At 35.2% G+C, this 112487-nt stretch overlaps 11 protein-coding genes across 24 annotated transcripts; 7 read left to right on the top strand and 4 right to left on the bottom strand.

The window, feature by feature from the left end:
* The first annotated feature begins 16030 nt into the window (after positions 1-16030).
* On the top strand, positions 16031-29461 carry LOC105208286 (multiple coagulation factor deficiency protein 2 homolog). 3 transcript variants are annotated; one of them, XM_026134684.2, is made up of 5 exons: positions 16031-16085; positions 28121-28283; positions 28773-28859; positions 28933-29051; positions 29164-29461. In XM_026134684.2, exons 1-5 carry the CDS (start codon positions 16046-16048, stop codon positions 29295-29297), a joined length of 543 nt encoding a protein of 180 aa, XP_025990469.2. In that variant the 5' UTR covers positions 16031-16045; the 3' UTR covers positions 29298-29461. The 3 variants fall into 3 exon arrangements, with proteins under 3 accessions (XP_025990469.2, XP_011176404.2, XP_011176405.2); XM_011178102.3 differs by lacking the exon at positions 16031-16085 and adding an exon at positions 25310-25504; XM_011178103.3 differs by lacking the exon at positions 16031-16085 and adding an exon at positions 25324-25510.
* Positions 29462-29740: 279 nt separating this feature from the next.
* LOC105197100 (ribosomal oxygenase 1) lies at positions 29741-33351 on the bottom strand. 2 transcript variants are annotated; one of them, XM_026134671.2, is made up of 7 exons: positions 32899-33351; positions 32227-32388; positions 31780-32137; positions 31423-31700; positions 30430-31156; positions 30156-30342; positions 29741-30070 (listed from the first exon to the last, which is right to left on the bottom strand). In XM_026134671.2, the coding sequence occupies exons 2-7, from the start codon at positions 32381-32383 to the stop codon at positions 30008-30010; spliced, it is 1770 nt and encodes a 589-aa protein (XP_025990456.1). In that variant the 5' UTR covers positions 32384-32388; positions 32899-33351; the 3' UTR covers positions 29741-30007. The 2 variants fall into 2 exon arrangements, with proteins under 2 accessions (XP_025990456.1, XP_025990454.1); XM_026134669.2 differs by having other exon boundaries at positions 32227-32396; positions 32899-33348.
* Positions 33352-33856: 505 nt separating this feature from the next.
* Positions 33857-70675, bottom strand: LOC105208282 (protein argonaute-2). Of its 8 annotated transcripts, XM_026134674.2 has the most exons (16): positions 70531-70675; positions 64255-64597; positions 62768-63135; positions 62363-62675; positions 59732-59848; positions 51818-51958; positions 51453-51733; positions 51073-51379; positions 49591-49813; positions 49366-49513; positions 48772-49035; positions 47229-47547; positions 46746-47097; positions 46053-46386; positions 45775-45974; positions 45571-45679 (listed from the first exon to the last, which is right to left on the bottom strand). In XM_026134674.2, exons 4-16 carry the CDS (start codon positions 62460-62462, stop codon positions 45571-45573), a joined length of 2895 nt encoding a protein of 964 aa, XP_025990459.1. In that variant the 5' UTR covers positions 62463-62675; positions 62768-63135; positions 64255-64597; positions 70531-70675. The 8 variants fall into 8 exon arrangements, with proteins under 8 accessions (XP_025990461.1, XP_025990459.1, XP_039309482.1 ...); XM_026134676.2 differs by having other exon boundaries at positions 33857-45679; positions 62363-63135; XM_039453548.1 differs by lacking the exon at positions 70531-70675 and adding an exon at positions 70032-70338 and having other exon boundaries at positions 62363-63135.
* On the top strand, positions 56570-61602 carry LOC105208283 (39S ribosomal protein L53, mitochondrial). Its single transcript, XM_011178097.3, has 3 exons — positions 56570-56820; positions 60104-60216; positions 60609-61602. The coding sequence occupies exons 1-3, from the start codon at positions 56675-56677 to the stop codon at positions 60815-60817; spliced, it is 468 nt and encodes a 155-aa protein (XP_011176399.1). The 5' UTR covers positions 56570-56674; the 3' UTR covers positions 60818-61602.
* LOC113003772 lies at positions 61072-61611 on the top strand. The gene has a single exon (XM_026134680.2). The coding sequence runs from the start codon at positions 61156-61158 to the stop codon at positions 61375-61377; it is 222 nt and encodes a 73-aa protein (XP_025990465.2). The 5' UTR covers positions 61072-61155; the 3' UTR covers positions 61378-61611.
* A 1553-nt stretch (positions 70676-72228) lies between the features above and the next one.
* Positions 72229-77897, bottom strand: LOC105207420 (proteasomal ubiquitin receptor ADRM1-B). Of its 2 annotated transcripts, none has more exons than XM_026134636.2 (5): positions 77552-77897; positions 76569-76685; positions 75668-76004; positions 75466-75611; positions 72229-72973 (listed from the first exon to the last, which is right to left on the bottom strand). In XM_026134636.2, the coding sequence occupies exons 1-5, from the start codon at positions 77876-77878 to the stop codon at positions 72578-72580; spliced, it is 1323 nt and encodes a 440-aa protein (XP_025990421.1). In that variant the 5' UTR covers positions 77879-77897; the 3' UTR covers positions 72229-72577. The 2 variants fall into 2 exon arrangements, with proteins under 2 accessions (XP_025990421.1, XP_025990422.1); XM_026134637.2 differs by having other exon boundaries at positions 72229-72805; positions 77552-77896.
* A 2233-nt stretch (positions 77898-80130) lies between these two features.
* On the top strand, positions 80131-81897 carry LOC105208281. The gene is made up of 4 exons (XM_026134638.2): positions 80131-80271; positions 80587-80733; positions 80805-81254; positions 81399-81897. The coding sequence occupies exons 2-4, from the start codon at positions 80614-80616 to the stop codon at positions 81423-81425; spliced, it is 597 nt and encodes a 198-aa protein (XP_025990423.1). The 5' UTR covers positions 80131-80271; positions 80587-80613; the 3' UTR covers positions 81426-81897.
* A 322-nt stretch (positions 81898-82219) lies between these two features.
* Positions 82220-84638, top strand: LOC105208279 (cell growth-regulating nucleolar protein). Its single transcript, XM_011178092.3, has 3 exons — positions 82220-82504; positions 83020-83393; positions 84044-84638. The coding sequence occupies exons 1-3, from the start codon at positions 82380-82382 to the stop codon at positions 84568-84570; spliced, it is 1026 nt and encodes a 341-aa protein (XP_011176394.1). The 5' UTR covers positions 82220-82379; the 3' UTR covers positions 84571-84638.
* Positions 84639-84892: 254 nt separating this feature from the next.
* LOC105208278 (putative inositol monophosphatase 3) lies at positions 84893-88120 on the bottom strand. 3 transcript variants are annotated; one of them, XM_039453561.1, is made up of 7 exons: positions 87868-88120; positions 87139-87453; positions 86706-86954; positions 85930-86090; positions 85731-85848; positions 85392-85491; positions 84893-85280 (listed from the first exon to the last, which is right to left on the bottom strand). In XM_039453561.1, exons 2-7 carry the CDS (start codon positions 87350-87352, stop codon positions 85121-85123), a joined length of 1002 nt encoding a protein of 333 aa, XP_039309495.1. In that variant the 5' UTR covers positions 87353-87453; positions 87868-88120; the 3' UTR covers positions 84893-85120. The 3 variants fall into 3 exon arrangements, with proteins under 3 accessions (XP_039309495.1, XP_039309496.1, XP_039309494.1); XM_039453562.1 differs by having other exon boundaries at positions 87947-88120; XM_039453560.1 differs by having other exon boundaries at positions 87852-88119.
* Positions 88121-91659: 3539 nt separating this feature from the next.
* LOC120358616 lies at positions 91660-92313 on the top strand. Its single transcript, XM_039453267.1, has one exon. It carries the CDS (start codon positions 91660-91662, stop codon positions 92311-92313), a length of 654 nt encoding a protein of 217 aa, XP_039309201.1.
* Positions 92314-94018: 1705 nt separating this feature from the next.
* Positions 94019-95175, top strand: LOC120358687. The gene has a single exon (XM_039453723.1). It carries the CDS (start codon positions 94146-94148, stop codon positions 95100-95102), a length of 957 nt encoding a protein of 318 aa, XP_039309657.1. The 5' UTR covers positions 94019-94145; the 3' UTR covers positions 95103-95175.
* The last annotated feature ends 17312 nt before the right edge of the window (positions 95176-112487 follow it).

The raw sequence follows: 112487 nt of genomic DNA, 5'->3' as shown, positions 1-112487 counted from the left end.
CAGTTATCCCGGTGACTCCGCGCGGGGGTGAGTGAGCAGAGTACGCGTACGAGGGGGTTGCCTGCCTGCCAGCCTGCCTGCCAGCCTGCCTGCCTGCCTGCCTGCCTCTCGGTGCCGTCGTCGTCGCTCCGTGGTAGGGGTTTGTTGCTCGTAACCGGTCTCCACTACCCGCGCACCACCCGGCCCCCGATCTCTGCCCCCGCACCGCACCGCACCGCGCCGCCGCCGCCGTCGTCACCACCGCCGCCACCCCCGATGAAGCGAGGGTGCGAGGGTGGCTGGCGGAAGCGTTGGATTGGCCCGATGGAGGGTACGTCGCCCGGGCGACGGCCAATCGCGGGGTCGTCGGGATGCCCGCGGCGACCCCACCGCCGCCGCCAACATGGCGCGCGTACCAATAAAAATTCCTCCAGAAAATAGCCTGCGAGCGATTTTCTTTCCGGGGCTACCAGCGTGTAGCGCTTTTCCGACCACGCACACGCTTCATCCCAGTCACCAATACGCGCGCTGGGAGGGATATAGCGTAGAGGATCCCGCTTGCTATCCCCTGTTCTCGTCATCATCGTCGTCGTCGTCCTTCCCACCCTTTCCATCCGTCTCTCTCATCCCATCTCCACCTTTGCCGCTTTCTCTCTTTCGCCTCTCTCTCCTCTCTCCTTCTATCGAACGCTCTTCCACTTCTTCCCCCCCCCCTCTCTCTCTCTCTGCCTTTTTCTCTTGTCACAGCGCCCCTTTTCCTCCGCGAGAGAGAGAGAGAGAGCGCGCGCGCGCGTGCACGTTGCTCTCGTCTTCGTTTTTATTATCTCGCGGCAGATAGCTTTTTTAATTCTTCCCCCCCCCCTTTTTCGGGGATTTGATTGTAATGTACACCCACGCCTGTGACCCACCTGCGTGCCGCACGTATATAGCTGCGCCGCGCGCGGAGCGGAGCGGAGCGGTGGTGGCGCATCGTTTGCGCCGTGAGATGCATTCAGCTCGGCGCTAAATGTCTTTGTGTATCTCGCGCCCGGCTTTTTCGGAGGATTTGTAATTTGGAGACTCGGGCTCCGCTCTCTATCTTCCGACCCTTTCACACCGCCGCACGTTTCGTCTCTCTTTTCTATTTTTTTTCTTTTCTTTTTTTTCGCGTCGGGCCGCGGTAGATTGCGTTTCTTGATTTCCTCCCTTTTTCGAGACTTCGTCGACTTCGCCCGAGCTTGCGTAGTTTTGGCAGTTTTGGCTTTGTAAACCCCTGCAGAGAATCGCTAACTCCATTTTTTAAATCCTTCTGAATTCTATCGATAACCAATTTTTATTTATTGAGACAGAAACGGTTGCTCGTCACTCCTGCGTGTATCTCTGAGCGCTACAGACTCGCGATAAAGCAGCTTTACACTTTTAAGTTACTGAAACACTGAAAATTTTATATAAATGATATCTCTTACGTCTGTTTCCACCAGTGTAGATTAATTTTGATCTTGGCTTAACTTACTTCTTTTCTATTTCTAATTTTTAGATCTAGAAAAGGATAAACAGATCTAGAAAGGGATAAATTAAACCGAGATCAATATTAATCTACATGCGAGAATTATGGACGTTGATCTATAAAACTTTTACGGGACACCGAGGCAATCGATACAGTCTCGTTTCTCCACATCTCACAAGTCCAAAGTTGAATTTAATTACACCACACTTTCTAGATTAGTAGGAAACTAGCTGTTAATAAAAGAATAAAATCCATAAAACTCTTAGGTGCACCAATTATGCTGAGCAGCATGGATCATCTATTCTGCTTGCGCGTTCTCCACGTTCCTGTTCCGGCGTCCCTTCGCGATTTGCATCGTCATAGCTGTCGGCATTTCCATTTTCATTTCTGGCTTTCTTTGCTACCTTTACTTTGTCTCACGGTGGATATCATTTTTAAGTCCTCCGTCGTCTCTCGCGCATCGCCTTTGTGCGTTTCTGCTTTCCTCCACTCTCGTCTGTTTTACTTTTTATTTTTTTCCCTCTCTTTCTTTCTTTTTTTTCCTCTCTTTGCATCCTTCTTTCTCTCTTCTCTTGCCCGTCTTTGCGACGCGCATTTTCTTCTCTTGCGAGCGCGGTGGAATATGCGCGCTCGCGTCAAACACGGAGCCTTCGTTTCCTTGCTCTTCGATTTTCCGCGAGTCCTTCGTCCTTGCGACCTCCTCGAGGCGCGTCCCCCGGCGCGACGGGACGGGGCCAAGGGAGGACGTGAGGATTTCCTCGACCGCGCCGAGGGAGATCGATGAGCTCCGCATCGCGAGATCGAACGGAGAGCGCGGTGCGAAAAGGGAGCACGACGAAGAAATGTAAAGTTTCGAGAGCTCATTCGGAGCGTCGGCGTCTCAGAAGTTGCGCGGCGCGCTTTCAAAGGCCCGGCTGCCGTTTTCATTGAACTGGCAAAAGTCAATTTGCTGGCTTCCAGGAAACTGGGCCACCGACATTGCGCGGCTTGGTCAAAACAAGATAAACAACCACTCCACGATTTGGAAAAAAAAACACATTGAAAAAAGAACGATCCGAACCAAAATCCTCTACAAAATCTTCATCTAACAGAGAGAGTGACGTTTAAAAGCGTCTTAAACATTATTTTACTGATATATTTAATTATGATAAAGCGATTAGATATAACAGTTACGAGGGGAAAAAATATATTTTGAATATTTTTTTCTATAGACCTTTTCTATTAAAATCTAAACTTATCGAGAGATATCAGTTTTAATATTTACTTGGAAACAACAGCACAATCCGTCTTTTCCCTCTCTATCTAACTTATTTAAAGCGTATATTCTAAGAGTTTTACATTGTAAATGTATAATAAATATAATAAAAAAAACGTAATTTTAAACGATTACATTTTAACGGTACGGCTGTAAGGTGAAAAACGAAGTTGTATATCTTGGCGCTTTCTGTTCTACTTTTTTGTTTACATTTACATAAATGATTTTCACGATTACATAAATCCAACAATCTAAATATTTTTTCCAACTAATGATATATTTGGGTTCGTAGGCGCTTTTATTAAAAATATTCAACGAAAACGCGACGGAAACATGCGGCGCGGCGCCAGAAAAATCGTCGCGTGCGGATCAAAGCTGGTAAATTTTCGACGTGTGGATCCAAGGGTAGTTGGGCAAGGGGGTACCATATCGGCAGGGCGTGGTCGAAATCTGTCACACTAGCCGCGAATAAACTACCCCGTAAGGAAGGATATCAAACTTCAGAATGAAATATAGGGAACATTTTTTCCCCCCTGATAACTCTGACAGCAATTCTCGATCGTTTCCAGCAACGTTTGTCAATAGTTTGTCAAGTTTCCTGGTGTATTTTCTGGATCAAGTCTAGCTCGACATTCTCGAATTCCGAAAAGAAAGGAAGAAATTTATCGAATGTAAGAAACAAGAACGGATGATTGCATGAGGAAATTATTTTTTATAATAAAATTTGGGTGATATTATCATTTATCATGAAAACATAAATGACATTAAAAAATTATTTCATTTCCTCTTTTCGGTGAAAAATACCTAATTAGCTACCAACACCAAAAACTGCCATTGATGTAATCTTATTGCATAATTTGCAAATTTTTTACGCTCTCTTTTCAGTTTGACGAATTACATTAATTCTTAATAATTCAATAGCTCTAAATAATACATTATACTGAAAATCTCACATTTGCGTTTCATGATTTATATTATAATGGAATGAAATGTAGTAAAAAATTTGCAAGTGTTTATTCCGAAATATTGAAATGTAACGTGTTTTATGTTTATTCACAGTTATACTCCGGTTTCTAATCGTATCTTTCACACACAATTTTTTCACGCAACACTTATATTCTTATTATCGTTTACATAATGTCATTACACCAATTTGCCTAACTCCGAGCATTAAATGAAAATTAAAATGTCAGATATGAAGTGGCGCATATTTTCTCCGGTTCGCGACTTATCGCACACGCGCCGCTAAAAATGTAACATATGCAAAAAATGTTGCAAATTTATTATAATGAATTTTACATTCGTCACGCTTCTATATATTATTACATTTTGTATCTGTGATTACAGTTTTCCATGAGCCGATAATACATAATATTTTTCTGCAAATATACGAAATATATATATATATATATATATATATATATATATATATATATATATATATATATATATAGATATATAAAGACATATATGTATCATATATGTGCATGACAGTTTTATGTATATTTTACATATCTATAATCTTTTATGATCGTATCTTTATGATATATGTGTTAAAAGAAAAAAATATCTTACAAAAAAAATTTTACTTAACACTAAAAATTATTTATTTTTTGAGTCTTAATAACTTATTTATTTTCAGTCAAGTTAAAAATTTCTTAATTGAAATATTTAAGTAAATAAAGTAAATAATTTCTTATCAAGTAATTTTTTCTCGCAGTTCTTGAAAATATTTACTGTTAACTATTTTTATGATTGAGATAATTAGATTTTTTAATATAAGAAAACAATTATAATATTATTAGTTTATTTGTAAAATCATTATTTAAATGTAAAAAATGTAAAAATACAAAATTATATATTCATAATATATTTTAAGGAAATGCATTTTTTTCATTTAGAAAAATTTTTTTTTAGTGTATATATACACATGTGTGCCATTTGACATTAGTGGGCGGTTTTCTCATATGGGCAAAGAGCACGATTAACACTAATGTCCAATTTCAAACAGCGATCAACAAGATTTTCATTAAGAATGACTTCATCAAATATAAATAAGGCGTCTGAGCTCTCTCTCTCTCTCTCTCTCTCTTTGTATTATTTTTTCAATATGCATTTTTATCATCATTCTTTACTGCTGCGCAGTTAATTGTGCGAACAGAACTTTCGACAGCCAGAAGATTGCACCGAAATGAATAAAAATAAAATATTCTGGTTGTCATGAAGGAAGTAGAACATTTGTGATGAGTAATATCGATAATATGCTTTCATAATAAAAAGTTTAATGCATACCCTATTTTCTTTTATATTATATGCATGAAAACGTAAATCCTAAATTTTTAAATAAGTTTTCCCAATGTTTATTCTTAGAAATTCAAATTTGTTATTTTCCTGCCTCTAATTCTTCTTTCTTTTCCTTTTAAGTGAATTACGTACGTCGGCCTGAGTTGCGCGACTTAAAAATTTATTAATAAACTGTGCTCGCATCTGTAGCCAGCGTCCTTCATTTTTAATTCTACTTGCAAGTCATCGGGCCGCCGCCAACTACCCTTACAAAGTATGGCATGCATATGGTCCGTGCGACGAGAGGCTGGCGCTCCATAAAATCTAATCTCGATCATCTACCCTTTGCGAATTAGATCGATCAGACGGCGGTCGTATACAAACAGTGGTTTGACATTACATAGAAATCCACGTGGAATTCGTAGCCGGCGCTGGTGCGACCATTCGCGTGCAACGAGATGTACGCCTGCATTATGAAGGGATGAAATTATCGAGTATTTTACCTTCGCCTATCTTTCCCTGCTCTCATGTCACATACGTCAAATAATCGTTACGTTGCATTACAATATATGTTTCAAACGTGGTCATTCTTATCATATATTATATCAATTCCTTATTTATTTATTTATTTATTTAAAAGGTTAAAAGATTTTCTCCTACAAAGATATAAAAATTTAAGTCGTACTATAATTAAACAATTACTTGCTATTAAATATTGTAAAAAATTTAATATGCGATTTGAAACAAAATTTTTATTTGACTTTAATATATTTTTTCAAAAATTTTTATTAAAACTTTTTAAAATCAATGCGTGTTAAAAACTTGATACATGAGAAAAGAAACAGTATTCAGACTTTTGTAAAAGAAAATTCTATTTAAATTTATCGATATTTTTCTAAAAATTGATAAAAATGTTAAAAAACTTTATATAAAATCTTAATATTACAAAAAACTATGTTATTCTATTACATTTTTGTTAGAAATCTTTCATGACATCTCCAATAAAAGGATTGTAAATTAAAATCGAGTATTGTTGAATTTTTTTATTAGCTTCTAGAACATAGATCCTTTTAACATTTATTTACATATTATTAAAAAAAAAGAATATTTTGTACAAATGCAAGAGAAAAATAAAAAATTATTTTTATAAGAAATAAAATAATTACAAGCAATGTAATTAAAAATGTTTTTAAGATAAAACGTACATTTTTTTTCACAGTTTATATTCGCGTATTTATTGTAATTTGCCAATGTGCAAGGACATATTGCAAGCATCGTGTGACAAACAAAAGAGAGCACCAATAAACACACAGTAGAGGAAGCGAACCGCGAGTCATGGGAACGGGCGGGACGAGGCCATTAAAGCGAATTATTACGCCAACAATGATAGAAACCTCAAAGGGGCCTGGTCCAGTCTTGAATTGGCCCGTTTTGCCCGAGTTTTAAGCGCTGTCGAGAAAATTACGGCCTTCGAAAGTGTCGACACGCGCCGTGGGCGTTCTGTTTTGGAGAAATTGAAAGAGGCGGAATTGCCAAGCTACCGGCGCGAAACTTTCCCCTTTGTACGACGCCCGACAAAGGCCGCGAATTTCGGCGTTGGCGTTGCACACTTCGCCCGGATCAGCGCCGTCGCCATCGTCCTGCGAAATCGCGCGGAAGAGTATTATAAGACACTTCGCTGGAGCCGCTCGGTGCTTCATGTCGGACGATTGCGGAAAAATCCGCGCAAAGTGCCGAAATTGAAACGATCCTCGCCTCAAGAAGATCTCCATCGCGCATAAAGGACGTGGGCGTGTTTTGGGTTACGCAGCCTAGTAATTGGCCTATTCAGATCGAGTGCAATATTTTGACGTGGTTTCGCCGGTGACACGTGCGGCCGACAAATTGGCAAGCACGTGTCGGTCGACTTGCTGCGTAAGGGAGACTTTTGTCCGATTTAAACGTTACCCCGTCTGTCGCGTGTAAGCGTAGGTACGATCGATTGATCGTCGGTGTCCGTTTTATTTTATTTTTTTTTTATTTTTTTTTTATTTTTTTGAGGTGCCTGATTTCGCTTAATCGCTTTAGAAGCGCCTCTTTACCGCGCTTCACAGCCAGCAAAGTTTAATAATACTTGCGTAACGTTCTCAGAAAATGTCAAATTATGCGCAGAGTGCTGTCAGATATCCTTTCAGTTATAAGTCTTATGATTAATTGGAAATCAGTATTTTTACTACCCTGAAAGAAGATATTAAATTTTAATAATATTTAAATATTTGTTTACGGTACATAAATATTTACACAATAAGTAAAAATGATAGTTAAATTAAATTAGTGGTTCTTCGACTAAATAAATATCCATTTACATTTAGTAAATATTTTATTGCAACTATACAAGCAAATACTTATTACAATTTAGTAATTTTTTCTTTCAGTGTGAGTAAAAAGTTATCAAAAAACGTGATTCGTCGCAAGATTTTAATTCTCAGCATTAAATGTCCCGACAATGAAATCTCGCCCCTTGCATTAACTTCTGCCAAGATAAAATTAACCGGAGAGCCATTTTCCGGAAACTGGCAACCGAGGAAATAAGTGTATTCCAGATACATTTCCTATACACGCACAAATCCTGCTTGCCCAGGAATAATTCAACATCTGTATCGGGCGACATCTCATTAATGCGAATTTAATCGATCTTCATTATTATTGATTTCAAGCGGTCCCGTTCCCATGTCGTTTGTAAGGAACGACAAGGGGACCGGATTCCACGCCGGAGCTTTCCATCATCAAGCACTCCGTCTAGGATGTAGAATCAGTCGAGAGAGCATAGGGCCCGCGATGATGCGGCAAAGGGAATAAACGATGTCAAGAAATATCGGCAAAAATTACGACGCTTAAAAACAGCAAAAGAGAAAGAGAGAGAAAGAAAGATCTTCTTTCTCGGCTGCTTTGTGTTCCTCGTCCGAGAGGTGATCAAGGGACCGACCTCCTATTCGATCTCTCGATCCTCGATGTGTACCTTCGACCTACCTGCTGCCCTCCTCCGAACGTTCGCGCGTCCATTCCTCTCTCATAGTTTTCGTGCCCTCCTTCTTACTAGCTCTTCTGTTCTTTCTCATCCTCCTTCTCTCTTTATCTATCTATATACATGTATCCCTCTCTCTCTCTCTATCTATCCCGCACATACATACAAGCACAGACATACACATTATTTCTCTCCCTCTCCATCGGCGTCTTCTTCTTTTTTCCTCCCTCGCGTGTTTTGCCAAGAGCCCTCACGGGCGGAAGCGTCACGTACTGCTCTGAAACAAAAACGTAGCGACGTCAAATGCGATTACGAGAGCTGCGAGAGCAGCTCCAGAACGCGGATGCTGCGCTAGGTTAGGTGGAGAACGGCGGTGAAGGTGGGCGAGGGCGTGAGGGACGAAACGGGGCGAGGAGGTGGCGAGGGGAAGAGACGAGGCCGACGAGGCGAGGGGGATGTTCGTGCCGGGAGAGGACGACATCGGGGGAGGAGGGAGACGAGACGACGAGGGGGTGTCGCGGGCGGGTGAGCGAGAGGGTGAGCGAGGGGAAAGGGGGCGCGGACGCTTATCAGGGGGATGGAGAATTGTCGGCGGGGAAGGGGGTTGGGCGAGAGAGCCGGGGTTGGGCGAGATTCTGCGAGGGCTCAGAGCGATGGCTCGGGCGAAACGTGCACGTGCACATGTATACGTGTACGCGTGTGTACACGCACACAAAGGTACGTACGCGCGTGCACGCGCGTACGTATCAGCGGCCGCCTGTGGGCCGGCGATGGTCGCGCGTATGCGCGCGTATATACGTGCGTGCGAGAAAGTTTAGCGCGCGCGTCCGGATGCGTGCGCGCTCGCGCGCCGTGCACGCGCGCGAAAAATCGATCCTCGCCGTTCGACGCGTGCAAATCGTGGACACCAGGCTACGAACCGGTAACTCCGGAGGTCCGTGCACCAGTTAATTACTATTATCGCGAATTTCGCTGGAGTATTATAGTTAAGCAATTTCCCCCCTCCTCTCCATTTCTTCTCTTTTTTTTCCACCCCCCGTGACGTCCCTTTTGCCGCGTTACTGGAAAATACGTTGATTAATTGAGCGCCTTTTATTAACCGTTAATACGTTTGCTAATCCGCTCTCTACCGATTTCTGTCGGGACGTACGGCCGTCGGGAATAACGCCGAAAAGATACAATGGCAATATTTTTCAACCCCCATTTTCTGTATATTATAACATAATAATTATTGTTATATATTAGCGTATCTATCATTATACCATACAATATCCCACAAAGCACACTTTATCCAAAGGACATCCAAAGGACGTTCTTAGGACGAACGGACGTTCTTGGAACGTCTCGATAATATCTTTAGAACATCTGTAGGATATTATTTTTATAAATTGTTTACATAGCAGCAATTGCATTGAACACTGAATAAGGTCTTTCAAACTTGTTTCAAATTAATATATTTATTACTATCTATAACATTTTCACATTAAAAAAAAGTTAATATTAATAAAAAAATTAATCTCTCTAGAATTGTTTCATGTGTCATTAGAATAGATTGGGCGGACGCGGCATGCAAGATCGATCGATTTACTTACTAAATACGAAACTCGCGTAAACGCTTTAACGTGTCGCGTTTGCGCTTGTATCTCTTTTACGTCGTATCGCGATTAACGGCAACGTCGACGACGGTGCCGGTTCTCTGAAACATTTTAATTCGATGACGTCCTCGTACGTTTCTTTCAATGCGGCGGGACAATGAGAAAAACGCGATTTCTCCATTCACGAAGGTGGAGGCGGAGTAACTTATTTTTCGGGATGACACCCGTTAGAATTAACGTTTCAACGTTACGGCGACTGGGGCTGACGATGGTCGCCAAGCCTCCATTAAAAAGTTGTTAAACGCAGCCTGACGGCGCCCCGCGGCAAATTGGAACCCCATCATAAGTCTTCCTTGTATATAATGTACATGGCTGTTAGAGTAAGCTATCTACAAGATAGTGAGATCGAAGTAATTAAGTATTCGACGGGGATATTTTGATCAGGCTGAGCAGACCGGCCGATAGACGTGTGTGCGTGAGAGAAAATGAGAATTCCTCCCTCTCAGGTGGGGAAAAATATGTTAAAACAGCATCGTTTAATGAAAATTCATAACGCTTAATCGGCGTCGTATCGATATTCCCGACGGGGTTTTGATTTTTATCTTACGTGCAAAAACGAGTGATGCACAAACGCGAATTTTTTATAAAATTCTTACATGCAAACTCAAATACATCTTAATATTTTTCGAATTATGTAACTTTAAGATTATTATTAGAAGAAAACTAATTATAATTTTATAATCAAGATAGATAATTGATTCATGTCCTACATATGAATTACTTATACTTTTTATTTAATACAGGATTCTGTAACTGGTGGTACAATCGCGAAAGGGATGATTCTACATGAAAAGGAATAAGTCGAAAATAGATAATGAAATTTTTTTGTATCCATCATTTTTTAGATAATTGAATATCAAAATTAACATATTTTGGCATAAAATATAAAATATCTTGTAAACTATTCATTATTTGTGATTACTGTACCTTAATACTTTTATCCGCTTAATAATGAGATGAATTGACGTAAAAAAACACATAAATTTTTTTAAAAAGTATATAATGATATATCGTATAATTTTTTAAGCAGCTATGTATTTTCATTGTACCAATTGATTCATCTCATTATTCCGTTCATAAAAGTACTAAGATACAGTTATTAAAAAATGAATAATAAACGAATATACATTGACATGTGAAAACACAATTAAATTAAAGAGTCTTAATAATTAAAGCTAGATTTTGATATTTTTTAAATGATTTTATATAAATTTTCAAGTTCTCCAAATTGTGCCGATCGCCGATAAATTTTTCAGTCTTGAAACACCAAATTGACGAAACTAGTACTATTACAATATTAAATCGAGAATCAATTTTAATAATGATGCTAACAAACCTCTAATAAAATTGGCAATGATGTTAATAAGAAACTCCCTTCTCTCTTAAAATGGATAGTTTACGAGTTACAATATATTTCATGTCAATTTTCAAACTCGATTATCTTGAAAATAAAATGTACACAAAAATTTATTCTTCTTTATTTTTCTTGTAGAAGCATCTTCTCCCGATCGTATTACCAGTTATAAAATATCCTTTATAAAGATTGTAACTATATATAATGTTAAATGCCGTTATATATATATATATATATATATATATATATATAAACTCAAAGTTATATAATTGAAATTAGAACAATAAAAAATGCGGAATAAATAATAATTTAAATATATATAAATATAAAGATATAAAGAAAAAAAAACAATATAAAAACAGTATAAAAATATTTCAATTAATATCTATCAATTCTTTGATCAATCAATTCGGATTTCTATTTTTAATATTTTATCAAGCTGTAATATCGTAATTTGCGCATAATGTACACTTTTTAAAGAAATTAATATTGCATATTTTTTAAATATTATTTACTTATACATGTATCCCTTTACTTACAATAGAGTTACGTTCCGAGGCTTCTGTAAAGCGAATAGTATTTTTTTGCATTTATGAAAATAAAACATTTGTGCAAAAAATTATTTTATTATTAAAAATAATTATAGGTCTCTATTCAGAAAATGAGAAAATATATATATATATATAATTTTTAATTTAATAGATATAGAGCATTTAAAAAAAAACTAATAATAAGATGCAAACAACCCTCAAATGAATGTCAATTTTTACATTTGGTGATTAACGTCGCTTATTATTTTATTCGTAAAAACAATAACAAAAGCATCCGTGTCGCGAGATACCGTGTCACGAAGACCCAATAAATTTGTTTGACATTTTCCGTTCATTCCTCGCTCCGTGCTACTTCTTTTCCAGGAGAGGAAAAGCTCTTGAACAAGTTCAACGTTTTCTACGTAACGCTGACTGGAAACTCTTGGCCAGGCCAACGGAGAGGTTCAAAATAAGAGAAAAGCACCGCGTAAAAAGCATCGAAGTGGTACGGCGCCCGGTGAGGGAGAGGATGGTTTAAAAGTACATGGGATGGAAAAGGTGTGTAAAGGACGTATAGGTAATACTGTAAAATGTAAAGCTGTGCACGCGCACCAAAATCTATTTCTCGCCTAATGGAAAAGTCACTTATTATAGCAAATAATGTACGTAAATTTTACTGGTATTTTTCGAATAATTGTCGTCAGATTTTACATAGCGAAGTACATAAAATTAAGTAGTGAAATGCTTAGGAGACAAAAAATATGCGATGCTCTTTGTACACTGCAATGCACTCTCGTGCGATTAGCGTTCGCATCTTCAATTTCTTCGAAAATCACTCTAACGTACGTCTCGTGCTACAATCCTAATTGACATTTAACCTTCTTAAACTCTTTTTCGGGATGTTATTCATGAAAACTTGGATTGCGGACAAGTACAAGGAGTAGAATTTATATATTATATATTACATTTATAAGATATCTCTCTACTTACGGTTTACGAATTTTCGGATTTACGATCAGCATGGTGTTGACTGAAAATTAATCAGTAGATTATAACGAAGATGTTGAAGCAGTGATGTAGATTAAATATTGATTTTATAATACAGCATACAATATTATATCCAGAATATATTTTTTAGAAAAAAATAGTATTATTTTTTAATCTTAACTTGTTGAAGCTATATTAATTTTGTAATAGTAAATATTATATTAAGAATTATAATCTTTAAAAAAAAATTTATTTTCTCATTTTCTGAATAGAGATCTGTAATCATTTAATAATAAAATAATGTTTTGCACAAATGTTTTATTTACATAAATGCAAAAAAATACTATTCGCTTTACAGAAGCCTCGGAACGTAACTCTATTGTAAGTAAAGGGATACATGTATAAGTAAATAATATTTGAAAAATATGCAATATGAATTTCTTTAAAAAGTGTACGTTATGCGCAAATTACGATATTACAGCTTGATAAAATATTAAAAGTAGAAATCCGAATTGATTGATCAAAGACTTGATAGATATTAATTGCAATATTTTTATACTGTTTCTATATTGTTTTTTTTTCTCTATATCTTTATATTTATATATATTTAAATTATTATTTATTCCGCATTTTTTATTGTTCTAATTTCACTTATATAGCTTTGATTTTTTTTTCTTTTTTTTCCTTTTATATACAGACAGAATAGAAATATAAAAACCATATAAAAAAATTACATCGCTTAATAAAACAATGAAAAATTAAAAAAAAAATTGTAAAAGAACCATATTCATGACCGAAAAAAATTCGTGATTTTTTTAAACCACCATTTTTCTTTATTGGTTACAAAACCGAAACCGTAACCGTGAAATATTCTTTCGACCTGGATCCCTGATTAAAAGTACGCAAAATATGTCAATATCTACTTAGCTTATAAATCTCATCTAAATTTAATGTAAACTTAGGCTTCAGAAAAATATTATTTTTAAATTTTTGCTTATATATTGATATAATCGATTTGATTTTCGCGGAATCGTCCACAAACTGAACGATTCGAGTAAAATATCATTACGCGCTTCTTTTAATAGATCATTTACCCTACTCGATCACCACGATGCTCGCGGGAAAGGCGGACATATCCATCCCTCGTTATCGGCGCGCAATAACGCCGGATATACCCGCCTCTTCCGCTATCGTGAAAAGGAGGCGCATAATGATACTTCTATCGTCCATCGAGGCTAACCGTCGTCGATGATCGTGCTTAAGGCGGTCACTCCTCGAGAACAGCGAGTCACGTACGTACGTCGCACGCACACGGAGGAGTCATCGTCGCTCGCGGAGAAGGAAGAAGGGTCTGAAAACCGCGACAAGTCGAAAAACCGCCGTGCGGCATTTCCAATTCTTTTTACCCCCGGGGTGAGCCCTGTACACGCGTCGACGTGGTGCCCGCGCCGGGTCAGCTTTCAGGCTCTTAACGCGGTTAAGAAAATATTTTTAAAATAATTTTGCACTTAGGTCCCCCCTGTCGCCGCCACCGCCGCCGCCGTTGAACCGGACAGAGACGACACACGCGTAACGTGCTGCGAGAAAGAATGGGAAAGAGAGAACGGGTGAAAGAGTGCACGAGGAGCGCTTTACAGCTTTACCCCATTCCCGCGTGTCTCGCCCCCTTACGTGTGTTTAACGGAAAAAAGGAACGGAGGGAGAGAGACAGAGAGGGAGAGAGAGAGAGAAAGAGAGCGAGTGCGGGATGTAACGATATTTCTATCATTTAGCGCGTCGTGAATAATCCGGATGGAATTATGCGGACCGTCACGTAGATTAACGCGAATGTTTGCAACCGATTGCGACACGTACAGCTAGGTGTGTTGTTTAATTAGCCGCGAGTGTAGTTGAACCCGTGGACCGGATTGATCGCGCGAAAGTAACGAGCGAAGTGATTAATATGTAACGCAGCTCGAAATAATCAGATCTTTTTGGACGATCCCGCGGGGGATCGAGCCAAATATCAACGACTGAAAAAGTTGAAGCAACACGCTTCGATGTAAATTGAGTTTAGATAACGACAGATTCCGTAAGACAAGAAAATATTTAAGGAAAATTGATATTGAATCTTAAAGTAGGAATTGATGTTAAACGAAATTCAATAAAATAAAGGGTTCAATTATTCTGACAGTGTTTCAAATATTGGAAATCTGATCTTGAACGCTTTTCGTAATTAGAAGATTAAAGTTTTATAAAATATTTATTAAAATTTCAATAAGTACATCTAAAAAGAAAGAACAACTTTGCTGAAATACAGATCTGAAAATAATTACGAGTACGTTGAACAATTTAAAAAATTAAATTGGATTAACTTGGTTGTTAGAATGTCAAAACTGTTTGCAGCAATCATGGGCGTTATATATAGTTATTTTGATTATCCAACATAAAATTATTTTCTAATCTGTATCCAGCTAAATTTTTAGACGCAAGTAGAATTGTCCTTTTCATGTAGACATTTTAAGAATTTTCAAATAAATTTAAGTACACACAATTATGTAATTTACATATTCTAAAAAGCATTTACGATTGAATTTTTAATATTTGAGACTCTACCAATAATTTACCTCTCTACCAATGAACATTTAATTTCCTAATAAACATAATTTCTATTTAATCTAATCTTTTATTTTCTCTTTGCCTTTTTCTTACTTAAGAATGTTTTGGCTATGCAATACGAGCTAAAAGTTATCGAAATTTAAAAACTGAAGGTTTCTCTGGGTTTATTTATTTTTATTTATAATTAACAAAAAAAATTTGGTCATAAATGCTCAAATTTTGACCCTAAAACTAGCTGCAAGTAAGAAAACTTGAAAATGAAAAATTTGATTTATAATGAAAATTACTATGTTCTGCTGGATTTCTAAATAAATAATTTTTAAACGAGTAAGTGGATCTAAATAAATTTTTGCACAAATATTTATTAGAGTTTTATTAGTATATGTAAAAATTTAATTGGTAATGCTACTGCCATAAAATTTGCAAATAAGTGTATACTGTAAAACGCGATTTTACATAAGAATCAAGAGTAAATAAAAAATTAAATAACTTCTAAATTAATAAGTGAATTGTATTCAAATTTTACACAGATACTCAAACGTAATACTAAAATACCATACTCTATGAAATTTTTATATTTTTGGTAATGTTTTGAGACATTACCCATACATCCTTAAAAACTTCTACTGAATTCTTTGCAACTTGTGTCTTGTTTCTTCACAATTCGCTTTTATTCTGTTATTATCTTTTATTTTTTTTTTTTATTTTTTTTCTCATCTTTTCTCTCCCTAGTTTCTCCTTCCGATCGAGCGCGACTCGCGCACGGTTGATCGAGCTAACGAAGGCGGCGCAGCAAGAATTGGGAAGGAAACCTTCGCCCTTTTTTCGTCCGATGCACAATTCCGGGCGGAAGAGAGAGAGGCAAAGAAGAGCGGAGAGCGCGAAAATCGCGGAGCACGAAAATCGGGGAGGAAATGCGGAAAATCGCCTTGGTCGTCTGCAATCACGCTGTCGGTGAGAGAAATTGCCGTGGACTATAAGGGAACGCTCTTTTCCTCTCTCTTCCTCTCTCTCTCTCTCTCTCTCTCTCTCTCTCTCTCTTTCTCTCTCTCACGTTCTCTGTTTTCCTCGACGTCGAGATAATCGCAAAAAGCGTATGAAGATAAATCGCGCGATGCATCTCATCGCTTGCTTTTCTTCGTGCGAGTTCTCTCTGAAAATATTTTTATCTTCCTCGAGAGCCACATAAATATACAATGCGATCAAGCATTATTATTATTATTATTATTATTATTATTATTATTATTATTATTATTATGGATTTCTTATTGATAAGTCATCATCTGCTGCACTGATAATGAGTTTGATCCATTATCGATACTCGATGATACAACGACAGAACGCATTAACGAGCCTAATTAACGTTCTGAGGACACAATTTGCGCGAACCCTCGATTCTGAAGCGAAGTTACAAACGTGCGTCGCGATCCTCGTCAGAATACGAGACTGTGTTGCACATCGGCAAATGACAAACGTTGATCGTGGAAACGCGGGCGGGACCGCGCGCTTATGAACTCTCGTCGCTCTGATTCGTTACGCTTTACAAATTTACTTATGCCCAATTTCTTTATAACTTTATTCATAAGATCCCTCCCAGAGAATATGGTAATATCTATTAAAATTCTCTAGTATATTTGTGCCCAAAGTTAGCAGAAGACCAGCTATCCGTTAATAAATACGTAACCAAAAGTTTCAGTGGAGTAAACGAATTTTTAGTTAATTGGCGAATATCTTTATCTAGAAAATAGCTATCGGGGGGGGGGGTGTGAAGAAATCACCATTCTAGAAATAAGTACACGGTTTTGCCAAAGTGTCTAAGAACTTAACTTGATGCAGAAATCAACTTTGTTACAGCCATCAGAATAATTATGTAGAACAGTTTATCGTTAAATTCATAGTGTCAAATTCTACCCAATTTATTTTTAACCATTCTTATAAGTCGTTGTTGCTCCTACTTAATATGCCATCAATTGAAACTAAAACAATAAAGTTAAATAAGTTAACTGTAAAATTGTTAAATTTGACTCTAATTTGTTATTTACTAGGTGCATGCGTTAATATACACTGCTTACTTTGAAATTAAGCACGTTAATCACAGAAAGGGTTGATTAGATAAGGTTGTTCGTTTCATTACATATTATTTGTTAAAATAATAAACTTCGACGCACACAGAAGTCGAAAATAAGAAAATTTTAATAGCTCAAGGAATTTGTTTAAATTTGACTTGATAAATTTAACAGTTTTAAATTGATTGCTAAAATGTGAAAAACCTTTCGCAGCTTCGCTCATCGCGCTTGAGCGACCTACATGATTATTTCGATAGTCCACCAAAATTATTTTCAAATCTGAATCCAGGTAAATTTTTAAATACTTCAGCAAAAAAACCGTCCTTTTTGTGCAGATGAGAGAATTCGTCCATGCAGACGCCGCGAACGGGTAAAAGTCCCGTTACTCTTTTCCAATTCAATTCAAATTGTTAATCGCAAAGCAACGTGGGAGAGCTCAGCTCGACGGCAAAGTCGAGCTCTAATACTGAAAATATCGCGCGCATCAGAACGTCATGCGGAAAATGCGCGCAAGTCGTTAATCGCCGTGCCGATGTGCACGCGGCCTTACGCGGGCATGCGAGATCGAGCGGAATGGGGCAATGGCGCGTGAAAAGCTCCAGATAACACAGTGATATTTCGAGCGGCATATCGGCAAAGCTCAAAGAGTTAATCGTATGTCCGCGAGGCAGAGGACAGAACGGGGGAGGAAAAAAAAAAGAGCGCCGCGAGCCGGCCGCGCGTGTATTTTCGATAATTATTCGACAGTCGATTTGCGTGCGGATGGACTGCGCATTGCGGGGGGTGGAGGGAGGGAGGGGGGGGACGAACCGGGGAGGTTGAACGAGAGCGGATGAGAGCGGACGAGAGCGGGCGAGAGCGGGTTGCCGGGGGATCGTGAGAGGAGGCGAGGGGAGGGAAGGGCGAGGGGGGTAGACGCGATTGTGGGGTCGCGGGGGTGGTTTCCGAGAGTCGCGTTCAACCATCCGGAAGCTATGAATATATTATTTGACGGGCAGTTTCGGTAGACTCCGATCGGATGGAGCATCGATCATGGCTGGCGCATCCCTTTGGGCCATTTTCATGCGTCAGAATGCGACACGCCTGTGATCGAGCGATTGCCGCGAAAATAAAAAAGGGGTGGACGGGGGCGGGAGGGTGGGAGGGAGGGAGAGGGGAAAAAAGAGGGACGCGCATTGCGAGAGCGCACGCAAACAACGCGCGCGCGTTCGCTATAACCGGCGCGATATTTTTCTCGGGCGAGCGAAAAGATCGTCGAACGGGTTAAAAACAAATTAGATGTCGTGCGACGACGGCCCGATTCCCGTTCCTTCGGGAGGTAAGACAGTCAACAGGTAAGCGGAGCACACGAAGCACGCAAATGCACATCCGCGAAGACCGATACTCGAAGATAATTGAGGAGCAATTGTCGTTTTCGTACACTTTCACTGGGGAGAAAATTACTTGATATTCGTGATTATAATTGAATTTTGAAATAATTGTAGATAGAGGCTAAATTTTTATAATTATCACTGCTATAACATTAACAGTAATACAATGTGTTACGCTGACAAAAATATAGTGCAATTGCCACACTAGAAAAAAATGTTTTGTTGTAATAACGATAATTTGGTCAAAATATATCGAACAAAACTAATATAAACGAATATTTAGTTAGTATAAACAAATATGTTTTAATTACATGCATTTCATAGAAGCGACCAAATTTTTTGTTGCTTCTAAAACAAAATATTTGATCGTAATTAAAAAAATGCCTCGACTAAACAGCCTCTGCTGAAGCCACTACATTTATTTTCTAAACGTATAATTCAATCCTTAAAGCTCAATCATGGAGGATTCCGTATCCGACTGATTTCTATTCATAGAATTTCTTTAAATTTTAAAGATAATTATAAAGTGCGCTGTTTTTTTATTTTTTTTTTTAGAAGTATGATTTTTTGAAAAGAAGTATGAAGTAGAACATTTATTTTACACTAAGAACAATAGTTGTTAACTTGACTAAATTTTTCAACTCGATTAAATATTTTCAATTCAACTATTTATGTATTTGACTTGAATACAATACTTGAACTTTAGTTTAATCATCTATATATTTAATTATATATATACATAATTAACTTAAATATGTAAATACTTGAATTGAAGAAATTCAATCAAGTTGAAAAATTTAGTCAAATTAACAACTTTTTTTCTCAGTGTAGATTTTCTAAGTCGTTTTAATTTGGAGAAATGAAGAAGTGGTTCATTTCGACATCAATAATTGGATCAATAAGATACTCTTTTCCGCGGTGTACGTAAAGGTTGAATATAATTGGCACTGAAAATGAAAATAAATTATAGTCATTAGGTGCCATTTGTATTTAAAATTATAATTGGCAATTATTTTTTCAGTGTAACACATATTATTATTACTAATGTTATAGCAATAATAATTACAAAAATGCGGCTTCTAATTATAATTACTTTAACATTTAACATTACAATCACAAATAACAAAACTTTTCTCTCAGTATTCCTTTTACTTTAGCTTTTGTATTCCTATCACGGCTAATTAATCAATTGTGAGTCAACTTTACAGACCTCTCTTGATGATTCGGTGATAGATTAACGTTTCATGAGTCGCACAATTTAATGTTTATCGAACAATCTAAACTCATAAACAATTCGCTGATCAAATGAACGTCGTATCGTGCCGCTCGTAATTACTAGAAGAAGGCAACTTACATCTCTTCTAATTGAATAGTTGGAAACTACAGTTGTTAGCCAAACTTAAACAACCTCGACCAATGGATTTTCGCGAAGACAGATTGCCACTCGGAGAAAGGATGAAGATAATAAGTAGTTAAAATTATACAACGGAATATCTCCGTTCGGCGGAATGTTCTGCTTTCCGCCGTGCGTTTCTGCAGTGCGCTAGAGCTCGCATTTAAACACCACGAAATATAAATAACATTCCTGCTTCGTAAGTGGCGTACGAATCCCTGAAATGATCTTTAATCATCACTCGGATCGTACGCAGAGAAACAAAATTTGTTGACAAACTAAAATAGTTAGTCCGATACGTGCAACTAACTATTGAGTTGATTTAATTATATCTTGGTAAAAAAAAATTTGAATGGTTGACACGAATAAACTATATCTTTTTTTGTGCAACTAAATAAGTGTTGAATCAACCCAACGTTTAGTTGATCGTATCGAACTAAATATTTTAGTTTTTTTAACAAATTTTTTTTCCTCAGTGTAGGCTTTTGCAAATCAATTTGTGTCAAATAAACACAATCGCTAAATACATATCCAATTTGCGAAAATAATTTTACATCCAATTTAACAATTTTCATCCGAAAAGTATCCGGGAGTGCCGCGAAGATTATCAGGGAAATTATCATACCATTTCCCGATGATATTACATCTATTATTACAAATAATAACGCAGTAATAGAGGCTTTGCGTAGGAATCAATTTCCACGCGACCGCGAGGAGAGGGGCAAATTTATTTATTTGAAGTCACTTCAGCACGCAAAATTTTATTAACTTGCTCCAACATTCCGGGAATCGCGCGATTGAAAAGCATCCGTGGGCGGTAAGCTGTTCATGAAGGAATCGCGGTGGGTGGTCCTTTCTTCGCAGTAATCGAGTAGAAAATCCAATCGCGATCTGACTTTCGCATGGCTAGTTTCGCTCATTGTTATTGATTCGATTTTCAAAAGATAGCCTCCGAGAGAAAGAAAGGGAACGCTTTCCAATCGATCTCCTCCCCCTCTCTCTCTCTCTCTCTCTCTCTCTCTCTCTCTCTCTCTCTCTCTCTCTCTCTCTCTCTCTCCGCGCCTCGCGACGCAGCTGTCGACGTTATAGCTTCGATCGGCCGCGCACCGATTCACCTGCAGTTCGATGTCAATTCTCTCCTGGCTATATCCATGTGTTATCCTCGCGCGCGTCACAACTGAAAGTTACACGAATCCAAAAATTTCCCGTCACTTTTTACCAAGATACTTTTAACAGGTGACATTGTTTACATGAAACGTACAGGAGTAATTCGATGGAAAAATTGGAATTTAATTGTGGTTTAATTAACCTTTAAGTAGATAGGCGGGGTAGCCACAGTAATCTTAGGCAACGAAGAAATGTAGGATTAGAAACCGTATCCTGAAAAAGAAAAATAGAAAGTATTAGCGACAAGTCTTAAAGTTCATTTTTGCACATTCCCTATCTCCTAAGGATCCTTAACGAATGTAAATTTAAATATAACATAAGATACTAATGAAAAATATGACAATAGTAATGACATTTCTTTAGAATGTTGTCAGCATCCCATCTATCTATTTGCATGACATTTGAACACGTACTTACTTAAAGATTAAACATATCTCATCGAAAATGTAAAGTGGCTTATAATAGGCTGATTAATTAACATTCACATTTGACACGGGATTATTAAAATGGGTTTCTTTCGATAGTCGCACGGTATTTAGAATGGTACCGGAATTAATCGCAATTACGAAGCGTTATGCCACACGGCGATACGAGATGCACCCCTGAAAAATTCGGGACCGTGACGTGAGAGGCGGGGGGGAGAGGGGGAGGGAGAGAGAGAGAGAAAGCGAACGCGGGACTGGAAGATGCAGTCCGACGTAACCTTTGACGTCGGGTCGCGTTGCGTTATAGTCGGCAGGCGCGCTTTGAAGTCGCGTGTATTTTAATGCAACGGCGAACTGTGCATATCGAGAGACTGCTGAATTAATCGCAGGGCACTTCGCGCGGGGCGAGGGCGGGGAGGGACAGATAGGAAAAGGGGATGGTACAGGGAAAAGCGGCGGAGGAAAGGGTAGGGGGATGAGGAAAGTCAGGGGGAGGGAGGTAGGGGGGACGAGACGGCCCCGCTTTTCTGGGGCACGTGCCCATGGGTATCGGTATTTCGGGGTGCGTTAATACCTCACTATCCAGACGGATAGAGAGAGAACAGAGCGAAACATCCACTCCTGCACATTGTTTGCGGCTTGGAATCAATAAAAGCATAGCTTTAGGCTACGATGGTCGCTATGGCAACCGGAGACCCATCCGTGCACTATCCCACTCGCTCTCTCTCTCTCTCTCTCTCTCTCTCTCTCTCTCTGTCTGTCTGTCTGTCTTTCTCCAGCTTCCTCTCTCTCTGTACCTCGTTCTTCTCCCTCTACCCTCTCGTTCCACCCCCGCATCTCCCTCAACCCCCGCAGTTTATCTCTGTCCCTCTTCGATCCTCAAACACGCACACCCTCTGTTCTTCTCTCGCCTTCTCTCCTCTTTCTCGTTCTCTCTCGCGCCTTTTCGAGCGCCGCATCTGCGTGGCGTTCTTCTTTTCTTCCTCCTCCTTCCCCGTTTCTCCCCTTTTCTTCTCTTTCTCCACTCCTCCGCTGGCTTCTCAAAAATTCTACTTTGGTTAAGTCAAATTTGTAGCCGCGATGAAGCACCCTTAAACTCCCATCGTCTCGCGATTTAATTACGATAACAGAGCGGTTCTGATGGATCTGATGTTTTCTTCGTGATAAGCAAAAATATTTAATTATAAGAGATAAGCATAATAGACATTCACTCAGAAAAATCATTCAAGAACTAATTTCTTTTTTCAAATCTGTAAGCCTTGTAAAAAAAATATCAAATTAAAATTATTTAAGTATTTTATTTAACAATCATTGTTTTATATATAATCAAGAATGGAATTTCTCGTATATAATTAAATCTTTAAAGAACTTTTAATCTTAAATTTCAGTAAAAATTTATATCTCAATATTATAATAGTGTTACCTAAGAATACAATGTAATTGTTTTAACAGCAACAATATCAAACACAATTCTAATTCTTCATTTGAAGAAATTGTTATTTTTTCTATCCATTATTTTTTCTAAAAAAAAAATCAATTTTTAAAATCAGATTTTCAATCTTTATACTGTCATAATAAGCCTGTAAAACAATTTAATGAAATTCAAACAGTTTGTTGTTTTCACGTTTTAAAGAATGCAGCGTATTGGTCCAACGAGGCTTTAAATGCTTTTTTCTCAAATTCATGTTTTTCAACCTTGTCCTATGCTTTTCTTAGAAACTACTAAATCGATCGACTTTTACCTTGAAGCAAAATATTCGTAATGCTTATGGCCATGATTGGAAGTAGGATTTTTTTTTTAATATCTCGAAAAGTTGTTTTACAACTTGCAAAAAGTTTAAAAAGTTTTGCAAAATTTCGTTCTTCATTTTCAGTTCGCCATTGCGATAAATGATTTTATTCTAATTCCAACAATAACCACATTTGTGTAGTGAAGTAAACCTTGGATTGTTGGTAAGTTTAGAATGAAGGACGCGATCCCTGTGTGACAGTATAAACAGGATTTTTTTTAATTGTTATTTATAAATATCTCTATTTTATATTAATAAGAACTCAAAATTAAATTTTAAAGTTAAAGAATAATGAACACGTATTTAAAACACCCTAAATGTTCTCAGTTCAGAGAAAAAAAAAAAAAAATCGTAGAAATAGCCTTTAAAATGGTTTTTCAAACTAGAATAATACTTTAACTCTTGAAAATTATTATTGAATAATAAACATTTCTTTTAATAAAACTATTCAAAACTTTTTTATCTAAGCAAGTTATGTCTGTTTGGCGGGTTGTAATCTTATTTTATTATTTAATATTATAAAAATAAATATATTCTCAAAAATACTCTCTTCGTTTGCACGGAAATTCATTAGAGAATTTCCAGAATTCATCTATAATGCATCCAGTGATTTTGAATTCTAAAAATCTCAGGATTTATTAATAAAATGCAACAGCAGATTAGCTGAAATCGAGAAAAACTGCGTCGCGATTTCTGGCAGTGCAACGCGACACTGGTGTTACCTTTTACATAAAACGTCCGTCATGCAACAGCAAGCAAATAACGACGTTGTTAATGAATATTGTCATTATTTGTGCCGTTGCGTAAACGCGAATGTACGCAGCGGGATATTTTAATATCCCAAAAATGTATATTCACCTGTACCGTGCAGAAACAGTTGCATAATAATGCATAATAAAAGGCCGAGTTTCCGCACGTGGAGCTTTTTCAATTCTTGCCGTGCGGAATGAAGGGGACCGAACCGCAAGTAATAGCCGAAATATCACCGCCGATACTGCCGTGATTTCGTCTAAATTTGTATAAATGTAATATTACAAACTTTGCGTAGCAGTTATTGGCTATGTGCAAGTGAAAGAGAGAGAGAGAGAAGAGAGGGCGCGAAAAAATCTCTCGGAAAATTCTCTAATTTTTCAGACGTTCTCGTTCAAATTTCCAGGCAAAATTAAAGCGCTTTTCTATGCAAATTTAAGACAGATTTAGTCACTGCATGGCCTTCGTCGCGTTTCCTGCTTACAATCTCGTGCGGACAAGAAATTTAAGAGTCACTCAAATGCCAAATAATAGATTCTCGAAGGTGAAAAATTTCTATTGAATTAGTTTTTCGTTTAAAATAATTTTTTTGTTTTCAAGAAATAAGGAATTGTAAAGATTGCGCAATGCATACGTGAAAATAGCGCGAAATATATGATAATAATTTAGAATATATATTTTTAATTAAACAAATATATTCTAGAAATATATTTTTTAAATATTTTAAATATATTCCAAGATACATTTAAAAATTAAAAATATATCCAAAATACTTTTTTAATTGACAGAATTCTTACGAAGGATATTTTAAAACAAATGTCTGCTAGGCAAGGCGTTTAATTGCTAATTAGGCCGACCGCTGGCCGCTCTTTCTCTCGCAAAATAAAAGCAAGATCGTCGAAGGGACGATCTCGACAGAAATTCCCCGAGTTCCGGTAAAATTCCCTGATAATTATTTCTCCGGCTACTCGGAGGAAAAAGTTCCCGGAGAATTCTAGGCTTCCCGGGTGCTTCCTGGACGAAAGCCGGACGCCCAGCGCGAACCGAACGGAGTAATCCGCGCGCTTATTCCGCGCGGCAAAAGAAGCGAGATGATCGGATTAGCCGACTTTTCGCAGGGATTTGGACGAAAACCAAACGAGAGAGCCCGCTCAAAGAGAGCGGGCCGCGCGCGTTCGGAGCAACTCGTCCAGCACGCAAGCTCCGCGTGCTCGGAAAAACGTCGATAAGCGTCGCGCGCTTCTCTCGCCGATCAAGAGTCCGAGAGCGAGCGAAGGTTCCGCGGAATCCGCGCACGGGATCGTAAGAGCGTGGAGGGTGGTGGATCGTGCAGTCGATCTTCGCGGGCGGGGTCGGATCCATCGCCGACCGGGTCGATTGACGACGCACCGCCGCGACGCGTCCAAGACAAGGTAAAGGTAAATAGCGCCGGGCGTTCGCCACCTGCGCCATGGGGGCTGCGACGTGGCCGAGAGTAGCAGCGTCCAGGTTATAGACTACCCGACCTGGCGCTCCATCTATCCGGAAGGTGGTGACTACCCTTCGCTGTACGAGGGGTGGTCTTCAGCCTTGCGAGACGCGAGATACATCCGCCGATATAATCGTCGCCAGCGGATGTCGAACAGCTAGGGGGATCGCTGTCGAGAAACACGGAGATGTCGAGTTTCGCGACAGTAATTTTGCGTATGATGTATGCGGAGACATATGTCCAATCTGTGTCCCCAATGGCACGGATTAATTTATCGCGAACGTGAATGTATATTTCGATAACAATACAAATATTGCGAATAACAGTGTGCGCCTGATAAATTTTCAGCCGTATCGTAAGGTCACTGCATCAGTCATCGAACAATCACTAGCAAAAGACTGTTTGAGAAAAATATTAAGTTAATAAGATTTTAATAAATTGCAAATTAATTGATATTTATAAAATCTAATTTTTATGGAGATTTGATTAAAATATGTTTTTTACTGGAAAATGTAATTATACTTAAAAAAAAATGTATTTTATTTTTTTTATTAAAAAATCAAATTATATCAGCAGCAATTTCCTTGTTTAAATTATGATATTAACAAAAGACAAAATTTTAAGATTAAACATCTTGACCTATTTCAAGCTTCTCTTTTATGATTAAACAAAAGGACAGACAAATAAAAGAAAAATATTAAATTAATAAAATTTAAAAATAAGAAATTGCAAATTGATTTTTTAAATCTAATTTTTACACAGATTTGATTAAAATATTATTTTTTTACTTGAAAATGTAAATAATTATAATCATTTTTATTTGTTCATTGACTGGTCCAATTTCTTATTTATCCGTGACTGGTGTAGTGACTCTATATACACAAATGCGATATATTGAAGCAATGATATATAAATGAATGTAATGTAATTACGAAACATTTAACATTATTACATTTATGCGTGCTATACAATAACGTATAACTATTTTGCTTTTTATTCTAAAATCGAATTGTATCAGTAGCGAAATAGCAACTTCCTCAATTCTGAATTACGATTGTTGCCAAAGTTTCCTCGAAAATTTGTGCACAGGGGTAAAATCCCACAGATATTAACAAAAGACAAAAAAATTTCAATATGAAAAATTTTGGCCTACTTCAAGCTCTTCTTCTATGAAGGAACAGATAAATAGAACAATCGCGCGATAAAGAGACGAAAAGTACCACATTCGCGTTGTGGTCTCATTAGCACCTGTACGCAACCAATCTCGCTCTATGACCGACCGATTAGCGTCAAATCCATAAGCTCGTCTCTCCGTGTATCCGTTATGCATCGGATAACGAGAGATCGTTGCCGATTCTGACAATCGGGGAGGAGAATATCGAGTGAGCGCAGGTCCCCTGTAAGGCGACACAGGTACATATGGGCTCTCCCGTCGTGAATGGACCAAATGATATAAATTATTTATAGATTTCGACACCCAGAGAGAGGGCGAAAGAGAGACAGAAGCGGGCGCGGAGGGTGCGCGGAATTGGGGTGCCTCGGGACCCCCGGGGGGTTCGATTCGCTCGCGCATCGAAAACCCCCTTGGGACTCCCCCGCTCCCTTCTTAGCATATGCATTCTCGCTTCGAGATCACCGTAAGCCTATATAAAATTGATTCCTAAGTGCCCCGTATTTGTGTCGGCCTCGTGTGTCTTTTAACACCTACGTACATAGGTACTTGTCCCTTTCCACCCTCCTTTTCTTTTTTTTTCACAAATACGAGAATAAATATGGTTACGAATAGTGTTCTTAGCTTAAAAAAAGTTCTCGGAAAATTTTTTGCCGGTTTTTTCTTTTTTTCTTTTGAGACGACGCTTTATTGTCTTCTATGTCAATGATTTTGGTTTCTTTTACATTTAAAAGTTGAAAAAGAAGTAATTCAATAGTAAAATCAGCTGTCATTATCACAGTCATTTTTTCCCATATCTTTTGAAAAAGAACGAAAAAAATCTCTTTTATTTCTTCGGAAGATTAAGAACACTAGTTGCAGAAATCTTTCCGACTGTACCACGTCGAACATTTTCGAGTTTTCGATCTTGTAACAAATCGGGATGGGCCCACGATCGCGCAGCTCGGCCCCCTGGGGTCCAATCTAAATCAATGGGCTTGTGGGTAATCGCATAATAATTACCGTGGACCCCCTCTACCGCCCATCTGTCGCTGACCGACGGGGTGTTCGACCCTCGGAAGAAGCAGGCACTCCACACACGGCGACACACCCGATGAACATGTCGCAGCAGGTCCCATTGTCGATAGGCACCGTTCGGAATGTCGCGAAGAGTGGAGTCGCCCCTCAGCAGTCACCACTCTTTCCGAACTGCCGCACGCCCGATCGTGTACAAATCGACCATCGCGAAATGCAATTCTCAAATCTAATATCTTACTTCAAACTTCAACTTAAATCCGCGCGAATTAAGCTCATACGTGAGACTCGTAACATATCGTTTAGGTTTCCCCCCAAAACATTTATTTAAAGTAACGAAAAATGAAGGTATCGTCGTCGCACAATTTGTTTCAGATAGCAAAATGAGGACAATATTTTTGATCAGCTTTTGCCTCGGCCTAACGACCGGCCACTTTCGTGGACCACATCATCCAAGGAGCAGCGTGTCCCATCATCATTACATACCGGAAAACGATATTAAATTGACGCAGGATGACCAGCTGCTTCACGATACAACGTGAGAAACAATTTAACGATATAACTAATTTTCTAAATAAACATGCTGTGTTATAATTATTAATCCTCTATTTGTTCACGTTATTTTTCGGTATGTTCTCTACGCACGATGGATCGTTCGAGTTGGATTTATTTCTCATTACTTTTACAAGTATAACAAATTCTTCAATGACTCTTACATATACTTCAATAACATTTCTAGACAGTATTTGTATGTTTATTTTTAAAAAGATTGTATATAAATATAATTAATTACAATGCTTGGTTTTTCAAAAACAATGCGTAGGATACGAATCACCCCATCGTGTATGTAGAGAGAGTTAATTCCTTCGTATATTTTATATGTATATAAAACAATTTGGCGTATCAATAATTTTAAGGATCTTGTTGATACGTGTGTGTATATAATTACCAGTTATGAGCGATATTTAATTATTGAAATATTTACAATTTAATATTCATGTAAATATGACCAATTTCATAATTTTAGACATCTGAAGGAAGATATGGGTTCCATGGCCGATGAACTTGACTTTTCGAAAATGACCGAACAAGAAATAGAATTCCATTATTTTCAGTATGTTAGAAATCGTCTCGTCTGTCCACGTTTTTTAAGCAATTTATGTATTACTATATTTTCCTAATTGTAGAATTCACGATGTCGACAATAATACAAAGTTAGACGGATTAGAAATTCTTTACGCTCTTCAACATACTTTGCACGAGAATGAGGAGGAAGATGTACAATCGGATCAAGACTGGATTATAGGTACGTCTAAATTTCATGTGTAGAAAAAATATATATGTGTATTTACAATATGTTTAAATTCTTCTTAAAGTACACAATAAAATTGTACCATAATTTCTGTTTTATACTTTAGAACTTATAGATAAAGTACTGGAAGAAGACGATTTAAACAACGATGGATATTTAGAATATGTCGAGTATGTGTTAGGAAGACAAAGAGATCATGTTGCACAAGAGAAACGTAACAAGCTCAGAATCGGAACGTGAAAATTATAGATATAGATACACACTTGCATCGCACACAATAATTTTTAATTATGTGTCAATACTTTGTGTTACCAATTGAACTTAAAAGTCATGAAGAAAATAAAAAGAATTCTGGCAAAAAATTATGCAAATAGTATTAATAAAAAATATTGAAACAAGAAAAAGTAAAAAACGGTTTAATATAAAATCGCAATCAAATATAATGTAAAAAAAACATGAATAAAGAATGTATATCACACAGTTTTTATTTCATAAAATCTAAAAATTCTAGATTGACCTTTTCCTGGACATTGTTATATTAATATCAATGGATGGTTTTTTTAAATATAAGAAACCGCGTACAAAAGAGTGTAAAATAAAAATAAAGTGTAAAATATATTGTAAAAGCTCATTCGCACGTGATTTATAAAACATAACAAGAATCATTGAAGGTATTATACAATTGATATTCATATCATGTCATATGACTATTATACATAATTTTCTACTTGTAATACTGTATTGTTATTGTTTGTTTCGTATTTCGCAACAAAAACACACACGTACATGTGTTGCAAAAAAAAATTATATATATTCTCTTGAGCATTGAGATATATATATATATATATATATATATATATATATATATATATTCCTTAGTATTTTAGACATTTCTACAACTTCACATATATTCTCTTTTCTTTTCTTTAAAAAAAAAATTAATTTGTATATCAACACAGAGGATCCTTCGTTAAAATTAAATTCTTTTCCCAAAGATCTTTCACCATTTGAATCTATAATATATTCAAAATTATATTAATTGCAACATTATATAAGTAATATTTAATAAGACTTTGCAAACAATATGATATGTCATACCTTTGCTTCATTATCTTCAATTTGTAGTTCTTTCACAGATATAAAATTAGGATAATTTCGTATGATTTGCTTAATCGCAGGCACAAATTCTTCATCAACTTCTGAAAACTGCGGCTCATATTCGTGATACTCTTTAGAATTCTCAGTAGAGTAATATATCTTATAGAGTCCATCTTCTTTTAACAATCTAATAATACAGAAATATATATTATTATTCTGTCTTTTGAATTCGCTTTTTAGAATTAGGATTAGAAATTCACTCGCCGTAACTCACCTAATACAATGCCATCTTAACAATCGTATCTTTGTTTCAAGTGTTATCTCCGGATAGTTTTTAACAACTCCGTTACTAGTCATGATCTCGCCGTCTTCCGCCACAGTACGCTTTCGCTCGTTTTTGGGCAGGAAAGGTGGCAAAAAGTCATGAATTTGATTTTTGGCCATCAAATCGGCTGCATTGTCGATATCAATATGCTCTATCATGAGAGTGATTAAATCTTTAATTTTATTTTTAAAAATATTTTTTTGATTATTCTCATTGTGTGCAGTGCCGACATATGTTAAGTAATTCAAGGGCAATCCTTCACGAAAACGACTATCGTTTTCGGCAGCTCGGTTCAGAGCTTGTGGAAGCACTTTTTCAAGGAAGTCGCACCAACTGTTTTTCTGATACACACTTAATGTAACGTGCAAGCTGTGAACATTATCAAGAGTCACTCCTTGGTGAATAGTTCCCCGCGGTAGATACAATAAATCACCAGCTTTAACAATTGTATCCAGTATAGGCTCCCCTATCTCTGACTGATCAAAATTCTTGGAGGAATATCTTGGCAAAAATTCATTCTCACTAAGTGGTTTGTATAATCTCCATCGCTTTTGACCTTCGATTTGCAAAATAAATGCTTCTACATCATCGTAATGAGGTGCGAAACCTTGGCTATTAGGTGGTGTGAGGTACAAATTGGCGCCCACAAAACAACCGAAGAATTCTTGAAGGGTAGCTGTAAAAAGAAAGTTATAAAGAAATAAATGATAGAAAATTATTAAAAGAATAGTCACTACACCAGTTAATGAATAAGAACAACTTAACATAATTCTATTTTAATAAAAATAATATTTTAATCAAGTCTGTGTGAACATTAGATTTAGAAAATAATAATTTGCAATTTATTATTTTGAAATCTTATTTTAATATGTTCTTTATCAGTTATTTATTATAATCGTTTAGTGCCTGGTGCAGCGATCCTATAATTATACAATATCTTACCATTCAACGCATGTATCTTGGGTATGAATGTTTGAGGATTTAACATCCTCACAGAACATTTGTTGTTATAATAGTCCCAAACAATACTTGGGACAGCACGACCAGAAGGATTGTGAGTTTCTCTTACTCCGTTAGAATAGGATGTTATGTCAATATTTTTAGTAAATAGGAGATGATTGTTCCTCAACACTTTGTCCAATAAATCAGTTGATACGATGCGCTCGTAATACTCAGGCATATCCCTTCTCACATACATTGGTGCTTTTTCCCAATTTTGTCTGATTCAAAAGAAAAAAATTAATGTTAAGCATTAAAAATGTATATTTATTTATCAATTACTGTTCAACTTTTACTCACTCAAAGAACTTGTCTATATCCATAGGGTGTAATAACCACTGAAATAATTTTTGACTACTCGTAATAGGATTGCTATCATCACTATCTTCATTTATCTTAATCATTGAATCTGTGCTTAAATTACTTGAATCACTCTTATAATTTGCTTTTATATTATTTAAATTCTTTTTGCTGTTTTTTTTAATATTCTTTGTCAATACTGCATCAGTAGTCATCTGAATAATTTTTCTTTTGCTAAGGTTGCTTTTCTTTTGTTTCTTTGTTGTTTCTAATTTCGATTTTCTATGCATATTTTGCTTGTAACTTATTGACTGTACCTTTTTACTGACATTATTCAATTTTGTTTTAGATTTTATTCCTGCAACAGACAAGGAATTATAAATTATTAAACTTTCATTTTAATAACATCGCCTTTCTCTTCTTTCTTCACAAAAATATTCAAGATACCTTTGCCTTGTTGGCTCGCATGTAGTCGTTTCACATCTTTCCTGCTCTTTTGACTCAAAGTTTTTGACAAGTTCTGTTTATTCCTCTTTTCACTCTGTAACTGTTTCGTGTTGTTACATTTTGCTGCATACATGGAAAAGGCTGATACTGCTTCCATATTACCTGATATTCTTAATAAATATTAACACGAGAACAATTAGATTTGACTTTGGTTGACGAGGTAAATGTTCTAGTAGATAGACATTCCAGTTTTTGATTATATATTAAAGACAATAAAATAGTTATAAATAAAAACTCAAAATTAATATCTTCAAATCTATCATTAATATATTATGCTTGTATATAAGTTCAGAATTGTATAATTATTTTATTTCTTGTAAACAGTAATTTTTATTATGCATGCAAAAAGATATGAAAAAAGATATTGTGATAAATGAAATGTGTTTTCAATAATGATTAAACATCTAACAACTGGAATATTTATCTTATTTCTAAAACGTTAAGTTATCAAATATAAGGCGGCAAAGTAACCACATGGCTAGGTTAGGTTATTAATATATTACAGATAATATTACAGAAGGTAAAAATTGTGTGAGAGATCAATAAGTATATCAGATCGTAAAAATTCTTTTCGTTTTATGAAAAATTATATATCTCTTTATACATACTGACCTTTAAAAAAAAATTATCCTACACGTGGACGCGAAGCATGTGTGAAACACTCAAGTCAAATTATTATCGTTTATCTCAAATTACCATTATCTTTTTTTGTGAGCTATACAAAAAGTAGTAACAATTCGAAATGTTAATTCACTGTTTCAGCAAACCTCGAAAATTTTTCAGACATAAAAATACGTGCAAACACGTTCAGGGTTTAACAAAACGTGGAACCAGCCAGAACAGACCCGCACCCTACACGCAGATCACACTTAACGCGCCGCGAAATTAAATTTTTAGAATTACTATTGCTCTCAGGAGGCAAATCGTCGAAAAAACCTTGGATGAAAAAACGTAAACATAACACGTATTCTTATAAATTTACTCTGTGAAGTTATATGCATTGATTTGCACGGAAAATATGCTATTTTAGATACAAACAGAAAATAATATGAGATATCTGTTGACTAAATGAAATCTTTACATAATTACAATTTATTAAATTTATAAATTTTTTCGACTGCATAAAATACATTTACGAAATCGTATTTTGTTCCAGAAGCTGAAGTTGATAAATAAATAAAAAAAAGATTCATCCTTTATTTGAATAAATGTTGAAAAAAGAACGTAAAGAAATTAGTTTGAAAAAACAGAATTATCAAATCTAAAAGGATTAAAATAAACAAAAAATTGAATAAAATTATAATTTTTTTCAGGTTTCTTCTTCAATCTTAAAATATTTTCTAATAAACTGATGAGCTTTTCTCAATTAATTTTTCGGTAAAAAGACTTATAGTCTCGTTTATCCTTTTAAATGCACTGATGTGAGATAAGAGCTTCGACAGATAAATTAAATATAGATATCAAGTATTTTATAATTAAAGATAAGAAAATTTTGGTTTAACATTTTTCGCAGCATATTTGTCGCTCAGAGTCAAGTAAAAAGGATAAGACAATGGAGACAAGTCGATGATAGATTTTTTCGAAGTTTATTTAGATCTCGTTAAATCTATACCACCCATAATAAATCTTACGTGACTAATTTTTTATTTATGGCTAGAAAATCTATACATAATTAAGACCCGAAAAAGACTTAAAGTAAGATTAAACCCGTACACTGCGATACAACATTACGGACGAGTCTCCGTATTCTGCATTCTACTCTGAACCGCTATTCTCTTATTACTTCCTCACAATAGATTTAGAGCGATATGCCGAGCACGGAGAGAAACGTTCGATTTATTCAATAATTTATGACGGACATGGAATTGTTTGCATTATATTAAAGATACACATAATGTTCAAGGGACAAAGTCAGTCGAGGTATTATTCAATGTGGGGCTTAAGTTGCTATGAGAGTGTGTATGTGTGTGTGTGTGTGTGTATATATTTATATATGTATTTATATACGTAAATAATTTATGTACAATGTAACATTCTTGAAAACCGCGATGAAAACTTGTCATCGCTACAACTAAATGTCGCAATGTTATATATATATATATATATATATATATATATATATATATATATATATATATATATATATATATATAAATAAATAATTATGCGTATGTTTTCCTTTTTGAGCTGGCTTGCCGTACAAATTACAGAATTATGATATCTTGCATATCTTCTTCAACGTGTACCAGTGAATCGAATTCCTTTTTTCCACTCCCCTCCAACTCTCAGTGATGCTTTTGATTACACACATTCAAGAATCGTATTTAAAATTATATATATGTATATGAATGGCACACCTTTCTTTTTCCAGTTGAATCAGGCAAGTCAACGTGAGTGTGGGAACAATTGTGTGCTATAACATTTACATTTCCAAAATAATTTACAAAATTTTTTGCTCCGTTCAATTCGCATGTATTTTTCGTCGCAATATCAAGCGCGCGTAATCGTTTTTTTTTCTTATTTGCGAATTATCTCCATGGTACGCGTGAAAGTTAACTCGAAAGGGTCGACGGTCCGTGTTAACTCCGGTTAACAATTTGCCTTTTGTTTTAGTTAGATTATACAGCCACAACTATAATGCACAACAGGATTCGACTACGGCAAAAGAAGGTTTAGTCAAGCGGAGTTAACTCGCTGACCGAGCCTGGTGCCCAAGTTGTCGAGAATGTACTATTGCGTGGATCCTCTCGCTATAATTAATACGATTTTCCTCTCTTTTCTCGTTACGATGATGTTAAACGCAGATCGACAAGGCGCGAAGTCGAGTCGCGCATTCGTCCGACGAAGGTATCTCGCTCGTCGACCGCCGCCACTTTCGGATTTCTCATCACGAATCACGTTTGCGTTTGCGGAACAATTAAGCGTTGTATCACTTTTATCAGCGCTCTATGAAACGATCAATATTTATTATCGATACTCCGATTATCACTGACGTTGTCGCAGCAGAGTTCTGTACTTTCAAAATAAAGCCCTCGCCACCGATTCCTGCGAGCATCAGCTAGAATCTCTTCCGCGGTAAATAAAATAAAATTTAATTGATCGAAGATATCTCCTGCGCGTTAGAACGTCATAGATAATTTGGAAATATTTTTTAAACATTTGTGCAAGTCTTCTTTCATGATTTCGAAAATCATGTAAACTGAGAATATTAAATATTAATTTTTAATGTTATTTAAAAGTATTTTCTAATTCTATTAAATTTTTGTAAATTTCTTAAATATTAAAATCAGAAAAAAACGTCATTCAATATTAAACTTTTACGTAAGAAATAATAGATATTTACAAGACTTTCTCTTTTAAATTGCAAATATATACTTTAAATAATATATATACCTTAGTATATTTTCAATTATTACTATATTTAGTTGTAAAGTATGTCAAAAATTCTTATCAGTAATATATACTTTGAAGTTTACTTAAAGAATGTGCGAGTTAAAGAAACAGATGGAGTCGTATGAGTGATACAAGTTTAATAGAACAAGTGTATCGACAAGGAATATTGATGATTCAAGAGCCACTTTACAGAGAGAAACGATTCGGAAAGCCCGTCAACGCCTGTGTTACACAAAATATTGTCTTATATATAACGCAACTTCCCTTAAAATTCTACACGAAGTCTTAAAAGCCCTTTATCAGACCTTTACACTGCCTTTTACTTTGAACTTCGATTAACGAGTCCTGTTATATACACGAAATGATCCGCTCAGTTTTTACACCGAGCGAATTTCTGTTCGTACAATTCCCGATTCCTTGATCTTGTAGATATTAGTGTCATGTATATATATAAAGTTATTAATAAGTAAATTCATGCACTGTTATATATCAACGTATGTGTATAATTATTTCGTCGTCAAAATTTTCATTCGTCGTCGTATTGTATCAGCACTCGCCTATCTTCCAATCCAAATAGAAATCACAGATGTGATTGATTATCCAATTCTCTATTGCATTTTCAGATGAACTGATCGTCGACCGACTTGTAATGCAGATGTAATTAGCAAGTACAATAAAGGAGGCACAAATGTGACAGTCGAATATTTTCTAAAATTGCAGAGAAAAGCTGAAACATATTAAATACAACGGAAACCAAAATTCAACAATTGCATTGTTTTCAAGTTTTTAACGATATAAAAATCTGATCGTTTGAAAGACGTAGGTAGGATAAAATGCATTTGATGTAAGGAATATACGAGTTCTAAATTGCTCGCATAAATTTTTTTAAGATAATAAATTAAGATCATGGATATGATTATAGTAATAATTATGTTATAATTATATTCTTTATATAATCCATTATATATTATAATTACAATTATTATAATTGTATATTATACCAAATACAATTATACAGTGATAGACAATATCGCGAGAAATTCATAGAAATATATGATATTAATTTATTGATCTTAATTTTCACGTAGAAACACGACAAATGTAACAATAAAATTAAATATCTTACAAATTTAAATTCGAGGTAAATTTGGAAATAAAGCTTGGTTACCCAGATTGAAATATTAGATCAGAAATTGATATCGCGCAATTTCAATCAAAGGATGCAATTGTCACAATTATTTCAGTCCTTAAGCGAGAAAATGGACATTTCGCGACACACCTGCATTGCTCGATCAACGATCGTAGATTCAGAACACCGGAGGCTTACATTATAATTTATAAAGATGCGCAGTTTTTCTTGTGGTTGCAGTGGTGTTCTTTGTTTAGCCGGCTGACTATGTAGCGTCAGATATCGAGCAATGTAAACGAATTAGCGCGTGTTACTTAACTCCGTGCCTCTAATCTGTACAACTTCAGGATTTCAGGATAAAATAATTAGTCTCTTTAAAAAATACGATTTATATAAAACTTCTTCCTTTTATATTTATATTTATTACATGTATATTAATGCTAAATTTTAATTCTATTTTGGGAAGGTCAATTTATTGAATTTAAGGATTTTTAGTGAAACCCCCTTTAAAGACCTCGAGCTCGAAGGAAGTTCGCAGCATGCAATTCAGAACAAAATTATTGTCCGAGACGATCAACGATCATTTAAGCAAACAGTAACCACTTCTGACTATTGTCTACCCCTTTCGTTCGCATTGCTCAATAACAAATATTCCATAATTAATTCATTTAATACGATATATAGAAGGGCTCGCAACGCGCTGTCTGCTCCGATTTTCCGTCTCGCTCCGATTTTCGCGTTGTCATAAACACCTTTTTACGTGTGCACCGAGAAAAAAAAATTTATTTAAATACTTGCAATGAAATATTTATTTACGGTACATAAATATTTATTCAATAAAAAAATGATAACTAAAATCACATTGGTGATTCTTGTACTAAACAAATATTTATTTACATTTAATAAAAATTTTCATCGCAAGTATTCAAATGTTTATTAAAATTTAGGAATTTTTTCTCTCAGTGCGGACTATCATTACCGATATTTAATCATACTGACGCTATACATGTATTGTGTGCATGGCGCGTGCTTTAAGACCGCGAAATCAGTCCAATAATGAATCCAATGATCATGTACGACACACATTATTCAGGTTGATAATTATTTAAAACTTACTCGTCCGACATTCATAAATATATGTCATATATTTCGTACACAATATATATATATATTTATTTTTATACATATATATATATACATATATGTATATTATATATGTATATATACCTTACACCTAATAATTACTACCATTTTGATGAGGCATGATGAATGTTTCCAACAGATATAATTTAAGTTTATACTTTCAGGGCGCGGTCAATTGGGAAAACTTGCCGACTTTCGCTATTTTCGTAGCATCCCCGCTCGCTCCTTAACAAGTATCTATCCATCTAGACTTAGACGAGTCTGGATTTAATTAATTAATTATTATCGACAGCTTCTCGATACTTATCTACAATCACCTATATCTCTTCTTGCTCTCTTTCTATCTCTCTCTCTCTCTTTCGCTCTCTCTTTCTCTCTCTCTCGCTCTAATTCTCTCTTTTAGAATTTCGATATTGTTATTCTGGTTCAACATTGTTATTTGCAGACGTCAAATACGCGCGGACGAAGCGCCAGGCACTTGTAGATACACAAAAGTCTATATGTATGAGTTTTCTCTTTATAACGGTGGGATATTGCTCCTTAGTGTGCTGATATCGTGTTCTTTGAATGAATCGTAATTATAAACATTAACGAAATTTAACACTGAGCGTGTTGGGTGCAACGACTAAATCCGGTTCACTCGAAAGGCCCAAGAATTGCAAAGAGATCAATTTAAATGGCATTCTCTTTAAAAGATTCTCTTAATGCAAAAAATTATCCTCGCATTAAAAGAATCACATTTACTGAATTATATTAATTAAAATTTTTTTAATCTCACAATTGTACACAATTATATTTGATTTTTCAAATCTTTAAATTTAAAAGAATGTGCATCTAGACTATATCGGCTGGACCGAGTCTTTTAACTAATCTTCCGCCTCTTTTTGCCTTGCGAAAACTTCAGTTATCTTTCGTTAATGTTTATAAATACAATTCCACATGACTACATTTTTCGATCTTGTCCCGATTAGATATAATAGGTCACATTTCTTGCTCTTTTCCGCGCTCATTTACTTTCAGCTCGAAGAAGAGCAACGAGATATTAATCATCCGACTTGGATGTCGAATGTCGGAATATAATGATGTTAATCCACGATATTGCGTATCTATCTATAGAAGCAAATGTTTATTTCTGAAATTCACTTTGTGCTATCAGAAGATACTTTCAAGAAGCTGAATATTTATGGAAACAATTTCAGCGCGATTATAAAAAAGTTACGAATATTTTGATCTTAATACTGGCAATATCTGTAATAGATAATTTGAAATATATCAGAACACACAGCCCTATGTAATACAATGTGATAAAAGTATGTGACGCTAGGTGAAAAAGAAGCGCCAAGTCTCTTTAATGAAGAATGATACTTTCGACAGTTTCTTTAAAACTTGCTTATTGTATATTTCACTTGACAATAAAATAGAGATGTGCGAATCAGGATTTTTTTTGAAACATAACTTTTAATAAACAACATGACTGTCAGATAGAATTTTATTTAGATAATAAAAAAATCTATGTGAGAAAAAATAATTATATAATAATCATTTTAAATATAAGTGTATCAATATAAAAAAACAAGATGTATACGTGATTCATCAATATATATGTATTAGAGAATTCTATATTCGAACTTTTCGAATAGCTCGCTTTGTAAACCTACATCCAGAGAAAAGTATAAATTGATAAAATCGTTTCTTTAACTTGGTTTTTTTTTTAATTTGAAGTCAAAATACCTTCGAGGAAAATAAAAATTTATTTGATTTCAAGAAATGACATTATTAACTTTTTTTCTTCAATTTAAACAAATAATTTTTTAATTCAAAGAAATTAATAGAATTTGACAGAAATGTAAGAAATAATTTGCTTGTTCTGGTTTTTTAAAAACATTTCTTTCATAAAAAAAAGATTTGCGTTACACAATTAAACTATTTCTTTGATTCTAATAAAAGAAACCCAAAAATTTTTCAAATCAAAGAAACTCCTTTAACTATACAATACAAATTTCTTTGATTCAAATATTTTTTGACTCGGAAAAACTTATCTCTAGATGTGTTTATTTTTTTTTTTTAACAGAGTTATACGAATAATTTGCACATCTCTGTGATAAAAAAAAAATCTTATTTCTCAACATAGAGCTCCAGGTATACTTTCGCTATACTGAAGTTTCAAATTGTGAATGTGATGCAGTCGTGGATTAACAAATATCGATGCAATCACAATGAAAATATCCGTATATGGAATTGAATTCATCGGAATCTTATTAAAATGCCACCTATTATATTCTCGACAAGAGCATACGAGATCTATCGTCCATTCCTATTTTTGCTCGCTTAGAAACAAAAGAAAACGCTATACCAACTACTTGCGGAAAATCGATCAACAAAAATAAATATAAACGTGTAGTGCGAATCGTTCCTCTTTTCATAATTAAAAGTGTCAATTTAACGTCGAACAAAAGAAAAAGTCCGAGACAGAAGAAAAGCGTGCGGCCGCTGAATTGAGACGCTCGAAATTCGACCAAAATCGTTCCTTTATCGTCACGACCGTGGTCTATAAAGCGTTACATTTTACAATGGTAAACTACTACGTCGTCGTTCTTATTCTGTCTTGCTTTTCTCTCGCGAGACTCGCAAAGTCTTCTTCCTCGAAGTGACACCTATCCGTATAACATACTCATACGGTATGCGTATGTACACAGTGACAGTATACACTTAGAAATTAGAAGACAAAACTAGAGCTCCTAAAGGCTATATATGTGTATATATATATATGTGTGTGTGTGTGTATGTGTGTATATCTAACGGTAATATCGCTCCCTGTCGTCACGTTCGCTATCGTGAAACGCCACTATTGATCCGCTAGCACTCTTAAAGCTGACACTTTGAAACCTGCACTTTTGCACATGCCTTAAGTAGTAACGATCTTATAATGTAGTACAATTCTTAAGACGCTAAAGACACGTTTCGGAGCTAAAATTGAACGAGCTTGAAGAATTTCGATATATCTCTTATTCTCGATCTGTGAACGTCCCCCAAACAAAACAAAAATCTTTGTAAAGAGAACACTTTCCATGTATTCAGTCTATTCACGTCTCAATACATCGTATAAGTTTTTTTTACAATTTTTTTACATTAGAAAAAATTTACACGCACACGCATGAGACGTAAAGTAACTTAACAGATTTACATCTCGCGGTAATAAAAAATTTTGAATTTTTGCGTAATATCGAGCAATCGTCGATTCATTTAATTGCTATTTATACACTGTTTATACGTGTTCATTTCATTTTTATATTTCGCATGAGTTTGAGTTTGGGAGACCGAGATCTCAAAGGTAGATGCACCAGATTTTTTGAGACAAGATAGCTTACTATTTTACTGTGCAATAAGACGACATGTAGATTTTTACAAAGTACAATAATTATACTATAATTTATGTATGTGTGTGTGTGTATATATATAATATATGTGTATGTGTGTGTATATATATGTATGTATATGTAGATGTACAAATATAAATTATCGCGACACACGATTGTGTCTCGCGCTGAACGTGCAAACAGCAAGGCGGACCATGTATCTAGAGGCCCATCCAATCGTGAATATCACTTATCTTATTATTCTCGTTTATCTCACTAAACTTCGTGTATCTTGTAATTGGGCGCTCTATATGAAGCTTCTCTTCTAGAAATCTAACGATCTTCATTTTACCGCTTTGGTTTCACATGAGTTTTTTTTACACACGAGTTTAAAAGGCTCGATATCAATCGTGGCAAATTGCGAATTTTTTAGCACAAATCTTGACTTTTTTTCACTAGCTTTCGCTAAGGCTTATGGAGCTTTCTGAACATCGAAAGCTAAAGATCTGTAGCAGATCAGACTGTAAAAGCGTAAATAAATAAAAATATCTCTCTTACGTTTGGCAGAAGAGCGCAATTGAAAACATCGAGTTATAAAATTGCGACGCCTAATGGCCTAATTAAAACATCTGTTAAAAGAAAAGATCGACCTTATAATATTCGAGCGATCTGCCCCACTAAGAAAAAAAAATTGTGAAACACCTTGCGCAATAATACGTTATCTCATTAATCTCGCATTTTACTATCATAAAATTCTGTCTATAAAATTCCAGTAGTGTCTTGTTTGTTGTCTTGTATTATTTTGCCGAAAAGGAGATCTACAAAATAAATTACGGTAATATATTTACAAATGAAAAGGACTAGTCTCCTACTAATCCTCTTTCTTTTTGTTCATTGCGTTCAGACGCAGAAAAACATCGGGCGAGAGTTTTCGATCACGCGGAAACGCGAGAAGATAAAAACACAGAAGTACATATATGAAGAATGTCATAGAGAGAAGAGTGCATTAATAACGTCCAATACCCCCGCATTCGGGAGTTTATCACGTTGTTAATTATTCAAACAAATATAAATACTTGTCAAATGTTAGAACATTGAATGCAAGCTGACGGAAATGTTGCTTCGAGTCGACGAATGGCTCGTTCTGCGCTATTAACGCACTCGACTGAAACTTGGAGTCAATTAAATCTTGCGACAGACCCAGTCTCGTTTTGGTATTCACTGGAATATTATCGATTATATTACGGCGACGGCTAACTTATTCTTTCATGATTCATCTTAAAATCTATAGATCATATAGTCGTCCTTATAATCTGTATAGCGGCTCATATCACTTTCGATTACAATTATATAAGATGATGAACCATAATATATTATATATTGGCGTTTCATTCGCATAAGATGCATCAACAACGCGAATAATAATCTTTTCTTTTTGAGTGTATTTTTCTTATTTCTATGTGATAGATATATGTCGCTTCATCCGTTTAATGAGTTGCCTTGACTAAGCTCTCCCAACTACGGTCGTTTCCAAACAGATTTTGTAGACAATAAAAGTTCGTTATATAGTCCGTTATATCTCCTATACAGCGCAAATGCTCGTATGTGAGTGCGCCGAAAAGAGATCATTATTAATTACCGTGTCATTCGCTTTAACAACTAGAATAAATATTACTAATAGATTTAGGGGTCCGCTTTCCATACTTTCCGATATAGTTCCGGTATAGATTAACATTGTATTCTTTTTTTGTAAACCTAACATTAGAATCATTAATACAGTCAAAAATAGCATTTCCGCTTTTTTGCCCCGTTGATTCGAAAAACCAATTTTCCAAGAATATTCTATCTCCCAGTATAAGCATTGTTATTATTAATACTGATTTGCTGAGATGTGGATCGTGACAGATTGTAATGTAGGAATTCGATTCCTATACGAGCGCTAACATAATTATAAGAAAAAAAAAGAGATCTTGATATATTAATGATTCTAATAATACACAATAATTTAACGTGACAATGATACATAATTATCTATATTAGTATGATTCCTATTCATACGTGTTTCATTCGTATGATTTCTATTCGTATGTTAATAGAAGAACAAGAATTCTATTAATATACGATCCTATCCATAGGCTTGGGTACATATGTTGCTAAGGCTTGCTTAGTATTACTAGAATTATTGTGCCAACAGACATAGATTTGCACAACAGTCGCGATTATTAGAATAAAAATAGAAAAACTTCTAAAGTTTGGCATTATCAAGCAAAAACAATTACTCCTCTTTAAAACTAATAAAAAAATCTTATTCTTATATAATACTCCTACAACTAATCTTACACTTTACTGCTAGAGCATTAATTAACGCTACGATTGATTAAGCTTTGACGTTTGGAGGATAATTTTACGATTACATTGATACGTTGGGTACATTTGTATCTCGTAATTATTTCATCGTCTGACGAAGGCCTCGTCTTCTAACGCCACGTGAATTCGATTTAATTCATAGCCATCTTTTATCTGACAAGTAGATAACATCCCGGCTTATCTCGGACACCAGACACGGATATCCGTTTACTTTCATCCCCGGCATTCTCGTGTAACATATTTAACACAGATCTTTCTTTTTCTTAATAGATTTCCAACCACTAGGGTCACCACCTAATAGTTTAAAGGGGTATTTAACACAGATAAAGTTACTTCGGCAAGGTTGTATCCTAGTTCCAGTGTGCCATTAATAGTCGGCGTAAAGCATAGATTATGAGCTGTGCAACGTGCAGACGATAACGGTCTAATAAGAAACTAAAATGAGACGAATAAAAATGTACATCCTAACGATTAGTAACAGTAAAATAACGACAGTTAATTTAATTATCTATGCTAAATTCGAATCCTAAAGCTTAGTGTCTATCTGGGAACTCTCAAAAATTGAAGAGAGTAGTATAAGAATAAGTAATATAAGAATAAGAAATTCTAGTATCTTTCTATATGATACGTCGTATTGATTAGTCAAATAGAAGTGATCCATGATAGTATTTCTCTCAAATAGACACTAGCCATTAAATCATATTGGAAGTCATATAAATAACACGCGTGCTCTACATAACACTCCTCGACTAATTTCTATTACATACAGCTGTCTTTATGTACCAAGATTATGTTTTTATCTATTATGCTGCGCTCAGCCGAAGTGTACATGTGAATTGGTGTTGTTCCATCCAGTTGGTTTTCAAGAATACCTCAATTATCTCGTGAAATTTTCAAAGACAGGTTAAAAGTGCGTTATATAAAAGATAGCCTTACTTCTCGACGTTATTTTCCCGGCATTGAAATATAACGGATATGACGTGACATGATTCGCGATCCTAAAGATATTACAACCACTATTTAACTGATATTACTTTTTATGCCAATCACTTCAGCATGATTAGAAGTCTAAAATTTACAGAATTTACAAGAATGGAGTTTCACTCCTCGCAAAATGAAAGCTATACATACATGCAACAAGATAACAGTCTCGCAAATAGCGATTTATATAATTAAAGTTTTCTTTCTTTGTCCAGGTCGTTTTGTTTCTTTGTCTCTTTTTTTCATACAAATGCTAGGGAAAATTCGCTCCCTAAAAAATAAGCGTAATATGCTACACATTTCACTGAGTGATCGCTAAGTCAAAAAGTGCTATTGTATCCCAGTAATACAACAGAAATCCACATCTAATTTGTTAATGTGAGAGAAATCTCTATTCTCTCCATGATCTTACCAAGCATAATTTTTACAGAGAAAAAAAACTTGTTTACTTTCCAACTTTGACCGCAGACGACTTTCCTAGCCAAACGTGCAAAACATCCTTAATCTGATTTGTAAACTGCATTAAAGCACCTCTTGTAAAAACTTACTCTACAAGTTCATAAAATCAATCGAAAATTCGCATTTTCTATACAGACGTAAATAAAACATACAGTGCCACGCATACAAAAAAAAAAACTGTCGTATAGACTTAAAATTAAAAAAAAGGAAGGTGACGAAAAAGAAAAAAAAGAGGAAAGAGATAGGAGAAAGGTACGCAAGAGAATTGATCGGTCAAACTGTCCTAACTGTTAAATTGTCCAAGAATTTGTGACGCAACGTGATGCGATCCTCTCTTTCTGATAAAGCTTCTCACATCTGTATCACGGAGTCGCAATTATATACAGTCGTTTCTTCATAGGGATAACAACGTCGGTTCGAATGTCGTTGGCGGTTCAAGTCAACATGAAAAAAGAATTATGCGAAGTACATAACCCGTTTCGTGTCGGCATGAACTGTGATCGCCCGTGCCATCGCACCTGGCGTCCTATCCTCACTGCAACCCGACTGATGAGATCCTTCTCCGCTGTAAAATTAAAATTAAAACGCAATGAGATCCCTCGCATATATTTGAACATCGCACGATGAAACGACAGAGAAAACGATGATCGCTTAACTCACCTATCGTGCTCTTTCTCGACTAGATGATATCTAGCTCGGAACGCTACGAGATGAGCGTAATACGCAGGCGCTGGTATACTAACGGATCTCGTGCATCTGACGTAAGTGTGACACAATTGGTATGTGAGACACTGTAACTCGTCACTTTCAAAGTGATTATCATCCCAGAGAACATGATAATGCGACGGTCTTGATGTACCCTGAAACAATAGACGTGTTTAGAACACGACTTCGGATACGTTCCCTCACACGTGTGTAGAAAATTGTATTAAATTTACCTGGATACCCTGGTGACTGCAGAGATAAAAGTCGAATTCCGTCGGATGAGTTATGCATACATCAACAGTCGTGCCCGCCGGAATATTTCCGCTTTTCCCGCTTTGTTCCTTCTTGTCCGCACAGAACAGACGCGTGTGATGTCTTTTTTGTACCACGATGAACGTTATGCCGGGTCTGTAATCGATCTCGAGCTTGAGACATGCCTCACGAATGGCAGTCAATTCGTGCTGCAGAACTGTGAGAAACTGGCCTTCGGAGACGCCGTCGCGATATAGAATTATTCTATGAGGCTTATAACCGCCTGTACTCTTGTAAAACATTATAAGCAATTCCCTTAAAGAAAAAAAGATGTTAGTTAATATTTAAGGCAAAACAATATAAAGAAAAGGATAACAAATTATAAAAAAACTAAAATACATATGACAATTTTCAGTAATGTTACAAAAATTTATAACAATACTGAAAATTGTCGCATGTATTTCAGTTTTTTTAAATAATTTGTTATCCTTTTTTTATATTGTTTTGTTATTTTCTATAATTATTAAATTTATAGCAAATTCATTGTTTAAAAAAATTTTAATGTCGCATTTATTCAGATATTACAATTAATCTGTTTTACTTAACAGATTTAGAGCACAATTAAAAGATTTAAAAATGTTGTGTAATTCCATAGACTGATTTAGATATCTCACCTAACCATCGAACTGAGTTCCTGAATAATCTCTTGTCTATGTTGTTGAACCCTAACAGTTGCTGCATATCGAGATGGATGGGCATCCATACTGCCCACTACAGCAGCTATGCTGGGTTTCTTGTTGTCACCCGCCGGTGGGTGTGTCACGTCAGCTCCAAGAAATATAACCGGCTCGTTAAACACTTTGGGTCTTATGCTAGGTACTAGAATGCTATTGATGCCTCCTAATTTGACATTTATTTTAAGACAAAGATTGGATAATGTTTGCGGCGATGTCTTATTGACGTTTTTCGCTTGTACACATTGAGTCGCCATGCCCAATAATGTGTCTCCTACTCTTTTCACTTCAGCTAAAAAAGAAAAAACAGCAAATTATTTATCTCAAATGTGAAAGGTACAAATAAAATATTTTAGAGCAATCTACTGATGATTTAGTCTGTAATCTATCTTATCTATATGTATATTTATGCAGTATAGTTACCATATACGGGAGTTTTGCCTGGTAGTACAACACAAACTAGCTGCAACTGTGAGAAAGTCGATTTCAAGTATCGAAACATGGGTTCGACTTGATCTGGTCCAGTAGCATATTTACAAAAGCACGGTTGTCCAATGATGGGCATACCGGCATCATTACTAATTTTCTGTAATTGCGTCGTGAATGAACGTAACGCATCCTCACGTACTGTTCTCTGGGGCGCAAAACAAGCGATCGCCCACACTCTAATCTCCACACCAGTGAAGAACTGCTTGCCACGCATATCCCACACTCCTTGATTAGGCATCGCCTGTTGCTTCGTCTTTAGAAAGAGATATACATTATTGAGTTGTATTATTTAAACAATATGTTAAAATAATATCAAATTATCATAGAAGATGCATCAATATTTCCATACGCAGACTACTTTCATTTATTTTATTTGATTTGTTTAATATTATATAACAGAAATAAACAATTATAAATTTAATAGAAAGTCTATAAAAGGGGAATATATATATATATATATATATGTATATATATGTTCCATTGAAAAAATGACACGAGTCAAAAATTAGCATTTTTTAAATAATAAAACAAAGTCAATCTTTAAGACTAATATAGTAATATATTTTTGTAGAAAAATATAAGTAAACAAATGTTTATTTATATAAGTGTCATACTTCTTTTTTTAAGAGATGAAATTTACATTACTAGGTTTAAATTTTGAAAATTCATGACACTGTTTTAAAAAATACATTATAATTTCTTTTTAAATAACATAAAAAGAAAAAAGTAAATCTATATTCATTATCTTAATTAAAATTTATTTTTCCAATTAAAATTTTAAAAATGCTCTACTGGAAAATTGTTGATTTTGAGATGTGTCACCTTTTTATTAATAGAGCAATATACATAAAATAAAAAAATTATGCTGTATGGAACCAATATTAATAGCATCAGACTTTTGCAAGTGATATCGGACTGCAAATGTAACATCAGTTACATTTGTAAACCGTAAGCTACGACTACTGTACAACAAAAAACGATACTCGTTACATTTATCATTTAAAATTTATCACGATGACAATTTGAATATTCGTTACACTAACAGCCCAGATATCAAATCAACCAGGTCCAGAACCTATGCATTCATTTGACAACTTTTGGCCACATGTGTAGAGAGATATATCAAATATCTTATCAACTAAACGCAATACATTGACAATATTATCATCGCAATATATAAATTAAGTGATATACAAATTACAAGTATCGTAAATACACTATTATACGCTATTATGAAATGAAATAAAATAAAGATTAAATCAAAATCAAAAATAACTAGCTTAAAAATCTTATATAATTCTTTCATAATTAACAGTTTTACTTTACAAATTATATAGAAAGTTTAACAGCTATAAAAAAATAACTTAATAATCATTCGGCGCTACAAAGTTATGCCTGCTAAAAATTATTAAAATTATTAACTTCTGCAAATGTGTGATTCGGCTAGACCTGACTGACTTAGTTGGAAGTTTCTCACCTGTCCGCTGAGGGAACTTACGCGCCCTCCATACTGCAGTTTGGGCGGAGGTAGTACACGACCCCTGACTTCCATCATACTATTCGATATAGTCAATCCGAATTCTTGTACATAAGAATCATTGTTAAAGTCGGCCCTTCTAACTAGATTGTTTATTTCCCGTTCGCGATCTGGTGCGGAACGCGCTGTAGCTTTGATCATAGTCGAGGTCTGCATATCGGTTAGCTTTTTAATGCAGCGTTGTCCGGCAACAATATTGCAAACCTAATATTAAATAATTACGTTTTAAAAAACCAAATTAATACGCTTGTTTATCTAAATAATAGAATCATAAAGATAGATCAAACTGCAATATGTGTCTAACCGTTTTCTATTGTTATATTTCTATCGTTTACATTCATTTTGTTATTCTTATTAATTATATTTAACATATTAGGTTGAAGATGATTAAGTTCAATAAAAATATTTCTATATATTGTTTTAAACATTTCTAATTAAGTATACTCTTTTCATCTTTGACCTACGATTCTATTAAGTTTTATTCTTTAACGAAATACAGATATAAGCTAAATTCATAATTTTTTTCACGCATACCTCAAGTGGCAAATATGTATGTTTATGTTCTTGGCCGACTTGCAAGCAGGGAAGATGTGGGTGGCGTAGTTTCATTTTGTACTTATCTAAGAAGTATTTGGCAACTGTACACTCAACTGTCTGTCCATTTTCCAGTTGCAATGGAAATCTGTAATCGAATTAATAACAATGACGTATTTCCCTATGTCATACATATTGTGATATAAATTTTCATATAACGCTTACGATTGCATTTGAGCTGGTTTGCGTGTAACATTGCACACTCTATACTTTCGTTTCATAGCTCCGCAGTGAGTTATTTCAATCTTGAGACCCTTGATTTCTTTGGTAAATTTCACTCTTTGAGAATCCGTGAGCGGTTTCCTCTGTTCATTGATATCTCGAATATCCAACACTTCACACATAAATTCTATAACTGGCTGCGCTTTGTAAAAAGCAGTGGCAGAGACTGGAATATAAATAAAAGCAGTTGAATAATGTAATCTTTAACCCTCTATTACCATGGTAGCGTCTGTGAGATCCCACTCGATTTTGTGAAGCTTATAATTTTGAAAGAAATTATTTAAGTCAAACATTCATGTAAACTCATCAAATAGACATATAATTCTAATACCAAAAGATTAAATGATTACAAAAAAGATATAAAAAAATATTTTGCTGTCGGGGTTCCACAGACACCACTTCGCAACTAACGTGTCGCCATGAGTTATAAAAAATTTCACAACGAGTTAGCCGAGGTGACGTCTGACAGATCCATGCTGTTACACGGGAAAAGCATGCACATAAATAACTTTTTTCGTGCCATAAACAAAATGTAAATAAGAAAACATTATTGTAAGTTATTGTACATAAAATTTTTTAATAAAATGGCAAGAAAAGTTAGTTCTTCAAGTGGAAGTGAATTTCTTGGCTTCAATTTAAAAGAGGTGAGATTTCTTTGACTGTAGTTTTTCAAATGATGAAGCTATAGAAAGAAATGTTCAAAAAATATTTATAATAACTGTTTACGTATTGAACATTAAAAAAGTTATGCCTAAAATTATAAATTTTTATGTTCCATAACGTTATTGTTTATTGCATTTTATGATGTGATTTTAGCTTTAAAACAAGCGAAATTGAGTTAGTAATTTATGTTTTCAAAACAGTTGCAGAAATGCTATATAATAAATTTTTTAATAAATAACTCCTGTTATCAATTGTATTGAACCTTCCTCTAATAAGAAATATAACTCTGAGAATAATTTGAGCGTTGTTATGTATATTTTTGTTGTAAAACTGCCACCCCTTTGTTGAAAAAATTCACATAATCGATTTTTCCATTATTACTTTTTCTAATATTTGTAAATTTTTTTATACTAAAATTACTTTATTATTCCTTTACCGCATAAATTTTTTTTGTCCAAAAAAATTGTTAGATAAAAATGCAATTACAACAAAAATTGAGCTAAAATATTCAAAAAAAATTTTTTTTTTTGGTTTGTGCCATATATGGCACATGATGCGGTAAAGGGTTATAAATTTAAATATCCTATCTTTGCAGTACAATATTATTTTCTCAAAGAAAATGCAATTACTTAACATAAATTTTTGAAAGTAATTCATGGAATCCCACAGATGCCACGTACGCTATGTACGTAACTAAATTTCACTACTGTAGTGGAGAACTAATAAAACGTAATACGAATAGATAGTCTTCCCTTCGCTTACCATCGATATTCAACATCATTTTCCATTGCGACGGTCTCACGGATTGATGGAATCCAAACCATACTTCCCTGCCTCCACCTAACGGATGGTAATATCCCTCTGGCGTACTAAAGAACGATCTACCTACTGGAGTGTATGTCATAGATGGTAAATGCCTCATTACAACGTCTAAAGCGAGAACAGCATCATATGGAATTTGTCTAGTTCGCCCTTCTAAAGCCTCTTCTAAAGCGAATAGTGAGACCTGTGCCAACCATTTTATAACCACTCGGAAAACTCTGTCTTTTCCCTCACCAGGCAGTGTGACCTGTGAGATGATAATAAATGTAATTAAATGAATCATACAACATCCTAGAGATTTCTCGAAAATAGCAACTCACCTCTAATTCTACTTTATCATGCCCGATAGGCAAGGGGTCCCTTGTGTACAAGTTATTTCTGCCATCAAACACAGGCTTACGAGATTGAAATATTTTAGTATATGCATGAACCATCGTTTCTACAATTTCCCTATTAACTTTCCGAGGACATTTATCAGGCTGTATGCTAATGTCGTAGTGATGTACATAGCCACGTGGCATACTAATTTGAAAATGATTGGCTCTCAAACCGATCGGTCTACCTTCTCGTCCTATGTTTGGTCTTCGAGGGCACGTAAACACTGCAAAAGAATATTAATTACTTACACAAAAGTAATTTTTTATCAATTTTTTAAATTATTAGAATTAGAATTGAATGTATTTACTTGGCAGTTCTGTAGGTTGAGGAGGAGTGTGTGCCTGTTGTGCGGGAACAAGCCCCATATTGCTGGGAGCTGCGACACTACTTGCCGCTACTCCCGCTGTCCCAACAGAACCGCCACTAGTTGAGGGTCCAGGTGGGGGGGCTGTAGAAGTAATAATTTTTCCAGAGATTAGTATCGGTTTTATATATTTTGTCTACATAAAATTAGAAACATTAAAATTTGATTTGGGTTTTCGATTTTTTTACTTTTCTATTTATGTACTCTTAATTTATTGAAAGTTGATAATCAAAATATATACAACAAATTTTCAAATTTTATGCAATATGTATTGTATTAAGCAATTATTCAATTGAGCTGGGCGTATTAACATTTCAAAAGAAAGTTTAAGTCAAAGTTAGCAGATTACAGTATCTTTCGTTTCTTTTTTTATGTCAGTGATTATAACAAAATGCAGAAAAACATCTTTGGACACATTTAACAAGATAATTAACAAGATATGCTTTCAACAACATCATTTTCCTCTATCTTAAAAAAAAAGCGATGTTCCAACATTCGTGAGGACGTCATACATAGTAACATAATTTGCCATAATTTCAATATCACAGCAGAATAAACGCAGTTATATGATAATACTAATATTATTAAATTATATTGTCAATATTGAATCTATTTCAACTTTTCTATTATTGTATCCATGTCATATGCATTATATTTTTACATTAATGATATTTTAAGCATTGTTGCAATGTCCAATATTTACATAACTCAATCTAATTTCCTCAGATAAAATTTGCTAAAATATACAGCTTTTAGTATCTTTTGATAAAAAAAAAGGCATTTATCGATTTTGTTTATAAACTTGCGTTATGTCTATATGAGAAACATCTTTCACTTGTCAAAAGTCTATAAAAATACTGTTTATAGATTTTGCAAATAGCATTTTATTCAAAGAATTTTAATAACAAATATTTTTATAAAAATATTCTTTTTCTACCTTATTATTAGCAAATAAATTCTTTCATAATAAACATTTTTATAAAAGCACTCTTTCTAATTCATTATTAACTGACGAATTCTCAAACAGAATCATAATAATGATTCTTATAATATATAACACAATTCTTTAATTTCTAATATACTGACAACAATTTTATTATTTTAAATAACGTTAAAGTTAAGAGGAAAATAAGTGCTTAATAATATACTGACAATAATTTTATTATTTTAAATAACATTAAAATTAAGAGCAAAATAAGAGCACTTTCATGAGAAGTTGATCAATGTGTCAATTTCTAATTCATTATTAATAGATAAATTTTTTTCCAATAAATCTTATGATATATAATAATTTTTAAACACTTTAAGTTAATAATATGTTGATAGCTAACAATTTGTATGACAAGTTTAATGTGTTGATTTTTAATTCATTATTAACAAATTTTTTAACAATGATTTTTATAATATATAACAATTCTTAAATATTTCAAGATAATAATTATAGATAGTTAACAATTTTATTGTTTTGATAAGATCAAAATTAAAGACGAAATAAGAGCACTTTCATTTGTCACATAACAAGTTGTTCAATGTTGATTGGCTAGTAAAGAAGAATAAGTTTTTTTTACTAAACATTCTCTATCCTATAGTAAACATGTTTAAAAAATTTTTTGTGCAAATGAAATAGTGCCATTAGGGTACTATCACATTCGTCGTATAGCAGAATAGAAAAGTTTTTGAGCCTCTCAAAATTTTCTATTCTGTAGCCAATCAACATACTAGAAAAATATGTACGAATGTAACAAATGCAATAGTGAACTAATATTTTATTTATTGTATGATGCTTTGTCAGATGTTCTGATTGGTTACTGGGAGGAATGATTTTCAAGATTTTTTTAAACAGCATTTTCTGGTCTAACACTAGAAATCATCAATTTCAATTGATTGACCTATATTGATCAGTTTTACATTTCATTTATTTAACAAATAAAAGTATTCTAGCAATTTGCTTGTAGAGATAGTTCATATTAAAGAAAAAAAAAAAAAACTGATTTTTAAATGTCTCAACATAAGTCGACATATGCCATTAGAAGTATATTGTTTTTAAAATGTGACAAGCTGAGATCTCAAAACCAGTTCATTATTTTACAAGTGTACTACACATTTTTCTAATGCTCCGATGGATAAAAGGCTCTTGCCAATCATGCTCTTAACTCAGAAGTTTTCTGATAATGTGACTCATGTTGAAAACACATGACACATGCAGCTGGACTCGTTTAAACGTGGGTAAACTTTTCATCAATAACATGGATTTTGGATGCAGAAATCCAAATAAGGAGAACGAGGAATCAACAATTTCCTAATGGAGCGAGAAAGGTCAGTAGGTCTTGCCTACTACCTACTTTACTCTAACGCCTAAACGCCGTCCTTTGTTTGCACAGCAGATAAGATCATAATCTAGAAAGAGACGCTAGATCAGGATTAGCTAACGCGCGTGGAAGGCCGTCGCGGGTGAGTGACGACACGCGTGCCTGTTGAACGAGGTTCAACCGAGGTCATTCGGCGTGTCTTCACGCACGGGCGTCACGATGTGTTTCCCCGCGACATTTCCGCAACGTCAGGGGGGACGATCACGAGGAAGTCGCGAAGCGAGCGTCCGGGGGCCGCGGGCAGGCAGGCAGACGAGCGTGCGTGCGTGCATCGCGAGTGAACGAGCGAACCCGCGAGCGAGCTCGTCGTGGAACATTCGCGGGGATATGGTGTTTATGGGAATTTCCGCGGACTCTCGCGGGGGTACGACGGAGCCGTGACACTCACGTTGTCCTGCGGGGTACATTCTCGCTGCCGTCGAGTGTAAAAGACCAGATAACCACTAATAAATAAGTAAAAAAATTCAACACAAGACCCCACTGGCCACACCACACGCTTCCCCACAACACACACTGCGAACGACACCACCAAACGCGAGACTGGCCCTCCGCAATGGCGTCCGCTAGTGCGACGTCCATTGGTCGCGCCGCGACCAATCGGAGTACGACTTAGGACGGCCGCAGCCGATCGTCCATGGCGCCTCGTTCGCTCGCACGTTGCTGCGCGCGGTATCCGCGAGTCGTTCGAATTCATTCTCTCGAGTCTCTCGAAAATTTATGATTATTTCTGAATAATCATAGAATTCCGTTAGTGAAACACGCGAAAGTTTTTGCGAAATTTTTCGCGTTAAATTATCCCTCGAGGAAAAATAAAAAACAATCAGATACCTGCCGACGTTAACGACGACTACAATATTCTTTTTTTCCGTAATATGACTGTTCGATTAACGAGAGTAACAGATAAAAATAGCAATGAGCACCAATCCGGAAGAAGCAATCGACGCGTCATTGATCTCCTTATCATTCCTCATCTTCGCTACTAACAAGATATTATATATTGCTGTATTCATAATCTTATAATCCAACACGTGTCGTGAGAGGCACAACATGAACTTCAACTGAACTCCAATTAAATCAATTAACAGAATTACTTAAAGCAAAATTTCTAATTGCATAATTCGTCGTCTTTAATTTATTTTTTTTGCGTTAAATAATAAAGAATTAATTCTACTTACTACAACGTAGCTTTGTTGGATAAGTTAATCCCTAATTAAGGTAATTGGAATTTCGTTATCTATAGCGATTTAATGTAGCTTCGATCGATTTAATCGATAATTCAATATTGTTTACAGCAGAGTTTCTAATTGCATAATTCATTATCTCATCTATATTAAATAATTTCTCTATCTTTATCTATGTTAAATAAAAATTAATAATTTTTTAATTTTCTTAATATTTTATTTGATTTATTAAACAATTAATAAAATTAATAATTCTATGTGTTAAAATAACAGAAATAATAATGTTGCACGATAAATTATTAACTGAAGTTTAATCAATAAATACTCTAATAATGACCAAATAATAATTTTACTCAGTGTAATGACTGTAGACAATAAAATAAAACTATAGACTGACACATTGCAAACCAAGCCTGTGCGGCTGATATACTACTACTTCGAATGGAAGTTACTGGAAATATAAATAATTTAAAAAAGAGTAAATAATTTGCATGTTGCATCATACATCAGAATGTGTAGTCCAATAATATCGACAAAAGTTACGCTCACATCCCGAATAATCAATTTCTTATCGCGTAATCAGAACTATATGCAAAAAAATCTTTTATCGATCATTGTTCCTAATATGATCCATAAATCTCGTACAATATCCAGTCGACGCGCTTTATTCATGAGTGAGGTCGAGATTTGCAATTGTAAAACCGGTCTTACCAACTCTGATTAATTTTAATTGGTGGAATAAATTTATAAATTGTCAACTGAAAAATTTTAAACTAAAAACCCCTAAATTAATTTTTTAATTATTTTAATTTAAAAAATGTTTAATTTTAGTTAAAAAAAATTTTAATTTTACTTATAAAATAAATTATTAATTTAAAGTATTATAATTTACATAAATTATAATTTGCAGAAAATAGGGAAACAAAGCAGTGCGATTTTAAGTTTAGCAATCGACTATTCTTAAATTTATTCGGCCAATTAATCAGAATTGATGAAACCAGCTTTTATTTACCAACAATAATTTATTTCAAGGAATAAAGAGAATAAACGCGTCAATACGTCGATGATTATAGCGGCACGTTGCGCAAGGTCGAACCGCTGCCAACCTACAATCGGAGTTCACCGAGGGTGGCAGCATTGACGCGGCAAGTTCCCGATAGTGCCGCCGCGAGCGGTACATGCGTTCTGTACTGTTCTGTGCGTTCGCGAGAATCGCTGGTGTTATATTCACGTAGTGCAACATCGTCGAGATGTCGATTCCTTTCGCCGGTGGTCTCCCCCGCCATAGCGGGGTGGTGGCTGCGATCGCAAAGCAGCTGAAGCGCGTTTCTCTGAAACCCGTCAACAAGATCGACGTACGTTTCGATCCGTTCGACAAGAGGACCAAGCCGACGAGGTTAGTTCATTGAAGTTGTCCTCTGACGGACGGACGCGCGTCACGTTTTGTCGCAATTTCGCGGGAATTATTCGAAAAGAAGGAAAAATGCTCCGTGCGCGAGATATATCCACTTTTTAAATTACTAAAACACGATCGCGTAATTTCTTCGCGAGAAAAGTTGAGCGGGAATTTTCAAACGAAGTCGCCGAACTCTATAATTACTCCGTAATCTTTTTTTCATACAATGTATCGAAATTCGATTGGATGCGAAAAATTTTGAAGACGTATACAAGAAGAATTATTGTGAATTATTATGTATTAATATTTTGAGGTAACATTTTACTCAAATGATATGAAAAGAGACAAATATTGTTTCAAGTTCTCAGAGATTTCTTCGACAGGCTTACTGTCCGTTTTTATCAATATAAATTAACTTTTATCTCGGTTTAACTAACTTTATATATTTTTCTAATTCTAAGAAAAAAATTACACCGAGATTGCCCTGAAGTACTATTCATATTTTTAGGTGTTTGAATAACTGAAGTAACACTGTTTTAATATACACAAAATCTTATTATTTCAAGCTATCAAAACAATAAAAATGAAACTTCAATTAGTACGTGGATAAAAGTTCACAGTAGCACTCCAGGATTAAAATTAATCTAGACTGATAAAAATGGACGTTAGGATGACACCAGCGAAACTCCGATTAGCTTAATCGACGATTAATTTGACAAAAAAAAAAAAAAAAAAAAAAAATTCAAATCTTCGCGGTATAATAAAACATACGATACGCTGTCGTTTGACAAGTTAATCGGAGGTTGGTTTGAAATCTACCCTCGATATCCTGGTAACGATCAAACCACCGCGCGAGTCAGGTTGATGGCCGATGACGTCACGGACGCACGCACGCGCAACGTGCACCCCCTCAGCGCCAGGTTAGCAGACGATGCGCGGCCCACCCGTTGTTATTTATAGAAGCGATCTTGTGCGCGTCACTGGTCGAGGTAGAGCAGCTCCGAAGGTTCGCGAACCCCGAAGATTCCGGTGGTCCCGGGATAATCCGCGTTTATAAGCAGACGCAGGTAAAGAACAGGAGAAAACGGAGAATCCCTTCCCGCCCTCCCTCGCCGTCCTAACCCCTCGCGATTCCAAGATACCGTGCGACTTTGGCGTTTCCACACAATGGTGGTGTCCTTCGCTACGCTCGATATTGCTGCGACGACGATGAACGTCTATCTCTCCCCCATTTCATTTATTGGATCATGGGATAAAGTCTGATCTTCAGACGATCTGCAATTCTCGTTAGATAGAAATCCAATCGCAATTTAAATGCTTTATTTTGATTGATCATGTTATGTGTGTATTTTATTTACATTTTATGTATGCGTGTGTTCTTTCAAACTCATGTTTTTTGTACTCACGCATAAGTAACTATTATTTAAGGGTGTTTTCTTTTTTTTATAATAGGGTAGATAGTCCAATTACTATTCTAAATACTTGAAATCCAATCTTAAATGTTTTGTTAAATTATAAAATTGAAGTTTTGTAATGAAATAACAATGATATAACAATAAGTAGACTCCTTAAGGATTTATGTAAAATTAAATGTAATAATATATATATTTTTAAAAACATTTATAAAAGGATTCATGAAAACTTGACGTTTCTGGATGTGGATATCCTTATCATGGGAGAGGGTGGTTTCACCAACACAAATATTTTATCTTGTTTGTTATATGTATTACAGCGTATGTATATATTGTATCGTAACTAATACTGTTTTTTGTCAAATCACTTAAAATTTTTTAAAATTTGTTAAAAATTAAAATATTTTTTTATACACTCCAAATTCTGGGTGTGGAAAGCTTTATACCCTTCACAAAAAAGTCTTCGTTCATGTATAAAATCGAATTTTCAATATTTTGGACACTGTCAGTAATTAGATCATTTACCAGCTAATAAAAATTATTGAAATTGAAAAAATTGCAGGTTTTTTAGATCTTTTGCCTTTAATCAACAATGTGAAATTTTGGTCATAAATACTCGAATTTTAGCCCTGAAAGTACTACGAACAAAACAATTTGACTTGCTTATAATTTAGGTAAATAACTTGTAAAATGAGTAAGCGGATCCAAATGAATTTTTGTATGAATATTTGTCAGAATTTTATTACTATATGTAAAAAAATTGATTTTATTTTTAATGCTTCATAAAATTTATAAGTAAATTTTACAAAACATGAATTTACATCAAGAATCAAGAATAAACATAAAATTAAATAATTTTTAAACCAGTAAAAAAACTGCGCTCAAATTTTACAAATACTCAACATAGCAATAGAAAAATCTACGAATCTACATTTTTAATAATGCTTTAAGTGATACGTCCTTAATTTTATTAATATTAAATACTATTTTAAATAATTTAATTTAACATTACATTATAACATATTGTAAATATTAGACAATTTATTATTTAATAAAATTCTACTCCAAATTTTAACATTTAGAATTGCAGATCGTCTAAGGTGGACCTTGCAGTCACTTCGACTGTTAATGTTCGAGTACAATGCTCTCGCATTATTTCATCAGCTTGCGCGTGCCTACTTATTTATAGTTTCTCGCACTCTTTGATTTACAATCATATAGATACATAGAAAGTATGAACTGCAAATACATGCGTGTCAAGATAATATCTGAGACATCAAATTTAGATGATTTTTTTTTTTTCATTGACCTGAGCAATTTTTGCGGCGTGACGATTGAAGAAAGGTGATGATCGATCTGTGGTTAGTTAGTTAGTGTGTGATTAGAAGACAGATATGGCGCGACTATATCCGGCCGCATCTATCGTTCCTATCGCATTTCCTTCCGCTTCATTACTAAGTTTCTCGCATTCCTTAATTACTTAAACAAACGTAACTCACCGTTACATTGGCCACATCCATACGCTTTGCCGAGCATGGAGACGGCTGTGGTTATACGAAGAGTACTTAAATCTGGCATTGGAAGCGGTAATTGCTGCTCCATTTGTGCCATTTTGCCTGTGAAAGAAAATGGTAAAAAAACATTGAGAAACACAATACGAGAAGGTAGCACTAACAAATCACGTTTCATTGCGAAACTGTCGCGGAATAAAACTGTAAAAAAAAAAAGAAGGAAGAGGCAAAAGAACAAAACGTAGATTTAAGCGATGAAAAATTTAATTTCTACGATATTAAAAAGACTGTACAAGCGTGCAAGACATTTGTTACAGATTGATGAGAGAATAACATGCATTAACGCTTTTTTGTTTGCAGAGACTTTCTGTTTTATATGAGCGCTCCGAAAATTCGTGCGACGAATGGGCTATGCTCGCTGAAAACGGAGATCGTGTGCGACCGTTCCGAGCCAACCATCACGCTTAGTCTTCGTGAGTATAATAGTAAAAGTATGGAACTGTTCGCGTCACCGTTCACGTTTCAGTGCGTATCGCTATTGTTCATTCATGTGAACGTATTGTATAATCCGGAAAGATATACAAAAAAATATTTAAAGAATTAAAAAGAAAGATTTAAAAATAAAAATACTTTACGAAGATGTGTTAATTAAATTGGGCGCGTACTTGCGACACGTTTAACAGATCTTTAGAAAATTGCGTTCGTTAATCAGAGCTTTACTTCGCGCTAGTGAATCGATGGAGTTAACACCGCGTTTATTCGTCTGAATAATTCGTCTAGAATTTTTCTTCTATACCTGTTTTCTCCATCGTGATCACGCGCAGATACAAGCAAGTAGGTCATCCCCGATCTGTTTATTTTTCAGAGTCAGGTGAAAAAGTGGTTTTAAAAACTGCCCTTTTAACGAGTCTGAACATTTTGGAGCTTTACAACAAGCACATCACTAGCTTGATACCGCCCGATCCGGCCAAGCTTGAAGCTAAAAAAGAGCTCCTGGAAGAGAAGAGAAAAAAGAAAACGCGACCGCATCATAGAATTAAATTATGGAGCAAGCGTAGAGGAGTATTTCTCTAATAAAACTAAATATCTTTTTTAATACGTAGCTGTGATTTTTATTCTATTTTTCGACATCTTGCAAAAATACAATTTATATAATTATAATTATCAATCCGGAAACGTGTGGTCTATCTTCTATTTTGGATTATATTTAATATCCGTTTTTAATTTTGTAGAGATAAAGTCTACATAGATATCAATAATGATTATAGTTTATATTCTTGCAAGTTTTTTCTTTTCCTAAACATTGAAAGGCTCTAGATTTGTATTAATCTAAAAATTTAATTTCGTGCAATCAAATATATAAGCGATAAATTAATTATACAAAAGAGAAACGCCAGTCTTACTAATTTAAAATGTACGAGGACGATAGCAAAATGACGAATGACATAAGTAGTAGTAATACTAAGAAAGATTACAATTTAAAACTTATTGACACGCTCTACAGTCAAGTTCCAGCCTTTACCGATGTGTTTGACGAAGAAACTTGGTATATTTTCGTCATTTGTTTTATAGCAGGTACTGTTTTGGTGGCATTTATTCTTTCAAGATTTATAACTATAAAACCTGTTGAATGAGATATTGTACGTAGCAAATTCATTTCACAAGATGTTTTGTATGTTTGTCATAGTACATTACATTTGATGTCATTAATTTCTTTTACACTCATCACAACCATGTAAACTTTTTCGATATAAATCTCATGCAATGAGTGATAAAATACGCTAATTGCTATTGTAAGATGAAATATACGATTTCGTAAAAATGTTCACAAACTATTTGTGCTGATAATAAAATGCTATTTAAAAAAATATGCAATCTTTTGTCTTAGGAATTGAATGTTGGTCTAACAACTTGCCTCGTCAAAAATTATTGTTGAAAAACTTAAAGAAGTGCTTCGTATAGGATGGTAGCAACTGTAACTATAATACTTGGAGTACTAAACTTCAGGAAACCAAAGTTTTCTTTTTTACAGCTGCTATAATTCAAAAAGTTATAATTTAGTCATAATTTAAAGTTAAAGAAAATTTTCTTTCTATATTCGTATTACTCATTCCAGTTGTATTAAAAAAAAAAGAAATAACTTTGAATAATAACTTTTTGACACGTGGCTGTGTGTCTTTTATTCTATTTTTCGACATCTTGCAAAAATATAATTTATATAAATTATAATTATCAATTCACAGAAACGATTGATCAATCTGCTTTTATATTTAAATATACTTAATATCTGTTTTCTATTTTGCAGAAAGAGATCAAGCTTATATAGATATCAATAATAATTATCGTTTATATTTTTGATTTTCTACTTGCTAAGTGAAAGAAGCTCAAATTAAATATATAATAATATATTTAATTATAGATATAATTAAATAACATAGACATTTATAATTATTTCTCCAGAGGATTTTGATATTTTTACGCAAATACTTTTCCCATTCTATTCTTATTATCACCAATATAGCAATATTTAGCATGCTCAGAGAAATATAAATTTTATATTGATTTCAGATGCTTTCGCGCGATAATAGCAGAACGTACAAAAAAAATAATGCAAAATACCGTCCAAACAAACTACGAGAAGTTCGGCAGACCGGTGCGATTCTCGTTTCTCAAGTTTGCCGAGTAGCTTTGCCTCTCCTTTCTTCTGTCCGTCTCTCATCTCCTCTCTTTTTTTCTCTTTCTCTTCCTCCGTCTCTCCTCTCTCGTGTTTCCTTCCATTTCGTCCATGTGCGTGCGCGTTTCATTCCCTTCATTCTTTGTTTGTCCTGGCCGTGCACCGCTATCGTCCTTGCGGACGTATATTCTTTCCACAGTATGAATATCTTTCATTCTCTTTTTCTCTCCATGTTTCATTTCAACGTTTTAAACCGAACTAAAAATAAGAAATCGGCACCTTCGTCGTGTTGAAAATTAATCATTGGAAAATGAGAACTTACTCGCGTGGTTTTGCTTGAACAAATTTACCTCGCAATTAACGTCGTCCGGAATCAGTAAACTCACGCACCGAGGCGCGACACGTTTTACGCTCGTGATAATAAAATTGTAATGGAATACGAACGGAAATACTAAAACAGCCGATTAACTTCTATTTTGTTGATCCTATAAACTGTATATTATCAGACTTCAACATCCTAAGGCGATATTTCTTCCTCGGTAATTATGTCTATTCTTGACAATTCTCGGTTTGTACTCTCAACATCTATTTAACACAATTAGTGCTAAACATGCGGAGAAAATTATAGCTGATTGTATTAGAAATTTGCGAAGAATGTAGAACTCAGAATAGGAGAAAGCATGATTTTCAAGTAGCTACTTCAAGCACCCTGCACGGTCTGAAAGAAGTGATAGATACAAAGCGGTATATCAAAACATAAATTATTGATGAAGCATCAAAGCACGTGTAAATTAAAGCTGCGCAAAAAAAAAGGCAATCTATACAAGTGCACGAAATGACTTTAACTCGTTCAAGACGAGACTTTTGAGTTGCATAAATGACGAGATTTGAAGGAGAGAAACTTCTTAAAACTGTTTTTGTCTATACAATGCGAGCTAAAGTTATTGAAATTTAAGAACTGAAGGCTTCTCTAAGTTAATCCTTTTTTTTTCTAATCGTCAAAAAATTTTGGCCCCGAAATTAGCTGCAAAGAAGAAAACAATGAAAAATTTTATTTATAATGGTTTTGCAGCGAAAATTACTATATTTTACTGCAGTTTTAAATAAATAACTTTTAAACGAGTAAGTGGATCTAACTGAACTTTTACATAAATATTCAGTAAAGTTTTATTAGCATGTTTAAAAATTTTAATTTAATTAGTAATACTACTTCCTCGTCAAATTTGCAAACAATAAAAAACGCGATTTTAAGAATTAAGAGTGATCAAAAAATTAAATAACTTAAACCAATAAGTGATTTGCGCTCAAATTTTACAGATACTCAAATATAATACTAGAATATTTTATGAAATTTTTATATTTTTGCTAATGTTTTGAGATACAAGATACCTATACATCCTTAATTTTACAACTTACAATTTTTCCAATTATTTTTCATTTTGATTTTACAAAATCAAACCATCGATGCAAACTCTATGCAAAACGAATAAACAGTGGCCTCGATCAATTTCCACTTTAATTTCCCAAAAGCATCGAGAATCTCGCGAGATAAATTATCATCAGTGTCTTGAAAGAGTTAAAGGCATAACAATGGAAAAAGAAAGAATGTAGGAATATGAAACCGTGACAATCTCGACGAGTTCAATTTCCGGCTGCGTGTACGCGGTAACGGAATCTCTCTCGGTGACGACGATTCGGCACACAAGCACATAGAGACACGCGGAGATCGTTCTTCTCGCGCGTCCCACAGTCCCGGTAACTGAACTCGGCTGAAATTCCGTCGGGTTTCGAATCCCGCGACGAGAGAGAGACGCCTAAGGGAACTCTGCGCGCTCACCTTGTTTCTGCGTGATTCCTCGGGGGTGATAGGTAAAATTTACGACATGCAAGGATCGCGGATGCGTTCTTTTTTTTTTCGCAACGCTTGGTTCTTCACTTCACACCGGCATTCTCGGTAGTCGGTTGGTTCGCACGCACGGAGCAACGGCGACGAAGACGACAACGACGACAACGACGACGATGATGACGATGCACTGACGACTGTACTGTTCTGTCCGCGTGCGTGCACGCAAGACTACGTGGTCGCGGCAGCCGTGCTGCCGCGGCGATCACTCGCGAACACGGGAAATCGCATCCCTCGCTGCCGCTCCGACGTCAACGTCCGCACACGTGACGATTCTCTGCAAGAACATTCGCACGTCAGAGGACTTGTCACCGGTATTCATCGAAACCGCCGCACACTCGCGAGATCCGGAAGCGCGCGGGCAGGCAGTGATGGCTTTAAACTTTTTTTTTTGGCTTCCATTCTATTTCTTTCAACGTCTCAATTTTTGCGTTATTTAAAATATTTAATTATCAACTTTCATTAATTCATTTGAGAATAAATATATTTTTAACTTTTTTATCAATCTCCAATTAGTTTGTATGACATTGTTTTCCCTTGTTTGCATTCACATATACAGGGGATGGACAAAATAACAAACACCTACACCGCTAAAAATGAAATTCAATGTATCTTTAAGTTAAACATTAAATTTAATGTACCTATGAAATCTATGAAATTTAGTGCACTTTTGGCAACATTAAACGTTTATAATGTACCTGCTTAAACCTTGCCTTTGTTACATTGTATTAAATTTTGCTGCCGATTTTTAACAGTGTAGGAAATATATAACTAATTTTTTTATTAATAAGAAATTACTCTACCATTTGTCTTTAATACATACTTATTTGGATTCATACAATGTTTGAATAATCACTATATTCTATAATATTGAATATTATTATTTTAACGGAACATCTTTCAATTGACTATACAGTGTAAAGGAATAAATTTTTACAGACTCAATCTCTGCATCGCAATGAAACTTTACATAAATCATCTTGAATATGTAAAGCTCTTTAATTAAAAAATTCAAATTTTTTTTCATTATTTCTTATTCCATTCCTAATTATATTTTCATTAGAGTACATGTCCACTTCTTATTGAAATAATTTTCTATCCAGATTGAAAATCGCTGCCAAACTTCTTTTACTACTTTCAAATACAATATAAAACAATATGTAATTGTTTCATAAATTTTCTCAATGTTTTGAAAAATCTTATACATCCTTAAAGAATGATAGATTAACTATTATTAATAAAATAGTGTATTTCCAGGTGTTCACATTATTTTGTCTATTCCCTATGTATATCGAGCCTGACTAATCAATTATTTAAATAATTGTTTAAAATAACGAAGCTCTATATAGCTATATATATAAAATTTACGTATGAATTCGGAAGATTAAAAAAGGGGAGAGAGAGGTAGATTTGCTTTTCTGATCCTTGGGAAGTGAGAGCGAGAAAATCCGAATATAATTTCAGATGTAATAACATTTGCGATATTTCTTTCACTTGGCTCCGTTTCATCCGTTGTTATATATCTGTGATAATATTTAATATCACGAAGAGATAATAATAGCAGATAAGATAATCGGTTTTTTTCCTTGTAACAAGACGCGATCCTTTATCCTTGTTTTGCCACAGAAAAGGTATTTTATTTTAATAGACACAGAATATTTGCGAAGGATATTCGCGTACGTGCCTATGTATAAAATCAAATATACTTGGGCATGAAACAGTTACATCGATTGTCGACAGATGTATGGTGTGACATTTCTCGACGCTATTTCCACGCCGCTAAGCGATAACATTATGAATGAAGAACAAAAGCCGAGAGCACCGTTCATCAATAATCCGCACGTTTAAACGAGAACGTAATGCGCTTCTCCATTTACTTGCCGCGGATCATTCGGTGTACAATTTTGGTCTTTCTTTCGTTCAGAATGTTCACATTGCGCGATCAATAAACCGGAACTTTTTATCATAATACATTTTGTATAGAATAAAAATGAGTTTCATTAGAACAAGGAAATTGCAATATATACATTAAACGAGGTGTTTCATAACGGATTGCATCATGTTATTTCAAACACAGATATATAATCGATATACATATATATATGTATACACCTAATGTGTGCTACGCAATACTGTGACATACGACTCAAATGTAAAAATATTGAGAAGTCAAAGTCAAACTTTGAAATAAAAAAGTGCGCTACGAAATCTTCATGTGTCTATGCGATCATCTCGTTTAAATCTAGCTGACCCAATGGCTCCTCGCCATATATGAAATTCTGTGTTAAGATACCTTTTTACGATGCTTGATGCTAGAGACGTTTCGAGGATTCACATGACCACACTCGATCTTAGCGTCAACCAAAAATAGATTCAAATTTTCTAACTTGAAGCATCAAAGCTTGATACCAATTGGGATTATTATAATTTAGAATATAATTATAATTTTATATGATTATATTTATTATATTTAAGATTATGTATTATCTGAAAAATTTAATTACAAAAATGGAAAAATATTTGAAATAAGTAATTAAAACTGAAAAACTCTGAAACAGAATTTTTCAAATAATACATGATATTAAATATAATTATCATATAAAATCTCTATTTCAAAACGTTCAGTTTATCCAATTTCTATTAAAAATAATTTTGAATATTTATTAGTAATTTATATTTTCAAACTAATATTAGTCTTTGCGGCGTTTTGATCTATTTTTTTCAGTTATATAAAAAATTATTCAATCAATATTCTACTTTAATTGATTCCAAGCTTTAACATTTGAAGTTAGAAAATTTAAACTTTTTTTGGCGCTTATGGAATGACATGATCACGTGAAACACGCTAGCGTCAAACATAACATAAAAACGGTATGTTTTATGCTGGTTTGAACATTGGAGATGTGCGAATCGAGGTTTTACGACACCGAAACGAATTTCATTTCTTTGTTCGAAATTGAATCGAATAGAATCGATAAAATTTTATTCAAACCGAATTAAATCGAATTAAATCAAATTGAATCGTTGAAACGTAACATTTAATTAATAACATAATTATTGCGTAGACATAATAAAAACCAAGCGTGTCTCTCGTCAGTTAACGAAGGTAAAAAAAACAGAAAGCAATATTACTTTCTCTCTTTGATTCATGCAATTGTCTCTCTTTTGTCTTTCATGATTAATAGTCTTTTCACGTAATCTTCAGCTTTACGCTTTATTTTTTTATGTCTACAAATGATTGATTGAAGTTTTTGTACAGATAATTAAAAAAAAATTTCTATATAAAAAAACAATATTGATTATATAATAATTACTTTAAATATAATTTTTTAAAATTGCTAATATATGTAATTTGTATTCTTATTGCTAGATTTATAACTTCAGTATAATTTAGATTTGAATCTTGTATTCGAATCAAAACTTTCTCGATTTACATCAATGAATTCAAAAATAAGACTCTTTTATTTGTTAAATAATAGTAGTTTATAATAGCAACATTTTAGTCTACTTTTTAAAAAATTTACTGCCAATTATACAGTCAATTTTATAACATGATTGGCCTTAACATGAATAAGCGCCACAGAAAAATTTTCTTTCTAAATTTCAGAAATTTAGATATAAATTCTGTAATACCTAAGTTCAAATAAAAATTCTTCTGCTTCGGTTATTTAGATTAGTTAAGTATCAAAGTATAACAATATTTGTTAATCAATTATCTACCTTAATTAATTTTCTGCAATTAAAAAATGACTATACACAGAAAAAAATTAGTATAAAATCAACAATTCATTGTTTCACATATAAGCAAGAATATAAAATCTTGTTGAAAAAATTTATAATCTTAAACAGTCATAATGTATTTACATAAAAAGAAAAATTTTCATGTAAGGAAATTAGGTCTGTTTAAGATTATAAATTCTTCCAAGATATAAGCAAGAATTTATATTCTTCCTTATATATAAAATAATAAATTATCGATTTAAAACTATTTTTTTTTGTGTACTTGCAAGACCATTTTTTTTTATTGTGAGTGATCTATTCCTAAATAAAATAAAAATCAAACCTACGTAATTTTTCAAATAAATTTTAACTTTACAATTTAGAGACTATTAGACTAAATATATTGTAATCTTTCTTTCATTGTAGAAATAGAAATATATGTGATGGAAATGTATACAAGGAACAATTACAACGTTTCTTCTCCGAACTTCGAAAAGTACGAGCAAAATTAATTACAAAATTACTCGGTCCTATCGTTACAAAAGATTGCCGGCGTTTCGGAAAATCGTATCTCCCTCGTGATCAAATCCCTCGCGTCGCGCGCGACGCGTACGCACTCCTCGTACGCAGAAGGAAGAGAAGAGACGCGTCTTCTCTTCCGCGTGCGTTCGCGCACACGCGCCTTAGAGAAACACGGCCCGTCGTCAGCACCGTGTACTTACGCGACTCCTTTTTCTTTTTTTTTCCTCCTCATCATATCGCGAGCGACGAGAGAAGAAATTGGGTCGTCCGACCGGTCGCGCGACTGACTTTTCTCCGCGCACGTTTCGCAGAGCGATAATACGCGACGAGAACCGCGAGGAAAAACGTGCTTCAAATCCTTAAAAATTCACGAAACTCCGATTTTCTTCAAATCAAACGAATGCGTTTCTTTTCGCGTAAAAATTAATTTCAAACCTTCTAATTATATAAAAAGAAAAAAATAGTTACACAAACGTGTCAAGCGTTCATGCTAAAAATATCGCGAAATTAATTAGAATTAAAAATGAGACAAAGAAATAAATATAAAATCTTATGTACAATTACAGCTATTTATCCACTTAAAATTATGTATTATATATCTTTCATTTATAGATCATCTCTTAAACAATAAAACAATGAAATTTGTATTGATATCACTAAAACTCGTCGTGAGACATCGCCGTTAAATGAATTTAATTCAACTAGGATACGTACGCACGTCCGAAGTTTTCGTTTAATAAGCGAGACACACTTCAAGAGCGAACAACTTCGAAGTTATCATCAGAATTTTATCACCTCGCACACGGACGAGCGTGTCGTTGCAACGAGACGCGATGGACAAGTACGAGGGCGATGATTCATACAGTTTGCACAACCACCGTTGACACTTGTCACTCTCTCTCGTCTAACCTTCAATTTGACCTTTTTTTCCCTCTCTCTTTCTGTACTAATGTAAACTCATTTCTTATCTTAGCCATTATTTCTATACAATATATATTTTGATACCATATCTAATAATGTTAGCACAACTCTTGTAAACTCATCTCTTAGCTGCTACAGCATAATCTTTTCACCAAATTCTATTTTACACTGTGCATATCATTTTTATACTCTTTCTCGCTCTTTTGCATTTGTATTAATACGTCGCTTGTTTGCCGCTTATATCACGCATTTGCCTTTATCGCGTTCTTAAAGGGCCTGTCCTACAACGGAAATAAATGCTTCGTCCGTCTGTCTCTCTCGGCTTTTGTCTATTTTCCGTGATCGGCGTGTATGTACGTCGGGATGCCGCCGCGCGCTCGCGACGCGACGCGACGTGACGCGCGGCGAGCACGGCGCGACGCAGCACGACGCGCGGCGTGACGGTCTCGGCGCAGCCACGCTTCGGACGAGGACGAGAACGAGGATGAAGACAACGGGGCGCGAGGATCAAAACAAAGGGAGGGCCGTGCGCGCGGGGGACTGTGTACCGAGGATACCGTGGTCGAAGATTCCGAGCGACAATCGAGTCGCGACGTCCACGTATGCGGCACTCCCGCGTCTTTCGGCACCGCTCGCCTTCACCTCCTACTTCTCTTTCTCTCTCTCGCTTCTTCTCTCGCGATTGTTACTCGAGGCGTGCCTGCCGTCGTCGCTTTCACTCGCGACGCGATGCCGCCGAACGCACGATCTCCACGGCGCGGAGCCGCCAAAAACGATCACCAAGTGTCAAGGTTGCCATTGTGCACACATACATGGGCTACGCGCGCTCGAGTATTGCACTCACGCACACACCGTCCCGCCGCCAGTTCCTCCCTCCGCCCCCGTTCCCCACCCCTCGTGCCCCCCGGAAGCCTCTATGACTGCCTGCCTGCCTGCCCGCTTGCTCTCCTCCTCGCCCTCGCCGCCTTAGCACCCGCTGCTGCTGCCGTCGCCGCTGCCACCGCGGTACCGCTATCACAACAATGGCATTGAGGGAAATTACAATACCCGCAGCTTATTTCACGATGACACTGGCTATGGTGACGTCGCGGCTCGCCGATCGCGGCCGCCGATCGAATTCACACGTCGACGAAAAAACTCAGATCCTTACGCGTCCGGCCCGACGCGTTACTCGCCGCGGCTTTTTGTCAGCGAAATTTCGCCGTGGCGCATTCGGCGATCAGCGTTCCGCGAGGGAGTCCCCCCACTACTTGTTCGATTCGCGCGGCGGCGCGCAGCCGCGGCGGCGCGCGCAGGGCCGGCGCGAGCGGGCGCCCTCGCTCGTGTTTACAAACAAACGCCCGGCGGCGGCCGGACGCCGCGACCGCCACCACCACCACCACCACCACCACCACCACCGCCGCCGCCGCCGCCGCGCCGTGGCCAGTTGCTGCTGCTTCGATCGAAGAAGCGTGGACGACGCGTCGCGACGGCGGCGTGCCGATCGGCACTTTCTATGAATTTCTTGATTAATCATTTTCAACGTTTAATTAAAAATTCAAAGGAAACGCCATCTTCAACTATATTCTATAAACTTGTGATTCGAGACTTTGATTCGTTTTCTATTCGATAGAGATCTCTTTAAATGTTAAACTTGGATAATAGAATATATTTTCGTCGTCAGTTGCCAATGAGATTATTTCATTCAACTTAAAGATCTTTTAATTTAACGACTTTACACTTTACTATTTTATAAGTGTTTTAGGATTTGTTCTTGCATTGCCAATTAATTTTTTGTAATTTTTAAAATCTTTCTTTCTTAATATTAATCTTTCACAGATTTAGTTGAAAGAACCTGAATACTTAGCTGCTCGCGCCTACAGCCGCACCTGAATGATGTCATGATCAAACGGCCAATCGGATACCACCGCGATCAACCGTACAAACACCTGACGACACATCGACGGCGTCACCCCGAGCAACCTTCGCTTCTTCGATCTAACCTTCTTTTTACTTTAAAAAAAATCGATCTAAACAATTGCGTTAATTATGTCACGATTATTAATAACAATTCAACGATACGACAAGGCATCAATTTGTCTCGACTTTTTTATCAAATTCAGTCAAGGAGTTGATAAAACAGGACAGCTGATGTTATATATCGATTATCACGAAGGCCCAATAAAAGGCTTGTGCGTCGTAAACAAAAGCATCTTATTGGACGATATTTTCCCGCCATTCTATCTCTCTTATGATTTAAATTCTACTTTCAATTACTGCATTCATTAATGAAATATGTATTAGTCCTTTTACAAAAGTATTTTTTTAATAATTATTACCTCTTGAAATACTATGTCAAGAAAGGTATCTTCGTGGTATCATCATGGATATTTCACTTTCGATCACTTTTTTATCTATTTAAAGTAATCTATTTAAAAATAATCTTTAAAAATTCATAAACATCTTTAAAATTTTTAGAACAAATGTCTGTACTTTATTTTAGAATAAAATAAAATGTAATATATTGTAATTACCTTTGAATAATTTCTATAAATAAAAATTTATTGAACATAGAACACTCATGATGGTACTTTTTACGAAATTAATTAAATGAAACAAAATTTAAAAAAACAATCGTTTTTTTAAAATTGCAACAAAACTTCGGAAAGTATTATTTGGATATTCACATATGAATCGTATATGTATAGTTTTGTTAAATTATTTTATTTCAGTGTTCGTAATGTTTGATAAATCCAATAAATCGTATACTGTATATAAAATGTTTAATATATTAATTTTCATACATATGTATAATTTTGACAAGCGAATTTTCCTGTTTCTATTTAATCAACGTGTTTGCTATTTTCTCGTTAAATGTACAAGTGCGAATTCTCGAAAGAAACGTTTATGTCACCGAAGACACTTTGAAAGAAACGTTTATGTCACCGAAATTATATGTATATATATATATGTATGTATAAATTATTCCAAAGAAGACTGTTCATTGAGATTTTTTATTGCGTACGTAGATTCATTGTAACATAATATGCAACGCATGGTTTCTAAATAGAAAAAGGAAACGTCCGAAATGAAGAGACGCGTACAAATCTCATCCTTAGTCTAAAGCCATGCCTTCGTCGTCATCGTCTTTCTTATCAGGACTAGCGGCCGATGATTGCTTCTTATTCTTGTCGTCTTGTCCTTGTTGCGCTTGCTGTCCCTGACCGTTCTTCGCTTCGGACTCCAACGCGCCGACGAATTCTTCGATGTTTCCACTGGCCGCGGCATTGACGGCGTCCGCTCCCAAGCCGAATTGACGGACGACTGGGCCCGCCTGGCCCGACTGCAAAGCAGACCAGAACATTGATAGCGCCTGGGAGAACTGGGGAGATGATAGCGTGGTAGAGAGGTTGTCCCCGGCTGGCAAGTGCACGTTCATAGCACTCTCCAGGCTCTCCGTCGTAGAGATCGCCGCCGGGATAGCGTTGGTCAGCTCTGTTGCTACGCCCCTCTGCCGGACAATAAGCTGCGCTGTAGCTGGACGAAAGCAACAGACATACCCGGAGAAACTTCCCCAACTGCTCAGCACAGCCAGAGTCTCTGACAGCCAGGAAAAGTTCAGACAAAGGAAAGTATTGAACAGTGAGAAAACCATGCCTCTGTCTTTTCGAATCTTGCTCTAATGACAATGTCTTGCAAATTAACAACCAATCAATTCGATAACCATTAGATCGAATTTTTCAAACAATTGTTATGGTGCGTACTTGTTTTTTTTTTAGCACTTCTCCCCATCAAAGATACTTTTGCATCAAATAACTTAACAACGCATGTTAGTAAACATAATTTCACAAAATTATAGGAAATATACAATATGTTAAACAGTTTTGCAAGAAAATATTACTACATAAAACTGCATTGAACTAAGTAACACTGAAAGCGATAACGCAGTTCGCTTATAGATTATTAAAACCTTACTGAGTTTCTGAGACCGAGAAAGACAAACACAACGTTGTAACATTAGCAAGAACTTATTGATCTCGTGACTTCTATAATGATATTATCATCTACAAGCACATAAAAACTAACACATAAACTTAGTTGTAACACATTAAAACAAAACTTCGACTAAATTTAAGTACATTAGTTAAGTGTCTGTTATTCCACCACAAATTTCTTTAGTTTTGTTAATTTAGTAATACATGTAGTATTTTCAACGTTAATTTTCTAGCAATGTATTATATGAATTGTTATTAATTATTCATGAATAACAAAATTAAAAAATTTGCTCACTCAGAAAAAGAGAACCAATTTAAACACTTGTAAAACACTGAATGAGCCTGAAAATTATTCTGCGACTTCTGTTATCAAGAATGACACTTTATATTCCTGATAGTGATAACAGCTGTAAAAAAAAACAATTAGTAACAAATAATCAGTAGATAATCAAATCTGTTCCAATAAACTATTTCTGGAATTTTCTACATTACACTTTATTTACGCACTTCCATATAGATTCTGTTCTGATTGTATATATAGTTTATCACTTACTTATTGTGTTTTCAAAATATTATATTTTTTTATATGTACAAACTGTAAAAATACCGTTCTTCTTCTGTATTCTTCTAATCTTACTCCTTCATATTAAAGGATATAATAACAATAATTGATGACAATAAATTTTTTTATCTTTTCATTTGATAAGAAAATATATGTATAATCAATATCATATGGTCCATACTCATATATTTAATAATAACATTTATCTTCTTTAAGACGTAAAACATTAAAGGTGTGATCTTGCAACCACAATTTATTATAGGATGAGAGAAGGGATTTAATCTTATCTTTTCATATATGAAGGAAAACTATGTTATCTGCGTATAAATTGATGCCTAAAGATCAATTTTGCACTAAAATAATAATCTTATTATTATTGATTAAATTGATATATCTTTAATATAAAAATTATTTATTTCAAAATTATTCATAGAAATATTTTAATATTAGACAAACAATATTTTTTTAGAATTAGGTAAGAATGCAAATGTATAATACATCAATATTGTATATGCAGCATTCTTGAGAAAATTAATCAAATTTTATTTGATTAATATTTGTGATTGAAAACATTTTCAATATATAAAAGATTTTTATACATTTACTGTAATCTTTGTTTGTATTAAAAAATAAGAGTAATGACATGCATATGTTTAAAGCAAGCTTGTTAACTTATAGTAAACACCTTATAATGCAATTTTAACGTAAAACGTTTCATAATTGTTTATTAAAAATCACTTATAAGATGTCCCATGTATCATTAAAAATGTTAATCATTACTTGATTGACAAATTTGAAGATGCTCTTTCCTTAGAAGAAAAATATCATTGGTTTTTTTATTTTAAATATTCTTTATTTTAATAATTAAGTTACAAGTTTATGTTAAAGAATTAAAGTTTATCTAATAATTATTAATAAATTAACGAAGATAATTTTACTTTATCTTTTCTCTTCAATGTAATCCATTGCAAGCTGTAATATTATGTATTTTTTTTATGTATATAGATGCTTGAACATTTTCATTAAACGTAAATTAATTATGAAAAAACTAAAAAATCTGTGATGGAAAAAATCAAGCAATTTTGAGATACTATATATATATATATATATATATATGCATATATATATATATATATATATATATGCATACACACACATATATTTATGTAATTGTATGTATTCATGTAACCAACATTAAAAATTTATAACAGAGGCATCTTCTGCTCACAAAATTCTAACATCTTCAATCACCTGTTATCAATTATTCCATGCTGATTCAAAACTCTTCTAATTCAATTATTCAAAGAATAATTGTGAATAAGAAACATAAAAAAATTGCACATAAATTATTTGTTAGAAAATTTGATTATCTTTCAATCAAAATTTCAATCCAATTCAACGTTTTTAAACTAGTAATAGATATGAAAGAAAGCAATATGATATTACCTGTACAGCAGGTTCCGTTCGAGACGGTGTCGGAATTTCCGACAAAAAGTTCTGCAAATCGCTAAGCTGTATTCTATTACTTGGAGCCGCTGCCGTCGCGGCTGGCGTGGACGGAGCTGTCGTTCTCGTTGACGATTTATTATTACCTAAATAAATATATCATTAGAATACACAATTTTATTTAAACAAATGGTTAACTCACTCGAAGATTTTGAATCCGTATTAGGTCCAGGAGTCAACGAATGGGGCGGTCTAGTCACATTCGTAGTGGCTGGAGTGGACGAGGTCGTAGTGGAAGCCCTTGTACTTTGAACACTGTGCGGTCTATTCATTGTACCTAATAAACTGCCCAGACCACCAATCTGACCAACACCACCAAACAATTGTATGAGCTGCTGCTGCGACATGTTGTTCAACAAATTCTGAAGATCTCCCTCGGCGTTGGTACCGCCGCTTCTCTGAGAACCTGGAGTTGGTGGATTGTTAAGTACGTCATTGATCTTTCTGCAGTGCTCCTCATCTTTATCAGTTTTGAGATCCTGATACAAGAAAAATATGCATTTTGTAAAGTCACGTTTAATATGCATTTAAATCAAGGATTAATTTAATATAACACGAAATAAATATTATCAAATATTTATTAAATTATATAAAAAAAGATAGATATAAATTAATTTATTCCAACTTAATTATCATAATTCTATATATTTATGCAAAAATACAGTATTATTAATAAATTAATAAAGATAACTTTATTTTTTATTTTTTCTCTTATATAAAATTTAATCTATCATCAAAAGCCATTAAGAGCATATGTTTATTATGGGAAAATTATTGATGCTCTAACATTTTCATTAAATATAAATTGATCGCAAAAAAATGATGGAAAAAAAATTCAGATAAATATTATTAAAAAATATAGAGAATAATAAGGCTAAATATTATCAAATGTATAAATTATATAAACAAGATAGAATCATTCAATTTCAATCTGAATTTTTTTTCCATCATTTTTTTGCGATCAATTTATATTTAATGAAAATGTTAGAGCATCAATAATTTTCCCATAATTTTGTAATTACAAAGCTGTACATTTTCTATACCTGGAGCCAAAAGAAGAACTTCTTATTTGACGACTTGAACCTTAGAAGATAGACTCTGCCAGTTTTACATTGAGGAACATGTTTAAACTCGCAATCGTCAGGGAAGATAATCAAGTCCTGAAAACATACACATGTTCACAATTGTAGAAATGTATATATTATATATTTAATAAAAATTGCAAATTACTGTAACAAAATATAGTACAATGCAACAAAATGTAACAAACTCTCTAAAACCTGATACCAAAATCTATAATATAGTTACTGATGCTGGATCAGTAAGAACTATTTCATTTATGTTAACTAAAAAGCATTAATTAATTTCAATAAATCAAAATGACATAAATTCTAAAAAAAATTTAATACTAATAAGGGAAGATTCTCAACTCAATAATTTAAAAAAATTATGAAATTTTGGCAATATATTGATATTTTGATAAATATCTAATAAATTACTTTTTTTCTGTCCAAATTCACTCTAAAGAAAATCAACTTGAAAATTGGTTAAATTTTTGTTTTTATTATTCATCAACAAAAGAAAATAAAATTTTATTTAAATAAAAAAAAATTATTTTATTTAATGAGATTAATCAATTTGAGAACTTATTATAACGTAATTATATCCAAATAAAATAAAAACGAAAAATGATCAATTATCACTTTGACCTCTTCAGGATGAATTGAGCAGTAAAAATAAGTTTACTGCACATTAAAATATTCTATATTGCTACAGTTTCATAATTTTGCTATATTGCTATATTGCTACAGTTTCATAATTTTTTACATTACCGAGTTGAAGACCTTCCCTTGCATTTAGTTTATTTTATATTTTCCTGAAAAAATATTTATAACTGAGCGAATCCAGTAAACTCAAGTCAGCTCCGGAAGGTTAAGAGATGCAGTTTCTCAGAGCAAATAAAAAGCGTTTTTTCTTTCGCGGGATTTTCCTACAGACTCATTAAGAGCAAGAATAATTGTCCTACATCCTCAACCACTCCAGTCGTGCGGTCCTTCCAGCAGAAGTGCATCAGCGAGTCGTCGGACTGGTAGACGTACAGTTGGCCCTTCCGCGTGTCCGGATAAACCATTTTTCCTTTCACGGTCATTTTACCAGCTTTGAACTCCACGAGATTTTTCGAAGCCCCACGCGAAGCATTGTTGCCGAAGAGTGCACCGCTCGACATTTTCGCCGATGTAAAAGAAAGATTGCCGTGTGCAACGTGAACAAATCTCGAATTCCAACGACCGACCACGTCCGACTCTCCCACTTTACTTACGCACAGGACACAGACGCGCCGATGACATTGCATTTCAAGATGGCGGCGCGAAGCAGACCACGCGGTGTGAGAGGAAAGGAGAGAGACAGCAATTGGAGGAGAGAAAAAGAAGGATTGTATCTGCAGAGAGAAAACTACATTATTCATAAGTCGATTCTTATTTGACCATCTTATAATGTCTTAAGATCTTAATACGACTTTCTGATTGATTGATGATATCTTGAAGGTACTTTAGGATATACGGTATATTTATATAATAAATCGATTCTTATATTAAAAACCGCTTTATGGAAGAAATTAATCTGAACACAAATCGAATGTTTCATTCTCATTATTTTTAGCGTAATCTACTATAAATGATAACGAACGTTCATATAATTCGCTGTGTGTTTGTTCGTTAAATGTGTACTCAGCTTTAAGTACCATCTTAAGATGTCATCAACCAATCAGAGAGCCGTATTAGCATCTTAAGCATTGGGCGCATTCAAATCGGCAAAGCGGCAAGGTTGCTCGACGAGCGATTAAATATGATTAATTACTGACTAGAAAATGAGACGAAGAAATTTCCTTGATCTTGCATCTCGCACGTTCTATTACATTCATATATATAATGGTACAGTCATGGTGTGTGTATATTCTGTAATAATACGTGATTCAGGCACGCCAAGTTTTTATGCGTCAGTTTGATTTGTTCAAAGATGTACATACATATAATACGTATCATTTAATTGAGTACGTTTTACAAAGATCTTTTAAGATAATAAAACAAAAAGAATTACCGCTTGAGTTTTATTTTTTTTAAATCGTATGTATACATACCCATACAGCACACTAATATTGTATCAACATCTCAGCAATATTTATAATCGCAAGATTGCGAATATTGCAGCAACATTGTGAAATATTGATACAATATTAATGAGACATTGTAGCAATGTCTAATGTAAAAAAATCAATATAGATTCAATATTGAAAAAATATTCACACTTCAACATTGCTACAATGTTGCTGTTCTGTGCGTGTATGAAAGATATATATATACATATACATATATATATATATATATATATATATATATATATATATAATGTTTTGAGGAAATATACATTTTTGGGAAGTATGTACATATAAAAAATATCTATTCGATCAAGGAGCGCATAAACTTGGCGTCTTTTTTACCTTCTTTAGCAATTAAGATAAATCATGTTTCAAGTTGTTTAGATTGATCATAATAGTTTCCGGTAAATTTTATTATACGTTTTCCTGGAATTGCAAATGATTCCTTCTTTATTCGACTCCTATACATACAAGCGGTTTTCCCGCAGATTACATGTACGTTTGCGTACGTACTTGCAATGTATTAATGAAGATTATCGTTCTTAGTATACTCTTATTTTTTTTATTTGCTAACCCAGTGAGCATAAAAACATTAATAAATAAAAATTTTGAAATATTGATCTTATATAAATTTTAATTATATCAACGTTATTATATAACATTTTATAAATGTACATATGCCTAATAACATATTTTTGAATATTTAAAAAATGTTTTAATAATATTCCAAATATTTGATACGTTTATTGAGGTAAGTCTAAGTCAACATATCTGCAATAGTTTAAAATATTTTATGTTTCATTAAAATAATAAGAATTTAGTGTTGTTATGTTTGTATTACTTTAATTTTTTTATTTTATATTAATAACTCTTTTAAAATAATAATTTAAAAGAATTTATCTAAGATTTATTTTACATTAATTATTTATTTAGAATTATGATTTAAAATAAACCAATAAAATTTTTTACATTTATTATTGTATCATATATAATTAATCTCTTTTTCTGGTTGTGTTCTTATTTAAATAAATAACAAAAAAGTTATTCTAAATCTTCTGCATATATAAAAATTAATTTAAAAAAACTAGAACTTTATGTATATTGTAAAAAATATGCTTTAATTATATGTTTCAACTTTTTCACAACGTATATTGAACTAATCTATCAGTGATATATACGTATTAACACAAAGTGTTGACAGATTATCACTGACAATAGTTGTGTCCTGCATGCAGAAATCAAGGAAAATTGATAGTGGTTCTAGCTTGGAAATTTCCGAATCAATTAAGATTCCTGAAGAAAAAGATTCTTGTATACAACATTACAAACTATATATTCTAAGACGTTGTTACATGTTATTAAATATTCCAATAACATTGTTAAAATGATATTTTACTTACTGGGAGTGGTTAGCCTTGAATCATATATCATAGTCGCCGTTACGTTCACTTATTTGCGCGTATATGTTAGAGAATCTTGGAATATCTTTTTCAGATTCACATGTTCTCGCTTGTTATCAACACGCGTATAAGACTTCTATTTCTTTCCTCTTGTTTTGCTAAGAGCGGACAACGTATTACTAAAAAAATGTAAGAAAAACTATTTATCTTAATATCAAAACCGTTTATCTTAATATCCAAAGTTAATTATTTATAAAGTTCGAGTGTAGCCATTAGCACATAATTATATCACTAATGACTAACATTTGCACATATATATTGCACGTAAAGGGAACAACAGATATCATTAAATATTTGTTATATAGAGCATATTCCTATAATTATATAGCAGTTACAAATTGTGTCAACTGGATTTTTTCTTTACATCTTGATTTCAGTAGACTTTCATACGCATATATTAAAAAGCCTATTTTCTATATCATACATTTATAAACATTTTTTCAGCCACTTGGTCTGATCCAATAGTGAAAGATGAACTGTTTGTACATCGGTTTTATATTTTTCATATATAATTATTATGTAATATGGGGTCAGAACTCGAAAATTCCAACTAAGAATACTGTTCATAATGTTAACAGTGGGAACTCTATGGTAATATAAATTAATACAAAATTATATAATAAAGAGTTATATTTTTTTCTTATATATATAAATGATTGCAGGTAATAATGGAGCATAAATCTACTGTATTCCCAGGTCATTGTCCGAAAGATATGATTGTCTATAACTTAATCGACAGTGAGAAGAACGAATCGATATGTGATTGTAGACCTCGATTCTTGTACTTCCGATTGAACGATTCTTGCCATGAAGCTTACAGACAAGGTCCTTGTCCACCTAAGAATTATGTTGTTCTTCCTGAGAACGAGATGGTTCCTCGCTGTGTGGAGAATCCTTGCTTGCAAGATGGAATGGTGCAGTATAATGCCAAGTGTTATCCTCTTAGAAAGAAAGGACCATGTGCATCCAATGAAATGATATTAAGTGTGAATGAAACTACCTTCCAATTGGAATGTATAGATACAAGCATTGGACCTCTGTACACAATTGATCCTCCTTTAAACCTCTGTCCAAAAGGCAGCGTTAGGAGTACACTTGGAATATGCAAAAAAGTATGAATACATATGTTATATTTTGATCTAGTTTATCATATGCTCTCTATTGCAATGTCTTACCTACATATAATATAATTCAACATATAAGATACATTGTAATTATATATATATATATATATATATATATGCTTAATTTTTCAGAAAAAATGGCAAACAAAGTCTCAGTGATGCATCAGGATAAAATATTTTGTATTTTAATTTAAATTAAGTCACTATAGACGTATCATTTTCATCCGCTACTTTGTTTCCATATAGATGGACAGGTATAGAGAGACCCATCCACTGAGAACCTGAATAATTCAAAATCTTTTGCAGACCTGTTGCTATAATTTATTGCAATGCAGCAAGACATCTTGAAATTGCAATTTACATTGGTTGCAGTCAGCCAAAAAAAAAAAACAGCTTTGCAACTATTGTAAAATTCTTTAATACAATTAGTTTTTTTTCTTATTGTTAATTTGTCACCATGTACATACAACCTGTCAGCCAGTGGACAGCCAGTGAACCAAGATAGCGGGTGAGAATCTAATACTTATTTCTATAGTGTTCTAATTTAAATACAAGTTTAGGTACATGCACACGTTACAAGATATACACTTGAAGAATATTAACTAATAAAATGTAAGCATCATATAACAAATATTTAAACCAATATTCGTAGTCTATTCTTATATTTAAGATCATCTTAAGTATTGTCTTATGTCATCAAACAGAGAGCTGTATTATCATCTTAAGACATTAGTTAAGACGATCTTGAAATAAGAATCTACTATGAACTACTGATTTTAGATTTTGTATTCCTAATCTTAATATTCTGGTTGTCTTATAAATTATACACATATATATACCGTAGTAAACATTAAAATAACTTTGCCCAACAGTTGAGTCAGCCATTAATTCATGGCGCCACTGATATCCCACTTCCTCCAACTTCCTCTTCCTACTCCGTCCAAAGGCGTCGACTCTTCTGATTCTTTGTGTCTGTTCCTCGTGCTTGCTAGCACTGGCCAGCACCGGTCCATGCGTTGTTTTTGTAGGTTAAGTTAATGTTGCTCGGTACATTCGTCATATTGTGTATTATTTCAATTAGTACCGTAATTTAATCATACGAATAATCGCAACATGGTCGTTTTCACTTGTAACCACTGTGGTGATTCGTTGAAAAAACCCAAAGTAGCTATACATTATCAAATGATCTGTCGAAATGTGCCCTTCGTAACCTGCGTGGATTGCCTGAAGGACTTTCGGTAAGAATTTAAGTGATGGATGAGCGAATTATTCTTTAGAAAGATAATGTCACAAATATATATTTTATGAATTTTGAGATATATAAACTGATGAAATTGTAGAAATATTCCGGATAATATTTCAACAATCCTAAGCCTATTTTTATCTGAACATGCACAGTGCCTTTTCTCTTTTTTTTTACTGGAGAGAAAAAGAGAAAAAATTAACTGTACACTTATTGCAGCAAAAGGTTTTTAACTCATTAATTAATTAATTACATTATGCGTAAGTACAATTTTGCTTTGTAAAAGCAAATGCTGCATTTATGCATAATGTGATCAATCAATAAATTAAAAAAAACTTATCTGTTGTTGCAACTTATTGAACTTCTATGCTATCTGGGATGTAAAAAATAAAATTTTCATAGTTTTAAAAAAATCAACGAGAACGTGCATACTTCAAGAATTTTAATTAGTCTTATCAATTAGTCAATATATACTAATAATTATATTTTTAATATTCTTAATTCCAAAAGAAACGACGAGTATGTCGCCCACACTAAATGCATAACTGAAGCTGAAAGGTATGGTGCTAAAGATTATGTTCCAAAGCCCAATGCAAATAAGGGCGAGCGTAAGCAACAAGAATGGATTAACGTTGTTAATGATTTGCTGAACGGGACGGTGGAACTGTCCAGGGCCGAGCGGAATTTTCTCAATCTTTTATCGAAATACGAGAATATACCAAGGAAGAAGGCTAAATTTCTTAATTTTGTGCACAATGCATTAGGCAATCGTGCAAATGCGTCGATTGTGGACAGCGTTTGGGATAAAATGGAAAATGCGCACAAGCAGAATCAACAAGTGGCTCCACAAAAAAATACTACACAAAGTCAGGAACAGAACAAAGGTGAGTTTTTTTTAAAAACAAGTCTGTATAATATTATTGAAATAGGAAAAGTTTCTTATAATATGAATTATACATATAAAAATGAGTATTATACATGCACGAGATAATAACTATTATCTTAAATATCTTTAAAATTATGAGAGTAAAAAATTATCTAATAAAAATTACAGAGGTGGTTATCTTGTTATAAACCCTTTTTCTAAATGGAATAATTTCAAAACTTTAAAGTCACCTTTGTTTTTTGAAATAATTCTTTTTTAATATAATATGCTTCTTTTCATTCTTTTGCACATAAAAGTATGAAATTTGAATTATAAAAAATTGTAAACAATTAGAAAAAGTTACAAAAAAATGATGCAACTTCTATTATATGATATTTTTTTAGTAGAATTATACAAAATTTTTGAGCATAATTATACAAAAATTTTTTTAATTCTGTTTCTAAAAAAAAGTCACTGTTATAAGATAACCACTATATAATTTCTGTTAGATAAATTTTTCTCTTATTGTCACAATTTTGAAAATAGAAGAAACATATGTTTAAAAAATTGTATTTTTTTAAATACTCAAGGTAGCAACAGTTACTGCTTCATTCTATATTTAATAAAAAATATATAAAATATATAAGTAAAATATTTGTTCTTCAACAGATGATACAACATGTATTGGAAATGTAAATTCTAATAGCACGTTTGATAATCAGAACATTGCTGAGAATCAAAATAATGAAAATATATGTAGAGAAAATGATTCTGCAAATCATGAAAATGGAATTGACAAAGTATGCGAGATGAGCAATGGTCATTTATCTGAAAAACAAAGTAAAGCTAAAAAACGTCAGTTAGAACCAACGAGCACTCAATTACCAGAGGAAAATCAAACTGCTGCGAAGATTCCAAAGCAATCCGTTTCGGATGCAAGCGATAATAGTAACGTAGCTTCATTCTGTTGGAAGAAGACTATTTTAGAAATTTTACAAGCCAAGGGTGAAATGTCTTTAAAAAAATTGCGAGATAAGGCTATGAAAAAATGTATATGTTATATTTTTAGCTTGAATGACAATACCTTCAAACTGACTGAATATGAAAAAGCTATTGCAAAGTTTAACAAAACACTGGAAAAGCTGAAAAAATCGTCTGTAATATGTATTTCAGAAAATAAAGTACAATTACCTTAGCCAAATAAATCAATGTGTCACGTTTAAAAACGAAATCATCAGAAATTGTAAAATAGATGCTATAAACATAAAAAGAACCATTTTACTTGACTGTCCTGTTTTTACGAAGTTATAATGCTAAATTAGACTAATATTTTTTAATTTGTATTAACTCGAGTTAATAAAAAAAGATTCTAATGTATTCATTTGTCATATAGATTTGCCAATCTTTAAAATTTTAGAAACGTCAAGCATCAAGAGAAAGGTCTGGATATTCCATATTCAGTATTAATTTTAGGATTAAATTTTTGTTTGAATTACATGAAATGAACTCGTAATAAAATTGCTGTCATTTCATTCATTTATTATATAAAAGTCTATTTTTATACAGTTTATGACAAATTTATTTCTTACAATAAATACTTAACAATTAAGATAGTTGGAAGATATGTGATCTTATTACGTACACATATTGATATTTTTTGTATTATTTGGAAGAGATTCTTTTATAGTAAAGAGCAGAATTTTTTAAATATATACAATCTTAATTCTCTCTTGATATATTGCGTTCTTAATGTGAATCGGAAGGAAAATCGTGCAAGAATTTTTCGGAATACCACCCGTGATCACTCATAGTTGCTAAAAGACCCTTTGTAAGTACTTTGGCATCGTTAGCACCGAAATAAATCAGCTGTTGATCATACAACTGTGTTACCGTTCCTCCTAAAGCACTATAAGAAACACAAGAAATAAGCAACAAATTTTACATAATATTGAGCAAGTACAATGCAATATTACATAAGTACTATGTAAGATTAAGTAAAATATTTAAGAAACAGTACCTAAGAATTGCAGTGCCTGCGCATATATCCCATTTCTTAATAGCAGTCGTATGAACGTACGCAGTCGCATTACCAGCGGCTACTTCCAAAAATTTATATCCTAAAATAAAACATTTATATTTTCATATTCTACATAAAATTCTTAATAATAATGATAACAATTAAACACGAAAAGAATGCAGGGATGAATAACGAAAAATAGGAAACAATGCAAATCTAGAACGGCTAGAATAATATGTATCATGTGCGTAAAATTATTATTCATTTTCACTTCCTTTCACGCGAGTCTTTAATAGCGAATTATGAAAATAGTATTGCGTAATTGAAAAAAAACTTCACCTGCACCAGCAGCAGAAATAATTTTAACGTTTTCGCCAAAGGCAACTTTAGATGAATTTTTTACTTGTCCAGCATGTGAAAGAGATACAATTAAGATAGGTGTTTTATAATCCTTTACCTGTTCAACAAAAGTTAGCTAAATAATACGTTTCAAAATTTATTACAATTTCCTTCATTATTATCTCGAATTCACAATTACCTTCGAAAAATTTTTTAAGTTTCTTGACACACCGTGATTGCTCCACGTCCAGAATAGACTGTAATTTTGTCTTGTCTCAAACGGTTTATATATGACACCAATAATTGGTTGTCCCTTAACGGCTACGCATACCATAGTGGATACATATTGCAGTAAATTCTCTAAAAATATAATAAGTTATTTTGCAAAAGCTTGCTTCGTAAAAAGCTACGGGTAAAAAAAGTTCTAGAACCACCGAGTATTTTTCTAGTACTTAAAAAACTTTGTTTAATATTTGAAAAAAACTCGGTGAATTTGGAATATCCAGTGTCTTAGTTTCTTAATTTTTAAATAACAAATTTCTGCGCCTCTATATGTTAAATTATTTATTTAGGGAATGAGCTTTACCCACATCATCTTAATATTTCTGAGATTGTTACATCATATGTATCATATAATTATGTCCAAAAATTTATTTCTATTGTATGATCCTGGAAACACAATTGGTGATTTTTCAATATCTAATCAATCAATATCATAAAGGATTGAGAAGATATTATTTCCAAATTGCAATTGTAGATAATACATTTTTCTTGTATTTATCTACAATCTAATCTTTAGATCTCTTTTATATAAAATTTGTGTTGCCAACTTATCAAATGTATTACGAATATATTTAAAACATAAAAATGCACAATATTGGTCATCTGAAAAATAACCATTTTTGGCATAAATAACTTGCAAAATAATTTTGTTAGAAGTATACTGGAATATTAGTGGTAAAGGTGCACCTATACCTGTGAATTCCTTGGTCGCATCGAGAGGATCTATCCAAATTGTAATATCATTAACGTTTACAATATCGTCGCTCAAATCATAACCTTCGATACTTTTAACAGAATTCTTAATATCTTCTACTTCAATGTTATCGCAATCTTGCGATGTTTCCTCAGATATCACAGTAATCCCTGGGAATGCTTCTGTCAAAGAGCGATACATAGCACAGTGAGATTTATAATCTGCCGCTGTCACTGGATCATTTACCCCTTTAAAGGACAGAAAAAAGATTATTTACCCCTTTAAAGGACAGAAAAAAGATCATTGTTACTGTTTTGCATTTACCAAGATTCAGGAAAACAAGAGATTGTATAAAATATTTTGAAAGATAGAAATATGATAGACAATTGTGTACCAAACACAATTTGTCTTAAATTATACATTGTCAATTACCTTCCCTCGTCTGACCTTTGCTCTCTATCTTGAATTTGATTTGATCGTGCACCATCACCACTTCCAGTCCCCCAATCTCCGCCGCTCTTATCGCAGCGGCAAGAAGTCGCTTTAGAGACACATTTTTGTCATTCGCACGTCGATTCGTGCAAAGGTAAACGATGCCTAGGAGCACAAGAGCGCACAGAAGTAACCTTTGCGTACGCACGCTCATTCCGCCGATTACTGGCGAATTAGCAATGTGCGACCAGTTAATAAAACGTTAAAATTTATCACTGTGCGACTTTGTGAGTCTTTAGTGCAATTACAGAAAACCTGTAATGATAAACATATAAATGGTTAATGTATATAATTTTATATATATGTATACATAAAATATTGTATTTTTAATACAATTTTTTATATAATTATCTAATAATTATTACTTCATAATTATTAAGATTGTAATAAGCGATATCATACATAAAAAGTTGTGATATATATACATGTATATATGAATATATAAATTTTGTATATATGTATACATACATACATATATGTATGTGTGTGTGTGTGTGTGTGTGTGTGTGTGTGTGTGTGTGTGTATATATATATATGTATATATATATATATATATATATATATATATATATACACACATATATGAATATGTACCGTAAAAGCATAAAATCAATACTTATAAAATAAATAAAATTAATACTTATAAAACTTACTTTTTGTATAACTTACTAGTAAATTTAAACAATCGGTACTCTAATTTTATTAATAGTGTTTCAACAACAAGACAACGCTCTTATTGTTTACATACATATAAATACGACGCGGCTCTTCCATAACCTTGTCTACTGGTTGTGTAGACGCGAAATAGGGTGCGTTGAGTGCGTTTTATTCAGCACTCGCAAGAGTCGCAAGACGCATGATCACCCCTTGTCGTTCGCAAGTTGCAAGCACTGTGAGCGCACCCTAACCTCTAATTGCTCCGGCAGAGAGGAACCTGAGAGCGGCCACGGCGGCCTTTTTCCTATAACGCTTCGAAACTCCCGTACACTAGTGACGCACATCTATTCTGGTCAGAACGGGAACTACGTGTCACATCCATTTTGCAACCCGCCGTTAAAAACAGTGTGGATGTTAGCACGGACAACAACCCACATCCATCTCTCGAGAAATGGATGTAGGTTGTTGTCCGTGCTAACATCCATTTTGCTGCAAATAAAATCTGACGCGTATCGCGTATGTTGCATCCAGAACAGGGGTCGAGAATGTGCACAAATGATTAATTACGTCTACTTTCGCGTAATTTTTTATTTATTATAGTCTGAATTATTTACATTAACATTGATATTAATACATATCAATACGTTTATGCCCATATTTTGCACAATCATATTTTTACTTAAAAAAGATGTTTAAGTAACAGAGAGAATTTGGTTCTTTAATAAAGAAACATTCATTTTACGCAGTACTTAAAAAATAATTGTAATTAACATCGCATCATATGATGAAGAAGAAATAAATGTCTTTCTACGAATAAATATACCATCTTTTTATTTTTACATAATTCTTTATTATTTAAATGTCTTCAAATTATGCTTTTGAAAAAATTAGTTTTTTAATTTTTTTAAATCTTGACGCAACTCTCTCTCTCTCTCTCTTTATCTTTTTCTCTCTTTCTCTTTTAACGTGATTGTTCTTTAATTGTTTAGGCTGATTATGATAAAAGTTAGAACTCTTCGGGGGGCTATCAGAACACAGAGATTATGGAGAAATTTGCAAAAAAAGTTTTACTCAAAAATTTCGAACTTTGACTGATATAACTCTTTCGTTTTAACTTTAGCGATTCGTTCCATTATGATAAAAGTTAGAACTCTTCGGTGGGCTATGAAAACACAGAGATAATAGAGAAATTCGCAAAAATAGTTTTACTCAAAAATTTCGTACTTTGACTGATATTACTCTTTCGTTTTTCACTTTAGCGATTTGATCCATCATGATAAGAGTTAGAATTCTTATGGGGCTATCAGAACTCGCGAAATATTGGCAAAACTCGCAAAAAAAAGTTTATTTAGAAATTTCGAATTTTGACTCATATAACTCTTTCGTTTTTGACTTTAGCGATTCGAACCATTATGATAAAAGTTAGAACTATTCCAGGGGTTATCAGAACACAGAGATATTGGAGAAAGTCGCAAAAAAGATTATATTAAAAAATATCGAACTTTGACTGATATAAGTCTTTCGTTTTTCACTTTAGCGATTCGATCCATTATCATAAAAGTTAGAATTCTTCTGGGGGCTATCAGAACACAGAGATATTGGAGAAAATCGCAAAAAAAATTTTACTCAAAAATTTGGAACTTTGACTGATATAACTCTTTCGTTTTTACTTTAGCGATTCGATCCATTATCATAAAAGCTAGAACTCTTCGGGGGGCTATCAGAACACAGAGATATTGGAGGAATTCGCAAAAAAAATTTTACTCATAAATTACGAACTTTGACTGATATATCTCTTTCGTTTTTCACTTTAGCGATTCGATCCATTATGATAAAAGTTAGAACTATTCTGGGGGGTATCAGAACACAGAGATATTGGAGAAAGTCGCAAAAAAAATTTTATTCAAAAATATCGAACTTTGACTGATATAAGTCTTTCGTTTTTCACTTTAGCGATTCGATCCATTATCATAAAAGTTAGAATTCTTCTGGGGGCTATAAGAACACAGAGATATTGCAGAAAGTCGCAAAAAAAATTTTACTAAAAAATTTGGAACTTTGAATGATATAACTCTTTTGTTTTTCACTTTAGCAATTCGATCCATTATCATAAAAGTTAGAACTTTTCTGGTGGCTATCAGAACACAGAAATATTGGAGAAATACGCAAAAAAAATTTTACTCAAAAATTTGGAACTTTGAATGATATAACTCTTTCGTTTTTCACTTTAGCGATTTGACCCATTATGATAAAAGTTAGAACTATTCTGGGGGCTATCAGAACACAAAGATATTGGAGAAAGTAGCAAAAAAAATTTTACTCAAAAATTTCGAACTTGGACTGATATAACTCTTTCGTTTTTCACTTTAGCGATTCGGTCCATTATGATAAAAGTTAGAACTATTCTGGGGGCTATCAGAACACAGAGATATTGGAGAAAATCGCAAAAAAAATTTTACTCAAAAATTTCGAACTTTGACTGATATAACTCTTTCGTTTTTCACTTTAGCGATTCGATCCATTATCATAAAAGTTTGAACTCTTCTGGTGGCTATCAGAACACAGAGATATTGGAGAAAGTCGCAAAAAAAGTTTTACTCAAAAATTTCGAACTTTAACTGATGTGGCGAACCAAAATCCGCCACCAACATACGCGCGCGCGCGAGCGCGCAGGCAAGCCGCGGGCGCCAGCGTGGACGTGAGCGCCGGCGCTAGTTCAGGCGCCGCCGCTAGGCGGCCGCTTTCTCGGGAATCAAATGCATCCACCGAGCGCATATAATACGCGACGGCAACCCGTCAAGCACGCATCCTCCGATCGAGGCTGAGCTCCTTTTGGGCCCTTCGATCTCGAGAATCGTCACCTGAGGTGCGCTTCTTTACGGGCCCTCTCTCTTGGTGTACCCAGAGGTGCGCTCCTTTCCGGGCCCTCTCCCTTGGTATAAACCGAGGTGCGCTCCTGCACGGGCTCTCACTCTTGGTGTAACACGAGGTGCGCTCCCTCCAGGGCCCTCAGTTTTTTGGTCGAAGAGCTTCGTGGCACGCCAAACTGCCTCGTCGACGTCTTCAACGGGACAGTCCCGGTCCTTATCCGCACCCGGACTGCCCGCGGTGCATCTGTCCTGACGGGTGCCAGGGTGCTCCCATACCCGACCAAGGCGTAGCGTTCATTCCCTGGAAGCTAGTGGGAGTAGAGCTACCACGGCAAGACGATCCCCGACGCCGGTGCACCGTGACGAGGAATCAAAGGACACAAACGTCTCCACCCGCTTCGACTACGTCCAGTGGTATCCAGACATCCCCTACGCCTGCCACGAGCACTCCGCCGAGGCCCAGAAGCGTCGTCGTCGTCCCAGTCGCTCCATCGCCGCGTTCTCCGCGTCCTATCACGCCAGAGCGATCTCTCCCCGCAGAAAAGAGGGAGAAAAAGAAGAGGAAGAAGGATAAATTAATACGCAATTTATTCGGCAACTGACAGACTTTTTTAGGCGCCTCCGGGCGCCGCCTAAGCCACTACCAAAGAGAAAGGTCACACTTACATAAAACACATCTGTAACAAAGAGCTATTCTATTAAAGAACACGTGAACATATAACGTTCATTTATTTGTGGAACCTTCTGATACCATAAGCTAACCCACAAATTGGTGACCCCGACGTAATCTGAAATCAGCACCATGACAGAGGCACATGGTAGTGGCACCAACGCAACAGAGGAACGTCCGCACATCCACCGAGTAGCCCTCAAAATACCTCCTTTTTGGGCCGACGAGCCCGAACTATGATTTGCTCAGCTGGAAGGCCGGTTTATGCTAGGAGGCATAACGCAAGACAGTACGAAATACGCTTATGTATTGTCACACATCGAAACGAAGCACGCCAAGGAAATCAAGGATCTAATTACGAAGCCTCCTGCGGAGAACAAGTATGAAAATTTAAAAAAGGCCCTCATACAAAGACTATCGATTTCGCAAGAGCAACAGATCCGACAGCTACTAGAACACGAAGAGATCGGGGATCGTAGGCCGTCACAATTTCTACGACACCTACAAGCCCTCGCAAACTCCGCCATCCCAGACCAGCTACTACGAACCCTGTGGATGGGCAGATTGCCGTCACAACTGCAAGCCATTTTAGCCACCCGAACGGCAGATGATCTCGAGGCAGTAGCCGAGCAGGCTGACCGCATTCACGAGGTCGCCAACAGAGCTACAGGAGTCGCTAGCCTACAATCTGCAACTCCAACGCTCCAACAACAAATCAAAGAACTCGCTAAACAAGTAGCAAGTCTAAGCGGGCGATTATCACGGTCAACGGGAAAAAGCCAGAAACGTGACCGTTCCCAGAGCCGCAGCAAAAAGAAAACGGAAGAGAGCAACGTGTGCTTCTACCACAGGCGATTCAAAGACAAAGCTAAGAAGTGCACACAACCGTGCGGGTTCAAGAAAAATGAGGAAAACTAGATGGGCAGTCGTTGGTAGCGGCAAACGGCTCCAGCCCGAAACCTTGCCGCTTATTTGTCACAGATGGCAGCACCAAGACAAGATACTTGATCGACACCGGGTCATACGTCTGCGTTTTCCCTCGAACTCTGGTTCACGGCCGACAGCTAGTTAGCGCGGGAGAAATTTGCAGCAAACGGTTCAGCTATACGAACCTACGGCGACCTGACGATAAGACCCGACCTTGTTTTACGTCGAGACTTCCTGTGGCGATTCATCGTGGCAGATGTAACTACACCAATAATCGGTTCCGATTTCCTAGCATATTTTCACCTCTTGCCAGACGTACGAAGAGGCCAACTAGTGGACGCAAAAACGGGACTACGAACAAACGGAGCGACAAGAGGGACAAACCTACCCTCGGTCAAGTCCATAATTAGAAGCACTCCGTATCACCTACTTTTGTCACAGTTCACCCGAAGATCACGCAGAGCTCGGGTACTTACCAAAAGAAGCAGCCACACTCTACCGTGCATTACATCAAAACCACGGCTGGACCACCAGAAGCAAGCCGGCCACGAAGGTTAGCGCCTGAAAAACTAAAGGCAGCAAAAGCGGAATTTAATCTCCTTCTAGAAAAAGGGATTATACAACCTTCTAAAAGCCCATGGACCGCACCACTTCACATGGCTCCGAAGAAAGGAAACACTTGGAGACCATGCGGAGACTACAGGAAACTGAACGCAAGAACGGTACCAGATCAATACCCGATTCCTCACATAGAGGATTTCACGCAAGGCCTCGAAAGAAAAACACTGTTCTCCACGCTAGACTTGGTCCAAGCGTACAATCAAATTCCAGTGCACCCGGAGGACATACCCAAGATGGCGATCACGACGCCTTTCGGGTTATTCGAGTTTCGGTACATGCCTTTCGGGTTACGCAACGCCGCACAGACATTCCAGAGGTTCATCAATGAGGTACTACACAGCCTAGATTTCTGTTACGCCTACATCGACGACATCCTCGTCGCCTCCAGCAACGAGGAGGAGCACAGAAAACATTTAGAGGAGCTATTTTGTCGCCTCGATGCATACGGCATTCAAATAAACCCGGCCAAGTACACTTTTGGAGCCACAGAGGTCAAGGTTTGGGATACATGGTGTCCACAGAGGGCACTCAACCATTGCCAGAGAAAGTCCAAGCAATCAAGGACTACAAAAGACCTGAGAACATCAAACAGATGAGGCAATTCTTAGGCACCTTAAACTTCTATAGAAGGTTTATCCCAGGAGCAGCAAACGACCAGGCAAAACTGCACGACGTACTGTAAGAACCAAAACAAAAAGGGAAAACTCCGATAGAATGGACTCCTCAGCTGGAACAAGTTTCAACTTTGCAAAGATAGTCTAGCAAAGGCAACGCTATTGGCCCATCCGAAAGCAGAAGCAACAATCACATTAACCACCGATGCCTCAGACACAGCATTAGGAGCGGTGGTGCACCAGGAAGTCGACGGCAACTGACAACCGTTAGCATTCATGAGCAAGAAACTCAACCAAGCTCAAGTGAAATACAATCCATACGACAAGGAACTTTTGGCAATCTACGCAGCGGTAAAGTACTTTCGGCACTTGTTGGAAGGTCGGAAGTTCACCATCTTCACGGATCACAAACCGCTGGTATACGCATTCCAGCAAGATCCATTGCGCATTTCCCCACGGCAGGCGCGACACTTGGATTTCATCGGTCAATTTTCAACAGACATCTGACACGTGGCCGGCAAGGACAACGTAGTCGCTGACGCATTGTCTCGAGTAGAGGCTATACAGAAAGCGCCTGACTTCGAGGAAATGGCAAAATCACAGAAAGAAGATCCCGAACTCCAACAGTTGCTAGACGGCAGCATACAGTCGTCACTCAAACTAACAAAAATTCCGATACCCGGGACTGAAATCAAACTGTATTGCGACACATCAACACAAACAGCGCGTCCCTACGTAACGGAACCATTTAGAAAGCAAGTATTCCAAGCACTGCATGGACTATCGCACCCCGGCATTAGAGCAACGGAGAGATTGGTCAGACAAAAATACATATGGCCTAACATCCAACGGGACTGCCGAGCGTGGGCACGTACATGTCTGCAATGCCAAAAAGCTAAGGTACACAGACACACAGTCACGTCAACGGGGAATTTTCTAGGGCCGACGAAAAGATTCCAGCACATACACATGGACCTGATCGGACCCATGCCAACATCGCTTGGGTACAAGTATTGCTTGAAAATCATAGACCGCTTCACGAGATGGCCGGAAGCAATTCCTGTTCCCGACATTACGGCCGAAACAGTAGCCAGACAGCTTTTCACAAATTGGATAGCAAGATTCGGAACACCAACAAGGATCACTACAGATCAAGGACGACAATTCGAGTCCGAACTATTCAAGAAGCTAATAAAACTAACTGGATCCCCTCATCTCCATAACATACCCCCCAGCAGCCAATGGGATGGTAAAGAGGCTCCACCGGCAATTAATAGCAGCCATAAAGAGTCACCAAACCGAAGCATGGGCAGAGATACTCCCAGTCGTTTTAATGGGCATCAGGACGGCGTGGAAAGAGGACCTACAAGCAACACCGGAGGAAATAGTCTACGGAGAACCAATTCGGTTACCAGGACAGTTTCTCAACGAAGCCGACAGCGAAACAGACACTTCAGAAGGATTCGTAAAGGACCTGAAGAAAACAATGAAAAGCCTGCAACCAAGAGTAAGAAGGCACGGACAAAAAGCCACGTTTGTATTTAAAGCCTTAGCCACGACACAACAAGTTTTCTTACGACATGACGCGCAGACGAAAACGCTACAGCCGCCGTACGACGAACCATACAAGGTCCTAAACAGAGGAGAAAAAAAGTATAAAATCCTCATCAACGGGCAAGCCATTAATGTGTCAATCGATAGATTAAAACCCGCTTACATTTTGGAACCAGAAGAAACGGAACAATATCAGAGCACAACAGAACAGACACCCAAGGTACCCAACGAAAAACGGACGAGAAGCGGACGAATATCACGTCCACCAGTCCGTTTCAAAGGACTTTAAGATAACCAAGGGGGTCATGTGGCGAACCAAAATCCGCCACCAACAAACGCGCGCGCGTGAACGCGCAGGCAAGACCGCGGGCGCCAGCGTGGGCGTGAGCGCCGGCGCTAGTTCAGGCGCCGCCGTTAGGCGGCCGCTTTCTCGGGAGTCAAATGCATCCACCGAGCGCATATAATACGCGACCGCAACCCGTCAAGCACGCATCCTCCGATCGAGGCTGAGCTCCATTTGGGCCCTTCGATCTCGAGAATCGTCACCTGAGGTGCGACCCTTTACGGGACTTTGTCTTGGTGTACCCAGAGGTGCACTCCTTTCCGGGCCTTCTCTCTTGGTATAACCCGAGGTGCGCTCCTGCAAGGGCCCTCAATCTTGGTGTAACACGAGGTGCGCTCCCTCCAGGGCCCTCAGTTTTTTGGTCGAAGAGCTTCGTGGCACCCCAAACTGCCACGTCGACGTCTTCGACGAGACAGTCCCGGTCCTTATGCGCACTCGGACTGCCCGCGGTGCATCTGTCCTGACGGGTGCCAGGGTGCTCCCATACCCGACCAAGGCGTAGCGTTCATTCCCTGGAAGCTAGTGGGAGTAGAGCTACCACGGCAAGACGATCCCCGACGCCGGTGCACCGTGACGAGGAATCAAAGGACACAAACGTCTCCACCCGCTTCGACTACGTACAGTGGTATCCAGACGTCCCCTACGCCTGCCACGAGCACTCCGCCGAGGACCAGAAGCGTCGTCGTCGTCCCGGTCGCTCCATCGCCTCGTTCTCCGCGTCCTATCACGCCAGGGTGATCTCTCCCCGCAGAAAAACAGGAGAAAAAGAAGAGGAAGAAGGATAAATTAATACGCAATTTATTCGGTAACTGACCAACTTTTTTAGGCGCTTCCGGGAGCCGCATAAGCAACTACCAAAGAGAAAGGTCACACTTACACAAAACACATCTGTAACAAAAAGCTATTCTATTAAAGAACACGTAAAAATATAACGTTCATTTATTTGTAGAACCTTCTGATATCATAACCTAACCCACAATTGATGTAACCTTTTCGTTTTTCACTTTAGCGATTCGGTCCATTATCATAAAAGTTAGAACTCTTATGGTGGCTATCAGTACAAAGAAATAGTGGAAAAATACGCAAAAAAAATTTTACTCAAAAATTTTGAAATTTGACTGATATGACTCTTTCCTTTTTCACTTTAGAGGTTCAGTCAATAATCATAAAAGTTAGAACTCTTCTGGTGGATATCAGTACAAAGAAATAGTGGAGAAATACGCAAAAAAAATTTTACTCAAAAATTTCGAACTATGACTGATATAACACATTCGTTTTTCACTTTAGCGATTCTATCCATTATCATAAAAGTTAGAACTCTTCTGGTGGCTATCAGAACAAAGATATAGTGGAGCAATACGCAAAAAAAATTTTACTCAAAAATTTCGGACTTGGACTGATATATCTCTATCGTTCTTCACGTTAGCGATTCGATCCATTATGATAAAAGTTAGAACTCTTCGGGGGGCTTTCAGAACACAGGTATTAGAGAAATTCGCAAAAAAATTTTACTCAAACATTTCGTACTTTGATATACCTCTTTCGTTTTTCACTTTAGCGATTCGATCCAATATGATAAATGCTAAAACTCTTCGGGGGGCTTTCAGAACACAGAGATAACAGAGAAATTCGCAAAAAAAATTTTAATCAAATATTTCGAACTTTGACTGATATAACACTATCGTCTTTCACTTTAGCGATTCGATCCATCATGATATAAGTTGGAACTATTCTGGGGGCTATCAGAACACAGAAATATTGGAGAAATTCGCAAAAAAATTTTTCTCAAAAATTTTGGTCTGATATAAGTCTTTCGTTTTTCACTTTAGCGATTCGAACCATCATGATAAAAGTAAGAACTCTTCTGGTGGCTATCAAAACACAGAAATATTGGAGAAATTCGCAAAAAAAATTTCACTCAATAATTTCGAACTCTGACTGATATAAGTCTTTCGTTTTTCACATTATCGATTCGATTCATCATGATAAAAGTTAGAACACTTCTGGCGGCTATCAGAACACAGAAATATTGGAGAAATTCGCAAAAAAATTTTTTCTAAAAAATTATGGTCTGATATAAGTCTTTCGTTTTTCACTTTAGCGATTCGATCCATCATGAAAAAAGTTAATACTCTTTTGGGGATATCAGAACACACAGATATTGGAGAAAATCGCAAAAATAGTTTTACTCAATAATTTCGAACTCTGACTGATATAAGTCTTTCGTTTTTCACTTTAGCGATTCGATCCATCATGATAAAAGTTAGAACTCTTCTGGCGGCTATCAGAACACAGAAATATTGGAGTAATTCGCAAAAAAAATTTCACTCAATAATTTCGAACTATGCCTGATATAAGTCTTTCGTTTTTCACTTTAGCGATTCGATCCATCATGAAAAAAGTTAATACTCTTTTGGGGTTATCAGAACACAAAGATATTGGAGAAATTCGCAAAAAAAATTTCACTCAATAATTTCGAACTCTGACTGATATAAGTCGATCGTTTTTCACTTTAGCGATTCGATCCATCATGATAAAAGTTAGAACTCTTCTGGTGGCTATCAGAACACAGAAATATTGGAGAAATTCGCAAAAAAAATTTTTCTCAAAAATTTTGGTCTGATATAAGTCTTACGTTTTTCACTTTAGCGATTCGATCCATCATGAAAAAAGTTAATACTCTTCTGGGGTTATCAGAACACACAGATATTGGAGAATATCGCAAAAATAATTTTACTCAAAAATTTCGAAGTTTGACTGATATAAGTCTTTCGTTTTTCACTTTAGCAATTCGATCCATCATGATAAAAGTTAGAACTCTTCTGAGGGCTATCAGAACACAGAAATATTGGAGAAATTCGCAAAAAAATTTCACTCAATAATTTCGAACTCTGACTGATATAAGTCTTTCGATTTTCACTTTAGCGATTCGATCCATCATGATAAAAGTTAGAACATTTCTGGCGGCTATCAGAACACAGAAATATTGGAGAAATTCGCAATAAAAATTTTTCTCAAAAATTTTGGTCTGATATAAGTCTTTCGTTTTTCACTTTAGCGATTCGATCCATCATGAAAAAAGTTAATACTCTTCTGGGGTTATCAGAACACACAGATATTGGAGAAAATCGCAAAAATAGTTTTACTCAATAATTTCGAACTCTGACTGATATAAGTCTTTCGTTTTTCACTTTAGCGATTCGATCCATCATGATAAAAGTTAGAACTCTTCTGGCGGCTATCAGAACACAGAAATATTGGAGTAATTCGCAAAAAAAATTTCACTCAATAATTTCGAACTCTGACTGATATAAGTCTTTCGTTTTTCACATTATCGATTCGATTCATCATGATAAAAGTTAGAACACTTCTGGCGGCTATCAGAACACAGAAATATTGGAGAAATTCGCAAAAAAATTTTTTCTAAAAAATTATGGTCTGATATAAGTCTTTCGTTTTTCACTTTAGCGATTCGATCCATCATGAAAAAAGTTAATACTCTTTTGGGGATATCAGAACACACAGATATTGGAGAAAATCGCAAAAATAGTTTTACTCAATAATTTCGAACTCTGACTGATATAAGTCTTTCGTTTTTCACTTTAGCGATTCGATCCATCATGATAAAAGTTAGAACTCTTCTGGGGCTATCAGAACACAGAAATATTGGAGAAATTCGCAAAAAAAATTTCACTCAATAATTTCGAACTATGACTGATATAAGTCTTTCGTTTTTCACTTTAGCGATTCGATCCATCATGAAAAAAGTTAATACTCTTTTGGGGTTATCAGAACACAAAGATATTGGAGAAATTCGCAAAAAAAATTTTACTCAATAATTTCGAACTCTGACTGATATAAGTCTTTCGTTTTTCACTTTAGCGATTCGATCCATCATGATAAAAGTTAGAACTCTTCTGGTGGCTATCAGAACACAGAAATATTGGAGAAATTCGCAAAAAAAATTTTTCTCAAAAATTTTGGTCTGATATAAGTCTTTCGTTTTTCACTTTAGCGATTCGATCCATCATGAAAAAAGTTAATACTCTTCTGGGGTTATCAGAACACACAGATATTGGAGAATATCGCAAAAATAATTTTACTCAAAAATTTCGAAGTTTGACTGATATAAGTCTTTCGTTTTTCACTTTAGCAATTCGATCCATCATGATAAAAGTTAGAACTCTTCTGAGGGCTATCAGAACACAGAAATATTGGAGAAATTCGCAAAAAAAATTTCACTCAATAATTTCGAACTCTGACTGATATAAGTCTTTCGATTTTCACTTTAGCGATTCGATCCATCATGATAAAAGTTAGAACATTTCTGGCGGCTATCAGAACACAGAAATATTGGAGAAATTCGCAATAAAAATTTTTCTCAAAAATTTTGGTCTGATATAAGTCTTTCGTTTTTCACTTTAGCGATTCGATCCATCATGAAAAAAGTTAATACTCTTCTGGGGTTATCAGAACACACAGATATTGGAGAAAATCGCAAAAATAATTTTACTCAAAAATTTCGAAGTTTGACTGATATACGTCTTTCGTTTCTCACTTTAGCGATTCGATCCATCATGATAAAAGTTAGAAATCTTCTGGTGGCTATCAGAACACAGAAATATTGGAGAAATTTGCAAAAAAAATTTCACTCAATACTTTCGAACTCTGACTGATATAAGTCTTTCGTTTTTCACTTTAGCGATTCGATCCATCATGAAAAAAGTTAATACTCTTTTGGGGTTATCAGAACACAAAGATATTGGAGAAAATCGCAAAAATAGTTTTACTCAATAATTTCGAACTCTGACTGAAATAAGTCTTTCGTTTTTCACTTTAGCGATTCGATCCATCATGAAAAAAGTTAATAATCTTCTGGGGCCCATCAAAACACAGAAATATTGGTGAAATCCGCAAAAAAAATTTTTCTCAAATATTTTGGTCTGATATAAGTCTTTCGTTTTTCACTTTAGCGATTCGATCCATCATGAAAAAAGTTAATACTCTTCTGGGGTTATCAGAACACAGAAATATTGGAGAAATTCGCAAAAAAAATTTCACTCAATAATTTCGAACTCTGACTGATATAAGTCGATCGTTTTTCACTTTAGCGATTCGATCCATCATGAAAAAAGTTAATACTCTTTTGGGGTTATCAGAACACACAGATATTGGAGAAAATCGCAAAAATAATTTTACTCAAAAATTTCGAAGTTTGACTGATATAAGTCTTTCGTTTTTCACTTTAGCGATTCGATCCATCATGATAAAAGTTAGAACACTTCTGGCGGCTATCAGAACACAGAAATATTGGAGAAATTCGCAAAAAAAATTTTTCTCAAAAATTTTGGTCTGATATAAGTCTTTCGTTTTTCACTTTAGCGATTCGATCCATCATGAAAAAAGTTAATAATCTTCTGGGGCCTATCAGAACACAGAAATATTTGAGAAAGTCGCAAAAAAAATTTCACTCAATAATTTCGAATTCTGACTGATATAAGTCGATCGTTTTTCACTTTAGCGATTCGATCCATCATGATAAAAGTTAGAACTCTTCTGGTGGCTATCAGAACACAGAAATATTGGAGAAATTCGCAAAAAAATTTCACTCAATAATTTAGAACTCTGACTGATATAAGTCTTTCGTTTTTCAATTTAGCGATTTGATCCATGATGATAAAAGTTAGAACACTTCTGACGGCTATCAGAACACAGAAATATTGGAGAAATTCGCAAAAAAAATTTTTCTCAAAATTTTGGTCTGATATAAGTCTTTCGTTTTTCACTTTAGCGATTCGATCCATCATGAAAAAAGTTAATACTCTTCTGGGGTTATCAGAACACACAGATATTGGAGAATATCGCAAAAATAATTTTACTCAAAAATTTCGAAGTTTGACTGATATAAGTCTTTCGTTTTTCACTTTAGCGATTCGATCCATCATGATAAAAGTTAGAACTCTTCTGAGGGCTATCAGAACACAGAAATATTGGAGAAATTCGCAAAAAAATTTCACTCAATAATTTCGAACTCTGACTGATATAAGTCTTTCGATTTTCACTTTAGCGATTCGATCCATCATGATAAAAGTTAGAACATCTTCTGGCGGCTATCAGAACACAGAAATATTGGAGAAATTCGCAAAAAAAATTTTTCTCAAAAATTTTGGTCTGATATAAGTCTTTCGTTTTTCACTTTAGCGATTCGATCCATCATGAAAAAGGTTAATACTCTTCTGGGGTTATCAGAACACACAGATATTGGAGAAAATCGCAAAAATAATTTTACTCAAAAATTTCGAAGTTTGACTGATATAAGTCTTTCGTTTCTCACTTTAGCGATTCGATCCATCATGATAAAAGTTAGAACTCTTCTGGCGGCTATCAGAACACAGAAATATTGGAGAAATTCGCAAACAAAATTTTACTCAAAAATTTCGAACTTTGACTGATATAAGTCTTTCGTTTTTCACTTTAGCGATTCGATCCATCATGAAAAAAGTTAATACTCTTTTGGGGTTATCAGAACACAAAGATATTGGAGAAATTCGCAAAAAAAATTTCACTCAATAATTTCGAACTCTGACTGATATAAGTCGATCGTTTTTCACTTTAGCGATTCGATCCATCATGATAAAAGTTAGAACTCTTCTGGTGGCTATCAGAACACAGAAATATTGGAGAAATTCGCAAAAAAAATTTTTCTCAAAAATTTTGGTCTGATATAAGTCTTTCGTTTTTCACTTTAGCGATTCGATCCATCATGAAAAAAGTTAATACTCTTCTGGGGTTATCAGAACACACAGATATTGGAGAAAATCGCAAAAATAATTTTACTCAAAAATTTCGAAGTTTGACTGATATAAGTCTTTCGTTTTTCACTTTAGCGATTCGATCCATCATGATAAAAGTTAGAACTCTTCTGGTGGCTATCAGAACACAGAAATATTGGAGAAATTCGCAAAAAAATTTCACTCAATAATTTCGAACTCTGACTGATATAAGTCTTTCGATTTTCACTTTAGCGATTCGATCCATCATGATAAAAGTTAGAACACTTCTGGCGGCTATCAGAACACAGAAATATTGGAGAAATTCGCAAAAAAATTTTTCTCAAAAATTTTGGTCTGATATAAGTCTTTCGTTTTTCACTTTAGCGATTCGATCCATCATGAAAAAAGTTAATACTCTTCTGGGGTTATCAGAACACACAGATATTGGAGAAAATCGCAAAAATAATTTTACTCAAAAATTTCGAAGTTTGACTGATATAAGTCTTTCGTTTCTCACTTTAGCGATTCGATCCATCATGATAAAAGTTAGAAATCTTCTGGTGGCTATCAGAACACAGAAATATTGGAGAAATTCGCAAAAAAAATTTCACTCAATAATTTCGAACTCTGACTGATATAAGTCTTTCGTTTTTCACTTTAGCGATTCGATCCATCATGAAAAAAGTTAATACTCTTCTGGGGTTATCAGAACACAAAGATATTGGAGAAAATCGCAAAAATAGTTTTACTCAATAATTTCGAACTCTGACTGATATAAGTCTTTCGTTTTTCACTTTAGCGATTCGATCCATCATGAAAAAAGTTAATAATCTTCTGGGGCCTATCAGAACACAGAAATATTGGAGAAATCAGCAAAAAAAATTTTTCTCAAATATTTTGGTCTGATATAAGTCTTTCGTTTTTCACTTTAGCGATTCGATCCATCATGAAAAAAGTTAATACTCTTTTGGGGTTATCAGAACACAAAGATATTGGAGAAATTCGCAAAAAAAATTTCACTCAATAATTTCGAACTCTGACTGATATAAGTCGATCGTTTTTCACTTTAGCGATTCGATCCATCATGAAAAAAGTTAATACTCTTTTGGGGTTATCAGAACACACAGATATTGGAGAAAATCGCAAAAATAATTTTACTCAAAAATTTCGAAGTTTGACTGATATAAGTCTTTCGTTTTTCACTTTAGCGATTCGATCCATCATGATAAAAGTTAGAACACTTCTGGCGGCTATCAGAACACAGAAATATTGGAGAAATTCGCAAAAAAAATTTTTCTCAAAAACTTTGGTCTGATATAAGTCTTTCGTTTTTCACTTTAGCGATTCGATCCATCATGAAAAAAGTTAATAATCTTCTGGGGCCTATCAGAACACAGAAATATTTGAGAAAGTCGCAAAAAAAATTTCACTCAATAATTTCGAACTCTGACTGATATAAGTCGATCGTTTTTCACTTTAGCGATTCGATCCATCATGATAAAAGTTAGAACTCTTCTGGTGGCTATCAGAACACAAAAATATTGGAGAAATTCGCAAAAAAATTTCACTCAATTATTTAGAACTCTGACTGATATAAGTCTTTCGTTTTTCAATTTAGCGATTTGATTCATGATGATAAAAGTTAGAACACTTCTGACGGCTATCAGAACACAGAAATATTGGAGAAATTCGCAAAAAAAATTTTTCTCAAAAATTTTGGTCTGATATAAGTCTTTCGTTTTTCACTTTAGCGATTCGATCCATCATGAAAAAAGTTAATACTCTTCTGGGGTTATCAGAACACACAGATATTGGAGAATATCGCAAAAATAATTTTACTCAAAAATTTCGAAGTTTGACTGATATAAGTCTTTCGTTTTTCACTTTAGCAATTCGATCCATCATGATAAAAGTTAGAACTCTTCTGAGGGCTATCAGAACACAGAAATATTGGAGAAATTCGCAAAAAAATTTCACTCAATAATTTCGAACTCTGACTGATATAAGTCTTTCGATTTTCACTTTAGCGATTCGATCCATCATGATAAAAGTTAGAACATTTCTGGCGGCTATCAGAACACAGAAATATTGGAGAAATTCGCAATAAAAATTTTTCTCAAAAATTTTGGTCTGATATAAGTCTTTCGTTTCTCACTTTAGCGATTCGATCCATCATGAAAAAAGTTAATACTCTTCTGGGGTTATCAGAACGCACAGATATTGGAGAAAATCGCAAAAATAATTTTACTCAAAAATTTCGAAGTTTGACTGATATAAGTCTTTCGTTTCTCACTTTAGCGATTCGATCCATCATGATAAAAGTTAGAAATCTTCTGGTGGCTATCAGAACACAGAAATATTGGAGAAATTCGCAAAAAAAATTTCACTCAATAACTTCGAACTCTGACTGATATAAGTCTTTCGTTTTTCACTTTAGCGATTCGGTCCATCATGATAAAAGTTAATACTCTTCTGGGGTTATCAGAACACACAGATATTGGAGAAAATCGCAAAATAATTTTACTCAAAAATTTCGAAGTTTGACTGATATAAGTCTTTTGTTTCTCACTTTAGCGATTCGATCCATCATGATAAAAGTTAGAACTCTTCTGGTGGCTATCAGAACACAGAAATATTGGAGAAATTCGCAAAAAAAATTTTTCTCAAAAATTTTGGTCTGATATAAGTCTTACGTTTTTCACTTTAGCGATTCGATCCATCATGAAAAAAGTTAATACTCTTTTGGGGTTATCAGAACACACAGATATTGGAGAAAATCGCAAAAATAGTTTTACTCAATAATTTCGAATTCTGACTGATATAAGTCTTTCGTTTTTCACTTTAGCGATTCGATCCATCATGATAAAAGTTAGAACTCTTCTGGTGGCTATCAGAACACAGAAATATTGGAGAAATTCGCAAAAAAAATTTTTCTCAAAAATTTTGGTCTGATATAAGTCTTTCGTTTTTCACTTTAGCAATTCGATCCATCATGAGAAAAGTTAATAATCTTCTGGGGCCTATCAGAACACAGAAATATTTGAGAAAGTCGCAAAAAAAATTTCACTCAATAATTTCGAACTCTGACTGATATAAGTCGATCGTTTTTCACTTTAGCGATTCGATCCATCATGATAAAAGTTAGAACTCTTCTGGTGGCTATCAGAACACAGAAATATTGGAGAAATTCGCAAAAAAATTTCATTCAATAATTTAGAACTCTGACTGATATAAGTCTTTCGTTTTTCAATTTAGCGATTTGATTCATCATGATAAAAGTTAGAACACTTCTGGCGGCTATCAGAACACAGAAATATTGGAGAAATTCGCAAAAAAAATTTTTCTCAAAAATTTTGGTCTGATATAAGTCTTTCGTTTTTCACTTTAGCGATTCGATTCATCATGATAAAAGTTAGAACACTTCTGGCGGCTATCAGAACACATACCTTGGGTTGCACCTGGACGGTCGGTGGGCCTTCGCTGGTCACTTTGACCAGCTGGCCCAGCGGTTGGGCAGGAGATTGAACGCCCTCAATGGGTTGATGCCCAACCTCCGGGGTCCGAGGGTGGGTGCTAGACGCGCGTACGCCCTTGCGATCATGTCCGGGGCTCTGTACGGAGCCCCGGTGTGGTCCCGCGAGGCGCAGGCCAGCCGCCGCATCAAGAAGGTGTTGCACGATGTGCAGCGGCGGCTGGCGCGAAGGATAACGCGCGCGTTTCGCACCGCTCCCAACGCGGCAATCATGGCCCTGGCGGGGCTCCCCCCGGCGGAGTACACGGCCGACTCCCTGGCGTGGACCTACGCCAGGGCAAAAGCCATCCGCCTTTAGGGGGGGGGGTAGTTACCCCCAGGGCCACCGTGTTGCTACGGGAGAGGGCCCGCCGGCGGGTGATGAGGTCATGGAAGAGGAACCTCATCGAAAACCCGCCGGCGGCCGGATCTCGGATCTTGGAGGCCGTCCTACCACACCTGGACGAGTGGGTGGGCCGCCCGTTTGGCGGCTTGTCCTATAGGACGACACAGGTGCTCACCGGGCATGGCTGCTTCGGTGAGTACCTGTGCAGGATAAGGAAGGAGCCGACGACACAGTGCCACCACTGTGGCGCAGCCCGGGACTCCGCGCGGCTTACGATGGAAGAGTGTCCAGCGTGGGAAGAGCTGCGCGGAGTTCTGAGGGCTGAAGTTGGAAACGACCTCTCCCTGCCGGCCATCATTAGTCAGATGGTCGGCAGGGAGAGCGCCTGGAAGGCGGTCTCCTCCTTCTGCGAGCGAGTCATGCTGCAGAAGGAGGAGGCCGAAAAGGTGCGGGAGCGTCAGCCTGGGGGCCGTATGCCCCCAGGCGATGCGAGGAACAGAAGGGGTGGCGGAGACGGGAGTCACAACTCGTCTCGGCCCTCGCCCCGTCTGCCCCTTCGGAGAAGAAATGGCCCCCCCCGAGCCCGGAATTCCACCGGGCGGCGTCGGGGCAGAAGAGCCGTGGCGGTCCCCCCCTCACGCCACTCTATCGTGGAGGAGAGGGACAACGGCGACAGCCACGGGAATGAAGAAAGGGAGCGACCCTCCTCCCCTACGGCTGCCGGCCCAGCTTTTGGGACGCACAGCCGCGGGAGAAGGGTCCCCCGCGCTAGTGAGCCCGGCGAGGCAGATCTGACCTAACGGTCCGGGGGAGCGATCGCGCGCGCTACTACGCGCCATCGCTCCCCCTCTAGCGCCTCGCCGGGGTGCTGGTGGGGGAGTGGAAGGAACTTTCTTCCTACCTCCTCCCCCCCAACACTGAGAAGGAGAAGCCGCCGCGCCGGACTAGTCCGGCGCGTAGGGGCCCGGGACATCCGGCCGGGGGGCCGGAATCCCGGGCTTTACCCCCGTAAACAACTCACGGGGAAGAGGCGGGGGAGGGCTGGTGTCCCTCTCCCCCGACCTGAGGCCGGCTTGGCCTCACGGCCCTGCCGGGGGACCTGTACCAGGGTCCTCCCGGCGTGCTGAGTCGGCCTCGGCCGACCGGTCCGGGGGGCTCCGGAAGCATGCTGCACGCGTTCCCGGAGTCACCCAGCCAAGGACCAGAGCCGGACACCCGGAGGGGTTTTAGTGGGTATGCCCCCGTCGTCACGTCGACGGCGGGGGAGAGCCCCACATAACCGCCAGGACTCCCCCGAGGCCTGGGGTATGCGGTAACGCATTTCCCCTTCGTCAACAAAAAAAAAAAAAAAAAAAAAAAAGGCTATCAGAACACAGAAATATTGGAGAAAGTCGCAAAAAAAATTTTTCTCAAAAATTTCGATCATATATATGTCTTTCGTTTATCACTTTAGGTATTCGATCCATCATGAAAAAAGTTAATAATCTTCTGGGGCCTATCAGAACACAGAAATATTGGAGAAATTCGCAAAAAAAATTTTTCTCAAAAATTTTGGTCTGATATAAGTCTTTCGTTTTTTACTTTAGCGATTCGATCCATCATGATAAAAGTAAGAACTCTTCTGGTGGCTATCAGAACACAGAAATATTGGAGAAATTCGCAAAAAAAATTTCACTCAATACTTTCGAACGCTGACTGATATAAGTCTTTCGTTTTTCACTTTAGCGATTCGATCCATCATGAAAAAAGTTAATACTCTTCTGGGGTTATCAGAACACACAGATATTGGAGAAAATCGCAAAAATAATTTTACTCAAAAATTTCGAAGTTTGACCGATATAAGTCTTTCGTTTTTCACTTTAGCAATGCGATCCATCATGATAAAAGTTAGAACTCTTCTGAGGGCTATCAGAACACAGAAATATTGGAGAAATTCGCAAAAAAAATTTTTCTCAAAAATTTCGATCATATATAAGTCTTTCGTTTATCACTTTAGCTATTCGATCCATCATGAAAAAAGTTAATAATCTTCTGGGGCCTATCAGAACAAAGAAATATTAGAGAAAGTCGCAAAAAAAATTTTTCTCAAAAATTTTGGTCTGATATAAGTCTTACGTTTTTCACTTTAGCGATTCGATCCATCATGAAAAAAGTTAATACCCTTTTGGTGTTATCAGAACACACAGATATTGGAGAAAATCGCAAAAATAGTTTTACTCAATAATTTCGAATTCTGACTGATATAAGTCTTTCGTTTTTCACTTTAGCGATTCGATCCATCATGATAAAAGTTAGAACTCTTCTGGTGGCTATCAGAACACAGAAATATTGGAGAAATTCGCAAAAAAAATTTTTCTCAAAAATTTTGGTCTGATATAAGTCTTTCGTTTTTCACTTTAGCGATTCGATCCATCATGAAAAAAGTTAATAATCTTCTGGGGCTTATCAGAACACAGAAATATTGGAGAAATTCGCAAAAAAAATTTTTCTCAAAAATTTCGATCATATATAAGTCTTTCGTTTATCACTTTAGGTATTCGATCCATCATGAAAAAAGTTAATAATCTTCTGGGGCTTATCAGAACACAGAAATATTGGAGAAATTCGCAAAAAAAATTTTTCTCAAAAATTTTGGTCTGATATAAGTCTTTCGTTTTTTACTTTAGCGATTCGATCCATCATGATAAAAGTAAGAACTCTTCTGGTGGCTATCAGAACACAGAAATATTGGAGAAATTCGCAAAAAAAATTTAACTCAAAAATTTCGAAATTTGACTGATATAAGTCTTTCGTTTCTCACTTTAGCGATTCGATCCATCATGATAAAAGTTAGAAATCTTCTGGTGGCTATCAGAACACAGAAATATTGGAGAAATTCGCAAAAAAAATTTTTCTCAATAATTTTGGTCTGATATAAGTATTACGTTTTTCACTTTAGCGATTCGATCCATCATGAAAAAAGTTAATACTCTTTTGGGGTTATCAGAACACACAGATATTGGAGAAAATCGCAAAAATAGTTTTACTCAATAATTTCGAACTCTGACTGATATAATTCTTTCGTTTTTCACTTTAGCGATTCGATCCATCATGATAAAAGTTGGAACTCTTCTGGTGGCTATCAAAACACAGAAATATTGGAGAAATTCGCAAAAAAAATTTCACTCAATAATTTCGAACTCTGACTGATATAAGTCTTTCGTTTTTCACTTTAGCGATTCGATCCATCATGATAAAAGTTAGAACTCTTCTGAGGGCTATCAGAACACAGAAATATTGGAGAAATTCGCAAAAAAAATTTTTCTCAAAAATTTCGATCATATATAAGTCTTTCGTTTATCACTTTAGCTATTCGATCCATCATGAAAAAAGTTAATAATCTTCTGGGACCTATCAGAACACAGAAATATTTGATAAAGTCGCAAAAAAAATTTTTCTCAAAAATTTTGGTCTGATATAAGTATTTCGTTTTTCACTTTAGCGATTCGATCCATCATGAAAAAAGTTAATACTCTTCTGGGGTTATCAGAACACACAGATATTGGAGAAAATCGCAAAAATAATTTTACTCAAAAATTTCGAAGTTTGACTGATATAAGTCTTTCGTTTTTCACTTTAGCGATTCGATCCATCATGATAAAAGTTAGAACATTTCTGGCGGCTATCAGAACACAGAAATATTGGAGAAATTCGCAAAAAAAATTTTTCTCAAAAACTTTGGTCTGATATAAGTCTTTCGTTTTTCACTTTAGCGATTCGATCCATCATGAAAAAAGTTAATAATCTTCTGGGGCCTATCGGAACACAGAAATATTTGAGAAAGTCGCAAAAAAAATTTCACTCAATTATTTCGAACTCTGACTGATATAAGTCGATCGTTTGTCACTTTAGCGATTCGATCCATCATGATAAAAGTTAGAACTCTTCTGGTGGCTATCAGAACACAGAAATATTGGAGAAATTCGCAAAAAAAACTTTTCTCAAAAATTTTGGTCTGATATAAGTATTACGTTTTTCACTTTAGCGATTCGATGCATCATGAAAAAAGTTAATACTCTTTTGGGGTTATCAGAACACACAGATATTGGAGAAAATCGCAAAAATAATTTTACTCAATAATTTCGAACTCTGACTGATATAAGTCTTTCGTTTTTCACTTTAGCGATTCGATCCATCATGATAAAAGTTAGAACTCTTCTGGTGGCTATCAGATCACAGAAATATTGGAGAAATTCGCAAAAAAATTTCACTCAATAATTTCGAACTCTGACTGATATAAGTCTTTCGTTTTTCACTTTAGCGATTCGATCCATCATGATAAATGTTAGAACTCTTCTGAGGGCTATCAGAACACAGAAATATTGGAGAAATTCGCAAAAAAAATTTTTCTCAAAAATTTCGATCATATATAAGTCTTTCGTTTATCACTTTAGCTATTCGATCCATCATGAAAAAAGTTAATAATCTTCTGGGACCTATCAGAACACAGAAATATTTGAGAAAGTCGCAAAAAAAATTTTTCTCAAAAATTTTGGTCTGATATAAGTATTTCGTTTTTCACTTTAGCGATTCGATCCATCATGAAAAAAGTTAATACTCTTCTGGGGTTATCAGAACACACAGATATTGGAGAAAATCGCAAAAATAATTTTACTCAAAAATTTCGAAGTTTGACTGATATAAGTCTTTCGTTTCTCACTTTAGCGATTCGATCCATCATGAAAAAAGTTAATAATCTTCTGGGTCCTATCAGAACACAGAAATATTTGAGAAAGTTGCAAAAAAAATTTCACTCAATAATTTCGAACTCTGACTGATATAATTCGATCGTTTTTCACTTTAGCGATTCGATCCATCATGATAAAAGTTAGAACTCTTCTGGTGGCTATCAGAACACAGAAATATTGGAGAAATTCGCAAAAAAATTTTTCTCAAAAATTTTGGTCTGATATAAGTCTTTCGTTTTTCACTTTAGCGATTCGATCCATCATGATAGAAGTTAATACTCTTCTGGGGTTATCAGAACACACAGATATTGGAGAAAATCGCAAAAATAATTTTACTCAAAAATTTCGAAGTTTGACTGATATAAGTCTTTCGTTTCTCACTTTAGCGATTCGATCCATCATGATAAAAGTTAGAAATCTTCTGGTGGCTATCAGAACACAGAAATATTGGAGAAATTCGCAAAAAAAATTTTTCTCTAAAATTTTGGTCTGATATAAGTATTACGTTTTTCACTTTAGCGATTCGATGCATCATTGAAAAAGTTAATACTCTTTTGGGGTTATCAGGACACACAGATATTGGAGAAAATCGCAAAAATAGTTTTACTCAATAATTTCGAACTCTGACTGATATAAGTCTTTCGTTTTTCACTTTAGCGATTCGGTCCATCATGAAAAAAGTTAATACTCTTCTGGGGTTATCAGAACACACAGATATTGGAGAATATCGCAAAAATAATTTTACTCAAAAATTTCGAAGTTTGACTGATATAAGTCTTTCGTTTTTCACTTTAGCAATTCGATCCATCATGATAAAAGTTAGAACTCTTCTGAGGGCTATCAGAACACAGAAATATTGGAGAAATTCGCAAAAAAATTTCACTCAATAATTTCGAACTCTGACTGATATAAGTCTTTCGTTTTTCACTTTAGCGATTCGGTCCATCATGATAAAAGTTAATACTCTTCTGGGGTTATCAGAACACACAGATATTGGAGAAAATCACAAAATAATTTTACTCAAAAATTTCGAAGTTTGACTGATATAAGTCTTTTGTTTCTCACTTTAGCGATTCGATCCATCATGATAAAAGTTAGAACTCTTCTGGTGGCTATCAGAACACAGAAATATTGGAGAAATTCGCAAAAAAAATTTTTCTCAAAAATTTTGGTCTGATATAAGTCTTTCGTTTTTTACTTTAGCGATTCGATCCATCATGATAAAAGTAAGAACTCTTCTGGTGGCTATCAGAACACAGAAATATTGGAGAAATTCGCAAAAAAAATTTTTCTCAAAAATTTTGGTCTGATATAAGTCTTTCGTTTTTCACTTTAGCGATTCGATCCATCATGAAAAAAGTTAATAATCTTCTGGGGCTTATCAGAACACAGAAATATTGGAGAAATTCGCAAAAAAAATTTTTCTCAAAAATTTCGATCATATATAAGTCTTTCGTTTATCACTTTAGGTATTCGATCCATCATGAAAAAAGTTAATAATCTTCTGGGGCTTATCAGAACACAGAAATATTGGAGAAATTCGCAAAAAAAATTTTTCTCAAAAATTTTGGTCTGATATAAGTCTTTCGTTTTTTACTTTAGCGATTCGATCCATCATGATAAAAGTTAGAACTCTTCTGGTGGCTATCAGAACACAGAAATATTGGAGAAATTCG

Source organism: Solenopsis invicta, chromosome 9, assembly GCF_016802725.1.
Source record: "Solenopsis invicta isolate M01_SB chromosome 9, UNIL_Sinv_3.0, whole genome shotgun sequence".
NCBI lineage: Eukaryota > Metazoa > Arthropoda > Insecta > Hymenoptera > Formicidae > Solenopsis > Solenopsis invicta.
The sequence above is the reverse complement of the archived record's forward strand: the minus strand, read 5'-3'. Positions and strand labels throughout refer to the sequence as shown.

Coding starts and splice junctions, on each gene's coding strand:
- LOC105208279 (XM_011178092.3), top strand. CDS start 82,380: ATGGTCGTTTTCACTTGTAACCACTGTGGTGATTCGTTGAAAAAACCC. Junction 82,505..83,019: donor GATTGCCTGAAGGACTTTCG/GTAAGAATTTAA, acceptor TAATTCCAAAAG/AAACGACGAGTATGTCGCCC. Junction 83,394..84,043: donor AAGTCAGGAACAGAACAAAG/GTGAGTTTTTTT, acceptor GTTCTTCAACAG/ATGATACAACATGTATTGGA.
- LOC105197100 (XM_026134671.2), bottom strand. CDS start 32,383: ATGGAAGCAGTATCAGCCTTTTCCATGTATGCAGCAAAATGTAACAAC. Junction 31,701..31,779: donor GATATAGACAAGTTCTTTGA/GTGAGTAAAAGT, acceptor CTTTTGAATCAG/ACAAAATTGGGAAAAAGCAC. Junction 30,071..30,155: donor TTGAAGATAATGAAGCAAAG/GTATGACATATC, acceptor AATATATTATAG/ATTCAAATGGTGAAAGATCT.
- LOC105207420 (XM_026134636.2), bottom strand. CDS start 77,878: ATGCAATGTCATCGGCGCGTCTGTGTCCTGTGCGTAAGTAAAGTGGGA. Junction 76,686..77,551: donor CGACTGGAGTGGTTGAGGAT/GTAGGACAATTA, acceptor GTATGTTTTCAG/GACTTGATTATCTTCCCTGA. Junction 75,612..75,667: donor TACGGATTCAAAATCTTCGA/GTGAGTTAACCA, acceptor ATATTTATTTAG/GTAATAATAAATCGTCAACG.
- LOC105208278 (XM_039453561.1), bottom strand. CDS start 87,352: ATGAGCGTGCGTACGCAAAGGTTACTTCTGTGCGCTCTTGTGCTCCTA. Junction 86,091..86,705: donor TGCGACCAAGGAATTCACAG/GTATAGGTGCAC, acceptor TTATATTTTTAG/AGAATTTACTGCAATATGTA. Junction 85,492..85,730: donor TATTTCTGCTGCTGGTGCAG/GTGAAGTTTTTT, acceptor GTTTTATTTTAG/GATATAAATTTTTGGAAGTA.
- LOC113003772 (XM_026134680.2), top strand. CDS start 61,156: ATGTACGAGGACGATAGCAAAATGACGAATGACATAAGTAGTAGTAAT.
- LOC105208283 (XM_011178097.3), top strand. CDS start 56,675: ATGTCGATTCCTTTCGCCGGTGGTCTCCCCCGCCATAGCGGGGTGGTG. Junction 56,821..60,103: donor AAGAGGACCAAGCCGACGAG/GTTAGTTCATTG, acceptor TTTTGTTTGCAG/AGACTTTCTGTTTTATATGA. Junction 60,217..60,608: donor AACCATCACGCTTAGTCTTC/GTGAGTATAATA, acceptor TTTATTTTTCAG/AGTCAGGTGAAAAAGTGGTT.
- LOC120358616 (XM_039453267.1), top strand. CDS start 91,660: ATGCTAGGAGGCATAACGCAAGACAGTACGAAATACGCTTATGTATTG.
- LOC120358687 (XM_039453723.1), top strand. CDS start 94,146: ATGGCAAAATCACAGAAAGAAGATCCCGAACTCCAACAGTTGCTAGAC.
- LOC105208281 (XM_026134638.2), top strand. CDS start 80,614: ATGAACTGTTTGTACATCGGTTTTATATTTTTCATATATAATTATTAT. Junction 80,734..80,804: donor TTAACAGTGGGAACTCTATG/GTAATATAAATT, acceptor AAATGATTGCAG/GTAATAATGGAGCATAAATC. Junction 81,255..81,398: donor CACTTGGAATATGCAAAAAA/GTATGAATACAT, acceptor TTAATTTTTCAG/AAAAAATGGCAAACAAAGTC.
- LOC105208286 (XM_026134684.2), top strand. CDS start 16,046: ATGCGGAAAATCGCCTTGGTCGTCTGCAATCACGCTGTCG. Junction 28,284..28,772: donor CAGCTGCTTCACGATACAAC/GTGAGAAACAAT, acceptor TCATAATTTTAG/ACATCTGAAGGAAGATATGG. Junction 29,052..29,163: donor GGATCAAGACTGGATTATAG/GTACGTCTAAAT, acceptor TTTATACTTTAG/AACTTATAGATAAAGTACTG.
- LOC105208282 (XM_026134676.2), bottom strand. CDS start 62,462: ATGAGAGACGGACAGAAGAAAGGAGAGGCAAAGCTACTCGGCAAACTT. Junction 51,734..51,817: donor TCAACCTACAGAACTGCCAA/GTAAATACATTC, acceptor ATTCTTTTGCAG/TGTTTACGTGCCCTCGAAGA. Junction 49,514..49,590: donor AAACCAGCTCAAATGCAATC/GTAAGCGTTATA, acceptor ATTCGATTACAG/ATTTCCATTGCAACTGGAAA.